Source organism: Dasypus novemcinctus, chromosome 15 (genome assembly GCF_030445035.2).
Source record: "Dasypus novemcinctus isolate mDasNov1 chromosome 15, mDasNov1.1.hap2, whole genome shotgun sequence".
NCBI lineage: Eukaryota > Metazoa > Chordata > Mammalia > Cingulata > Dasypodidae > Dasypus > Dasypus novemcinctus.
In genome coordinates this window covers 18,495,958-18,605,487 of record NC_080687.1, presented here as the reverse complement: position 1 = coordinate 18,605,487, position 109,530 = coordinate 18,495,958, and the positions used below count along the sequence as shown (strand labels likewise).

At 38.3% G+C, this 109,530-nt stretch overlaps 1 protein-coding gene and 2 long non-coding RNA genes across 6 annotated transcripts; 2 read left to right on the top strand and 1 right to left on the bottom strand.

The window, feature by feature from the left end:
- Positions 1–953: 953 nt before the first annotated feature.
- Positions 954–2,006, top strand: LOC139436523 (uncharacterized). The gene is made up of 2 exons (XR_011645800.1): positions 954–999; positions 1,836–2,006. It is a non-coding gene; the product is annotated as an uncharacterized lncRNA (long non-coding RNA).
- A 1,731-nt stretch (positions 2,007–3,737) lies between these two features.
- On the bottom strand, positions 3,738–10,323 carry LOC101425093 (uncharacterized). Its single transcript, XR_187739.5, has 3 exons — positions 10,150–10,323; positions 9,595–9,671; positions 3,738–3,905 (listed from the first exon to the last, which is right to left on the bottom strand). It is a non-coding gene; the product is annotated as an uncharacterized lncRNA (long non-coding RNA).
- Positions 10,324–10,453: 130 nt separating this feature from the next.
- On the top strand, positions 10,454–79,727 carry MPHOSPH8 (M-phase phosphoprotein 8). Of its 4 annotated transcripts, none has more exons than XM_071208197.1 (15): positions 10,454–10,780; positions 42,038–42,193; positions 51,831–52,658; positions 53,965–54,064; positions 55,680–55,889; positions 62,164–62,289; positions 62,372–62,460; positions 63,349–63,444; positions 67,560–67,700; positions 68,140–68,226; positions 75,578–75,732; positions 76,753–76,907; positions 77,687–77,814; positions 78,612–78,695; positions 79,225–79,727. In XM_071208197.1, the coding sequence occupies exons 1-15, from the start codon at positions 10,556–10,558 to the stop codon at positions 79,264–79,266; spliced, it is 2,622 nt and encodes an 873-aa protein (XP_071064298.1). In that variant the 5' UTR covers positions 10,454–10,555; the 3' UTR covers positions 79,267–79,727. The 4 variants fall into 4 exon arrangements, with proteins under 4 accessions (XP_071064298.1, XP_071064299.1, XP_004446764.2 ...); XM_071208198.1 differs by having other exon boundaries at positions 55,632–55,889; XM_004446707.5 differs by lacking the exon at positions 63,349–63,444 and having other exon boundaries at positions 10,455–10,780; positions 55,632–55,889.
- The last annotated feature ends 29,803 nt before the right edge of the window (positions 79,728–109,530 follow it).

Sequence of the window (109,530 nt, the reverse complement as noted above, 5' to 3'; positions counted from 1 at the left end):
TATTTATTTATTTCTCTCCTCCCCTTCCCTCCCACCCCAGTTGTCTGCTCTATTTGCTGCGTGTTCTTCTTTGTCCGCTTCTGTTGTTGTCAGCGGCAACGGAATCTGTGTTCCTTTTTGTTGCATCACCTTGCTGCATTAGCTCTCTGTGTGTGCGGTGCCATTCCTGGGCAGGCTAAACTTTCTTCTGCGCTGGGCGGCAGTCCTTACGGGGCGCACTCCTTGCGCATGAGGCTCCCCTACATGGGGACATCCCTGTGTGGCACGGCACTCCTTGCGTGCATCAGTGCTGCGCGTGGGCCAGCTCCACATGGGTCAAGGAGACCCAGGGTTTGAACCACGGACCTCCCATGTGGTAGACGGATGCCCTAACCACTGGGCCAAGTCTGCTTCCCTAGGCTGATTCTTGTTAAACATTGAGGGCTACATATAGGAGTATCAGGCTTCAGGACTGCACAAAAGGAAAAGGGAATACAAGGGGGCTAGTTATAAAATGTTTTGTTAATGTTCAGTTATAAGGTAAAGATTATGCTGTTTACAAAACATGATCAGTATCAAAGAAAGAAAACCTCAAAGTTACAGTTCGGTGAGTCACAAGTTACAGATATTTGCTTCTGGTTATTTTTAAAGTTTAACATACATAAAGACTATATTGGAATATATCAGAGGGTTAGTTAAAGGGACATCCACCATAGACATAACAGACGGGTTTAATTAATGATTTTCGGCCAGAAGTTATATTAAGCAAAGCCCTTTGCACTCTGAACATTCTTAACATTCAGGCTAATACTCACACATCAGCAGCTGGACAGTCCTGGGAAGGAAAATCAGGACATTGTAAAAATCTTCAACTATCGATATAAAAAGCTTTTAGAAATACATGGTACCCTGCTATGGTAAAAGTGTGGGGTCTAGGGTATGTTCTTGTTGTTACAGAAGATGGAGAAGAGTGTTGGATACCTTCTAGTCACATTAAGCCTTGTGACTGCTCTGCATAAAGTAAGTACAAATGAAAATTATACATATCGGGCTTACATTCCAAATCCTCCCTTATTGGAAGCTCTTACATGGGCAGGTACTTCTTACCCTGTATATCTCAATGATTCTTTGGGTTTTCCAGGACCTATTGACCATTGTTTACCATTACATCCTGAAGAGGAACAGCGAACTTTAGAAAATGCTACATTTCCTTTCATACATCGTACTTTGTGTGTTGGCCCCTCCCCTTGCTTCATGCCCCATAATAGAAGTTTAATTACTATTGAAGGTACTGCATTATTTGTCATTACTTACATATCTCTATCATTTACTAAAATCAGTTGGCTTAATCATTCTTGTGAGTCATCTCGAGGTCTGCAATCAGTGATCAGTTTTATTGTCATGGCAATAATGCTGTTCAGTCTTTTAATGATTCCTATGGAAGAGTATGGGATCGGGCCACTGTGGGAGTTCCACTTCCTGCTAGACTGAACATTTCTTGGAATGTTGGTGTTAATAAGACCACTGTTATTACTACTGCATCTATATCATGGATAACTTTAGAAAATATTTCAGCAAATAGTGACAAGATCAAATGGCATAATTTGGGAAAATATATTCCACAACCATGGGATGATTCAGTAAACGTTACTCAACATTATCTGTGGAAATGGTTATTGGCTCTGCAATCCATATTGGTACACAAAGGAGGTCATAATGCTTCTAAATAAGTTAATTAAAGGGAGAAAAAATTTTTGCAGGCATGTGTTAGGGATCCTTTAGTGTTTGTATTAGGCACAATGGCTACTTTAACTGTTAAGGATACCAGTTTTCATTGCTCTAATTTGTTCTCTTAGAACTTGTGCTTCTTCCAGTGTCTGGTTGCATCCTTACAGTACTGTTCTCCTGGCTCGACGGAGGTGGAGTGTGGTTGCCAGTCATGCTACCTCACCCATGGCAGCTCACTGCTGAATGGCAGATTTTGTGGAATTTTTAAAATCATTACATTAAACATACTAAGCGCTTAATTACTGCTGCTTCTGTTGCTGGGGTAGCATTACATAATTCTGTTAACACTAAGGAATATGTTAATCATTGGCATAAAAATGCAAGTGACATGCAACATAGTCAAACTAAAGTAGATTTAGAATTGAGTAATCATGTTAATTATTTTAAAAATGCTATAATTCATCTTGGAGATACTGTGTATAATTTACAACTGAGACAAAACCTTAAATGTGATCGTGTAGTAGCAGAGAAGTCGGGTGTATGCGGTATCGAAGGCCAGGATGCGAGAACTCTGAGAAGGAAGTTGATTTATTTCAACCGGCCGGACTCGGCGAACTCCTGTCCTAATAAAAACCGAGCCCCAAATAGAATTTTTGGGTCCCTTTTATACAGAGGACATAAGAGTGGGGAGACAAATGGTGCTTGTATACAAAAAGAATTTTTGTTAGTTTCTTCAAGTGTTTTATCTGAGTATTGGATAGGTTATTTCCTCCAGGTAAGCTTGAATTAATGTATATCCCCCACATTCCAAGTCAGCTTTTAGCACCAATCCCCCACATTCCAGCTTACATCCTCCCTGAATATCCAAAGCCTATAGAGTTTATACTTCTCATTTGGCTTTCTAGGCATATTTGGATATAAAATAAGTTTGCACTTGTGCACAAGCTATATTAATTGGAATGAGTCTATTTTTGCATTACACCATTGCTTTTTTAAAAAAGATTTATTTATTTATTTCTCTCCCCTTTTCTCCCCAGCCCCAGTTGTCTGTTCTCTGTGTCTATTAGCTGCGTGTTCTTTGTCCACTTCTGTTGTTGTCAGCAGCATGGGAATCTGTGTTTCTTTTTGTTGCATCATCTTGCTGCATCAACTCTCCGTATGTGCGGTGCCATTCCTGGGCAAGCTAAAACTTACTTTAGCGCTGGGCAGTTCTCCTTACAGTGCACTCCTTGCACGTTAGGCTCCCCTACGTGGGGGACACCCCTGCATGGCACAGCACTCCTTGTGTGCATCAGCACTGCGCATGGGCCAGCTCCACACGGGTCAAACAGGCCCGGGGTTTGAACCGTGGACCTCCCATGTGGTAGAAAGACGCCCTAACCACTGGGCCAAGTCCGCTTGCCTGATTTTTAATAATAGTCACTACAACAGGTCAGAAATTCGGAATCATTTGCTAGGATATAAGCATAACTTAATGTTTAATATTTTAAAGTTGCAAAAACAAGCATTAGACATGTCACAAAATATGCTAAATATTCAATCTACAGATTTTTGGGATGAATTATCATCCAGTCTAAATGCCATTAACCCATTTCATTGGTGGAGTGATGAATTGATCCAGACTCCCTCTCTGGCAATGATTGGAGGAGTCCTACTATTATTTGTGAGTCTTGTTATTATGAGCAACTGCATAAAAAGGTTGTTACAAGCACAAATACAGCCTTTACAACTGATTCAAGCTGGACTGGCCCAAAAGTACCCCTAAAATATCCATAGTTCAGCTGGTAGTCAATGACAGGTAAGACTTTCAGAGGAAAGCAACCTAAGACAGGCTCAGTTGCTTGATTAAATAAAAAAAGGGGAATTGTGAGATGCTGTGGCCTTGAATAAGGCACAGTTATTATCTTGGAAAAGGGCACGAAGAATGATGATCCAGAAAATAAAAGGTGTGCCTAAGAGGAACTCAGCATCCTCCTAATTCCTGTTCTGTGTCCAAGGACATGAAGGAGAGGAAGTGGGAGTGACAATCATTTCCAGAGCTGGATAAGGAGAATTTATTAAGTAGGTCAGCAAAAGATATAAAAGGACAAGTTCAATAAAGGAAAATTGCCTCATTTCTTTGGAGATGATGGTCCCTTGAGCCCCGTTGTGTTGTGTCTTCTGTGTTTTTCTTTTCACCTCCGTGTTCATACAGGTTCCTGCAACAGTTAGTAAGCCAACAATTTAGTTGGCTAAATTGAAGACCACCAGCTGAGGAGCCCCTCAGCTCATTTACACAGAGGTTCCCGTTAGTATTTCCTTTGTCTTCTAATGCCTCACTTAAATATGAACAAATGGCTAATAATTACCAGAGTGTTGACTGAAGCAGCCATTATGCAAGACAGAAACCAAAATAAACAAACAAAAAAAAAGAGGAAATGGACAGAAAAATACCAAGAGGACAGGCTGAGGCAGTCTAGAAAAAGATCTTCTAGGGTTTAGGATACCAGGCAAAGGCTGGACTTCACCCAGAGGAGATAGGGACAAAGGTGGGGAATCTTGACCACAGAACTGTGAGTTGAAACCAGCAGCTACTGCTGCCGGCACCCTCCCCCACACTGAAGACACTTTAGAATACGCAGGCCTCCGGGCCTGTGACTACAGACACAGTGGGCTCCAGGGATCCACCACCCCAGGAAAGGGAAGAGAGAGGGCTGCAGCCTAAAGCTGACTCAGCTTCTGACCCACAAATTTGGTTTGCTGTGTCCCCCAGCCCTTCTAGACCGGGTGGAACCACACCCTGGTTTGCCCTGGGAGCCTGCACAGGACTGGAGAAAATCCCACCCTCACAATCACCCTCTCTTCTAGCCAGGATGCTTGTTGAGGATGCACCTCCCCAGGAAAGGGGAGAGACAGGGGGACACAGCCTAAGGCTGACTCAGCCTTTGACTCACAAATTTGGTCCCCTGTGTCCCAGGAGCCCTTCCAGACTGTGACATTGTTTCCCTGGGGAGCTGGCAAGGGGCTAAAGATACACGACCCTCCCAGTATCCTTCTCTACTAACTGGGGCTGATTGTTGAGGATTCAGAGGGGGGTGGAAATATTTCCTACCCAGGGAAAGGGAGGAGACTGCCAGAGAAGGCTGGAGAACTGTATCTGAGAAAGTTTGAATTACAAGGTTCTTAGCCTCCAGGCAGGAAGCTCTATCACATTGCTCCAGTCTGTGCTGCAACAAATACACTCTGACTAGGCACTGAACTGAGAGCTGCTAAAGAAAGCCATCTGCTGGCAGACCAAGGAAGTATACATGAGAAAATTAAGTAAGAGAGTTTTTCTGGCTGTTATAGTTTCCCACCAGTTTTGAGCAACCAGCAGGACAATCCTAACAATACAGGTCAAGCCAAGAATCAAAGAGCAGTGGTAACACACAGCCTCTCACCACTAAATCCCTACAAAAGAGAAAGAAATGGAGCATCTGAGTAAACTATATCCTAATCAGATGCCTAGACAACAGAAGAATTACAAGCCATACTAAGAAAATGGAAGACATTGCCCAAGAAAAGGAATATATGAAAGTCCCAGAGGAGATGCAGAATTTGAGAGAACTATTTAGCGAGATGTGCACAAACTTCCAAAATCAAATTAATAAGTTAAAAGACAATATGGCTATAGAGATGAATGATATCAAGAAGACACTGGGTGAACATGAAGAATTTGAAATCCTGAACAGAAACATAACAAAACTCATGGGAATGAAAGATACAATAGGTGAGTTAAAAAAACATATTAGGGGAAACGGACTTTGGCCCAGTGGTTAGGGCGTCCGTCTACCATATGGGAGTTCCGCGGTTCAAACCCCGGGCCTCCTTGACCCGTGTGGAGCTGGCCATGCGCAGTGCTGATGCGCGCAAGGAGTGCCGTGCCACGCAAGGGTGTCCCCCGCGTGCGGGAGCCCCACGCGCAAGGAGTGCATCCGTGAGGAAAGCCGCCCAGCGTGAAAAGAAAGTGCAGCCTGCCAAGGAATGGCGCCGCCCACACTTCCCGTGCCACTGACGACAACAGAAGCGGACAAAGAAACAAGACGCAGCAAATAGACACCAAGAACAGACAACCAGGGGAGGGGGGGAAATTAAATAAATAAATAAATCTTAAAAAAAAAAAAAAAAAACAGAGGCAAACAACAGCAGACTTGAAATGAAAAAAGAATAAGTGATACAGAAGACAGTACAGCTGAAATTGAAGAAGAAAATGGAAAAAATTGAGTAAGGGATCAGAGAGTTGAATAACAACACAAAATGCAACAAGAATACTTGTTATGGGAGTTCCAGGAGGAGAAGAGAAGGGAAAGGGGGTAAAAAGAGTATTTGAGGAAATAATAGAAATTCTCCCAACTCTCATGAAAGAAAAGAACTTACATGCCAAAGATAAAGAGAAAATTCTCAGAGCAGTAAGGGAGAAGCAAACTATCACATACAAGGGATGGCTAATAAGACTTGGCATGGATTTCTCTTCAGAAACCATGGAGACGAGAAGATGGTAGTATGATACAATAAGGATACCGAAAGAGAAAAATTGCCAGAATTCTTTATCCAGCAATATTGTCCTTCAAATGTGAAGGTGAGAATAAAATAGTCATATACAAATAGAAATTAAGAGAGTTTGCAAAATAGAATTCACATTTTCAGGAAATATTGAAGGAAACTTAGAACCTGAAACAAAAAGATTGGAGAGAGAGCTCTGGAGGAGAATACAGAAGAATAGAGAGGGGATAACAAGAAGAATAAAAAGATATATAAAAATATGATATGACGTATGAAAACCAAAGAATAAAATGGTGGAATAATGCATTTACAGTAATATCATTGAATGTGAATGGATTAAACTCCCCAATCAAAAGATACAGGCTGACAGAATGGATGAAAAAACACCAGCCATCCATATGCTGCTTACAAGAAACTAATCTTAGACCCAGGGATACTAACCGGCTGAAAGTGAGAGTTTGGAAAAAGATACTCCATGAAAATAATAAGGTAAAGAGTAGGGGTAGCTATACTAATATTGGACAAAACAGACTTTAAGTGCAAAAAAGTTACAAGTGATACAGAAGGCTTTTATGTATTACTAAAAAGGACAATCCACTAGGAAGATATAATAGTCGTAAATATCTATGCTCTTAACCAGGGTGTCCCAAAATATGAGATCAACTCTGGGAAAACTGAAGGGAGAAACAGACATCTCTGCAATAATCACTGGAGACTTCAACATCCTACTCACACCATTAGATTAAACAACTACACAGAATATCAACAAAGAAAAAGAGAACTTGAACAATATGAAGAACAAGTTAGACCTAACAGACATATTCAGAATGTTGCATCCAAACTCAATGGGTTATGCATTCTTCTCAAGTGCTTATGGATCTGCCTCCAGGACAGACCACATGTTAGGGTACGATACACTGCTCAACAAATATAAAAAGATTAAAATTATACAAAGCACCTTCTCAGATCATAACAGAATGAAACTGGAAATCATTAATAGGGAGGAAAACGTAAATTTGCAAATGTGTGGAGGCTGAACAACACACTCCTAAATAATCAGTGGGTCAAAGAAGAAATTACAAGGGAATTCACTAAATATATTAAGACAAATGAAAATGAGAGCACAACTTAGCAAAACTTAAGGGATACAGCAAATGCAGTCGAGAGGGAGATTAATAGTCCTAAACACCTATATTTAAAAAGAAAAAAGAGCTTCTTTCTTCACATATCTGCTTCTCTGTGTTTTTCTCCTGCGTGTTTACTTCCTGTGGCTCCAGCTTAAAACTCCAACAGCCCTTCTCTGCGGTGAGGTTTTTCTATGAGTCCCTGCCCACGATGTCCTACTGACATGGCCCAAAGGCTTAATCATTATTTAATCAAGTACAAGTGAAACCTCTGAATCCAATATAATCTAATATGCCCAGAGGAGCAGACCAGTTCACAAACATACCCAATGCTTACTTTTGGAATTCATAAACAATATCAAACTGCTACACCTAGCTAGACTAACAAAAAAGAAGATGCAAATAAATACAATCAGAACTGAAAAGGGGGATGTTACAACTGACCTCACAAATAAAAAGGATCATAAGAGGATATTAAGAGAAATGAGTTTGTCAACAAACTAGACAACCTAGATGAAATGGACAAATTGCTAGAAATGCACAAACAGCCTACACTGATGCCACAAGAATTACAAAAACTTAACAAACCAATCACCTTGAAAGAGATTGAATCAGGAAAGTGGAGTTGGCCCAGTGGTTAGGGCGTCTGTCTACCACATGGGAGGTCCAAGGTTCAAACCCAAGGCCTCCTTGTCCCATGTGATGCTGGCCCATGTGCAGCACTGATGCACGCAAGGAGTGCCGTGCCACACAGGGGTGTCCCCACGTAGGGGAGCCCCACACGCAAGGAGTGCGCCCCGTAAGGAGAGCCGCCCAGTGCAAAAGAAAGTGCAGCCTTCCCAGGAATGGTGCTGCACACACGGAGAGGTGACACAGCAAGATGACGCAACAAAAAAAGAAACAGATTCCCGTGCCGCTGACAACAACAGAAGTGGACAAAGAAGAAGATGCAGGAAATAGACTCAGAGAACAGACAACCAGGGTGGGGGCAGGGAAAGGGAGAGAAGTAAGTAAATAAATAAATCTTTTTTTTTTTTAAAAAAAGAAGGGGAACAAAAAGATAAAGAGAAGAGTAACAGAAGAGAAAATAAAATAAAATGATAGGATTGACCTGACTGGCTAAAACATCTAAGGAGTTTAAAAAAAAAATGAAGGAGAAAATCACAGAAATTAGACCAGAACATTTTCCATGACATAAGGATGAGTTTTCAGACTGAAAGAGTCTAGACTGCTTAGAATAATGGAAAATATGAAAAACACACACCAAAAAACATAACTGTGAAATTTCAGACAGATATAAAGAGACGATACTAAGGAGAATCTAATTACATCAACACTGGAAACCAAAAGAATAATGGAACAATGCCTTCAAAATTCTAAAGAATAAGTTATTTCCAGTATAGAATTCTGTACCCAAAATATTATTATAATTTGTGAGTGTAAAGCAAAGATATTTTTAGCTATATAAGCTCTCAAATATTTTGCCTCCCATGCTTCCCTTCTCAGGAAGCCCCTAGAGCAATGGTTCTTCTCAACTGCCCTGCCCAGGTAACAAATTTGGCAATGTCTGAGATAATTTTTGGTTATCACAGCTGGTGAGGGTGAATGTGGTAAACATCCAGTGAGTGGGTAGAGCAAGGGACACTGCTAAATATCCTACATTGCACTGGGCAGCCCCCTACTATAATGAAGTATCAGGCTCAAAATGTCAATTGTGCCAAGTTTGAAAGAGCTATCCTAGAAGACTGGCTCCACAAAATGAAGGAGTAAGAAGGCAAAAAAAAAAAAGGGTGGGGTGGGATCTATATTAGACAGGGTTCTCTAAGAAAACAGAATCAACAGGAGACATCTGTAAATAGTATGAGATTTTATAAAATTGTCTCACACAACTGTGTGGATGCACAAGTCCAAATTCTATAAGGCAGGCTACAAGTCAGGAACTCTGAAGAAGATCCTCTATGAACTCCCGAGGAGAAACAGAGATGGGAATTCTCTCCCTGAATGCTGAAATCACTTTTCCTTTTAAGGCCTTCGACTGATTGGATGAAACAATTCATTGTTGAAGGCAAGCTCCACAGTTGATTGTAAATATAATCAGCCATAGACACAGCAATCAACTCACTGATGATTAGAGTTCATCAATGTCCTTGCATTACAATTAGGCCAAGTGTTTGCTTGACCAAACAACTCCCCAAGTTGACCTCTTGTCAACTTGGCAGCCATACACATCACCTTAAATTACCTCTAGCAGAGCGGGTGTAGATCAGTGGTTGAGTGCCCACATCCGTCTTAGGTCCCAGGTTCAATCCCTGGTACCTCCTAAAAAAAAAGCACCTCTAAATAAAAAAGAATAACGGCCCTCCCCGCCTCCCCAAACAATACTCAACTGTCCTGCTGTACAACCAGAAACGCACTAAATCTCTCCAGAATAGGCAAGTTCTGGAGTAAGACTCACTCTTAAACTTGACATCCTTAAATATCAGAACATGAAACTAATACAACTTATGTCATATGAGAAGGGGATAAAATAGGGAAGAAAACAAAGGTATTGCCCTACCCCCAAATCCCTTCCGGCAGCCCGCCCCTCCCCACCCCTCGCCCCACAAGGACGCCTCGTCCGATCCTCTCTCCTTCCATCCCCCCCTTCAGCCTCAAATGGACTTTCTCCAAAGGCTTCCTTCCCTCCCCCAGTGGATCTCTCCTCCCGGGTATTCTGGCCCGCGCCTCCTCCCGTCAGTCCCTACACACCCTAGGGATTCCTTATCATCTTCTCCCTCATCTCTAGCCCCGCACGAACCTTTCCCCTAGGACGCCTCCTCTCTCATCAGGCACTCCTCCCACTCCCCATGCGAGCTCCAAAGCCTTCCTTGTCTCTCTCTCCGGAGCCGCAGTAACCCCTCCCGCTCCCGTGACGGACCCAGGACGCTAGGGTCCTTCGGGTGCTGTAGGAACGCGGACAGCTCTTGCTCTTGGAACTCCACGGAAGCCCTGCCCACTTCCGGGGGTCCACGACCCTCCGGCGCGCCCGCCTCGACGGTGATTGGATTCTGGCTCGTGTCACTCCGGGATCCGTGCCTCACCATTGGTGGAAGTCACGCACGGTCACGTCCACTCGCCGAGCGGAGGATCGACAACCAGGACCGCGAGGAGTCTTTGAGGGTGAATGTCGCAGCCGGTTTTCCCCCAGCGGTTTACGTGCTCCCATGATGGCGACGGCTCCAGTCACAGAGGGGCTGAGTGTCCCTGCGGTTTCGGTGGCTGCGCCGGATGGCAACGTCGAGTCTCCTGAAATCGAAGCCGGAGGAGTCGGAGCAGCCGGCGAAGAGAAGGGCGCAGCCATGACTGGAGCGGAGGTCTTCGGAGACAGCGAGGAAGACGGCGAGGATGTGTTCGAGGTGGAGAAGATCTTGGACATGAAGACCGAGGGGGTAAGTGCACGGCCTGGAGAACAGTGCCCGCCGCCTCGTCACGCTCTGCAGGCTGAAGTCGCGCGAGCGGTTCCCTGGGTTGTGGAGAGAGAAGGAGGTGCGCGGTAGGATGCCGAGGCCTTGGAGGGTCTCTCTATTCATCAGAGCCCCCTGCTTGAGCTTCCATCGCGTTGAGAGCTCTGTGGAGGACTGCAGGGAGGAAAGAAGCACAGCTCTCTCGCAATTCGCAGGGTGAAAGAATGGTAGCATATGTAACATAAGCAGGCAAAATGAACATTATTGTCAGAGCTAAACGTAAACATACAAATCACTGGGGAAGTAGAACGGCATTCTTTGGGATATGTCTGTGAAGATATGTTTCAGGAAGTTTTTAAAGAATGTTGTGGCTTAAGAGGTGCAGACTATTGAAGGGTTTCTATGGCCATCAATATTTGGATACACGATTGGGACCACGGCTTTCTGCTTGGAAATGTTGAAACCGAAATAATGCTTCTCTTCATAGTCCATTGTCCACACCATCGTTAGTGTTTTTTCCAAAACCATTAATTCTCTGGTTATCACACTATGCCTTAACACAGTTCTCCTGACCTGCCCTGTTCACTTCCCTTTCCCTCGTGGTCCTTCAAGGCAGCAGAGTCTGTTTCAATGTGAAAACTTTTTTTTCCCTTCCCTATTTGGTTTTTTATTTTGATAAAATATACATAACTAAAATTTACTGTTTTAACCATTGAAGATGTTAGTAGTATATATGCAACCTAAAATTTCCCACTTTACCGCTTTCAGTTATACAATTCAGATTCAGTGGTGTTTAATTACTTTCACAGTTTTGTGTCACCATCCATTACCAAAACATTTTAACCATTGTTTCAATAGTTGTACAAGTCAGTGGCTTTAAGTGCATTTATGATGATGATGTATAACCTTCACCACTGCTCTAGCACATTTTCATCATCCCAAGTAGAAACTCTTGTACTCATTAAGCCATAACTACTGGTTGCCTCTACCTCTAACCTCTGGTAACCTTTGTTCTACTTTCTGACTAAATTTGCCTATATTAAATACTTCTTATAAGTGGAATCATATGAGATTTGTCCTTTTGTGCCTGCCTTATTTCACTCAACATAATATTGTCAAGGGTCATTCATGATATAGCATGTATAAGAACTTCATTCCTTTTACTACTAAATAATATTCCATTGTATGTATATATATATATTTTGTTTGTTCATTCATCTGTGGACACTTAGATTGTTACTACCTTTTGGCTCTTAAAAATAATGCTGCTAGAAACATAGGTATACAAGTTTCTTCTATTCAAGTGACTGCTTTCTTGATAATGTCCCTTGATTGTCTTACGAAAATTTTTAATTTGATGAAGTCTAGTTTATCTGGGTTCTTTTTCTTTTACTAGTGCTTTCGATGTAAATTCTAAGAATCTGTTGCCTAATACAAGATCCTGAAGGTATTTCCCTTATATTTTCTTTAATTTTGTGATTTTAGTGTCTAAATTTAAATCATTGGTCCATTTTGAATTAATTTTCATATATGATGTGAGGAAGGGTTTATTAATTCTTTTACATGTGGACCAGTTTTCCCAGCACCATCTATTGAAGAGACTATTCTTTCCCATTGTAAGTTTTGAAATCAGGAAGTGTGACTTCTCCAATTTCATGATTGTTTTGGCTATTTGTGGCCTCTTGCAATTCCTTATGATTTTGAGAATTGAATTTACCATTTCTGTGGAAAAAGGCTGCTGGGATTTTGATATGGATTGCAGTGAATCTGTAAAATGCTCTAGGCAGTACTGACATTTTTTTTTTTTAAGATTTATTTATTTCTCTCCCCATCCCGCGGCCCCCCCCCCCCCCCCCCCCCCCGTTGTCTGCTCTCTGTGTCCATTCTCTGTGTGTTCTTCTGTGTCCACTTGAATTCTTGTCAGCGGCACTGGGAATCTTTGTCTCTTTTTGTTGCTTCATTTTGCTCCATCAGTTCTCCGTGTGTGTAGCACCACTTCTGGGCAGGCTGCACTTTTTTCACGTGGGACAGCTCTCCATGTGGGGCACACTACTTGCATGTCGGGCTCCCCGACATGGAGAACACCCCTGCGTGGCACAGCGCTCCTTGTGTGTATCAGCACTGTGTGTGGGCGAGCTCACCACACAGGTCAGGAGGCCCTGGGTTTGAACTCTGGACCTCCCATATGGTAGGCAGGTGCTCTATCAGTTGAGCCAAATCCGTTTCCCAGTATTGGCATCTTAACAATACTAAGTTTCTAATCCATGAACACAGGTGTCTTTCCATTTATTCTGATCTTTTAAAATTTCTTTCAGCAATGTTTTGTAGTGTTCATTGTACAAGTCTTTCACCTCCTTGGTTAAATTTATTCCTAGGTTATTTTATTCTTTTAGATACAATTGTAAATGGAATTGTTTTCTTGATTTCAGATTGTTGCTGGTTTATAGAAATACAACTAGTTTTGCACATTGATTTTGTACACAGCAGATTTGCTGGATTAGTTTATTAGCACTAACTTTTTTTTTTTAAGATTTATTTTATTTATTTCTCCTCTCCCTCATTGTTTTGCTCTCACTGTCTGCTCTCTGTGTCTGTTTGTTGTGTGCTTATCTTTTTAGGAGACACCAGGAACCAAGCCTGGGACCATCCATGTAGGAGGGAGGTGCCCATTGGCTTGAGCTACTTCTGCTTCCTTGTTTGTGTGTGTGTGTGTATTCTTTAGGGTGTTCCACTTTTAAAATCATGTCATCTTTGAACAGAGATAATTTTGCTTCTTAATTTGTAATTTGGATGACTTTTGCTTCCTTTTTCTTAGCTAATTGCTTTGGCCAGGACCTCTAGATTGCATATTCAACTTCCATGTTGAATATCTGTGGAGAAAATGGACAACTTTGTCTTGTTCCTGATCTTAAGGAAAAGTTTTAGGTCTTTAATGAGTGTAATGTTGGTGGGATTTTTTAATATATGACCTTTTTCAGTTGGAGAAAATTTCATTCTGTTACTGGTTTTCTCATTGTTTTTTATCATTAAAGGGTGTTGGATTTTTTAAAATACATTTTCTGCATCAACTGAAATAACCATGTGGGTTTTTTCCATCATTCTGTTGTATTATATTGATTTTCTTAAGTTGAGCCACCCTTGCATTCTGGGGGGAAAACCCATTTGGTCATGGCTGCTGAATTAAGTTTGCTAGTATCTTGTTGAAGGTTTTTGTGTCTATATAAGGGATGTGAAAGCCTTTTTTGACTCAACTCTCATCTATGAGAGGTGCTCAATTGGTTGAGCCACCTCAGCTCCATGGTTTGTTGTGTTTCTCATTGTCTTTCCTCTTTTTGTTTCTTTCTTGTGTCATCTTGTTGCATCATCTCGCCATGCTTGCCCATTGCGCCAGCTCACTGTCTTGCTCATCTTCTCCAGGAGGCACTGGGAATCTAACCCAGGACCTCCCATGTGGTAGGCAGGAACTCAATTGCTTAAGCCACATCCACTTCCTCATGGTGGTTTTGATTTGCATTTCCCTAATATCTAATGATGTTGAGCATCTTTTCATGTGTTTTTTAGTCATTTGTATATCCTCTTGGGGAAATATCTATTCAAGTCTTTTGCCTTTTTTGGATGATAAATACATTTCATTATTTATTTCTATGTTTAAGTTCTCACAGTAGGTTTTTACAAGTTGGTGAACACTGACAAATTCTTTCTCCCACAGAGCTATAACCAAACATTCTGAGGCAGTATAAATATATAGTTGAACAATAATACATATCAATATTTTATCAATTATATAATTATACACATTGTCAAGTGTCTAAATTTAAATTACATAGTACAAAACATAAAATATTAGATGTCTGCTGAATACATTAATAGAAACCTATATCTTTTTTTGCAAGAGGTTGGGAATGGAGGGAAAAAAATCACACTTCAAACAAAAATAATAGTTGGTAAACAATTTCCAATAGATAAGGAAAAAATTGCAAGAATTTCAGAGATTTTATGATTAAGCATTATTGTAGGGCTTCCAGGAAGATGACAGATTAGAGACACAGGACTCACTTCTATCCCAGTAAAACAGCATGAGGACAGGCAGAAATGGACTAGAGAAAAAATATTCTAGGGTTTAGGACATCAGAGGAAAGCTGAACACCACCTAGAAGAGAGAGCGGCAAAGGAAAAGAATCTTTATGGGAAAACTGAGTAAAGCTGCACCTGCAGCCACCGGCACCCATTCCCTGCTCCTCTCAGAGCAGGCAACTTTGGATTCTTCAGCCTTTGGCCAATGACCACAGACAGAAGGAGCTGCAGGGGTCCACCTCCCCAGGAAAGGGGAGAGATAGGTATGCAGCCTAAGACTGATTCAGCTTTTGGCCAACTAATGTGGTTTGCTGTGTCCCAGCAGAATAGAAAATAGAAATTTAGCAGAGCTATGGGAATGAAAGGCAAAATAGATAAGATAAAAAACACATGAGGCACACAACAGCATACTCAAAATGATAGAACAACAAGTGATGTGGAAGACAGAACAGCTGAAATTGAAGAAAGAGATGAACAGAGAGAAAAGAATGGAAAAAATTGAGCAGGAGCTCAGTGATATGAATGATAACATGAAGTGCAACAACATATGTGTCATGGGAGTTCCAGAAGTAGAAGAGAAGGGAAGAGGGTCAGAAACAGTATTTGAGGAAATAATGGCTAAAAATTTCCCATCTCTCATGAAAGAAATTAATTTACATGTCCAAGAAGCATAGCATAACCTTATCAGAATAAATCCAAATAGAGGGCGGTGGACTTGGCCCAGTGGTTAGGGTGTCCGTCTACCACATGGGAGGTCCGCAGTTCAAACCTGGGCCTCCTTGAACCGTGTGGAGCTGGCCCATGCGCAGTGCTGATGTGCGCAAGGAGTGCCGTGCCAGGCAGGGGTGTCCCCCGTGTAGGGGAGCTCCACGAGCAAGGAGTGTGCCCCATAAGGAGAGCCGCTCAGTGCAAAAGAAACTGTAGCCTGCCCAGGAATGGTGCCGCACACATGGAGAGGTGACGCAGAAAGATGATGCAACAAAGAGAAACACAGATTCCCGTGCCGCTGACAACAACAGAAGTGGACAAAGAAGACGCAGCAAATAGACACAGAGAACAGACAACTGGGGTGGAGGGGGAAGGGGAGAGAAATAAATAAATAAATAAATCTTAAAAAAAAATCCAAATAGACTTACTCCAAGACTCACACTACTAAGAATGTCAAATGCCAAAGGTAAATAGAAAATTTTGCAGCACGGGAGAAGAAAATCATCACATACAAGGGATGCCCAGTAAAACTTAGTGCAGATTTCTCATCAGTAATCATGGATGTGAGAAGCCAGTGGTAGGATGTAATCAGGACCCTTAAAGAGAAGAGTTGGGGAAGCAGATGTGGCTCAAGTGATAAGGCCTCCGCCTCCCATATGGGAGGACCCAGGTTCGATCCCTGGGACCTGCTGGTGAAAAAGAAGAGAAAGCATGCCTGTGCGGTGAGCCAGTGCCCACACAGTGACTAGGTGCTTGCACAAGTGCCTGTGTGGTGAGCCAAGTCCCCATGTGAGTGCCCATGTGGTGAGCCAGGTCCTGTGCAAGTGAGTCATGCAGCAAGATGATGCAACAAAAAGAGAGACAAAGGGGAGAGACAGAGCGCAGCAGAGACCAGGAACTGAGGTGAAGCAGTTGACAGGGAACCTCTCTCCACATCAGAGGTCCCCAGGATCAAATCCCTCTGAATCCTAGAGGCAGAAGATGAGAAGACAAAAAAGAGAAATAGATTCAGAACATTAAACAGTGAATGGACACAGAAAAAAAGCAGCAGGGTAGGGAAAAAAATCTTTTAAAAAAAGAGAGAAGAGTTGCCAGCTGAGAACTCTTAAACAGAAAAATTGTTCTCCAAATACAAAGGTGAGTTTAAAATACAAATAAACAGAAACCAAGTAAGTTAATCCACCTCTGCAGGAAGCATTAAAGGGAGCATTACATCCTGAAAGAAAAAGACAGGTAAGACTTGGAGAAGAGTGTAGAAGGAAAGACTGGCAGAAAGGATAACCAAGAAGACAGACCAAAATATGATAAGACATGTGAAATCCAAAGAACAAAAAGGTGGAAGTAAATAATGCTTTTACAGTAATGTCATTTGACTGTGAATGGATTAAACTCCCCAATCAAAAGATATAGACTGACATAACGGTTAAAAAAAACATGAACCATCCATATGCTCTCTACAACAACTTACCTTAGACTCAGGGATACAAATCAGCTGGAAGTGAAGGGTTGGGAAAAGATACTCCATGCAAACAGTAACGTGTTGAAGCAAGATGGCGGGCAATCTTTTCCTGGTGTCTGCCTTCACCTCCACGCTTCTGCACAGGCTCAGTTGCTTTACTCCCATCCAGATTTCAGCTGCAGGCTATCAGGCATAAGCTCATCTACTCTTGAGCTGCTCCATGGGCCTGGCTCTTGGGGGCTTCATGCTTAAGCAATCCTCTAGTCATCTCTCATCTGGCATAGGACTTGTAAAGCTTCGTAGGGCTTTTTTGCTTGCAGCTCAGCTGTGGGCAAAAGTGGAATGTTTTCTCTCACATGGCAGAATCAAACATGGTAGCTCCCTCTATCCTGTGCCTGTTTGTGTGGGTCCATTTATATCAACCCAGCAAGGGGGTGGGGACTCAACCTGAGTCACCACCCACAAATGTAATTCAATCAAATGGCCTAAAGCCATCTTATAAAATAATCTAATTAAAGTTCCCTAACTAAGGAAACAGAGGTGGCTCAACCAATAGGGCTCCCCTCTACCATATAGGAGACCCAGGGTTTGATGCCCAGGGCCTCCTGGTCAGGGCAAGCTGGCCCACGTGGCGAGCTGGCCTACGTGGAGTGTTGGCCCAAGTGGGAAAGCTGCCCCGCGCAGGAGTGCTGGCTGACGTGGAGAGCTGGTGCAACAAAATGATGCAGCAAGAGACATGGGAGAGAAAATAAGAAGACGTAGCAGAACAGGGAGTTGAGGTGGCGCAAGAGAGTAATCACCTCTCTCCCACTCCAGGAGGTCCCTGGATCAGTTCCTGGAGCCACCTAATGAGAATACAAGCAGACACAGAAGAACACACAGCAAATGGACACAGAGAGCAGACAACGGGTGGAACTGGGGGGCAGGAATAAATAAAATAAATATTTTTAAAAATCCCCTAACTAAACTTAATGCAGTCAAAAAGTGTCACACCCAGAGGAACAGATTAGTTTACAAATACCTTTCTCTTTTGGGAAGTCATAAGATAATCCGAAACTGCCACAATACCATTGAAAGGGCTGTTGTAGCTATACTAATATTGGACAAAACAGACTTTAAATGCAAAAAAGGTATGAGATACAGAAAGCTGTTATATATTAGTAAAAAGGACAATCTGTCAAGAAGAAATAACAGTTATAAATATCTGTGCACCTAACTAGCGTGCCCCAACATATATGAGGTAAATGCTGGAAAAAATGAAGGGAAAACTAGACATCTCTACAATAATATTTGGAGACTTCAACACACCACTCACATTATTAAATAGAACGACTAGACAGAAGATCAACAAGGAAACAGAACTTGAACAATATGATAAATGAGCTAGACCTAACAGACATATATGCAGAATGTTGCATCCCAGATCATTAGGTTATACATTCTTCTCAAATGCTTATGGATCTTTCTCCAGGAAAGACCACATGTTAGGACAGAAAACAGGTCTCAAAAACATAAAAAGAATTATACAAAGCAACTTCTCAGGTCATAATGGAATGAAGCTGGAAATTAATCATATATGGGAAAAACAGAAACTCCATAAATGTGTGACCAAGAACACCACAAAACTGAGGAATATGTTTATTCATTGAAGATTGTGGCCTAATTATACAGCTGGTTCCAACGCACTGGCAAAATAGGTGGCAGTAGTGACTGCAGGGCAGGGTTTACCAGTGGTTGTTGTGGGACAGCAGCAGTGCAGGTGGTTGCAGTGGCATTAGGCTCTACCATGCAGTGAGCAACTCCAAGGAGAGCATGTGGCCATGGGAGGCAATACACACACCATGGCCTTGCCCAATTTTTAATTGGGGTGTTTGTCTTCTCATTGTTGAGTTCCAGCATCTCTTTATACTAGATTTTTTTTTAAACAGGCAAGGTGACTTTATTTATAGCTACCTTGGTAGGCAAAAGAGAGTAGAAGTCAACTCCCTATTCAACCTTTACCAGACAAGTGGTTTCCAGATATATTCTCTTATTGAGTAGGTTGTCTTTTCACATTCATGATGAAGTCCTTTCAGGAACAAAAGCTTTTAATTTTGATGAGGTTCCATTTATTCTTTCTTTTGTTGCTTTGAGTATAAACTCTAAGAACCCACTGAAGGAAGCGTATGTGACTCAAGCAATTGGGCTCCTGTCTACCATATGGGAGGTCCAGGGTTGGATGCCCAGGGTGTCCTGGTGAAGGCACACTGGCCCATATGGCAAGCTGGCCCACACGGAGTGCTGGCCTGAGCAGAGTACAGCCCTGTGCAGGAGTGCTGGCCCACATAGAGAGCTGACACAGCAAGATGACGCAACACAGAGAGACAAAGAGAGAATAAGAGACACAGCAGATCAGAGAGCTGAGGTGGCGCAAGAGAATGATCACCTCTCTCCCACTCCAGAAGGTCCCAGGATCGGTTCCCAGAGCTACCTAATGTGTACAGAAGAACACACAGCGAATGTAAGCAGACAATGGAGAGAGGGGGAGAAATAAATAAATCTTAAAAAACAAAACAAAACAGAACCCATTGACTACACAGGATCCTAAAGATGCTTCCAGATGTTTTCTTCTAGGAGGTGTTTTTGTTGTTTTTGTTGTTTTTCCATTTTATCTTATAGGAGATTTATTGTTCTCGTTCTTATATTTGGTCCTTACTCCATTTTAGGTTAATTTTTGATTATGGATATCCAGCTATCCAGCACCATTAGTTGAAGAGACTTCTTTCACAACTGAGTGGATTTGGCAGCCTTGCCAAAAATCAGTTGGTCATTGTATTGGTTTGAGTCTTTTGTGGACCCCAGAAAATTATGTTCTCAAATTGAACCTATTGTGAACCTTTGATTAGATTAGATCAGTTAAGGGCCATTTAGTTAGATTGCTCCAGTAAAGTGTAGCCCAAAATGAAACTTAATCTTATTACTGGAGTCCTTTATTAATGAAGGAATAAAAGCTGCAGACACAGCAAAAATGCTGCTGAAACAGAAGCCCCCAGTAGTTAAAATCAGTGAACCTGGGAGAGGGAAGAGCTACAGATGGAGCAACCCAAAGCTGAAACCAATGAGGCCTGGAAGTGAGGGGAGAGATGAACAGACCCCACCATGTTCCTGATCACCCACAGCTGAGCTTAGGGAGAAGGTGAGCCTGAAGGAGAAGGCAGAGACTGGGAGAGCTGCCATTTGTGCCTTCCCGCATGGCAGGAGTCCAGGATTGCCGGCACCTGACCTTCAGAGAGAGGGCTTCACTGATGCCTTGATTTATGTATTTTTCCCAGCCTCAGAACTGTAAGCTTTTAACCTAATAAATTTCTGTTACAAAGCCAACCCATTTCTAGTACATTGCTCCTAGTAGCTTTTAGCAAACTAAAATCACCATGATGTGATGGTCTATTTCTGAACTTTCAGTTAGAGTTCATTGGTCTCTGTATCTGTTCTTGAGACAGTACCATGCTGTCTTGACCTCTGTTATAAGCTTTAAAGTCAGGAAGTGTGAGTTCTCTGACTTAGTTCTTTTTTAAGATTTATTTATTTTTATTTCTTTCTTTCCCCTCCCCCGCCGCTGTCTGCTCTCTGGCTCTCTGTGTGTATTTGCTGCGTGTTCTTTGTCCGATTCTGTTGTCAGCGGCACGGGAATCTGTGTTTCTTTTTGTTGCATCATCTTGTGTGTCAGCTCTCCGTGTGTGCGGTGCCATTCTTGGGCAGGCTGAACTAACTTTCACTCTGGGCAGCTCTCCTTATGGGAGCACTCCTTGTGCATGGGGCTCCCCTACGCAGAGACACCCTTGCATGGCATGGCACTCCTTGCGCGCATCAGCACTGCGCATGGGCCAGCTCTACACGGGTCAAGGAGGCCCTGGATTTGAACCGCGGACCTCCCATGTGGTAGACGGACGCCCTATCCACTGGGCCAAGTCTGCTTCCCTTAGTTCTTTTTCAAGATGTTTTTGGCTATTCAGAGCCCCTTACCCTTCCAAATAAATTTGACGATTTGATTTTCTGTTTCTGCAAAGCAGGCTGTAGAATTTTGATTGGGATTGCATTGAATCTGTAAATCATTTTGGGTAGAACTGATATCTTAACAATATTTAGTCTTCTAATCCATGTGCATGGGATGTCCTTCCATTTATTTCAGTCTTTGATTTCATTTAGCAAATTTTTATTGTTTTCCTCGTGTAAGTAGTTTACATCCTTGGTTTAATTTATTCCTAGATATTTGTTTTTTTAGTTGATATTGTAAATGGAATTTTTTCCTTGATTTCTTCCTCAGATTGTTCATTACTACTGCATAGAAACACTGCTGATCTTTGCGTGTTGATCTTTTACCCTGCCACTTTGTGAAATTCATTTATTCGCTCTAGTAGCTTTTTTGTAGCTTTTTCAGAACTTTGTATAAGTAGGGACATGTCATCTGCAATTAGTGGAAGCTTTACTTTTTCCTTTCCAATTTGGATGCCTTTTATTTGTTTTACTTGCCTAACTGCCCTGGGCTAGAATTTCCAGTACAGTGTGAATAATGGTGGTGACAGTGGGCATATATGTCTTGTTCTAGATCTTAGAGGGAAAGTTTTCAGTCTTTCACTGTTGAGTATGAGTTTAGTACAGGGTTTTTCATATATGTGCTTTACCATTGTTGAGGAAGTTTTTCTAAATGTTTTATCAAGAAAGTTTGCTGGATTTTGTCAAATGCCTTTTCTGTATCAGTTGAGACAATATGTGTGTGTGTATTTTTAAGGACACATTTATTCAGCATCATGATGAGACTCTTAAATTTAGCAGTGAACAGCATGGGTCAAAAACAAACCTACATTAAAATCCTTTGTTTGAATGCTTTATGCTTTCTGTGTAACAGATAACCTCTTATACAATTCACAGTCTTCATGGTTTTTCTTGCCCACACACGAGTATTTTCTAAAACATATCTTCTTTGTAGCATTTGGCTCGCCACCAATGTGCCTGACTGAGTTCACAAATCTTTTGTAACCTGTAGCTTCCCTGTCACTTCCCTGACTTTCCTTTCCTGCTAAGCTTTGTTTCCTGCATTAAATAAAACTTTCTGTCATTACCATAGCCACCTAGGTTTTGTGTTTTAGCAGACTATTGTCCTCCAACTCAATGAGGTCCAGAGCTTCTGCTTCCAAAGTTTCCTCCCTTTGTGGTTCCAAAATTTGCATGTTGATTGTTGTAATTACCAAAATCATTGTAGCTTCCGCCACTTCCAAAATTGCTTCCATTATTACCAAAGCCATCATGACCATCTCCATTGCACTGTATCCACCACCATCTTTGCTGCCACAAAGTCACCACAACCTCTGAAGTTTCCTCCATGACAAAGTTGTCATTCCCACCAACGCCACCTCCACGGCTACCATTGAAGTTTTCAGAACTCCTTCTACCTTTTTGGCCGGATGAAACAGTAGCCATTTTTTACTTAGGGCTTTCCTTCACAGTTGTGGCCATTCACAGTGTATTATTCCTGAATGACAGTCTTATCCACAGAGTCATGGTCACAAAAGTTACAAAAGTAAGACCTCTCTTCTAGTTACTGCCTCAGTCAGTCATGATTTCAGCCACTTCAGTTTTCCCATACTGCTCAAAATAATCTCTTAGGTGATGCTCTTCAGTGTCTTTAATGCCACTAACAAAGATCTTTTTCACACTTAAATGGGCACCTGGTCTTTGAGAGTCTTCTCTTCAAACAGCCATCTTTGGTTCCACAATTCTTCCATCCAGCTTGTGTGGCCTTGCTTTTTCCTTGGCTGCATCCACTTCCTCCACAGTGGCATAGGTGACAGACCCAAAGCCTCTGAAGTGTTTGATGTTTAGATCTCATTACCACACAGTCCATGAATAGTCTTCATTGCTCACAATGGTTCCTCAGATTTTCATTGATTGTTTCAGAGCTTAACCCTCTGATAAAGAGCTTCCACAGCTGTTCAGGCTCTTTAGGAGGCTCTGACTTAGACATGATGGCAGTGGGAGGAAAGACTTTAACTGCTTCTTCAGCAGCTTCTGTGGACACAAAGAGTAAGCTAATGAATTTGTCTCAGTTATGTGGTTTTTACCCTTCATTTTGTTAATGTGGTGTATTACTTTAATTGATTTTCTTTTTTTTTAAGATTTATTTCATTTTATTTATTTCTCTCCTCTTCCCCTCCCCCACCCCCCATTGTCTTCTCTCTGTGTCCATTTGCTGTGTGTTAGTTCTTGTCTGCCTGCATTGCTGTCAGTGGCACCGGGAGTGTGTGACTCTTTTTGTTGTGTCATCTTGCTGCGTCAGCTCTCCGTGTGTGTGGCGCCACTCCTGGGTGGGCTGCACTTTTTTTGCACAGGGCAGCTCTCCTTGAGGGGCACACTCTTTCTGCATGGGGCTCCCCTGTGCGGGGGACACCCCTGCGTGGCACGGCACTCCTTGCGCCCATCAGTACTTTGAGTGGGCCAGCTCGCCACATGGGTCAGGAGGCCCTGGGTTTGAACCCTGGACCTCCCATGTGATAGGTGGATGCTCTATCAGTTGAGCCAAATCCGCTTCCCTTAATTGATTTTCTTATGTTGAACCACCCTTGCATACAAGATAATAAATCCCACTTGATCATGGTGTATAGTTCTTTTAATGTGCTGTTGGATTTGATTTGCTAGTATTTTGTTTAGGACGTTTGCATCTATATTCATATGAGAAACTGGTTTGTAATTTTCTTGGAGTATCTTTATCTGGTTTGGTTTGAGGGTGATGCTGGTCTCATAGTGCAAGTTGGGAAGTGTTCTCTCCTCTTCAGGTTTTTGAAAGAGTTTGAGTAGGATTGGTACTAATTCTTGGAATGATTTGTAGGGTTCACCTGTGAAGTTCTTGGGTCCTGGGCTTTTCCTTGTTGCTCCCAATTTTAATCTCTTTACTTGTTATTGGTTTGTTGAGGTCTTCTATTTCTTCTAGAGCAGAAGTTCTTTACCAGGGACCCATGGATCCCCCACGAGGTTCATGGAAAGACTTCAGGGAGTCTGTGCTTGAATTGAAAAAAGTCAATTTACCTTTATTTTCTCTAACCTCTAAAATCTAGCATTTCCTTCACCTATGAATGTATGTAATAAATTACAGTAGTATTCCATGGTTTTTACCTGACTGGCAAAGGGGTTTGTGGAACAAAAAAGTTAAGAACCCCTGTTCTAGAGTCAGTGTAGGTAGTTTGCATGTTTCTAAGAATGTGTCCATTTCATCTGGAATATCTAATCTATTGGTATACAGTTGTTCCTAGTATCCTCTTATAGTCTTTTTTATTTCAGTGGTGTTGGTGGTAATGTTCCCTTTTTGTTTCTTATTTTCATTATTTGTACCTCTTTTTTTTTTTTAAAGATTTTTTTTTTTTAATTTATTTAATTCCCCTCCCCTCCCCCGGTTGTCTGTTTTTTGTGTCTTTTTAATGCGTCTTTTTTTTTCTTTGTCCGCTTGTTGTTGTCAGCTGCACGGGAAGTGTGGGCAGCGCCATTCCTCGGCAGGCTGCTCCCTCCTTCGCGCTGGGCGGCTCTCCTTATGGGTGCACTCCTTGCGTGTGGGGCTCCCCTACGCGGGGGACACCCCTGTGTAGCACGGCACTCCTTGCGCGCATCAGCACTGCGCATGGGCCAGCTCCACACGGGTCAGGGAGGCCCAGGGCTTGAACCGCGGGCCTCCCATGTGGTAGACGGACGCCCTAACCACTGGGCCAAAGTCCGTTTCCCTATTTGTACCTCTTATCTTTATTTGTCTTTGAATCGAAAGGATCAATTTTCTTGATCTTTTCAAAGAGCCAACTTTTGTTGATTCTTTTATTTTTTAAATTCTCTAATTCATTTATTTCTGCTTGAATCTTTGTTCTATCTTTCCTTTTGCTTTCTTAGGGTTTAGTTTGCTCTTCTTTTTATAGTTCCTCTAGGTGTGCAGTTGAGGTCTTTGATTTCAGCCAGCCCTTCCTGTCCTTCCTTCCTTCATCCCTCCCACCCCTCCCACCATCCCTCCCTCCTACCCTCCTACCCTCCCCATATAAGTTTCTGTCTTAGCACTGTCTTCACTGCATCGATTAACCCAGGACCTCATATGTGGGAAGGCAGCACTCAACCACTGAACCAGATCAGCTCCCCTGAGTTGGTTCCTTCATTTGTTTACTTGTTCTTGTGGGAAGCAGGTGCTCAATCACTTGAGCCACATCTGCTCCCACCATAAGTTTTGATATGTTATGTTCTCATTTTCATTTGTCTCAAGATATTTACTGATTTTCCTTGTGATTTCTTCCTTGACTCATTGATTGTTTAAGAGTGTGTTAATTAACTTGCATGTATTTGTGGATTTTCCAGTTCTCTGTTATTGATTTCCAGCTTCATTCTGTTATGGTCAGAGAATATGTTTTGTGTAATTTCAGTGTTTTTAAATTAACTGAGCCTTGTATGTGGTCTGTCCTAGAGAACGATCCATGTACACTTGAGAAGAATGTGTATTCTGCTGTTTTGGGGTGCAGTGTTCTGTATATGTTACATTTAGTTCATTTATCATAATTTTTAAGTTCTCTGCTTCCTTATTGATCTTCTGTCTACATGTTCTATCTTATCATGAGAGTGGTGTATTGAAGTCTCCAACTATTATTGTAAAGGTGTCTATTTTTCCCTTCGGTTTTGCCTGTGTTTGCCTCAGGTATTTTGGGGCACCCTGGTTAGATGCATAATATTTATGATTCCTATTTCTTCTCGGTGGATTGCCTTTTTTATTAATATAATATATAATATTCTTTGCCTCTTGTAACACATTTTGACTTAAAGTCTATTCTGTCTCATATTAGTACAGCTACCCCAGCCTCTTGGTGACTGCATGAATTACCTTTTTCTATCCTTTCACTTTCAACCTATTTGTATCTTTGGGTTTAAGATGAGTCTCTTGTAAACAAGATATAGTTTGATCGTGTGTTTTATCCATTCTCCCAAATTGTATCTTTTTTAAAAATCAGTTTTATTGATACATGTTAATAAAGCATACAGTCCATTGAAAGTGTATAATCCATTTTGTCCTTTTTTTAAAAAAATTTATTTCTCTCTCCTCCCCCGCCCCCTAGTTGTCTGTTCTTTGTGTCCATTCACTGTGTTTTCTTATGTGTCTGCTTATATTCTTGTCAGTGGGACGGGAATCTGTGTCTCTTTCTGTTGTGTTATCTTGCTGTGTCAGCTCTCCGTGTGTGTGGCCCCACTCCTGGGAAGGCTGCGCTTTTTTCATGCTGGGTGGCTCTCCTTACAGAGCACACTCCTTGTGCATGGGTTCCCCTATGTGGAGGGCACCCCTGCATGGCACGGTACTCCTTGTGCACATAGCACTGCACGTGGGCCAGCTCACCACACGGGTCAAGGAGGCCCTGGGTTTGAACTGTGAACCTCCCATGTGGTAGGTGGACTCCCTATCCATTGGGCCAAGTCCGCTTCACTGTCCTCCATTTTTATGTCATATCTTTGTCTTTTTCTTTATTGCAGCCTCCTTTTCTGTATAGTTGATCTTCTGTGATGTATCTGACTGATCCCTTTCTCATTTCTGTTTCTGAATATTTTTTAGTACTTTTAAAATACTTTATGGTTACCCTGGAGTTTGTATTACACAACCTATGTCTATAACCTACTAATTTGAAAAGATACCAACTTAGCTTCAGTAGCATACACATTCTCTGCTCCCATATTCCTCCATCTCCCCTCTTTATGTTGTTTTTATCCCACATTGCCTCTTTATATTTTGCTTGTCCATTATCATTAAGTATGACTTTTTCTTATTCAACTGAATTCTGATGCTCATAGAATTTAAAGATATATATTGAGGATACAATACTATTGATTTTTTCATTCGCCCATTTAGTTACCTTTACAGAAGATCTTCACTTCTATACAATACTCCAAATCACACTCTCCTGTTTTTTTCTTTTCAACCTGCAGTACTCCTTTCAGTAATTCTTTAGGGAAGGTCTTTTGATGATGAACTCTCAGTTTATCTTATCTGTGAATGTTTTAAATTCTCCCTCATTTTTGAAGGACAATTTTGCTGTATAATTTCTGGCTGGCAGTTTTTCTCTTTTGTTACCTTAACATAACCTACCACTGCCTTCTCATCTCCATGGCTTCTGATGAGAAATCAGCACTTAGTCTTACTGAGGGCCCATTGTATATGACCAATCACTTTACTTTTGTTACTTTTAGAATTCTCTCTTTTAATCTTTGGCATTTGACATTATGATTAGTATGTGTCTTGTTGTAGGTTAATTAGGGTTTATTTTGTTTGGAATATGTTGTAGTTCTTGAATATTTATTTCATTCATAAGAGTTGAGAAAATTTTTGCCATTTCATTCTGTCACTTAAGTCCCTGAGGCTGCTCATTTTTTTTCTATTCTTTTCTCTATTTCTTGTTCTGACTATGTGATTTTGATTGTCTTGACTTCTAGTTTGCTGATTTTTTCCTTTGCCTGTTCAAATCTGCTGCCATATTCCTCTAGTATATTTTAAATCTCCATTAATGATTCTTGCCCTGAATATGCGGTACAACTTTTAAAATTACTGTTTTATGTTATGTTTCTTTTTAAGCTTTTGAATTCTTTTTGCTCACATTGTCTTCTTCATACCCTTTAACTCTGTATGCTTATTTCTATCCACATTTCCCTTCACTTCTTTGAATTTATTTAGATTTTGTTTGAGCTTCTCTGATTAGTTGTTCCAAATGCTGTGTCTCCTCTGAAGTTTTAATTTGTTCCCTTGATTTCTTAGTACAGCTTGTAAGTGTTTGCTTATGTCTGGGCATCTGATTATTTTGATCTGTTAACTCTGAAGATCAGTTTCTCCTTATTGCCTTGGTTTTATTGTAGATTGGCTATATGTTAATGCTTTTCTTTGATGTTTGGTCCAACTTATTCTGAACTGTTATAGTAGCCTGTGGGTTTTTTTTTTTTATTCAAACTTCATTTCAGATTCAAAAAGTAAAATATCAGACAGGGAAATGGCTGTGGCTCAGTCATTTGGGCTCCCGTCTACCATATGGGAGGCCCTGGGTTCGCATCCTTGGGCCTCTTGTGAAGGCAGGTTTGCCCGCATGCTGCGGAGAGCCACTGGCCTGCAAGCACTGTGGCATGCTGTCCGGCTTGCAAGCACCGCAGAGTGCCTCCCCCCAAGCCACAGGCACCACAGAGTGCTACTGGCCCGGAAACACCATGGAGAGCCAACTCAGCAAGGTGATGCAACGAAAAGTACAAGTACAAACACAGAAGAGCGTGCAGCACATGGACACAGAGAGCAGACAACAAGCATGCTGCAACGGGGTGAAATAAAGAAAAATAAATACATACAGAAGAATGCACAGCAAATGGACACAGAAGAGCAGACAGCAAGCAAGCTGCAAGGGGGGGAATTAAAAAAAATAACAGGCAAAAGGCACCTCAATTAGTTATGGAAGTATTACTCCTAAAAAGTTCTGTCCAGGCACTTTTTTTTTTTAAAAGACTTGTTTTATTTACTTATTTATTTCATTTATTTATTCCCCTCATTGTTCTTGCTGTCTGCTCTCTGCATCCATTTGCTGTGTCTATTCTCTGTTTGCTCTCTGTGTCTGCTTGTCTTCTCTTTAGGAGGCACTGGGATCCTAACCTGGGACCTCCCATGTGGCAGAGTGGTGCTCTGTCACTTGAGCCACTTCCCCTCCCGGCTTTGTTGTCTCTCTCATTGTGTATCCTCTTTGTGTCTCCTTGTTGCATCATCTTGTTGTGTCAGCTCACCACACCAGCTTGCTGTCTTGCTCTTCTTCTCTAGGAGGCACTGGGAACCGAACCTGGGACCCCCATCAATTACAGAAACTTGTAGATGTTTCCCTATGTCATCTTCTAGGAGTTTATGGTCTTGGCTTTTATGTTAAGGTCTTTGGTCCATTTTGGGTTGATTCTTATTTAGGGAATGAAATAAGGATCCTCTTTCATTCTTTTGGTTATGGATATCCAGTTCTCCCAGAACTTTTATTAAAGAGACTTTCTGTCCTAGAAAAGTAGACGTGGTAGGCTTATAAAAAATCAGTTGACCATAGAGGTGAGGGTCTACTTCTGAACTCTCAATTCGATTCCATTGATCATTGTGTATATCTTTATGCCAGTACCATGCTGTTTTGAACACTGTGGCTTTATAATACACTTCAAGGTCAGGGAGCATGAGTCCTCTGGCTTCTCTGTTCTTTTTAAGGGTGTTTTGGGCTATTTGGGACCCCTTTCCCTTCCAAATAAATTCAGTAATTGTCTTATTTCTGTACAGTAGGTTGTTGGAATTTTGATTGGTATTTCATTGAATCTATAAATCAGTTTGGGTAGAATTGACAACTTCATGATGCTTAGTCTTCCAATCCATGAACACAAATGTCCTTCCATTTGTTTAGGACTTCTTTGATTATTTTAGTAGTAATTTGTAGTTTTCTGAATACAATGCTTTACATTCCTAGTTAAATTAATACTTAGATAGTTGATTCTTTTTGTTTCTACTGTAAATGGAGTTTTTTTCTTGATTTCCTCCTCATCTTGCTCATTACTAGTGTATCGAAACTGCTAATTTTTGCGTGTTGATCTTGTATCCTGCCACATTGCTGAACTCATTTATTAGCTCAAGTAGCTTTTCTGTAGATATTTTGGGATTTTCTAAATATAAGATTGTGTCATCTATGAATACTGAGAGTTTTACTTCCTCTTTTCCAATTCATTTCATATATTGTTGAACTATATTAGCTAATATTTTGCTTATGATTTTTTACAGTGCTTTCTCAGTCCTGAGCATAGGTTTGAACAAGGTTATGCTGGCCTCATAAAATGAATTGGGGATATTACCTCTTTTTATGTAAGAGTTTTTATAAGATTGATGCTAATCTTCCTTAATTATTTAGTAGGGTTTTTATGGGATTTAAACAAAGGGAGTGGAGAGAGTGATGTTATTTAAATTGGCATATATTAATTGGTTAGATTCTGGCTATAGTTATAGTGAGTGTACAAGTATGGGTCTAAAAAGCCCTTGAAAACTGATAAGAGCCTGCTGGGTAAGCCCGAGGTGACTATAAAATAGGGCTAGAAATGAGGGCAAGAATCAGATTACAACAGTGTAAATCACTCAATTAACCTAAATTAACAACTACAATAACAAGTAAAGGAGTGGAAATAAGCTAAACAAACGGGCTGTAGTTGAGGGCCATAATGTAAAGGCACTCATCTGGATACAGCAGTTTTGTAAATCATTCAGTTAACATAAGATAACTATAATAACAAATAAAGGGAGATAAACTGGTTGTAAGTGAGGAGCAAGGAAGGAATCTGGTCAGAGCAATGTTATAAATCTCTCAGTTAAATAACAGTAATAGATAAGTTCGCTGTAGTAAGTGGTTATAATATCTCCAAAAATTGTGTTTTTTTCCTTCCCATGGCTTCAGTTCCCCTTTGAATTTTTGAACATTCCTTAATCTTGAGGGATTCAGGAAGATGACTGCTCTTCTCTGGCTGCCTCATGCTGATTAAGGGTATAGATTAGGATATGAGGAGTGGAATTTTTGGCTTGGAGCTGAAGGTGTTCATGAGTTTCTGGTTGTCATTCTTGGAGGGTCTGGTATCCCTGGGTGTCAGGGCTTAACCAGCATAGGGAATAATCTGTAGGCTTTAGGCTTTAAATTTCTTGCTTTTCCTTTCTTTTCTTTTTTTTTTTAAGATTTATTTATTAATTTATTTCTCTCCCCTTCCCTCCCACCCCGGTTGTCTGTTCTCTGTGTCTGTTTGCTGCGTCTTTGTCTGCTTTGTTGTTGTCAGCGGCAAGGGAATCTGTGTTTCTTTTTGTTGCGTCATCCTGTTATGTCAGCTCTCCTTGTGGGCGGCGCCTTTCCTGGGCAGGCTGCACTTTCTTTCATGCTGGGCGGCTCTCCTTACAGGGCGCACTCCTTACGCATGGGGTGCCCCTACGCAGGGGACACCCCTGTGTGGCACGGCACTCCTTGCGCACATCTCTTGCTTTTCTTTTGAAGTCTTTTTTTTTGTTGAAGAGAAAGTTCTGTCCTAAAGCTGACCACATGCACACTATTTACCACAATTTACCAGCCTTTTTCTCTCCCTCTTCCCGGATGCTGCAGTGTTCCACTGGACTCCAGAATTGCAAAATAGTTGATTCAGATAGTTCCTGCCAGTTCAATAGTTGTTGACCATGAAAATGTTCCAAGTTGGGTGATGGACTTGGCCCAGTGGTTAGGGCGTCCGACTACCACATGGGAGGTCCGCGGTTTAAACCCCGGGCCTCCTTGACCCGTGTGGAGCTGGCCCGTGCGCAGTGCTGATGCGCGCAAGGAGTGCCCTGCCACACAGGGGTGTTCCCCGTGTAGGGGAGCCCCACACGCAAGGAGTGCGCCCTGTAAGGAGAGCCGCCCACTGTGAAAGAAAGTACAGCCTGCCCAGGAATGGTGCCGCACACACGGAGAGCTGACACAACAAGATGACGCAACCAAAAGAAACAGATTCTGTACCGCTGACAACAACAGAAGCGGACAAAGAAGACGCAGCAAAAAGACACAGAGAACACACAACCGGGGTGGGGTGGGGGGCAAGGGGAGAGAAATAAATAAATCTTAAAAAAAAGAAAAGAAAAAAGAAAATGTCCAAGTCAAGGCATCATCAAGACAAAGCTTGAAAAGTAGATGTGGCTTAGGCAACTGAGCTCCCACCTACTACATGGGAGGTCTGGGTTTCATTCCCAGTGCTTCCAAAAGAAGACAGCGAACTGAAGTGACCCTGCCGTGAGCTGATGCAACAAGATGATGCCCTGAGATGATGCAACCAAGAGATAAGAGTGAGGAAACACAATGAAAGACTCAACAAAGTAGGGAGTGATTAGGCATCTCCCTCCCACATGGTGCCTCCCCCAAAAAAAGAGAGAAGACCAGCACACAACAGACAGACACGGCAAAACCAAAAACAACGAGAGGGTGGGGAGAAGTAAAGAAAGAAAGAAAATGCTTTCTGCTTGAGAACTGGCTGCCAGTAATCCTGGACTTCTCTGTCACATGACAAGGCACCTGGTATCCTCTGCTGGTCTCTCTCTTCCCTTCTGGGTTTTTTCCTACTTTCAGCTTCTTCCATCTCTGTCATTTTTATTGGAGAGATGTGTTTAAATCTTTTTTTTTTAATATTAGTCCGATTTGCTGTATATATTGTGAGGCTATGTTAGGGGTACATACAGAATTAGAGTTGTGAAATTATCCTGGTGAATCTGACATCATACTTAGTTTTGTTTTTCAATCCAGTCTGATAATCTTGTTTTTTACAACTGGAATATTTAATCCATTTACTTTTGATGCCATTACTGATATTTTTGTGTTTAAACCTGTCACCTCCTTTCTATTTCCTATATTTAAAAGAAAATTTTTTTTATTAGAGATGTCATGGCTTACAAAAAATCATGCATTATGTGCAGAATTCCCATAGGTCAGCCCTCCACCAACACCTTACATTGTTGTGGAACATTTGTTACAGATTATGAAAGAACATAATCAGACTATTACCATTAGCTATGGTCCATAGCATACACCTGGTATATTATTCTCCATACATCCCCTATTATAAACACCGTGTATTATTAATAGTATTGCACTGTTGTTATAATTCTGATGCATGTGGCAAGGTGGATGAACCATGAAGCATGTTGAATGAAATAAGCCAGACAGAAAAGGGCAAATATTGTATGATTTCATTTATATGAAATGCCTAGAATAGGCAAATTCATAGGAACAGAAAATAGATTACAGGTTATCAGGGACTGGGGGTTGAAGAGGAGCAGGGAATGGGAGTTATTATTTAATAGGTGCAGATTTTCTGTGTGAGATGATAAAAAGTTTGAATAATGGCTTTTGGTGATGGTAGCACAATATTTTGAATGTAGTTAATAACACTGAGTTGTACACTTAAAAGTGTTAAAATGGGAATTTTTAAGTTGTATGTATGTTAGTAAAATTAAAAATTCGTTGTGTTACTTAAAACCTGCAAGTAAGCAAGTCAGTCATTGCTTTAGAAACTTGAAACTGATGGAAGATGGGAAATTTGAGAATACTTTGCATGCAAAAGGCTTCTCTCTACTTCTTAGTCATAGTTTTATAGATTATTGTAACTGGGATTTTTTTTCATATAATAAACTTTATTTTTAAAGTAGTTTTAGATTATAGAAAAAATTACATCAAAAGTATAGGGGAGGGAAGCGGCTGTGGCTCAATCAGTTGGGCTCCTGTCGACTATATGGAAGGCCCTGGGTTTGTGTCCCCGGGCCTCCTTGGGAAGGCAGGCTTGCCTGCATGCTGCAGAGAGCCACTGGCTTGGGCATCACGGAGTGCTGCTGACCTGCAAGCGCAGTGGATAAGGAACTCAGCAAGGTGATGCAACAACAAAAAAAGGGAGACAAGCAAAACTGCTGAAGAACATGCAGTGAATGGACACAGAAGCAGACAGCAAGCAAACCGCAAAGGGGGGGATAAATAAATAAATAAACACATAAATAAGTACAGACACAGAAGAAGGCACAGCAAATGGACACAGAAAGCAGACAGCAAGCAAAAAGCCGCAAAGGGGGTGATGTATAGGGGATTCTCATATAGTCCACCCCCCCATTAATCCCTATTAATTAATCTCACATTAATCCCTATTAATAACATCTTCTTTAATGTGATACATTTGTTAAAATTGATGAACAAATATTGAAGGATTGCTACTAGCCAAGGTCTGTAGTTTACATTATGGTTTACGCTTTGCACTGTACAGTTTTATAGGTTTTGATCAAATGTATAATGGTTTGTATACGTCATTGTAATATCATGCAGAACAATTCCAGTGCCCTAAAAATGCCCTTTGTTCCACCTATTCCCTCTCCCTCCCCTCAGAACCTCTGGTAACCACTATCTTTATATCAGTGATGTAACTGTGATTTTTAAAAAGTGTTTCTTGTTGATTTTAAAGTAGTCCTTCAAAAGACCACGGTATCTTTACTTCCATTATTGACATACTTCTAGAAAGGATAATAGTCTGTATAGCCTTTGTTTCTGTCTTCTACACTAGAGAGCAGCTTGAGCTATTGTTTTAAGTAGAATCCCAAAAGTACTGATAGAAATCCATTGAAATGCTTTTACACTTGATTTTTTTTAAAAAAATTTTTTTCATATTCTTAATGTACCAGGACCCACTGTCCTTAAATTTTTTTTTTAACAAAATATTTGAACTAATTTTCAAGTGCATACATTCTAGTAGAATGGGCCATCTACTGTGTTCTAGTTTGGTTCAATGATTTAAAAAAGTTGTGCTACTAAGAAGATAGTTCATTTCTGGAAGAGGATGAGTTTATAAGTTCCAGAACAATTTCATTCTTAGTACATAGTAAAGCTCTAGATGGGCAATATTTAGATCTACCTGACTTCTATAAAAGTATAGCCTTTTTCAGTAATTTCATGTTTTAACTTTTAAATTTTGAAATAATTTCAAATTTACAAGAGAGTTGCAAAAATAATACAAAACCTATTCAGAGAAGTCCAACATACTCCATCCCCCCAACCCCAGATACTCAGATTGCACATTTTAACACTTTGCTACCTTTGATGTATCACTCTCCCTCTCTACCCCCCTATTTTCTTAACATTTGAGAGCAGGTGCACATGTAATAAATACCCCTTGAACACATAATATTTCCTACGAACAAGGTCATTCAATATGTAATCACCTTAAGTGCAGTTATCAAGTTCAAGAAATTTAACGTTGACATTAACTTTACATTCTATATTCCAATTTTTTGTGTCCCAAAACTGTCCTTTTTTTTTTTTAAGGTTTATTTTATTTATTTATTTCTCCCCACCCCTTTGTTGTTTTTCATTTGTTGTGTCTGTTCATCTTCCTTGTTTCTTTAGGAGGCACTGGAAGCCAAACCCAGGGCCTCTGATACAGGAGGGAGGTGCCTAATCACTTAGGCTACCTCTGCTCCCTGCTTTGTTGTGTCTCTCATTATGTTTTTTCCTCTCTGTGTCTCTTGTTCTGTCATCTTGTTGCATCAGCTTGCCGCACCTGCTGGTTATGTCAGCTTGCTGTCTTCTTTAGAATGCACCAGGAACCTCTGCTCACTGCTTTTAATGTGTCTCTCATTGTATTTTTTCTTCTTGTGCCTCCTGTTGTGTCAGCTTGTTGCGCCTGCATGTCATGCCAGTTCACTGTCTTCTTTAGGATGCACCGGGATCTGAACCACCTACCTCCTGTGTGGTAGGCAGGAGTCCAGTCACCTGAGCCACATCTGCTTCCCCCAATAATATCCTTTTGAACCTGTTCTCCATTTTTAGATACCATCCAGTATTGTGTGTTGCATTTAATTTTCATTATTTCTTTAGTTTCTTTTTCTTTACTTTTTTAAAAAATTGTGTAATCTTATATACAACATAAATCCTCCCATCCCAGCCTCTCCCAAACTATAATTTTCTCTTCACCCCAAACAGAAACTCTACACTCTTTTTGCATTAACTCCCCATTGCCTCTGCTTCCTACTCCTGATAACCTATACTCTATTTTCTGTCTCTATGAGTTTGCGGAGTCTCATATTTTCTTTGTGGTTGTCACGCTTAAATTTAACATCCCAAATCTATAACCATCTCATTTGTTTAGTGTACCTTAACTATGTTCCTATATCCCTCTGTCCTCCCACCTTTATGTTCTTTATATTCTTTTCACAAATTACAGAATTATACATCATGATATACCATTACATTTTATGCATTTGCTTTTTAGATTATGTAGGAAGTAAAGAGTGGAGCTCCAAATAAAAAATACAGTAGTACTGATATTTATATTTAGCCATGCCATTATCTTTACTAGAGTACTTTATTTCTTCATGTTACTTCAGACCTCTCTAGTGGCCTTCTTTTCCTTTCAACCTGCAGAACTCCCTTTAGCACATCTTGTAGGGCCAGTCTAATGGTGATGAACTTGCTCAACTTTTGGTTTTCTGGAAATGTCTTAATTTCTCCCTCAGTTTTGAAAGACAGTTTTGCCAGATACAGAATTTTTGGTTGGCACTTCTTTGCTTTCAACACTTTAAATATGTCATCCCACTGCCTTCTTGTGTCCTTGATTTCCAATGAGAAATAGACAGTTAATCTTACGGAGATTTCCTTGTATGTGACATATTCTCTCTTGTGGCTTTCAGAATCCTCTATCTTTGGCATTTTATAGTAGGTTTGTAATATGGTACATTGTGAGTCTATTCAGTTTTATCCTGTTTGGACTTTTTTGAGCATCTTGGGTGTATATATTCATGCCTTTCATTAAATTTGGGAAGTTTTCAACCATTATTTCTTTGAATATTTTCTCTGTCCCTTTCTCTCTTTATTTTTCTGAGACTGCTGCAATTTGTATATTGGTACACTGGATGGTGTCTTAAAGTTTTTCATACTCTGTTCACCTTTCTTCTTTCTTCCCTCTTTTCCTCAGATTAGATGATTCCAATGGTCTTATCTTCAAATTTACTGATTATTTCTTCTGCCAACTCCAATCTGCTATTGTACCTTTCTAGCGAGTTTTAAATTTCTGTTACTTGAGTTGTCAGCTCTGTTTGGTTCATTTTCATAATTTCCATCTCTATTGATATTCTCTTTGCATTCATCTATCATTTTCCTGATTTCCCTTAGTTTTTTGTTCATGTTTTTCCTTTATCTCTTTGAGCATATTTGGGAAGTTTTTAAAATTCTTTGTCTGGAATGTTCCAGATCTGATCTTCCTTATAGTTTCTAATGCTTTAATCTTCTCCTTTGCCTGGGCCATCACTTCCTATTTCTTTGTATGTTTTGTAATTTTTTTTCTTGAAACCATCATCTGTTTTTATATACTGCTATAACCACAGGACTGAAATGGTTTCTGACATATAGTGGATATTCATTAAGTATTGTTGAATGTTTGAAACTAAACTGCTGAAATTAAGGTGAATAACAATTATCAGTAAATTAAACTTTGAGCTAGTATTGAAATGCGTGCCTTAGTACTTGAGAATTGTTGTTGATACCCTTCTTCTCATTGACTAGCTCAGGATTTATCAATAACTAACTTAAAATTTATAACTATTCTATATAGAAGTAAAATTTACTGCTTTCTTGATTGCTTTTCTCTTCCCGATTTTTTTAAATTTTAAAAATAAACAATTTTAGAAAAGCTTTAGATTTACAGTGAAGTTGCAAAGATAAAACAGAGCTTCCACGTTCCCTACCAGTTTCCCCTATTGTTACCATCTTATCATGTTACAATCATAACATTTGTCATAACTAAGGAATCAACATTGGTACATAACTATTAAATATACTTGGATTTCACTATTCTCTAGTGTCCTTTTTCTATTCTAGGATCACATCCAGAATACCACATTACATTTAGTTGTCATGTCTCCTTAGCCTCCTATAGTTTGTGACAGTTACTCATATTTTTTGCGGGGTGTTTTGTTTTTTGTTTTTTTACCTTTTATTGTAGTAACAAATATCAACTCAAAATTTCCCACTTTAACCACTTTCACATGAACTATTTAGTAGTATTAATTACATTCACAATATCGTGCTACTATCATCAATATCCATTACCCAAACTTTTTTGTCAAGTCAGACAGAAACTCTGTATCCATTAAGCAGTAATACCCTCTTCCTGCTCCCAGTCCTCACCCTTGGTCCCCTGTAACCTATACTCTATGAAATTTGCTTCTTCTAGGTATTTCATGTAAGTGAGAGAGAGAATATTTTTTGTATTTATGGTGTATTTCACCTTAACATGTCTTCAGGGTTCATCCACATTGTAGCTTGCATCACAATTTCATTCCTTTTTACAGCTGATCAATATTCTATTATGGGTATATACCATATTTTGTTTATCCATTCATATGTTGTTGGATACTTTGGTTTCTTCCACCTCTTGGCTTTTGTGAATAATGCTCCTGTGAATTTTGGTGTACAAATATCTATTCAGGTACCTGCTTTCAATTCTTCTGGGTATATACCTAGAAGTGGGATTGTTGGGTAATGCAGTAGTTTTCTTTCAACTTCCTGAGGAACTGCCAAACTGATTTCCACAGTGGCTGTACCATTTTATAGTGCTATCACAATGTATGAGGGTCTCTATAGCTCTGTATCAACACTTCTATATTCTGTTTTTTTTTAAAAAAAAATTAGCCATCCTAATGGTTGTGAAGTGGTATCTCATAATTTAATTTGCATTTCTCTGATGACTAATCATTTCGGGCATGTACTTATTGAGTATTTGTATATCTTCTTTGGAAAAATGTCTATTCAGATACTCTGCCCATTTTTAAATTATTTGTCCTTTTGTTCTTGAGTTATAGTAGTTTATATATTCTCCATATCAAATACTTATAGATATATGAATTGCAATTATTTTCTCCTCTTCCATAGTATGTCTTTTCACTTTCTTGATAGTTCCCTTTAACATACAAAAGTTTTTAATTTTGATGAGGTCCATTTTATATGTTCTTTCTTTTGTTGCACATGCTTTTTGTGTCATATCTAAGAAATCACTACCAAATCCAGGGTTATGAAAGTTCTCCCCTGTGTTTTCTTCTAAGAGTTTTATGGTTCCTAAAGGTCATTGATCTATTAAATTTTTGTATATAGGGTGAGTTAGAGGTACAATGCCATTCTTTTGCAAGTAGAAATACAGTTTTCCCAGCATCATTTGTTGAAGAGACTGTTCTTTCCCCAATTTTTTTTTCCAAGGAGGTATGGGAAATTAAACCCAGGACCTCGTACATGGGAAGCAGGCACTTAGGCACTTAAAGACAGAGCTACATCCACTCCCCAATAAGAGTTGGTTTTTTTGAAGATTTATTTATTTATTTTTAAAGATTTAATTTATTTTTTTCTCTCCCTTTCTCCCTTGTTGTCTGCTCTCTGTGTCCATTCGCTGTGTGTTCTTCTGTGTCCGCTTGTATTCTTGTCATGTGGGAAACTCACTTTTTTTGTTGTGTCATCTTGCTGCATCAGCTCTCTGTGTGTGCAGCACCACTTCTGGACAGGCTGTGCTTTTTTTTTCACGTGGGGCAGCTCTCACTCCTTGTGCCTGAAGCACCCCTATGCAGGGGACACCCCTGCGTGGCACGGCATTCCTTGCGCGCGGCAGCCCTGTGCGTGGGCCAGCTCACCACACAGGTCAGGAGGCCCTGGGTATTGAACCCTGGACCTCCTATATGGTAGGTGAATGCTCTATCAGTTGAGCTACAACCGCTTCCCATGAAGATTTATTTTTTCATAAAATTTTCCCCTTCCCCCCTCCCCAGTTGTCTGCTCTCTCTGTCCATTCGCTGAGTGTTCTTCTGGGTCCACTTGCATTCTTGTCAGCCCCCCTTACCCCCTCTCCCCTTCTCCTCTCCTCCCACCCTGCTGTCTTTGCTGTCTGTGTCCATTTGCTTTGTGAACTTCTGTGTCTGTTTTTCTTTTTGTCTTCTCTTCTCGTTTTCTCCTCTAGGATTCACCGAGATTCAATCCTGGGGACCTCTGATGTAGACTGAGGCTCCCTGTCACTTGCACCACCTCAGTTCCTGGTTTCTGTTGAGTCTGCTTTGACTCTTCCCTTTATCTCTCTTTTTGTTGTATCATCATCTTGCTGCTTGGCTTGCTGTGTGGGTCTGGTTCACCACACAGGCATGCCTTTACCAGGAGACCCTGGGGATTGAACTTGGGTCCTACCATATGGGAGACAGAAGCCCATTCACTTGAGCCACATCCACTTTCCAGTATTGACATCTTTTTTTTTTTTTTTTAAGATTTATTTATTTCTCTCCCCTCCCACCCCTACCCCAGTTGTCTGTTCTCTGTGTCTATTTACTGCATGTTCTTCTTTGTCCACTTCTGTTGTTGTCAGCGGCACGGGAATCTGTGTTTCTTTTTGTTGCGTCATCTTGTTGTGTCAGCTCTCCATGTGTGCAGCGCCATTCCTGGGCAGACTGAACCCTCTTTCATGCTGGGTGGCTCTCCTTACGGGGCGCACTCCCTGTGCATGGGGCTTTCCTACGCAGAACACCCCTGCGTGGCACGGCACTCCCTGCGTGCATCAGCACTGTGTGTGGGCCAGCCCCACATGGGTCAAGGAGACCCTGGGTTTGAACCGCGGACCTCCCATGTGGTAGGCAGGATCCTAGTTGCCTGAGCCACATCTGCTTCCCACAATCTTTTAAATGGCTGTATTCTTAGAACATAATAATCTCTTTTTTGGGAATTTGTTCTGACAACATAATCAGAGGTTCAAGGATAGTATAGCTTTATTTATAAAAACAAAAAAACTAGAAACAACCAAAGGTCAGCAAAGGGAGAATTGTTAACAATTTTATATGTTTATGTAATAGAATAATTTTTAGTCACTAAAATTCATATTTTTGAAAACCAGTTAAACAAGAAATACTTAATAAGGGATATATGTGAAAAAGCAACATGGAAAAATAATGGTTTGATTCCAATGTTTTTAAAGATATATATTTGGGAAGCGGCTGTGGCTTAAGCAATTGAGCTCCCATTTACGATATGGAAGACCCAGGTTTGGTCCTTGAGACCTCCTGGTAAAAAAAGAAAAATGTTGTTCCAGACCTTTGCGGTGAGGCGCGAGGCCCCCACGTGGTAAAGTGACACACCGAAAAGATGATGATGCAACCAGATTTTTTTTAAAAGATACATATTAAATACATATTTATAAATGTAACAGGGGAGAGAAATAGATTAAATTGCTGTCAATACCTCTGTATTAGTCAGCCAAAGGGGTGCTGGTGGAAAATACCAGAAATTGGTTGGTTTTTAATAAAGGGTATTTATTTGGGGTAGGAGTTTACACATACCAGGCCATAAAGCATATGTTGCTTCCCTCACCAAAGTCTATTTGGAGCAAGATGTCTCCCGACATCTGCGAGGGTTCAGGCTTCCTGGGTTCCTATGTTCCTGGGGCTTGCTTTACTCTGACTTCAAGGTTCCTTCCTTTCTGGGGCTAGTTTCTCTTTCCTCTGTGTGCTATCTTCCAAGGGCTCCAGTTTTAAGTCTTCAGCATCAAACTCCAAAATCAAAACTCCAACATTAAAAACCCTCAACTCTGTTCTTCCGCCATGCCTTTTATCATAACTCAGTCATGCCTAGGTACAGATCAGATTACAAATATAATCCAGTATTTCTTTTTGGAATTCATTAATTATATCAAACTGCTACAACCTCAGAGTGACTTTTATTTGATTCTTCTGTTTTTCACTGGTATGAAAAAACTATACACATTGCTTCTATAATCAGAAAAACTCTTTGGTTTATGAAAACTAGGTCAATGATGCTGTTTTTTTTTCTTAAATCACTTGTTCCAGAATTAGAATACACTTTATTTATTTTTAAAGATTTATTTTTATTTACTTCTCTCCCCTCCCCCCTGCCCCAGTTGTCTGTTCTCTGTGTCCATTTGCTGTGTGTTCTTCTGTGTACGCTTCTGTTCTTGTCAGCAGCACCAGGGATCTGTGTCTCTTTTTGCTGCGTCATCTTGCTGCGTCAGCTCTCCACGTGTGCGGCTGCCACTCCTGGGCAGGCTGCGCTTTCTTTCGCAATGGGCGGCTCTCCTTATGGGGCGCACTCCTTGCGTGTGGGGCTTCCCTACGCCGGGGTCACCTCTGCGTGGCATGGCACTCCTTGTGCACATCAGCACTGCGCATGGGCCCAGTTCCACACGGGTCAAGGAGGCCCTGGGTTTGAACCGTGGACCTCCTGTGTGGTAGGTGGATGCTCTATCCCTTGAGCCAAGTCCGCTTCCAGAATATACTTTAAATTATTTGCCATTACTCTCCATTTAGAAGCAGTTTTCAAGTTCTTTCTTATATTCTCAGCAGTAGTATGTTTTTGGAAATTTTTAATCAAGTCAGCTAATACCTTTATTTTACCTGTTTTTAATTTATATAACAGGGTAAAGTCCTTTACAAAGTTCGCTGGAAAGGATATACCTCAGATGATGATACCTGGGAGCCTGAGGTTCATCTTGAGGACTGTAAAGAAGTTCTGCTTGAATTTAGGAAAAAAGTTGCAGATAACAAAGCTAAACCAGTCAAGAAGGATATTCAGGTATGTTTTGTTGACTATTCGTATGTCTTAAAACAATTCCTGTATCACACAAAAAAAGTTAGACTTTTATCCATTTTAGATCATTCAGATCCTGATTACCCAGGTCCTTTGTTTTTTTCATCCTTTCCCACTTCAATTTTTAGCCATTTCATTTCTTTTTAATAGCTCTTCCTGATGGTAGGCAAGAATAAGGAAATGGAAGAAACTCAGGTAAGTCAAACTTCCATTATCAGCAATTTGGAAAAAGATTTGATAATGGACTAGAATAGGGTATTAAAACTAATATGTGAATTTAGTTCAAGGATTTTCTTCTGTGGACTTTTGCATTGCTTTACCCTTGCTTCTCTTATTCAATGAATAATTGAATTGGCTTTATTTATGACTCTTGTAAGAATTTTCCCTTAACTTTTCTGTGGAAATTTTACATTTGCAACTTCTGTTTATAAATTGAGCCAACTTTTACTTGCTTTTGCCTTTAGTTTTCTTTTCTCTTCTTCACTAGAGAAAGTATAGAAGTCTATTTTAAAGACTGAACACCTTTCCCTTCTCTCCCTTCAACATGCGTTTCAGCCTCTAACCATTTTGCTCTTTGTCGTTCTTTTAAAACATGTTTTTATTAATATTTCACCCAGCAAATGAATATGGTGTTTAAAAAAATATGAGACACCTGTGTATTCAGCTAAGAAATAGTTTTTTAAAAAATTTAAGATAGCTTTTTTGAAACACTTTTTTGTTGCTAAAAGTGTAGCTATAAACTAATAATGGCAAATAGTTTTCTAAACACCACCAAATGAAAGAGATAATAAAGCCAATCATTATCAGTATTTTGACATTCTTGTTTTTTCTATCCACTGTTCTGGCGCCCCCTTTTATTTACAACAATGTTTAAAAGTAAATTCCAAATGTCATATCACTGAATACTGCAATACTTTAGTATATAAAAGGAATTTTAAAAATATAACTACTCTACCATTATTAAATCCCCCCAAATTTACACTTATTTCTTAATATTTTCCGATATCTAATGTATTTAGTTTCTCCCAGTGATCTAAAAAAAAGTCTTTTTTATTGATTAGATTGAATTGAGCTGCAGAAAAGGTCTAGACATTACATGTCATTGATAAGTCACTGAAATCTCTTTTAATCTCTACTAGTTTCTTCACCTGTCCTTCCATACTTTAACCCGTGTTTATGTGATGAAACCAAATCATTTTTCTGGGTTTGGCTGAGTGCGTGGTATCTTTTAACATGGTCCTCTGTCCCCTGTATCTGTAATGAACTGAGTGCTAAATCTAGAACCTTGATTAGAGTCAGGGCTAGTCGTAAGTGGGCTGTGTACTTCCTATTGCAGGAGGACATCAGAAAGCACTAGTGTCTATCTAGGTGACTCTATTACAATGATGCTAATATGATCAGTTCGATAAGGTGTTTTCTGTCTGATTTTTCCCTTAGAAAGCACACAACCTTTCATGTAAAGGTTTCAGAAGCCGTAGATGCCTAGACCCATTTTCTCATTAGTGACTAGAAACTGGTGATTTCCTAATTCTGACTTTCTTTGCCTTTATTAGCAGGAAGATAATTCTTCAAACATTGTGATCATGACCCTGAAATGAGGAGAAAGTAAAACAGGAAGAGGTGAAGAACTGAATTAAGGTAGTGTAGGCAGTAGAGTTAGAGAATCTGTTGGAGATTCCACAGGATTTAGTGACCAATCTGATATGGAGGGAAAAGTAGAGTAAAAAATTACTAAGATGATGGATGATGGGTTTTGGAAATACAGTACTAATAGTTATTTTAGGGAGCATGTTAGATTTCAATGATTTATTTGCCTTCCAAATGAAGGTATTACTTTCCATTGGAAATATGGATCTGAGTTGAGGAGAAAGATTTGAAGTGGAAATGTAGACTTGGAAATTAATGGAGTATGTAGGATAGTTGCTTATTACAGTGTTCCAAATAATAAACTGATAATTTGATGGACTGTAAGAATTTTGAGAAACCAGTTTTGTAAGTCTTGTATGAAAAAAATTTTTGAGATAATTTTTGTCTTCCTCTTTTTTCTTCCTCTTTTCCCTTTACTAATGCTGAAAAAAATTTTCATTTTTAAATGAAATTTTATTGAAATATTCGTGCATGAACATACATAAACAATAAGTATATATTAAAATTTGTGAATTTACAAAAGAAGCATGCATATCATCATACAAGGCTCCCATACACCTTCCCACCACCGCCACCTTGCATTGTTGTGAAACATTTATTACAAACTGAAAAAGCATCATCAAAATATTACTACTAACTATAGCCCGTATCTTATATTTGGCCTATTTTCCCCCAACTCATCCAATTATTAACACCCTATATTAGTGTTATGTATTTGTTTATCACTCAGGAGAAAATGTTCTCATATCTGTCCTGTTAACCACAGTCCATCATCCACCACATGAATTCCATGTGTTACTTAGTCCCATGCTATGTACGATCCATTCAAAGCGTACGTTCAATAGCTCTCATTTTCATCATAAGAGTTGTTCTATCATCACCCCAGTCAATTTTAGAACATTTTCATTACTCCAAGAAGAAAAATTCCGTATCTCCTTATACCCCCCTGTTGTTGCTTCCTAGTATTGAAATAATATCTTCTTCAATGATGAAAATTTAAGTAGAACTAGGCCACTTAGTTTGAAAATGAGGCGGTTATCACTAATCTTAGCAAAACCATTTTGAAGAGCATGAAAGTCAATTGTTAACTCTTTCTTGGATTGTAGAAAAAGGGAGAAGTAGAAATAATATGTAAACATTTTTATAAATTGCTTAAAGCAAGGGAATAGCTTTAGGGTAAGATGATGACAGACATATTTGAGAGTAAGTTGTAAACTTTACTCTTGAACTGATAGAGATGTGTTTCATAACAACGAAGACGTTCCTCCTTCATTGTCACACTGAGGGAAATTTAAATGGTCATGTAACATACCAATAGTATTATATCAACAATACTGTTACCTAATCTACAGTTGCAATCACATTCTCCCAATTCTCTTACCTGTCTTTTATTGCTTTCTGTGGATTTTTTTTAATCAATTCAAATCAGGAATCATACAGGGTACATAGTTTTATGTCTCATTAGTTGCCTTTAATCTAGAACAGTTCCTTAGCCTTTTTTTATTTAGGTCTTTTTTGCCTTTCATGGCATTCATTTGGATAAAGAGAGATCAGCCATATTTCTCCCTTTTTGAAGGTGCCTTTTGCCCTTTTAGAATAATAAATAGACCTAATAATAAATAATCTAATAATGAGTGATCTTGATACCATCAACCTCCCACTCCCTGGTTTTTTAACATTCTTGATGATTCTTGCCTCAATTAGGAGCAAAATAGTGATTTTTACCATTCTGTTAGTTTTTTTTTTAATTTATTTTTTTGTCTTTTTTTTTTTAAAAGATGCATGGATCACAAAAAATGTACATTAAAAAATATAAGAGGTTCCCATATATCCCCTCCTTATTCCTCCCTTATCACACCAACCTCTTTCATCATTGTAGCACATTCATTGCATTTAGTGAATATATTTTGGAGCACTGCTGCATTGCATGGATTATAGTTTACATTGTAGTTTACACTCTCCTCCAGTACCTTCAGTGGGTTGTGGCAGGATATATAATGCCCAGCTTCTGTCCCTGCAATATCATTTAAGATAACTCCAAATCCCAAAAATGCCCCCACATCACATCTCTTCTTCCTTCTGCTTGCCCTCAGCAACTACTGTAGCCACTGTCACCACATCAGTGATACAATTTCTTCCATTGCTAGTTCCATAGTAGAATACCACAATCGTTCCATAGTAGAATACCAGTAAGTCCACTATAATCCATATTTTATTCCTCCATCCTGTGGACCCTGGGATGGTGATGTTTACTCCACTTCTAAGTTGAGATAGGGCTTATATCCCACATGGTTGATGGATACAATTTTCCTGCTTGCAGTTGTAGGCTCCCTAGCTTCCTGGTGTGGTGATTGACTACCTTCACCTCCCTGTTATCTGACCTGAGTAAGTCCAACGAACTGGAGAGTAGGAGTTGCATCTGCTGAGGCTCAGGTCCCAGCTGGCACATGGCCAGTCCAAAGATTCAAATCTCCTGAGTACACACCAACCCCAGCGCCAATCACAGGTTCAGAAGAAGTGACAGAAGAGGCATGTGTTGAAAGGTCATATCTGAGTCCAACTCCATCACACTCAGGAGCACGAATTCCAATGTAGGGCCCACTGACAAAGCACTGAACTTCAGAGCCATCTGCCATGACTGTAGAACCTGTGTGTCTCTGTAGCCCTCAGGAGTTCCAGTACCTGGGGTTGTATCTACTTCGGCTGTCTCTGGGATCCTTCTGAGACGTGCATAAGCACGGCCCCTCTGATGACCTCCTGACTCTTTCTGAAATCTCTTAGCTCTATAAACTCATTTGTCTTTATCATTTCGCCCTTTTATTCAAGGTCTTTTTCTAGTTGCTTCACCAGTTGGTGATTGGTAATAATCCCTTGGTGCCAGGGAGGCTCATCCCCGGGAGTCCTGTACCACGCTGGGGTGAAGGTAATGCATTTACATGCTGAGTTTGGCTTAGAGCATGGCCATATTTGAGCAACATGGAGGCTCTCAAGAGATAACTCTTAGGTACCCTGCAGCTCTAAGCCTAGTTGAATGTCAGCACACAGGCTCATAAGCATAGTCATTGGTATCAAGGGCCCATCATTGTACCATCCTTCTTTACTGGTGTTTGCCCTTGCACTTAGGGGATTATTGCTGTTCCATTGGGGAATGTGACAGAGTTCCCCTGTCTAGGAACTCAGCACTCCCTCAGTTGTCATTTGTAACTCTAACTGCTATGAAAATACCCAATGAATATCCAAACATTTTTATATACCTATATCCATGCCCTGGAGAACTCCCTCCCAACCATGTGTCCCCCATCAATAACACCCCACACCAGTGTTCCTCCTCTGCCATAGTTGAACCCGTCTGTGTTCTAAAACTTCTTCCGGAAAAAGAGCTCTTTCCTTTCCTTTAAATCATTGTATTATCAATACACATTCCTGGACTCTTTCTATTCAATGTGTTACCCATTTCTGTTGTTATTCACATTGCTAAAATGGTTATGGTTTTGGCCAGTAGGAACCCCTTCAGGACAGCTCCTATGTTTATTCAGTGTGTCCCTGTAAGTGTTTGAGTACTTCTTTGCATCCTGGCACAAAATGTTCCAGAGTTACCTTATGCTTTCCTTGTTCCAGCCTTGGCATCAACCATTTCTGTGAGGAATTGACTTTTTATAGGGGAACAGTATTTGGAAACCAAGATGCACTTATTGCTCCAGAGGTATTGTTTCTAGGACCTTTAAATGGATAGTTGGGTTGGGACAGGGGGAAGGGTATACGTATATGGTGGTTTTCAATCATAAATTCATATTGATACCTGATTTCAGTCTATCACCACAAGTCATTCTTAAATGCCTTATTTCTATCTCCCTTTTCCTACAATGAGAACGCTGGGTTCCAGCAATGTTATATTATCTTGCAATACATGGAAATTCATTTCAGATTTGCTACATCTCTTCCATTTGAATAAGAATCGTATTTTGTTAAGTTTGAAAATTATTTGCAGTTCTTGTTTTTTTTTCTTTCTAAAAAGAAGGAAGTAATTGACTAGTAACACTCAAGCCTCGGAGCCCCTCCTCTGTTTACTTTTTTTTCCCCCCAAAGATTTATTTATTTACTTATCTCCCTGCCATTGTCTGCTCTCTGTGTCCATTTGCTGTGTGTGCTTCTGTGTCTGCTTCTCTTCTCTTTAGGCAGCACTGAAAAACAATCCTGGGACCTTCCAGAGTAGGAGAGAAGCGCTCAATCTCTTGCACCACCTTAGCTCCCTGGTCTGCTGCATCTCTTTTATCATTTGTCTTCTGTGTCTCTTTTTGTTGTATCATCTTACTTTGCCAGCTCTCCATGCAGGCCAGCACTCCATGCAAGCCAGCACTCCTCTCAGGCCAACACTCCTCTCGGGCCAACTCACCACGGGGACCAGCTTGCCTTAACCAGGAGGCCCTGAGAATTGAATCCTGGGCCACCTATGTGATAGATTGGAGCCCAGTTGCTTGAGCCACATCCTCTTCCCCTACAGTTCTTTTTGTTCTTAGAATATATTCACTGAGGGTGTATTTCATGTTTACAGGTTACTTAGAATAATTCTTTTCCCCCTCTTCACTGTGATTATGTTATCAACTTAATAGGTTCAGTTGTTTGTATTCAGTTTTAGGGTTTTCTCTCATCTGCATTGGTAAAATTTTATTTTACTATATTGTATTTTTTTCCTATCTGAAATTGCTTCATCTTTTTGGTGTGTTGCTTTGCCACGCAGGGTACACCTCTCTGCGCCCATCTGGGATGCCTTTTTTCTTTTTTTTCCAGGAAGTCCTGGGGATTGAATCCAATCCTCCATATGGTAAACAAGAGCTCAATTGTTTGAGCCACAGTGCTTCCCAAAATTTTATTTTTTGAATACATGAAATATTAACAGCTTAAACTGAAATTAAGTAAGACCTATATATTCTCTCTATCTTCCCTCTCCCTTCACATCTAATTTGAAGTATTACCCTTTTACTCTGAGTTAGTTAACTATAAGGCATTCAGCAAGCTTATGCTTTTAATATTTTCTCACCATTTCTTTCTCATTATTTTGATAGGTTTACAGTATAATTGTCAGAACATTCAGTCATTGCATATTTAGCTCTTTCTTTTACAACCATCGTTTAGTCTTAGTTCTAGAAAAAATACATATGTAATGCTTTCCACCAGTCCTTATGTTGATGCTTCTGTAGTCATTTTTGGTTATCTTTAGTACAGTGAATGTATTTTTTTGTGTAGTGAAAGAATGTACTGAAGCTCATTGTTTAATAGACTGGTTCTCAAAGTGTGGACTCCAGAACAGGAGCGTTAATATCGCGGAAATTGTTAGAAATGTAGTCTTGGTCCCCACCATAGACCTACCAAAGTAGAAATTACCATTGTATGGCTTAGAAATTTGTAGTGTAAAGTGTCATCCAGCATTTTGGTGCGCACTAAAGTTTGAGAACCACTTCTTTAGTAGAAGGGCTCAAGAGAACAATATTCCCTGAGTTCTTATATGTCATAACAGTTTGTTGGCAGCCTTTATATTTGAAAGCCAGTTTGACTGCATATAAATTCCTTGACTCAGATTTCTTGAGTATTTTGACATGTTATTCCATTGACATTTGTCATAAAACATTGCTGTCTGTGAACAATCTTGAATTTCTCAGACTTGGCTTTTTCCACAACGTTTCAGTGTTTGGTTTGTTTTTTTTTTTTTTTTTTTTTTAACAGCTTTATTCACACACTGTACACTCCATTCAAAATATACAATCAGTGGCTCTCAGTATAATCACAGAGTTGTGCGTTCAACTCCACAATCAATTTGAGAACATTCTCATTGCTCCAAAAAGAAAAATTCTATACTCCTTATATTTCCTATTATTGACACTTAGCATTGATATGATACCTTTGTTACAATTGAAGAAAGAACAATACAGTATTACTGTTAAGGATAGTCCATGATTTGCATTAGTTGTATTTTTTCCCAGATACCACCCTATTAACACCTTCTAGCAGTGAAGTACATTTGTTCCAATTCATGGAAGAACCTTCTCATATCTGTACCATTAATCACAGTCATCATCCACACCAGGGTTCACTATGTTATACATTCTCATGTTTTATCCTCTAGCTTTCCATCTACTGACATACATGATCCTAAACTTCCCCTTTGAACTACAACCACACCCACATATCAGTACTGTTAATTACACTAACTGTAATGTACTACCATCACTCCCATCCATTTCCAAGCATTACAATCAACCTTATTAAAAGTTGTGCACAAATTAAGCACAAGCTTCCCCATTCTTTATCCTCATTCTATCTCCTGGTAACCCATACTCTAGATTTGAACCCAAAGAGTTTGCTCATTATAATTACTTCATATTAGTGAGACCATAAAATATTTGTCCTTTTGTGTCTGGTTTATTTCATGCACCATAATGTCCTTAAGGTTCATCCATGTTGTCCTTACATCAGGACTTCATTCCTTCTTAACAGCTGCAGAATAGTCTATCATATGCATATACCACATTTTGTTTATCCATTCATTGGTAGATGGACACTTGGGTTGTTTCCATCTTTTGGCAATTGTGAATAATGCTACTATGAACATCAATATGCAAATGTCTGTTCATGTACCTGCTCTCAGTTCTTCTGGGTATATACCTGGTAGTGGGATTGCCAGATCATATAGCAGTTCTGTAACTTAGCTTCCTGAAGAACTGCCAAACTGTCTTCCACAGTGGTTGCACTATTTTACATTCCCATCAGCAATGAATGAGTGTTCATATTTCTCCATAGCCTCTCCAACACTTGAGGTTTCTGGGTTATTTGATCGTGCCATTCTAGTAGGCATGAAATGCTATCTCATGGTAGCTTTGATTTGCATTTGCCTAATATTGAGTGATATTGAGCATCTTTTTATGAACATTTAATTTGTATTTCCTCATTTTGAGTTAATTTTTGGATATAGTATGACACGGGGGTCTTCCTTCATTCTTTTAGATATGGATATCCAGTTTTTCCAGCCCCATTTGTTGACGAGACTGTTCTGTCACATTTGAGTGGATTTTGGAATCCTTGTCAAAAATCAGTTGGTCATAGATGTGGGATCTATTTCTGAACTCTTACTTCAGTTCCACTGATCAATATAGCTATCTCTATGCCAGTACTATGCTGTTTTGACTACTGTAGCTTTAAAGTCAGGAAGTGCAAGTCTCCCAACTTCATTCTTTTTTTTCAAGATGTTTTTGGCTCTTTAGGGCCCCTGACCCTTCAAAATAAAATTGTTGATTTCCATTTCTGCAAAGTAGGCTGTTGTAATTTTGATTGGGCTCGCGTTGACCTCACTGTTTTTTAGCTTAGTTTCCCCCCTCCTCTGTTGTAGTCATGTCTTCCTGGCCTGCTTTAGGGTACTGGTTCTGCTCCTTAGTCTCATTTTTCTTATTAGTTTAGCAAAGGATTCTATGATTTTCCGCTACTTAGTTTTCCGTGAACTTACTTTTGGGTTGTTGTTGTTGTTGTTTTTTAGGAGGTACAAGGGATTGAACCCAGGACCTTGTACATGAGAAGTAGGCACTCAAACACTTGAGTTACATCCACTCCCCTGTTATATTTTTGTAATTTTAAAAATATACTTTCTTACTGTGTTTTTGAAAAATTTGAAGTTCAAATTATCTACACTCCACCGTAAACTGTTCTTATTTACGTTTGCTTTTACGTTTGCTTTAGTTTGGGACCCCCAACAACTTAGACATTTTCTGTCTGTGTTTGTTTTTTAAAATTGACACCCATCACCAACTACCAAGACCAATTTGTTAAATCAGAGATTTATAACGAATAACATTATACAACTTCATATTAGATATGTTAATTTCTGGTAGAAAACATTTCTACCAAATATTATTAGTACTACTTTTAAAACCTTTCAAATCACTGTGTTAATATGAACATTTTAACCTTTTTTTATTTTATTTTATAGAGACTATCCTTAAATAATGACATATTTGAGGCAAACTCTGATAGTGACCAGCAAAGTGAGACAAAAGAAGATTCTTCCCCAAAGAAGAAAAAGAAAAAATTAAGGCACAGAGAAGAGAAAAGTCCAGATGATCTGAAAAAGAAAAAAACAAAGACTGGGAAACTAAAAGACCTCGAGAACTCTGAAAGCTTAGTTTTTGACTTAAGGACAAAGAAAAGAATTTTGGAATCCAAAGAAGAATTAAAGGAATTAAAAAAGCCCAAAAAGGATGATATAAAAGAATGTAAAGAGTTAAAAAAAGTTAAAAAGGGTGAAATAAAAGATTTAAAGACTAAAATAAGAGAAGATTCCAAAGAAAATCGAAAAACAAAAAAAGAGAAATGTATTGAATCTCGGTTGGAATCTGAATTAAGTGTACTTAATGATTCTCTTTCTCAAGATGATGACAATGAAGATTTACATACTGACAAAGAAGAGAAACAGAAGATTAAAAATGCAAAAGATAAATCAGGGCAAGATGCACTACAAGATACTACTTTTGATAAACAGCTAGATGGCACTGTAAGTGCTGATGAGGATGCCGATGGCAAAGCAAAGAGGAAAAAGAAGAAACTACAGAAGACAGAGGAACACAAAGAGAGCAAAAAGCTAGAAAACAAGAACATTTTCTTGGAGAAGAGAAACATATATAAAAAACAAAGGAATCAAGACAAAGGCAAAAGTAACACAGAGTTAGATAAGCTGACACCTGCATCAACACAAACACAAAAGAGTTTGAAATTGAGTGGTGAAGAGAGAAGCCTAAGGTCCACTGATTTACCTGGGGAGGTAAGCCACTGAGGCAGAGGAGGTGGGGGAAGTGGGATTAAAGACAATGCAAATCTTACACAATGTAGAAATGTTTAAATCACACCAGTGCTGTTTTGAGTGTTTAAGAAGTTTCACAAGTACATAACGAAGAGGAAATAGCAAAACAATCTATAAGAATACTTTATCACCAGGCAGTTATTTCATAGTGTGACTAGATCTAAGCAGTTATGAATGCTGAAAATTATCCAGCTTATCTCTTAGTCTTTGACTTTTTTTCTTTTACACGAAAGATGACTAGAAGATTGAGAGCTATTTTGTGAACAAAAGTCAAGATTTAATTTTTAGAGGTGCTTAGGTGGTATGTAGTATTGTATAGTAAGGCTTACAGCTTTATTAGCTTTTTACATCCTACTTTGTATTATCCCTCTCTTGTCTTAAGAATGTGCCAAATTTTACTTAAATAATATGCAGAGTGTATTATTACATACAGTAATATGTGAACACAAAATTTATAAAAATTATTTTACAAGAAAAATAATTTTTCTTATAAAAATAAGTTTGTCCCTTTATTATAAAAATTATTCTTACTGATTTTTCAAAATGAAATATTTTCCAAATATGAAAAGTATTTATATATGCAGTATTCATCAAGGGTTATAACAAAGATCATTTTCTTTTCATCCAGTAGATCCAGTCTTGGGAGTTTATCTTAGGAAAATCATTTAAAAGTGGGGGAAAGCCCATGTCTACATAGATACTTTAATGGTAGTTGTTATTTTTCAGTAGTGAAAAAGTGGTTATGGTCTGTCTAACCATGAGGGAAATGTTTAAGAAAATGTTAGTTTATCAACTTGGGGATGTTACCTAGCCATTAAAATTTTAATTATGAGACCAGAGTAGCAGAAATGGGAAAGTTTATAAAAACTACACTTACACACTGTGAACACAACCATGTAAAATGTCTATGCAAATTATTAAGGAAAAAGAATTTTTAAAAAATTATTTATGTAAAACAAGAATCAGAAGTAGGAATGTGGAGAAATAAAAATAGTCATAATTAGTAAGACTAGGTGATTTTTTTAAAAAATAGAGAAAACTGATGTTGCGTTTTGAATTTGACATTTTGTGAATTATATGGTTGAAGGATAATTTTGACTGAAGAAGCAGTTTGTGTGGGAAAAAGAAATTTAATAATCAGGTGTCATGTACCATAGTATATAAAGTCAATCATTAATGCTATGAACCTGTACTTTCCAGCTTTGAAATGGGTAATATCAGCTCTTTATCCATTTCTGTTTGGGGGTCTTACTTGTGTTTCTTTCAGGAGAAAGAGACCAAAAAGAGTGAACCCAAAGATAAGTACCAGAAAAAGCATGATTCTGACAAGGAAGAAAAAGGCAAAAAAGAGACAAAAGGATTAAAGAGTAAGTGTTAATTTAAAAGAATTGATTTATTAGCCTGTAGTGTCATGGAACTGAAAACTTTCATTGACTGGGGAATTTTGAACCTTAAGCTATTTTTGTGTAACTAGTACCTAAGTTTATTATACAATTTTTGCTAAGGCTCTATAATTCATATTTTCCCTTCTCTTCACCTTGTTCTTTCTCCTATTGTGTATTATGATGATGATGGTTAGAATTGCAGAGAGAGGAAATTAGTTATGGCAGAAAAGTGGTGTCTTTTTCATAGTGGATGACAAGACAAACTTCTGTTTAATGCATTTGTTTCATTTAGCTCTATGTGATTTGTGTAAATATGATATTGAATGAGTATCTCGGATCACTTCAAGGTATACTGTAATTGTTTCATTTAGCTCTATGTGATTTGTGTAAATATGATATTGAATGAGTATTTCGGATCACTTTAACAAGGTATACTGTAATTGAGAATCTCTAACACATGTCAATACTAGAAACAAATACCTTCTTTAAAAGTGTTTGAAGAATCCCTAGCTGATAAATATTTTAGTAATTATATAGAAAGTGTTTGAAACACTTGTTCTCATGGAAGCAGTGAGTCTAAGAAATGGATACTTTTCCCCAGGTTTTCTCCCAAAAACTGTATATAACTGAAGTAATATGGGAAGGTTCTGGTCATTGAAGCTAAGAAGAATTGTTTCAGTGGATCATGCTTTAGTAAATTGACTGTAATTTAAAGACTGTCTGTTCAAAGTAATAGAAAAATTTTAAGCACTTACTGTTCTTCAGAGAGTGATACAGACTCAAAAAAACTTGTATAATTGGAAATGGTTAAATTTTTTTTTTCTTACAAATATCTTGTATGTCAATTTCAGGTACATTTTTACTGTATAATATAATCTTAAATGAAACTCAATTATTAATATCGTTTGTAATGGAATTTACTGGGAGTCCTGTTTTCAGTACCTTCTGCTAATAAATCCTGTCTGCTATTTGCCCAACATTTATAAGTTATTCCCAGTTTTGTTCTGTTCTACTCTTGTTATTTCTTATGTCAGATCTAGTGCTTTTTGCTTTTGGCTTTAGTTAAATGCTGGATGGATTTTCACAGACATCAGATACAGTTTTACCAGTGGTCAGTGTTCTGGCATCTTTCTGTTTCTGCCCACTCACCAACAGAAACCATTTTTATACAGGCTATCTTCAGGATACACTTGTAGAACAGTTTGATATCTTTAGTGGTAGGAAAGTTGTTGGTTGTTGGTAGACCTATGATCATTCTGAGGGTCACTGCCTTTAAATATGCCTTTGTCAAACTGGAAGTAGTTCAAGACACCTGGTTAGCAGCCATTCACTTTTGACAGCCTTTCTAAATATTGAGCAGCCAGTAGAAAAGCTAAATGAGACTGCTTTGTGGCTTCAATAATAAATCTGCTCATGCTTTATAACTAAGGCAGATTTTAGTAAAAATTAGCAAGAAAATATTTATTTCTTTAACACTAACCCTGATTTGCTTTTGATTACAGTAGAAATTTGTGACTCATATTTGCCATCAATTTTATTTTTGCATTAGCCTTTAAGGACACCAGAAATGCATTTGATTTATTTAAATTAACTCCAGGAGAAAAAAATGATTTTCCTGAGAATAATCGGAAAAGGGAAGAAATACCACTGGATTATAAAATCACAGAAGATCACAAAACCAAGGAAAACAAGCAATTACTTAAAGAAAGGAGAAATACAAGAGATGAAACTGATACCTGGGCATATATAGCTGCAGAAGGGGATCCGGAAGTTCTAGACAATGTGTGTCAAATAGATGAGAATTCTGGTAAGTATGTTTGTCATCGTTGGTGCAAAACTTTTTCAGGGTGGTGCATCATATTTATTTTTTAATTTTTTTATTATTTTATTTTTTAAATTTTTTATTTCTCTCCCCTTCCGCCCCCCTGCCCCCGACTTGTCTGCTCTCTGTGTCCATTCGCTGTGTGTTCTTCTGTGACCACTTCTGTCCTTATCAGCAGCACCAGAATCTGTGTTTCTTTTTGTTGTGTCATCTCTCCGTGCTTGTGGCACCATTCCTGGGCAGGCTGCACTTTCTTTCGCAATGGGTGGCTCTCCTTACGGGGCACACTCCTTGTGTGTGGGGCTCCCATATGCAGGGACAGCCCTGCGTGGCACGGTACTCTGCGCGTATCAGCACTGTGCATGGGCCCAGCTCCACATGGGGTTTGAACCGCGGACCTCCCATGTAGGTAGGTGGACACCCTATCCATTGGGCCACATCCGCTTCCCCATTTTTATTTATTTATTCCCTTTACTCTTTTCTCCCATTGTAATTCTGATATCAAGATCTTAAAATAATAGATTTTATTTGTATCTCCTGAAGAAATAACTCTATATTGAAACCTTAGGTCATTCTGTGATTTCTAAATTGAATAAACAAATATTTTCTTTTCCTTAAAATGTACTCAGCACCTCTAAAAGTTATAAAGATGTCCAATTTAAGCCTTACCTACTCTTTCCAAATACTATGATCTTACTAGGTTTCTTTCAGATAATTATGAAATACAGACTCACTGTATTTTGCTCCCTTTTAACATTGCAATAAGTGGTACTTACTAAATACAGTTATGCTGTAAATGCTGTCCTGAGGACATTGAAATTAGCTGAGGAGAGGAAGCTCTTGTATAGAATACAGTGTATCACAGCTTTGGGGAGGAGTAATTTCAAAAGTGTCTGTATATGTACTTATAACTATGATAAAATAAATGAGGTTAATATGATAATACTTAGTGTAATTTGCTAATCTTGAGAAATGAAGAGAATTTTTAATATATTTCAGGACATATGTGAGAGTAAATAATCTTGAGAATATCCTCTTACTGCAAAAACAGACTGGATAAAATGATTTTGATGCATTGCTGACCTGGCAGGAAATTGGGGCAATTTGTAGGACTCCTGGGCAAGGGGAAGGAAGTGGGTTGCCCAAAGGGCAAATGCCACATAGCAGTACTACTCCTGGGATGCCAAGCAATAAGGAAGGAATAGATGTGATGGGGAACTTCCAGCAAAGTTGCCTGGGAAGAAAAAAAATAAAAGAAGGAAGACCTAATATTTCACATGAAAAAGAGATATATCTACAAACTGTGTACAGATTAAAAGGATAAAAGAATTCTCTGAGCAATTTCTTACCAATAGATTTGAAAACTTAATGAAATGGACAAATTCCTGCAATAATTTAATTTAGCAAAAGTGACCCAAGAAGCAATAGAAAACTGAATATTCTTTTTAAAGAATGTGAATTAGTAACATTAAATAGCCTCACCAAGTTAACACTGGGCTCAGAGAGTTTTTTTATACAAGGCTGCCAAACTTATAAAACTATCCCAAAAAATAGACAAAGTAAGCCTATTAACTCATTCTGTGAGATCATTATAATTTCAATACCAAAATCAGACAAAAACTGTACAAGAAGGAAAATGACAGGCCACGCCCACTTGTGAACTCAGATGCAGAAATCCCAAGCAAAACTTAGCAAATTGAATCTAGCCATGTTTATTAAAAAAAGATGCTCTAATAGTCAGTTTGGGTTTTCCTTAGAAATTCGGTAAGTGAAGAAGAAATTAATTTCATAGATGTAGAAAAACCATTCTTGATTAAAAAAAAAAATCCCAGCAAACTGAATGGAAGGAAACTTCCTCAACCTGTTAAAAAAAAATTTACTAAAAACCTCAGCACATATCTTTTATGGTGGTGAAACATTAAAAATACTTCTTTTAAGTATTCTTTTAAATCAGGAACAGTCAAGAATGCCTGTTGTGATCATCAGATTTCTTCTACATTTTTACTGAGGTCTAGCCAGCAAAGTGAGACAAAGAAAAATTAAAGGCATAAAAGCATTGGAAAAGAAGCAAAAAGGGTAGTCATTGTCAGATGGTATGATAAATGTAGAAAACCCAAAGGAATCTAACAAATAAATTATTAGAAATAATTTAGCAAGGTGACTGGCTATAAGATCAGTGTATAGAAATCAGTTATATTTCTATATACCAGCAATAAATAATCAGTAAATGTAATGTTTAAGAGATAATTTATATTAGTAAAAACTTGAAAAAATTGCAAGGGATATTGCTGCACAAGGCCTTCATGGATAAAATTATAAAAATTTCTTAAATGTATATGTTTATGTTCATATATCATACTATTTTTATTAATAGAAACATTATAAATTTGTCATTTCTTTTTTTAAAAAACAAAAGATTTATTTCTCCTCCCCTTCCTTATTGTTTGCACTTGTTGTGTCTCTTCATTGTGTGCCTTCTTTTTAGGAGGCACTGGAACCAAAACCAGAGACCTCCCATGTGGGAGGGAGGTAACTAATTTCTTGATTCACCTCTGCTCCCTGCTTTGTTGTGACTCTCTTTGTATTTTCCTCCTTGTCTCTCTTTGTTGTGTCAGCTTGCTGTCTTGCTAATCTTTAGACGGTACTGGGAACTAAACCCAGGACCTCCTATGTAGTAGGTGGGAGCTCAGCCACTTGAGCCACATCTGCTTCCCTGTCATTTCTCTTCACATTGGTTTGTAGAATCACTGCAGTGCTAACCAAAATCCCAGCATAGGTTTTTTTTTGACATTTAAAAAAAAATTATTTTGAAAATCTTTTTTGTTTTTCTTGTCATATATTTTTGGTTTTTTCTTTTTCTTTATTTTTGCTTTTGCTTTTTTGAAATAATTTCTTATTTCAAAAACTTAGAGAAAATTTGCAGTAGTAGTACAAAGAATTCCATATACCTTTCACTTAAATTCCCCAAATGCTAACATCTTACCACATATTCTATATCACTCTTTCTCTATATCGATAATAATGTTTATGTGAACTGTAAATTGAAGGTTGCAAACAAAATGCCCTTTACTTCTTTTTTTTTTTAAGGAAGTACCAGGGATTGTATCCAGGACCTCATACATGCAAAGCAGGAGCTCAACCACTGAGCTATACCTGCTCCCCTCCCTTTAATGCCCAATACCTCAGTGTGTATTTCCTAAAAACAAGGACATTCTCTTACATAACCACAAAACAATTAACCAAACTTAGGACATTAACTTTACTAACAGTAAAATTTACTACAGACTTTACTCAAATTATGCCAATTGTCCCACTGTCTTTCACAGCAAAAGAAAACATTTTTTCTTGATCCATGATTCAACTCAGGTTCCCTTGTTGCATTTAGCTGTTATAGATTTTTAGCCTTCTTGCATCTGGAACAGTTTTTTCAGTCTTTTGTTTTTCATTACCTTGATGTTTTTGAAGAGTAAAGGCTAACTATTTTGTTGACTATTCCTTAATTTTGGTTTGACTGGTATTTCTTCATGCTTATATTCATAGGTTATGTGTTTTTGGCAGGAATCCATAAAAGTGATTTTTTTTTAATCCTCAATCCTCTTAAGTGCGTCTTATCAGGATGCACATGGTACTTGTCCCATAACTGTAATACTGTAAAAGACATTTCTTGAGACAACTGGGGAAGTTACTGTTGGGGAACGGATGTGGCTCAAGTGGTTGAGTGCCTGCTTCTCACATGGAAGGTCCCAGCTTTGGTGCTTGGTGCCTCCTACAAACAAAAACAAACTACAAGCAAACAAACGAAAAAACCAACTCAGGGATGTCTATGTGGCTCAGTGGTAGAGTGCTGGCTTCTCAGATAGGAAGTCCCAGGTTCTATCCCCAGCCCCAGTACCTCAATAAAAGAACTTATTGTTAATTTTCATAGGTTTCACACATGTTGTGGTTATGTTTAAAAAAATGGTTAGAGATGTATATTAGAGAAAATGATAGAGATAGCCATTATTCTATTCTACTTTCATGTATATTCTTTCCATAATAATTGTTTATAAAAGCACACAATAAAAAGTACTTCATAAGAAAACTGTGTGTGTGTGTGTGTGTGTGTGTGTGTGTGTATTCCTCCACAAAAAGATAATCCTGCCTTAGTTTTGCTTGCAATACCAGATCAAACTAGACCTGGATAGTTCAAAAGCAAATTCAGCAGCTTGTATTCTAAGATGTTCTTGTAGATCTTTGTGTTTGTTTATAAAGGCTTCCACAGCTTACTCTTATTTGCAAGGCCCTGAAGAATCATTTTGGATTCTGGCATTGCAGATTACAGCCAGAATACTTTATTATTTTCTAGGGGGTAAGGGGGTCATCATTGGCTAGAATATTACAAATGGGAAATCTCCATAATACTATAATCTCCCTGAAAATAGACTGACAATATTTTTTAGTATTAAAGAATCATTTAAAATGATGCAACATTTATTGAGGATGGAAGGTTTACTCTTTAGCACTATTGACATTTAAACAAATACAAAAACTAAGGACAAAATTATACCCTATGCCTGATTCCACATAGGATGAGTGTTTCAGTAGTTGAGACAGGCAGCCTTTTTCTATTACAAGGTAAACCATATGACTTCAAGTATATAGATAAGTATTCTGTTCTCTGTTCAATTTCCTCTAGATTTTTTATGCTAGCACATACAGTCAAAACAGTGGGAGTACATGAATTCACCAAAATTTAGCTTTAAAACCACATTGAACCACTTCCTTGTCACTCTTGAACCTCTTCAGTTTAACAGAATTTCCAATACATTATGCATCAGTGTGATGGTGAACTCAGGGATAAAGATAAATAAAACAAAATGGTTTAAAGGTCTTTTGTTTAACTAATGTTGACCTAAAGATATTCTGTAAGGAGAGAACACAGACAAAATAGATTTCTGGGTCAAGCAAAAATTACTCTGGTAGTAAAAAAAAAAACACCCAGACTAGTCAAATAGCCTTTACCTACTTTTGGAGGAAGGTGAAATTAATTGGGTTGGTACCCATTTCTAGAAAGTAATTTGGTATCTCTAGGCATAAATCAGTAATGACAGTATAGCTATCTCTTGATTATTCTGAAATAGTGTCTAGATCATACGACTTGCTAGGCCTCTCTTTTCTTATCTGTGATATGTGTCCCTTACAGACCATTGCTTGTGGACTAAAGGAATTAGTTCATAAATAATGTGGCACTCCTTTAAGAATGTTGAAACTGCTTTTACTGTTAACCATTATTGTTAATCAGAAATCAAGGAATAGGAAGTTTATATGTCACTTACTCAAAGCCACAAGGCTAATATGAAGCCAGGATGTATAGTTTCAAAGGCTGTACTCTATATATACACACATACAAAAATATATGAAGTAATATTCTCCAAGTTAGCAATGAGAAGTGTTAGTTTAGTTGAGGGCTCTGGGAAATGTACTTTCATCTCTTTGCATCTTTTATAAACTTCATTACTGTAGCAAGATTAACTGCCAATATCTATGTAGTTTGAGGAATTGATTTTAGGTGAAACTCCATTAATTCTTACTATCAAATATTTCTGCTTCCATTTTTTAAAACAGCACTTAGTCATTTTTAAATACTCCCAAATGAATACTTCCGATCTTGTATATTGCACTTTTCATCCCTAGAGTAACTGAGCCCGTGGCTCTGACAGATGAGGGAGGAGAGTAGCACTTGTTTTATGGTGTGATGGGTGGTTTGGAGCCCAGGGTGCTGAGGGAACATAGGGAATAGGAGCTCAGCAGGAGGGATTCTAGAAGAAGCTTGAGTTGAGTCTAGAAGGTTCAACAGTGAGTTTTATTTTTATACCGATGATTTACGCATTTAGAGTGACTTCACCTACATACATAGTTGGCAGCAAGATATGTCAGACTATTTAAGTCATGTAAGAATTACTTAAGGTTCCTCTTGCTGAATCTCTGTGATTTTTCTCTTCCTTTGAACAACTTGGTCTAGTACTTAAAATTATTTTTTTACTGTATTACAGTTATAGGTTACCATTTTGTCTATATGACTTTGAAACACTGTGACTTTTAAATGTGGATAGTTCATGTTATCTCCCAAAGATAATCAGGAATTTCATCAATTAAAGAAAAGACTGTTATTTAATGGCCCATGTTTAAATGTCTTACAAAGTTTTGGTTTAGACAACCCAATTTAATAAAACAGCAGGTCCAGGAAAATATATCTTAAGGAAGCTCTTCTGTCTTCCAGATGGCAAGCAACAGATCTTGAGCTTAGGCATGGACTTGCAATTGGAGTGGATGAAACTGGAAGATTTCCAAAAGCATCTTGACGGGGAAGATGAGAGTTTTGTTACAACAGATGCAATTCCAAATAGTGAGTAGTTCTCGAGTTCTAGGACTCCTTTTCACCAATCAAGGTAATATAAAACTTCAATTATCTTCTTCTTTCATTTTAGATTTATTGAGGGATGCTGTGAAAAATGGGGATTACATTACTGTAAAGGTTGCACTAAATTCGAATGAAGACTATAACCTGGACCAAGAGGTAATGTGTGTTAGAAAAGGCTTGTGACAAAAAGTTAAAAGAGTTGAATTTGATTTCTCTTTCCTTTTTTTATTTTAATTTCAAAAGAAATGCATATTCGCTTTACAAAATTCAAATATTTTATAAATACAGAATTTAGAAAAATATAGTCTCTGTAATTCCAACCCCCAAAATGACCATTTGGTTAGTTTATTATCTTCAATATTATCGGTTGTTTACATCCCTGCCAGTTGGATACCTTGGTTTTAGTTTGACCATTTGTGTTTCATTTGTGTTGCCTTTTTGCAGAAATTGCTCTAGTTTCAGTTGCTGCTGGGAGTTTTCATATTGAGTTTTAGGGACTTTTTAAAATATGGAAGCATATTAATTAGCCCTTTCTAGTTTTCAATTTTTGTTTTTTGAGTCATCACATCAAGGGTTTTTACTTTTAGGTAGTCAATGTCTATTGGTATTTTTCCTTATGGCTTTTGGGTATCTTGTTTAAAGAGTATTTTTATATTTTCTTCTATTACTCCTGGTGTAGTTGTGTGTTTTTATTTTTAGGTTTAATCCTTTGGAATTAGAGTTCCAAAAATATTGCTGAGTTTTTTATTAAAATTATGTGAAATATATAGATCAAATAGGCTGAGAATTGACAGTTTTACATTTTGATCCCTTCCATCTAGAAATGCAATAACACTCTACATTCACTCAGCTCTTCATTTACGCCATTAAGCAAATCTTAATGTATTTCATTTCTCTACATAGGTCTAGCATATTTCTTTTAGATTTACTCCTATAAAATATATAATTTTGTGTTGTCTTACTGTATTAGGGTTCTCTAGGGAAACAAAACCAGCAGGAAACATCTATAAATAGTATTTGATTTTATAAAATTGTCTCTCGCAGCCATGTGAATGCACAAGTCTGAATTTGGGGACTCACAAGTCTGAATACCGCAGGGCAGACTGCAAACCATGGGCTCCAATGAAGGTCCTCAATGAAGTTAGTTCCCAGGAGATGCTGACTGAAGTAGAGATGTGAATTCTGTCTTTGAATGTGGAAATCACTTCCCCTTTTAAGGCCTTCAACTGATTGGATGAGATGTCACTCATTGCTGACGACAGTCTCCTCCATTGATTGTAGATATAATCAACCATCTTTGCAGTCAGCTCACTGATTATTAAAGTCCATGAAATGTTCTTCTATTAAGTTAGCCCAGTGCTTGTTGACCAAACAACTGGGCACCATTTCCTAGCTAAATTGACACATTAACCTAACTATCACATCTTATTATGACAGTTAAGATCTTTTTTACGTCCACATTTTGCCTCCTAACTGGTTATTACTTGTGTATGATAAAGCTATGGGTTTCTGTTGAGTGTTTGTACAGGTATGTCATACTTCCTGGTCACATTACTAAATTCACTTACTCTGAAAAATTTTAAGTTACATGCCTTGGATTTTACCTAGAGAAATGTAATTAATCTGCCAAAAAATAGCTATTTAGTTAATTTTTTCCTTAATATTATTTCTTTTTCTGGTCTTGTGAGATTGGTGACATTTGAGATAATAGTGGTGATAGAGGTAATACTATCCTATTCTGACTTGGATGAAAATTTTCCCTTTAGATTTAGCGATAATTATGTTATTTATGTTATGCTGTTAGGTCCTTGCAAATTGCTCTATCTTTCCATGTTAATTGATGGTATTTAGTATAATCCCATAGTTGTCCATTCATCAGTTCAATCATTATTAGAGAATTTTCATTATTCCAATAATAATAAAAAACAAAAACTCATCACTTCTCAATCTCCATGTGCTTCTTTTATTGCACATAGCTCCTATTTCGTTTCCGTCTATTTGCGTTTTTTAAAAAGATTTATTTATTTCTCCCCACCCTCTCATTTGCACTTGCTATGTCTGTTCGTGTTCCTTGTTTCTTTAGGAGGCACTGGGAACCAACCCAGGACCTCCGATATGGGAGGGAGGTGCCTAATCACTTGAGCCATCTCCGTTCCCTGCTTTATTTTGGCTCTCATTGTGTTTTTCTTCTTGTGTCTCTTGTTGCATCAGCTTGCCGCGCCTGCCCATCGCGCCAGCTTGCTGTCTTCTTTAGGAGGCACCGGGAGCCGAACCAGGGACCTCCCATGTGGTAGGCGGGAGCTCAGTTGCTTGTGTCACATCTGCTTCTCTGCATTTATATTTTGTATCGATGGAGTCAAGCAATATGTAGTCCCTTGTGTCTAGTGTCTTTCCCTTAGTATATTTCCTTTTTTTTTTTTTTTTTTACCTTACTGGAAGATTATTAATATATTGCTATATACTGCTGCCCATAGTTTGCTTTGGTTGTATTTTTGCCTGATAGTAACATCTTGAAACATTAACCTACATTTGTTCAGTTTCAAAGTAAAACAATCTTATATATGCACTGTTACCTATATTCATATTTCACATGAGTTCACTATGCTATACAGTCCCATGTTACATTTTTTATCTTCCTTTCTGATAATATACATGACCTTAGACTTTCCCTTTCAACCACTTTCATATCCATATATTATATACTATGATTTGCTTTCACCTTTTTTATTCATTTCTAATGAGTAACAAACAACCTTCTTACCAATTCTGTACAGATTAACCCTCCACTTTCCATTCTCTAACATCATTCCATTTTTTGGTGACTTATATTCTAATTTTAACTCCATGAGTTTACATAATGTATTAATTTCATAATAGTGCAATCATACATTTTTTTTCCTTTTGTGTCTGACTTGCTTCACTGGACATAATTCCTCCGTGTTCATCCATGTTGTCATATGCTTCACAACTTCATTTCTTCTTACAGCTGCATAACATTCCATTGTGTGTACATATGAGAGTTTGTTTCTCCATTCATCAGTTAATGGACACCTGGATTGTTTCTATCTTTTGACAATTGTGAATAATGCTGCTATAACACAATATCTGTTTGTGTTACTGCTCTCAGTTCTTCTGGGTATATACCCAGTGGTGGTATTGCCAGGTCACATGGCAAATCTATATTCAACTCCTTTAGGAACTGACAAACAGTCCTCCACAGTGGCTGTACCGTTCTACATTCCCACCAACAGTGAATAAGTGTTCCTGTCTCTCCACATCCTAACACTTGTAGTTTCCAACTTTTTAATAGTGGCCATTCTAATAGGTGTGAAATGATATCTTATTGTAGCTTTCTTTGATTTGCATTTCCTTATTCAGTAGTAATGTTACTATTTTTTTCATGTGTTTTTCACCGTGATTCTTGAACAATTGTCTTTTCAAGGCACTTGTCCAGTTCTGAATCAGGTCATTTGTCTTTTTGTTGATTTGTATCATCTCTTTATATATCATGGGTAGTAAACCCTTTTTGGATATGTTATTTCCAAATATTTTCTTCTATTGTGTCAGCTGCCTTTTTACCCTTTTGACAAAGTCCTTTGAGATGCAAAAGTGTTTAATTTTGTGGCGGTCTCATTTATGTATTTTTTCCTTTGCTTTGCTTTGTGTAAGATCCAGGAAATCACCGCCTACCACAAGATCTTTAAGGTGTTTCCCTGTGGTTTCTTCTAGTATTTTTATGGTCCTGGCTTTTATATATAGGTCTTTGATCCATTTTGAGTTGATTCTTGTATAGTGAGTAAGAAAAGAGTCGTCTTTCATTCCTTTGGTTATGGATATCCAGCACTATTTGGTGAAGAGACTGTTTTGTTCTGGTAGGTTTCTCAAAGACCAGTTGGCTGTAGAGGTAAGGGTTGGTTTCTGAACTCTCAGTTCTATTCCATTGATCAGTGTGTCTCTCTTTCTGCCATTACCATACTGGTTTTTTTGTTTGTTTTTTTAAAAGATTTATTTATTTTTTATTTATTTCTCTCCCCTCTCCCCCTCAGTTGTCTGCTCTCTGTGTCCATTCCCTGTGTATTCTTCTGTGACTGCTTCTATCCTTATCAGTGGCACCGGGAATCTGTGTTTCTTTTTATTGTGCCATCGTGTGTCATTTCTCCGTGTGTGTGGTGCCATTCCCGGGCAGGCTGCACTTTCTTTTGCGCTGGGCGGCTCTCCTTACGGGGCGCACTCCTTGCTCGTGGGGCTCCCCTACGCAGGGGGCACCCCTGCATGGCACGGAACTCCTTGTGTACATCAGCACTGCACGTGGGCCAGCTCCACATGGGTCAAGGAAGCCCAGGGTTTGAACTGCGGACCTCCCATGTGGTAGGCGGATGCCCTATCCACTGGGCCAAGTCCACTTCCCAATCTTATTTCAATTTTAGTGGATCCTCTCAAGTTTATCTAAAGTGCTACTTCTAAAAGTAATTTTTCAATACAGTAGTAATCTTGTGCTAAGCTTTCGAATTATAACCAAATTAATTCATACTATTGGGATTTGGTTTTTATCACATGGTGTCATCAGCTAGTGATTGGAAATATATTAACTAATAATTACCTTTTTAAATTTTTTTCAATTCTAGGTAGTTTTTACCCCATTCAAAGCACTTTTCTTTCAGTTCTCTATTTTATCCTGGCCTCTTAGAATCTAATCGTATCAGTATCTTTTTACTCCTTCTGAATTTCTTCTTTATCCTTAGAGAAATCAGTCCCTTTTCCCAATAATTTTATTTCTACAGGCCATCATTTGTCAAATCCAAATAGCAATTATTTTAACTTGTAGCAATAGAATGGATATGTTTGATTCCAATGGTCATTTCTAGCCTTATATCTTTGAACCAACTTGAGTGAATATAATGAATGTATGAGTTTCACCTGTTTTACCTAGAATACAAAGGAGACTTTTGGATCTAATATGTGTGATTAAGAAAATAAGTGTCTTTGCCATTTATATAACATCAATATTCACTATTCATTTTACATTACACAAACTATCAATATGTCTTTACAACTTAATATGTGAAGGTTGTGAAATTTCATATGTGAAAAAATTGTAAAATTTACTAGTTTCTGAAATTTTATTAGATTTTAGTGAAAAAGAAGATGCTTAAGTGAATGTGTTTGGTAATTTCACATTGAAGCAACCTAGGTGAAAAGACTGTTCTAAAATTCTTCTGATTGAACGTTGACATGTTTTTTAACAAAAAATGAAGGACTCAAGTGGGATGACCCTTGTGATGCTCGCTGCGGCAGGGGGACAAGACGACTTGCTTCGGCTTCTCATCAGAAAAGGAGCAAAGGTTAATGGCAGACAGAAGAATGGAACCACTGCCCTGATTCATGCCGCGGAAAAGGTAACTTTTAATAGGCATTTTCACCATAACCATGTGAAACTGTAGTAAATGTAAGGAGAAAAGGAGGCCATACAATCACATGACTTTATAAATTCATATTTCAGTAGTAGTACTGTGTGCTACTATTCAAAACATGATTTATATAGTTGAAGACTGCATATGCAGAGGCTGTTGTGTTGAAGCGCGTGGTGCTACTGGAGCTTGAAACTGCAGGGAAAATAGTGTCTGACTGCATCTGTGCGTAAGAGGGCAGAGGGGAGGGGCAGGGTTCCCTGCAGCATCAGGTCTCACAGACAGTTTCACATTGAAGCATCTGAGGTATACAATAATGAAATTGGAATATGTTCTGCAACCCATTTAGGATTGAATCTCCTGAATATTTTTCCTGGTAACTTAAAAAATTTTTGGAATTGAATTTCCTGTTTTTATTTTTTACTAGAACTTTTTAACTACAGTGGCTATTCTTTTGGAAGCAGGAGCTTTTGTCAATGTCCAGCAGAGCAATGGTGAGACTGCTTTAATGAAGGTAAGTACTTTATATGGAGTCGTCCATTCCTTCAGTCTCAGCACATGCTGATAGGGAATAAAGTAGTCCCTGGACTCAGGCAGGTCACAGACAAGGGGGAGAAAGAGAACTTACACAAGCAGTGAAAGCTTGGCATGGTCAATAACATGATAGGAATAAGCCCAGATTGCTGCGGAGTGCAGAAGTGTGATGCCAGGCTCGGTCTCGTGGGCTCAGGGAAGCTTCACGGTGGGTGTGGGAGGTGGTGAAAGCAGTGTCTCAATGGGGATTGACTATGTAAGAGCAGATTAGGGTAGCAAGCACTGAGGTCCTCACATGGGTAAGAGGTGGGGATGATAGGGAGTGTGTTGTAGTTTCATTATTATTTTATACTGTTGCATTCATCTTCTTAAACCTCTTAGAGTTCTTCATATATATATATATATATTTTTTTTTTTCCCATGTATTTTAGAATTATAGTTTGCGGCTATATTGGTGGGAGAGATGTATGGTTTCTTCCTTCTATCCCTTGCCCCCTAACATACTTGCCTATTATTACTGTCCTCCCCACTGGTTGCAGTTTTGCCTTTGCCTCTAGTTGGACCCCAGCTCAGTCCCAGCTCCATTATATGCAGGCGCTTCTAGGTTCTTGGCCCAAACTTTGTTAAGACATAGCAGATCCAGACACTGAGCTTGATTTAGTTCCTGGTAATGAAGCTCTGTATTCTTGTGCCTCCTTAGGCAAGCAGCCTTACTTAATCTGTTGACCTGAGCAGGTACTTTTATCGGCTTTCACTGACAGATAAGTAAAAGCATGCAGTTTCAAGAGGTGAGACTGGTGCTGTTAATCTCTTACTCTGAGGGACTGGATTGCCTGATCCCTTTCTGCGGTCTCCACGTGTGGGGTTGAAGCCTTGCTACTACTATGTGTTTCTGCTTCATTTTGTTTATGGAGATAGTTATTTTGTTCATGTGTCTAGCTTTGAATTTTTAATTTTCCTTTACATGTTTCTCTTGTTACCATATGTTTAAAGCAGAGGTGGTACCTCACAGCATGAATTTAAAATTTTTATTGACAACAGCAGATTAGATGAGTCTGGTGCATAAAGGGTGCACAGGGAGGTGAAGCACAAAAACTTCATATGTCCGGCTCAGGAGTAGGACTTTATCCAGAGGCTAAGTAGGAGCTATTGAAGGTGAGCCTGAGAACAACATAATTGGAGTAACAGTTGTTAGTTTTCAGTAGCGCTTCCTGCTGTAGAGGGAATGGATTAGAGAATTGATTAGAGAAGACAGGTAGTTTGCAGACCTGTCAGGGTTCTTAAAATAAAGTGAAAGAGATGCCAGGGGTGGAGTTAAAATGGCGGCTGCCAGCCTTTTTCTGACTTGGACTGGTTCAAACTTTAGCTGTTCTTAGGATTGGACCTTAGGCAGCCAGACTTACTAATCAGTAGCTGAAGTCAGTGCCCAGCTGCCTCTCTTCCCCCTTTTTGAGAAATGGAGCTCCCAAGTCCAGCCAGGGAATAGGTCCCAAGGCTTCCTCAGCACAGGCAAGCCCAGTGTTATGGAAAGGCTGTTGTTTCAGCTTCCTTATAGAAGGATCAGAGTTAAAAAATGAAGGAAACAGGATACAATCCCATAATTTTGCCTAAATAAGGAATTCCTTTTTAGTTAATGATGTTTGATGTTATTTATCACTTCATTCATAATTTGGACCTAGTTACTTAAGGTGTAACTCCACTTAGAGTATGGTCTAGAGGAGGTATATGGGAATCCCTTATATTTTCAACATAACTTTTCTGTAATCTAAAACCTCCTTAAAAATAGTTTATTGTTATAAAAAACAAAAACAAGAATGTAGTCTAAACAAATTCTACCTCACAGCTGATATGTCCTTCTTGGCAGGACCCTTGTCTTCTCTTTAACCCTGTCACCCTCACTCTCATTGCTGTTTTCCAGAAATGCCCTTATTTTTGTTCCTGAATTAAACCATCTCATTCCCACCTCAGGGCCTTTATTCTCTCTGTTCTCCCTGCTGGGAATTGTTTTCTTGATGGTCTCCTATTGACTGCCTGCTATTCATTAAGTTGTGTTTTTTTTAAAGATGTCATTTATTTATTCTCCCCCCACCCCTTCATTGTTTGCATTCGCTGTCTGCTCTCTACGTCCATTCGCTGTGTGCTCTGTGTCTGCTCATCTTCTTTAAGGAGGCACTGGGAACCGACCCTGGGACTTCCCATGTTGGCGAGAGGCGCTCAGTCACTTGAGCCACCTCAGCTCCCTGCTTTGTTGTGTCTTTCTTCTTTGTATCTCTTTGTTGCATCATCTTCTTGCATCAGCTCACCATGCCTGCTTTCTCCAGGAGGCACCGAAAACTGAACCCGGGACCTCCCATGTGCTAGGCGGAAGCCCAGTCGCCTGAGCCACATCTGCTTTCCTGCTAGTCATTCAGTTTTTTGTTTTTTTTTTTTAAGATTTATTTTCATCCCCCCTTTCCCTCCCCCTCTCCCCACTCTGCTGTTTTTACTGTATGTCCATTTGATGTATGATCTTTTGTTTTCTGTTTCTCTTTTTGTCTTCTCTTCTTATATTTTCTTCTCCAGGATTCTCTGGGATTCAGTCCTGGGACCTCTGATGTGGAGGGGTTCCCTCAGCTGTCCCACCTCAGTTCCTGGTTTCTGCTGCACTTCACCTTGACTCTCCCCTTAGTCTCTCTTTTGTTGCATCATCATCTTGAGGCGTGACTCCCTTGCGCAGGCACTCGGCTCGCCATGCAGGCACTGGCTCGCTATGCAGGCACTCACCCAGGCACTTGGCTCACCATGTGGGCACTTGGCTCACCGCACAGGCACTCACGTGGGCACTTGGCTCACCAGGTGAGCACTGGCTCACCATGCAGGCGCTCACGCAGGCACTCGGCTCACCACATGGGCACTGGCTGGCCACGCAGGCACACTTTCTCTTCTTTTTTACCAGGAGGCCCCAAGTATCTAACCCAGGTCCTCCCATATGGTAGGCGGAGGCTCTATCATCTGAGCCACATCTGCTTCCCCATAGTCATTAAATTTTAATACAAAAGCTATCTTTTCAAGGAATATGTCCTTAAAAACCCTAATGGAAACACCCCTGCTCTTCTTCCTAAGTTATCGCAATGCCCAAATTTAACATTGTTATCTCGAATTTATATTTTTTAATTTTTAACTGTTTATTTTCACCTGTTTCCATCATCATGAAAGATCCATAAAGCCAGGTGTCTTAACATTCTTTTTATCACTGTAACTGGTGCCAGAAGAGTATCTGGCTCATGGTCAAAGTGCAGTGTATATTGGTTACATGACTAAACTGCCAAAAGGAAGCACATTATACGAAGCAAATACTTTTGACATGATATTATTATTAATTAATTAATTAATTTATTTATTTATTTATTTAATTCCCCTCCCCTCCCCCGGTTGTCTGTTTTCTGTGTCTTTTTGCTGCGTCTTGTTTCTTTGTCCGCTTCAGTTGTCGTCAGCGGCACGGGAAGTGTGGGCGGCGCCATTCCTCGGCAGGCTGCTCCCTCCTTTTGCGCTGGGCGGCTCTCCTTATGGGTGCACTCCTTGCGCGTGGGGCTCCCCTACGCGGGGGACACCCCTGTGTGGCACGACACTCCTTGTGCGCATCAGCACTGCACATGGGCCAGCTCCACACGGGTCAAGGAGGCCCGGGGCTTGAACCGCGGGCCTCCCATGTGGTAGACGGATGCCCTAACCACTGGGCCAAAGTCCGTTTCCATATTATTATTAATTTATATATAATATCTCATTAAAGGATATGGTAGGCTGAATTATTTACTCCTACTTAGAAATGTTCTTATTCTAATACACATTCCTATGGGTGAGAACTCATTTATAAATAGGATCTTTAGAAAATACTTTATATTAACACTATATTAAAGTGAATGAGGTTGGGTCTTAATTTACTAGAGGCCTTATAAAGAAATAGGTACCAGAAGCCATAGTTGTGGAAAGCCACAGGAGGAACCAAAAGCTGGAAATCAATAGAACCCATAAGAAAAAGGAGAGGACACTGCCATGTGACACAAGGAAGGAATATAAGATGAGGAACCACAGAGTTGCCTGACAGCCAGCACCAGAATGTTCCACATTTTGGGGGAGAAAGTGTTGCCTTACTAACACATTGCTTTTAGACACCTCCTAGCCTCAGAACCCTGAGCCAATAAATTCCCATTGTTTAAGCAAAAAAATAATAATAATAGTAGTCAACACCTAAGTAGTGACAGTGGGAATAGAGAAGTAGATCAGTTAACCAGAATCTTAAGGAAGAATAATTCACAGGACTTAGTGATTGAAGGTGATGCTTAGTGATCCTATTTTCTAAGTTAAAGAGCACAGGTCGTGCAAATGGGAAGGGAACGTGGGGCATTCGGCTTTGTACATAGTGATTTTGAGCCAGGAGTGTTCAAAGGGTGAACTTTTAGCTCCAGTGAGAGATTTGTGCTGGAGTTATCAACATAGTTGGACATAGGGTGAGAATGGGGTACCCACGAGGAATGGGAAAAGAGTAAAGGGCCTAAGATGGTAGGAGGCTAGTTGGAAAGGACAGAGAAGCAGGACGAACGTCTGAGGGGAGGGCTACTGTGAAAGCCAAGGGACGAAGGTGTTTCAAGGAGAAATGGGTCCATTGGGCAGATGTCAACGAATAACTGACAAAGGCCAGGCTTTGGGGTAATTGAGAATGAGGAAGAGGGTGTAGTTTCTTCCGAGATGAGACGTAGAACATGTTGAATTATATGTAAATCACATAAATTGCCTATATCTATAATAATTTATTTTGTCTAGGTACTTATTTCTGAAAAGCAGTATTTTAATTGCTTTAAGGATTTAAAGCATATTAAATCACTTTTATTGACTTATAATTAGAAGAAATAAACAGGAAAGGTTTTCAGAAATTAAAGCAAAAAACAAAAGTCTCATCTTTTAGGAAAAAATGAATTGGTCATTTACATTGTTGGGGAGGGCCTGAGGAAACGGCACCCTCATACACTGATGTTGGGAAGGTGATCGATTACAGCAGTTCTCAGCCTTCCCACTACTGACATTTGGGTCTAGGTCATTCATTATAGAGTCCCATCCTGTACATTGCAGGATATTTAGTAGCATCTTTGGCATCTACCCAGTAAATACCAGTAAATACCACTCCCCAATTTTTTTAAAAAGATTTATTTATTTCCCCCTTGCAACTTTTTTCTTTTCTGTCTGTCCTCTGTGTCCATTTGCTGTCTGTCTTTTCTGTGTCTCCTTGTCTCCCTTTGTTGCGTCATCTTGCTGCATCAGCTCTCCGGGGTGCACAGGCAGCTTGCTTTCACAAGGAGGCCCTGGGACGTGAACCCAGGGCCTCTCCCTTATGGTAGACGGGAACCCAACTGATTGAACCACAGCCGCTTCCCCACTTCCAGTTTTGACATCCAAAAATGTCTCTAGTCATTGCCAGATGTCCCTTGGGGGTGGAGGGTTTGTCAAAATTGCCCCAGTTGAGAGCCACTGGGTGGCACCCTTTTGAAGCACTTCAGTAAGTATCAGGAGTACAAATATGCATGCCCTTTGACATAGCAGTCGCACCACTTCAAATCTAATTTACGAGAAATATTGGCAGATGTGTTTGTAGATATAATGACCAGCTTCTGCTGAAAAAAGTTGAGGCTCAAAAAAAAAAAAGAACTCAGTAACAGTTAAGAAAGCAAAGTCTCAAGACATGTTAATGGACAAAGCCAGAGACATACAACTAGTTTTAGGTCTGGAATTAGAAACAATGGTGCTGTAACCTCTTTATCTGTTTGTTGTTGTTTTTTTTAATTTTTTAAAACTTTTTATTAAGCTGGGAAGGTTCTAAGTCATGGGAAGGAATCTCTCAGAACACAGAAGTTTGAGGTGTCAAATCTTTTATTCAGATATTAAATTTTTTGGAGACTGCATTTAGTGCTGCTCAGGAGATGGGGCACAGCCCAGTTTCAGTCTGCAGACTCTCACTTGTCTGCGAGTTGCTTGCACCAAAAAGTAAGTCAGATACATCACTAAACTCACCACTACTTTAGTCTAGTTCAGCTGGCTTTGTTGTTGTTTTGACCAATGTAGAATGAATTTATTCAAATTCTTACACCTTGAAACCAGGCTTTGTCATCTCCTGTATTTTGTGTGTGTGGTGTTTTTTTTTTTTTAAGATAAATAGATGGCTGGTTTTTTTTGTAGCAATTAACTGCAGCTCATTGTTTTGCTGAGGGCTGTCACGAAGAGTGGCACTGGGTAAGGTTGCCTGGTTTGAAGGGCCCATTATGTGCTTGTGGAAGAGGTCCCTGCCATCCCCTGCCTTTCACAGGACATTATTGAATATCATCCTTACGGTGCTGTGAGGCTTAAGTGCAATTACACCTTTTCACAAATGAAAAAAGTGGAACTAAAGAATTAAGAAGCTTACCCAAAGTCACATGGCTGCTAAGTGACAGAGACAGGAATAGAACCTAGGACCTAAGTCTTTTTTTCAAATTCTTTTTATTTTTTATTAGAGAAGTTGTGAGCTTACAAAACAATCATGCATAATATGCATAATTCCCATAAGTCATCCCTCCACAAGCACCTTACAATTGTTGTGGAACATTTGTTACATTAATGTTAAAGAACATGATCAAACTATTACCACTAACTATGGTCCATGGTATACACTTGGTTTATTTTTTCCATGAATCCCCTATATTAACACTATGTATTTGTATACTTGTTATAGTTCATAAGGACCTAAATCATTTTACTCCAGAAGTGGTCTATAGATGTGTTACAGCACCATCTTAGCATTATGAATGCAAATCTGTATCTACGTTTAAGTAGTGCCCATAAGAGTAGCTAGGAAAATTTTGAATTATTTTATAACCCTAAGAGGAGTTTTGGAGATTCCTAGTAGAAACTGTTTTAATACTGAGGGTTTCACCTCTACTACCTTCCTATGTGGATACCACACGTGGGTGTGCTTCTCCCTGGGTACAGAAATAAACTGAATGAGCACATGGTCCCTAGACTGGACGCTGAGTAAACAGAGCATACCACTCTACCTTTATATAATGCTTCACAGTTTTAAACTTCATCATTTATTATCTCAGTGGATCGTTAGTAAAACAATCCTAAGAAATGTAATAAAGGGCAAACATTTAACCTGTGAACTTGTTCAAGCTAAAGCCTGGCCCAGGTGTTCTCTCCTCTTCTCCACCGGGCTCCTTTCCCTCTTAACAAAGAGCTATTGTGTAGAGAAAGGGACAAGCATGGATTGGTGCCTATAAAATTTTATAATTTTGTAATTGTTACTCATTTCCTTCTCAACATAGGCCTGTAAAAGAGGAAATTCGGAAATTGTACGACTCGTCATTGAATGTGGAGCTGACTGTAATATTTTATCAAAGCACCAGAATAGTGCACTGCATTTTGCTAAGCAGTGTAACAATGTGTTAGTGTATGACTTGCTTAAGAATCATTTAGAAACGTAAGTATGACCATGATTGTGCCACGGTTAAAACACAAAGTAATGTATTGGCCTGTTGGACACATTATCTGCTCAGAAAAAGACTGTTACGTACAAGTCCTCATGGGTTTATAGCTCATTATATTGCAAGTTCATACTTCATAAGTAATCTAGTATATTTCTACCACTCAAGAATTCTTTTAGCTACCTGTAACAAACTCCATAAACAGTAGCTACCACAAGCAAGGTGTTTATTTTTCCACATAATGGGAAATCCAGTGTAAGCAGGCTTGGGCAGGGGTAGCCACTTTTCTTTTTCTCTTCCTGATCCACTGTACTTAGGATATCACTTTGATTGTCATGCCCTCAAGGTGGTTACACCAGAAACGGCAAGTGCACTTTCCCAGACCTTCCTGGGAGCCTCTGCTCTGTGGAAATGCTGTTACAGATGGTGCTGTTTGTCTGATCTTGTCACATCTCAAAGTCTTCAGTGAGTCAACAGATAAAGATAGCCAGCAAGTAGGGTGACCAAACATCCTGCTTTTGCCTGAGATTTAGGACTTTTTTCCACTGCTAAAACCAGAATGTCCCTGACAAACCACATGTGTTGGTTACCCTACCAACAAGAAGCACAAATCTTTATATTTGACCGCTTTCTATACTAAACACTATAATTAAGAATTTGGGGTGTAGCACTCTTGAATTTTATTTTTTAAGAGTTGTCATTTCTGATTTTTCAAATTCATCATTCATTCATTCATTCACTCAACAGATCTGTACTGAGTGCCATCTGTGTTCCAGGCCTGAGGACATGAACATAGTTGGGGTGGGGGGTGGGGGATAAGTGGTAGCTTCTCGAAGTCTTGGCGTTAATACAGTGTGCCAGGGAAACATGAGGGCTGAGCTGCAAGTTTTACAAGAAGTTTGATCAGGGGGAAGAAGAAAAAAAAGGCCTCACTGGTATTCAGCTGTGTAATAAACTAATGGCTCATGGTTCTTTTCTCCATTAATATTGGCATGTACTACACTTACTTATTGAAGACTTTCAAGAGTAGCAGAACAGACAATAAAGGATTACTTTGAAGAGCGCCTTACTCTACTGGAACCAGTTTTTCCAATAGCTTGTCATCGTCTCTGTGAAGGGCCAGATTTTTCAACAGATTTCAATTACAAACCCCCACAGAACATAACAGAAGGTAAACCTATGCTTGCCCTCTACCCAAAATGTAACACTATAAATATTAACTGGTATTTAGACAACTTGTAGTTGGAATTTTTCTTTGAACAAAACCTTAAGGATATTCCATTAGATATCATTACTTAAGATAGTTACCAGTAGGAGACCCCGAGAGCCACCACCACCCAGGTGACTTTGAGGCAGGTCATAAAGCACTTTGTCAGTACTCACTAAAAATCAAGTGACAGTGAAGAAAGGATAGTATTTATGGAAGTTAGGTCTTTGATAATGGTATAGTCAAATTGAGTTTTGTTAAAATTTAGCTTCAAGATTCTAAGCCCAAAATTAATGTTTTCTGAGTTTATTTTCTCGAGGAGGCAAAACAGTCTGTGGAAGGAAAATTGATGACCACTGTAGAAATGTCCATTCACATTTATGTCTTCAACAGCAGCTTTTACTGTTTTACTATTATTTTGTAAAACTTAACCTTACTTTAATGTAGAAAAACATATTTAAGTGAGTTGCATGAGCTATTAATAGGGATTACTTGGCCAAAAAGAAGGGCAGGGGGGAATCTGTGGTGTGGAAAGCGCTAGGTAAAGCAGACAAGTTTTTCATTCTAGTGTCTCAGAGCCTTCAGTTATTGGTGAATGGGGTCTTGTTACCCAGGTCTCTTTCAGGCATCCCTTTCCCTTTATTAAATGTTCATCCCTCTGGGATCGTGGCCAAGGATATGCTGGCCTGTGGATGGCTGTATTTCTTTGTAATGAAACTTATGCTTGCATCTCCCTCGTTCAGGCTCTGGTATCCTGCTTTTTATTTTCCATGCAAACTTTCTTGGTAAAGAAGTCATTGCCCGGCTCTGTGGACCATGCAGTGTACAAGCTGTAGTTTTAAATGACAAATTTCAACTTCCTGTTTTTCTGGTAAGATCTTCTGAGTAGCTCAGTATTTGTAATCAAAAGCAGAGATGACTTAATGACTCAACTTTCAAATTCCTGTGTTTTAATAAAATATCATTAAAATTTGGTAAAACAGTTGTTGGAAATTAGGAAATAACCCATCAAGTAAAATTATCTGAAATTTTGCCAATAAAAATCCTATGCCTTAAATTATGCTTACCATAATGTCTCAGAGCCATTATTATAACTTTCAATAGAAGAAACATGCCTGATTTTAAATATTCATGCCTACCCCATTATAATTATAATTATTCATTTAAGGAAAATTAAGGAAAATTAGCAAGAAAAGTTTGTCATGCTTTCAATAGTAAAATGTAACCACTTATACTTTAAATCCATAATTTTAAATAATTTTCGTTATTAAAATTCGTATTTATCATTTTAAAAAATTAATAATCAGTATGTGTAAAACTTTTGGTACATTTAAAATTCTTTCCTTATACTTAAGACCTATGACCATTTTAATGCTATTGTGTATTCTAAACCCAGAGATTTATCTGGATATTATTTTCCTAGATAAACCATATATGCTTTTTGTCATCTGCATGTTTTTAATAAATTAAGAGGTAAGAAATTGTAATACAGCCTTATACTAAATCAAAACTTATGGTGTATGAATATATAAATTCTAAGTCATTTACATCTTAAAGGTTTCTGGTCTCTATTAAAATAAGACTATAAGCCTTATAATGGTCTGGCTCTTTATTTCTAGATTAGAGCTTTCTCTGAAGAAATACTGACTTTGTCTCTTTCTACTCTAGGATAGTCATTTTGTTTATTCATTCAGTCCTGTTGTAGGCCTCAATAAACTCTTTATAAGATTGACGGAAGCACCCTCCACTAAGGTAAAAATTCTTTCCTTGTATTATTTAGTGTTACTCCTCAAGTTGTTGCACTAGATTATTAGAAGGGAAAATTTTCAATGTTGTGGTGTTCCTTTGCCTTTGTGGATTAGAATTGCCTGTCCTAGAGACATGTACCTCCTACGGTAGAAATTAGGTGTACCTATTTCTGTGACTCGAAACTGTTAGATATAAAGAAATGTACCAAGAGAGTAACGTTAAAAATGAGAACCCATCTCCAGAAGTAAGAGTTTTGTTTTTAGGCTTTGTTGTTTAATAGCCGTATGCATTACGTCATTCAGCTAACCTTCCTTTGTAAAATGAAGTCTATCTAATATATAATAGTGTAATATCAAATTAAAAGCACTTGTAACTTATTATTAAAATAGTGATAATCTAACAGTGACAAAAATACCAAGTTGAAATATTGCCAGACAATAAATGGAACTTTTGAATACTGTTTAATTCTCCTTCCAGAAAAGGGGAACTCTTTACTTCTGTACTGATATATTTGTAATTTTTCTCTCACTAGGTTAAGTTGCTAATAGGTGCATACAGAGTGCAGCTGCAGTGACCAAGCAGAATTGTGATGGAGTTATTTTCAGACCGATTTCTAAATACTGACTTGGAAGCAGTTTGGAATTCTTCTGGCACATCTGTCATATTCACTTGGAAAGATTCATCCGTAAACCTCTTGCAGTCTAGACCTACCATTTGTTGATTGAGATGGGACAGAGTTGTTCTGATATATTATAAAATATAGATGGATGTAATTGTGCCAGTATTCTCAAATCTTGATATTTTGGTGTCCAGACTGCATATTTCAGTTTTTCCACAATGTGGAATAGTACATAGAAGGATTATTTTAAAAGATTTTTTAAAAATCTTTTTTTGTATCTTGAAATTTTCTACTAGCCCTGGTGAAATTTCTGTGCAAAAAAAAAAATCAAGTGTGAAAACTTTTATTTGCATACAGCAAGGGAGGTATGTTACATTCAGGTTACCCAAGCATTAAATAAAAAGAGTGAACCTGCACCTCTTGAAGTGGACTTTTAACTCAAGGGAAAAGGGGGATAATGGTGATCTATTGCTGATATACAACTGCCACGTATCCTGAGCAAAAAAAAAATTGCTTCTCCTTCGAAAAAGTAGGTAGATAAAATTAGAGAATATAAACCAGGGCATTAGGGGCACTTAAAGGCTACTATTAATTGTAAGCATTTATCCCTGTTTTTGGAATCCAGTAATTTTGAAGAGCCAGATCCTGTGCCTTTTGAAAAACTGGAAAGGCTTTTAATTAGTGCCCAGCCATACCTTCCTGTGGGTACTGCTTTAGTGCCTGTGTGAAGTTTCTGCTCACAAGTATAAAGCTCAGTTTGGAATATGGAAAAGTTTAGATTTTAATTCCTGATTAATTTATAATTGTATGAAGTAATGTCAGAGAGCCATTTTTATACCCTAAAACTGCCTTTTACCAGTTTACTCAGGAACATCCACAATGTTGATCTTTCTCTTCCCACTGTATCTTGGAGTCACAGGAGTTCAAAACAGGGTGGACACCTAAAAATAGTTTTCTATATAGATGGCAACTGGGATTGGGCTTTTTCAACTAACAGATTACGTACACTACTACTGAATCTGATTTCATTGCTTTTTGGGTAAAATTACAAGACATGAGTTAGCAACAGTGCAGACCAGGGGCATTAGAGAAGATAGAATTGGTTGGTCAATGACACATAAAATTTGGCGATCTCAGAATCACATCAGAATAGGAAAGCTTTATAGGAGCAGATTAGAAAATTAACACATTATTTTTTACATTTCTCTCCTTCCCTGCCCTCCCCCAGTTGCCTGCTTTCTGTGTCCATTCACTGTGTGTTCTGTGTCTGCTTGTATTGTCAGTAGCACCTGGAATTTGTGTCTCTTTTTGTTGCGTCATTTTGCTGCGTCAGCTGTGTGTGGCGCCATTCCTGGGCAGGTTGCACTTTTTTTTCGTGCTGGGCAGCTGTCCTTACTGGGTGCACTTCTTGCACATGGGGCTCCCATATGCAGGGGTGTCACGGCACTCCTTGTGCGCATCACCACTGCGCTGGGCCAGCTCATCACACAGGTCAGGAGGCCCTAAGGTTTGAACCTTGGACCTCCCAAGTGGTAGGTGAACACCCTATCCATTGAGCCAAATCTGCTTCCGATAAACACATTATTAACATGACAAGGAGATACGAGATATAAACCAAGTTGAAAGCCTAAAAATTTCTTCAGTAGAATAGGTTGAGAAATACGGAAGATAATGAAATTATCAAGTATGAGTGAGACTAGAGGAAGAGAAGCAAATGAAAAGGCATATTTGCGAAAGTAGACAAGTTGTTTGACTGAAGCAGGGACAGAGGGAAAAAAATGTGAAAATATGAGATAACTTGAAGAACTGTCTGTGTCTCAGCTTTTTTACCAGTTTGGGGCAGGTGAGATAGTACTCTGCAGTTCGGTACTGTATTAGTCTGCCAAGGGGGTGCTATTGCAAAGTACAAATAATCTGTTGGCTTTTATAAGGGTTTTAAAAATATTCATAATTTAAATATATTGGAAATAAAATTTTCCAAAGTAAGTTCTAAATAATCTTTGCATCACACAAAAGCCCAGGGGTGGGGGTGGAGTATGGCATCACAACCCTCACCCAGACATGCCACTTCCATTCACCCAAGCCTCGTGACAGCACTTAGTCCCTCTGAACCGTTTCCTCATCCATAAGAGCAAAATGTTTTCCAGAACAAATAGTACCTTTATTATTTAGTATTAACAGATGTCATATTGATGAATAGCACACCAGTTGGTAGGAGTGAGAAGCATAAAGTGATGTGCAAACGTAGGTGGGTCAGCAGCTTGCTATCACTTCTCAGTAACTGCAGATTGTCCCAGACACTGGGCTGGCCATTGAGAGACACAGGAAAGGTGACAACACACATCCTCAGAGACTAAGCATGACTCATCACAGCCAGATCATGAAAATTTCCTGCGGCCTCAGCCATGGATGTCAGGCAGGAGAGGAGACGCCATGCACCCAATCTGGCTCCACTCTACACACGGTGGAATTGTACTTGTAGCCATCTTACACACCTCAGCCCTTCACCTTCTCTCCTCTTTCCAAACTGGCATGCAGTTAAGGCGCGACAAGGAGATGACCCAAGAACACCAATGAGAGACTACAGGGATGACCTGGGATTGGGTCTTCTGGCATAATACTTGAGGAATAAAGCACACATCCACCTCCAGGATCACCAAGGAGACAGTGAAAGAGGAGGGAAGGGCAGCAATCTTAGAAACCAGAGCCTCAGTTACAGTAACTAAGTAAAGCTCTGGGGAGTCAGCAGAGGCTTAGGGACTCAGGATGAGCCAACAAACTTCGACAAATTAGATGACGTGGGAGAAGGCCCTTCTTGGCAACTAATTTTCCTTCCATTTTGATGGATTTGAGGGAAGACATGTCAATAAAAAATGACAATCCTAAAAACAAAAACAAGGGGATCTGAATCTTGGATGCTGCTACTCAGCCTTCTCTAGGCCTTGATGTCTTCACTCCTTTGAGACATGAAGTTTGAGGGGAACGTCACCCAACCCCACCACCCCAACTGCCACCACCAGGAATGCAAAAGCAATAAAATTCAACCTATGGACAGAGGACTAAGAGAAAAGAGCAGGACAGTGGAAACTTTGCAGGGTGGAGTTCATTCATCAAGATGTGGTGCTCTTCTCCACCCACACCCACCTGCCTTTACTCCATCAGCTTTTCTAAGCAAATTCCCCACAGAGTGGAAAACGGCCCAAGCCCCAGAACAAGAGAGGACCATGGAAAAATCTCAGGAGAAAGACTCCTGGTCATGTAGGGTCACTGCAGGAAAATCTTTTTACAACGGGAGGAAAACAAAAAATCCTTTTGCAAAGGCATCACCACTCTAAGCAGTCAATGTGGAGCTCTGGAGAAAGCTGTTCCTGAGCCCTTAAGTCTCGATGGCACTCAGCTGTGAAATGCCAACCAATGGACAAGCACTGCCCGTGTCTGAAAAGGATTCTAGGCAGAGGGGGCCCTGCCTGGCTAGGATGCTCCTGCCGACCAGGAGTAGCAGGAGATAGGACTGGACTCTTGGGTGGAGTCACTGCCCAGAGAGCTCTGGAATTTAGGCTGAGGAGACACACCTGGGTCTCCAAGCACCCTGGATGGAGGAAGAACTCTTAAAGGAGGTAGGTTATGCCAAGAAGTGTTGCCTTGGCATGTGTGGTAGGAAGAAGAGATAATCTCCTCTTTACCCCGGTGGCCTTGTGGATCCCAAAGGCTATGGGTTCTGCTGGAAATGTGTCAAGAGTTTTTAAAACCAGCTAACAGAGCTTCCCCAACTCCCTCACTGCCCAGCTGCCGGGTCTCCGGCTGACTCGAGGAGTCTTCTCAGACGTGGCCTTGCCTATAAAGGGTTTTTATTTGGGGGCAAAAGCTTACAGTCCCAAGGAAGGTCCAACTCAGGGTACCCTAAGAGGTACTTTCTCACCAAAGTCAGCTGCCATGTATTGAAAGAGGATGGTGGTCCATCTCTGCCTGGTCTCTCAGGGCTTCCTATATCAGTCTCTGACATAGGGCTCGTTTCTTTCTGGGCCTTCTCAGATGCTCTGTTCCCTTATGCTGCAGATTATCAGGCAAATAGCTCGTCTCTCCTCAGGGACTCAGAATCAAACATAACAGAGCTCTCTGTCTCTCTTCTGTGAGTGCCAGTTTACATCAGTCCACCAAGGGGGGCGGTGGCTCAGCCTTAGTCATGCCCTAATGATATGGTTTAATCAAAAGCCCTAAATTGATTTTATCAAGTAAACTTAAAACCTTTGAATTTAATACTTTCAAGGGATATCACACCCAGAGGAATAGATTCGTTTACAAACATAATCTTTCTCTTTTTGGGATTCATAAACAATCTTAAGCTACCACAAGTACCTACCAGGAATACATGATTTGGCCACACTGCTCTGAACTATAGCTGCTGCTGCCTCTTTCTTAAAATAGGAGGTACCGGGGATTGAACTGGGGGCCTCGTACATGCAAATCAAGTGCCCAACCACTAAGCTACACCTGCACTGCTATAGCTTCTTTACAGCCAGGTAAAAAACACACTTGTATTCTCCTTAGTCTTTAAGTACTGAAAAACAAATAAATGCTGAAAGTTCTGGTTTCTTAAGGATGAAAAGAACTTGTGTCAACAAGAAACTCCCACTTCAGAGCTCTTTCTTGTTATTGAGCAGGTTTTCTCTCATGAAGCAGCAATCCTGTAACATATTGGATCTAACACTACACTACAACTTTGGCATTTAAGTCGTCTATTATAGAAAGTCTGGGCAGCGGTTTCTTTGAGAAACAAAGCAACTGTCAAGTACCAACTCAAATGGTTTATACATACACTTTCATACTACAGGTCAAGACCAACTGAGAAACATATAGAAACATATAAGCAATCAAACCACACTGGCAAAGATCACTAAAAAGCAATGGCCACAAATCTCTTTGGCTTTAATTTTTAATCTGGTTTACTTAGCTGAAGTTAGAAAACACATAATACTTTCTTTTTATCTTCAATGCCTAGTATGAAAGGAATCCAATATATGTCAAGCAGGTAAAACCGCATATAATGGGAGTATGGTTTCAGTACAAGAATATAAAATCATTCTCTGAAATCATTCACATCTTGATCCTTAAACTGGTACAATTTACCATCTGAAGCTCAGATACTACTTTCTGAGGTCCACTCAAAATTAAACTTGGAGCTTTCAAAGTTCACCATCACTCCTCCAGCTTTACTTAATACTTAAAATATACTTAGTTGGCCAGTTTAGCATGTAATTTTTTAAAGTAAAACCTGGGAGGAACGGAAAAAAAGCACTAGGGTAATTCAGAAAGCCTAGACACACACCAGGATACCAGAAAATAATGTAACAAAACAACACAGGATGAAGAACTTTATGTTTTTTAATGTTATACTAAATTTAACGTTTCATAGACATAATACTGGATAAACCCTGAAATTATTTTTAAGTTTTAAAACTTTATTGATCTCAAATCTAAGTAAATTCATACAGAGCATCACTGATGGAATCCATACTGCTTTACTTGTTGAACCTGGATACCAATTATTGTCTTGTGCTGATCTGCAGTCGTTTTACAGATGAAAAGCTGGGATTCCTAGACTTGACTTCTCCTGTAAGCACTGCAATGATATCATATCCTAAGAATAATAAAATGAAGGTACACAATTCAATCAGAAATAAAACAAAACCAGGAAATAATCATCTGTTCATGCTGTGAATTTATAGAATCCCCAATTGGAATCAAAGTCTAATACTTGGCATCAGCTTAACTTGGAATATTTTTTCTATTACCACAATATAGTATATCTGCCTTTGCTCATGTACTCCATCCCGAAATTGTTTTCCCTGGGAGAAAAGTTGTACGTGATTTTTTTTCACAATAATGCCAAATTTCTATTGGTTCCTTATCTAAATCCGAAAGGAAGGACTGACCCAAAATTAATGGCTGCAGGTAAATGCCCTCTAATGATTTCTAATCGAAAGTTGAAAAGGGTACTGTTAATCTGAGTTTGTGGACTCTTACCACATTATATGGCCTAATATTAACCAGCAAGACTACTACCACACTAAGGCATAAGTAAAATTGTAAAATTTACTTAAAAAAAAAAAAAGTAAAGTGAAAACTTAAATTTGTGCTATTCCAGGAATTTTAACCCACAAAATGCACTTGAGGTGTATTTTAAAATATAAAGTGTTTTGATTGCAAATGTTTTTTATTTGGAGTAATAAATTCACAAATGAAGTATTTGCTTTCTGGACTGTTTATCCTGTATCACTGAAAGCATCTCTTCCAAAAAATTATTAAACCTTTAAAAAATTGGTAGTAAATAGAAATTAAATCCATAGTATATTTTTCTATGAGAAAATAATTTGCAGGGCTAGAATCACTGAGCAGCAGATCTGAAAGATACAAAATAGAATTAGTATATTTGACCTATAAAATAAAATTCCATTTTTCTTTAATTGTATTTAAGGCAGTTATTGTGTTGTTGAGCTTCTGAGAGTTCAATTCATTAACATAAAGCAGCATCAGCCATCACCTGGAAACTCCTTATAAATACACAATTCTTAGGCCATAGAATTAGAAATGGGTGGAGGCCAGAAGTCTAGTAGTCTTTTTTTTTTTTTTAAAAGATTTATTTTATTTCTCTCCCCTTTCCCCCAGCCCCAGTTGTCTGTTCTCTGTCTCCATTTGCTGCGTGTTCTTCTTTTTGTCTACTTCTGTTGTTGTCAGTGGCACAGGAATCTGTGTCTTTTTGTTGCGTTTTCTTGTTGTGTCAGCTCTCTGTGCGTGCGGCTCCATTGTTGGGCAGGCTGACTTTCTTTCGCACTGGGCAGCTCTCCTTACGGGGCGCACTCCTTGCGTAGGGCTCCTCTATGTGGGGGACACCCCTGCGTGGCACAGCACTCCTTGCGCACATCAGTACTGCGTGTAGGCCAGCTCCACACAGGTCAAGGAGGTCCAAGGTTTGAACCACGGACCTCCCATGTGGTAGACGGACGCCCTATCCACTGGGGCGATCGGCTTCCATAGTAGTCTTTTTAAATGCCCTTTTAAAAAACGTTGAGGTCCTGTTTATTTCAACCACTAATTTCAAAAATGGACAGGTTAAAGACAGTTGATGTTTTTAATTAAGGTTTCTGAGGAAGGAAACTGCCAGAGAAATGGCAACTTCTTACTTCTTTTATAATAAAAAGTAGGTAGTGTCTGCCACTTCTACTAAAACTTTCATTGGAATAAATCTTTTTTCCACTGACTAGAAAAACCTGTAATAAAAAGCAGATATTGGAAATTAATAGTTTTCTCACTTAAATACCAAAAATTAACTGCAAAATCCCAAACTTATACCAGTTTTCTATCTGTGACTCCCTCTCTGATGGCAACATAATTCCACAATTTTGATACGTAAAACTAGATTTTTTCCCCCTACCCAGATATTTTGCAATTACTTTTTCAAATTTTACTTAAGGGACCTACATAGAAATATAATCCCAACAAAATGTCCACAGATTACCCATTATCCATAAAGGAATTCTCTATAATATATAATTCAAAGGGCAATTTCAGTGTTATATGGGGAGGGGAGAAAGGGTTATCAGAGACTTTACAAAAGGATTTCTCCTTAAATATATGGTACACAAAAGTGCTTCTGAACATACCAACAACTCCCTTGGGATCTTGTTAAAATGCAGATTCTGATTTGTAGATCTGCTATGTCCCTGAGATTCTTCATTTCAAAGAAACTCCCAGGTAATGCTGATGGTCCTGGTTCCCAGCATCACACTTTCAGTAGCAAGAGAACAAAAGAATTTTTACTATCACTAGTTTAGATGGCTAGGAAAGTTTAGACTTAAATAATTTACTTGTTATAAAGATCACATTAATGTTACAACATGGATTGACATAATACAAGAATAGAAAAACTGTGGCACTTCTAAAAAAGGGGGGGGGGAAATAGCAAGGGAGAAATGGAGCAAGAAACCCTAGCAAGGATCTGATTCCATGACATACCATTTTTAGAATTACTCACAAACACTTTTCAAAGGCTCATAAGACTAAAATTTTAGGTTTGAGATTATTGGAAATCATATATAGAATGTTTTGCTCTCTGTATAAATAAGACCTTCTTAAAATGTCATTTCTACTCTTGGTCCTGCCATATTTACTGAAATCAAATATACACAGTAGTATCAGTGAGGAAAGTGGACGGCAATTTGGAACTAAAAAAAAATTTCATCCTTGGACGGAGGCAGCATTACTGTGATAGTAGGGTCTCAGTAATAAAGCAGACAAGCCAAGAGGTTTCAAATTAAGATTTAAACTATTTAATGAACTCATAACACTGGGGCCACTGCTTATCCTCATTATACTCTATATAATAATACAAAAAGAACAACAGAAAAAATGGTTAAAACTAAGAAAAAATACTCGACAAGGTATTAAAAACGAATGAACTGGGAAGTGGCTGTGGCTCAATCAGTTGGGCTCCCGTCTACCATGTGGGAGGCCCTGGGTTTTTGTCCCAGGGCCTCCTTGCGAAGGCAGGCTCACCCGTGCCCACGGAGAGCTGACAGCCTGCACCTGCAGAGAGCTGCTGTAGCAAGATGATGCAACAAAAGGAGACAAGCAGACACAGAAGAACGCACAGGGAATGGACAGAGAGAGCAGACAGCAAGCAAACTGCAAGGGGGGGGAATAAATAAATAAACGAAAAAACAAATGAATTGACAAGCAGCAAGATGGAAGAAGTTAGTAATCACCCAGAGCTTCCAAGAGTAGAAACACCTGTTTGGGGGCTCTAGGAGACCAGAAGAGCACCCTGCAACATCCTTGAAAGAATGGAAGGAGGCGACTGCCCATGTGCAGAGAAGATTTATAAGTAGAGCACTCCACGCCCCGGAGGCTGGTGCCCATCCTCTACTGGCAAAACAAGGTGCCTCAGGAGCTATTCCTAGGCTGGAATTGGAAGTTCCACTTTCCAAAAATGGGGGAGGAAGAGAGGGTTGGACACTAACTTCAGCTACTGATTAGAAACTCAGCAGGCTAAAGTATAATCCTAAGAATAGCTAAAGTCTAGACCTTTAGAAAAAGGCTGGTAGCCACCATCGTAACTCTGCTCCTGGCAAGAGGGGAAGCAGGGCGAACTGAAAATCACAATGCAAGTAGGGACAGGCTTCTTTCCCTCAGGATCAGCCTGCAGCTCTAGCATAAGCCCCAGCCCCACCTCTGGCAGGAAGGAAGCTTAAGGGTCCTGTGCCAGCCTCTCCAGGAAAATACAGACCACGCCATGGAGACCAGTGATCATCCACTCTGGTGGCGCAAGCCGCCTTAGGAGCTACTTTGTGGCTGGAGTTGGAAGTTCCATTTCCCAAAAACAAAGGAGGAATAGATGGCCCCTGATCAGTACATTTGGGTAGCTAAAGTATAATCCTAAGAACAGCTAAAGTTTGAACCTGTCCAAGTCAGAAAAAGGCCAGAAGCTGCCATTCTGACTCCGCCCCCAGCATGAGGGGAAGCAGGATGGACTGAAAATCACAGCGACAGTAGGGACCAGCTTCTTTCACTCAGACTGGCATAAAGCCCAAGCTTAGCCTTCTACCCCACCTCTAGCAGGGAGGAAGCTGGCGGGCCCTGTACCAGCCTCTCCAGGTAACTGAAGGTACATTTGGCTAGCACAACTGCATAGCTGGTAGTCTTAACGGGGCAACTGTAGTCATTCTGGATGTGCATGGCATAGATTGCTGCTCACACCTGCAGCTCCATTCCTGCCCCAGGCAGAGGAGAAAGGGGCATGAAGCTTGATCAGACTAGGTCTGCAAAACTTGGATTATTACACATGGCTGTGGCTCTGTCCAGAACCCAGGGAAAGGAGAAAGTTGGGAGAAGTATCACTGGTCCCTGGTGCAATGAGGGCAGCTTTAGCCTCCGCAACTTATAGCACCAACTACATCCTTGGCTCCTACTACAGAACCAGCAAGGGAGAAAGGACAAGAAAGCCCTAAACTAAAGGGAGAAACTGCACTCAATAAATACATCTAGTAAGCCAGATGCCAAGCTACCAACAAAAAATTACAATTCACACCAAGAAACTGGAAGATATGGCCCAGTTAATGGAAGAAAATAAGCCTCAAGATGACAAAGGAGTTGAGACAACTAATCATAGATGTTCAAACAAATCTCCTTAATCGATGAGATGCCTAAAGAGATTAAGAATATTAAGAAGATGTTGGATGAGCATAAAGACAAATTTGAAAGCATAAATAGAAAAATAGCAGACCTTACAGGAATGAAAGCTGCAATAAATGAAATTAAAAATACAGTGGAATCTTATGTAATATTTTAAAAAATAATAATAATAAATAATAGGTAAATCCATAGAGATAGGAAAAAGATCAATTATTGCCAGGACCTGGGGTAAGGAGTAAATTGAGAGAGTTTCTTTAGGGGAAGATGAAAATGTTCTGGAATTAAATATTCGTTTTGGAGATGGTTGCTTAGCATTGTGAATATACTAGAAACCACTGAACTGTACACTTTAAAATGGCTAAAATGGTGACTTTTATGATTTGTGAATTTTATGTAACTTATACAATTTAAATAAAAAAACAATAAAATGAAAAAAAAATACAGTGGAATCTTAATAGCAGATTTTAGAATGCAGAAGAAAGGATCAGTGAGTTTGAAGCAATGGCCGCTGAAAGCAAACATACAAAAGAACAGATAAAGAATTGAAAAAATTAAACAAGGTCTTAGTTAACTAAACAACAGCAAGAGACATGCAAACATGTGTGTCATGGGTATTCCAGAAGAAGAGATGGGTAAAGGGGCAGAAGGAATATATGAAGAAATAATGGTACAAAATTTCCCAACCTTATTGAAGAACATAGACCTCCATGTCCAAGGAACACAACATATTCCCATCCAAAAAAATCTAAACAGACCAACTCGGAGATACATACTAATGTCAAATGACAAAGACAAAGAATTCTGAGAGCAGCAAGAGAAAAGCAATGCATAACATATAAGGGATACCCAATAAGATTAAGTGCTGATTTCTTTCCAGAAACCATGGAAGCAAGACAGTGGTATGATAAATTTAAGATACTGCAAGAGAAAAACTTCCAGCCAAGAATCTTATATCCAGGCAAGACTATCTTTCAAAATTGAGGGTGAGTTTATAGAGTATTCACAGATAAAACAGAAACTCAGAGAGTTTGTAACCTAGAGACCAGCTTTGTAGGAAATACAAAGGGTGTGCTACAGCCTGAAAAGACAGGAGAGAAAGGCCTGGAGAGTCTAGAAATGAAGAATATATCAATAAAAGTATCTATAGGTGTCAAAAGAATGGTGAAAATAAAATGACAGATAAAACCCAAATATACAGAAATAAACTTAACCAACGATATAAAGCATTTGTATTCAGAAAACTACAACTCATTGTTAAAAGAAACTTTTAAAAAAGACCTAAAAAATTGGAAGAACATTCCATGCTAATGGACTGGAAGACTAAATATCATTAAGATGTCAATACAACTCAAATTGATACATAGATTTGATGCAATCCCAATAAAAATTCCACCGGTACTTTTAAAATAAATAGAAAACACAATTATCAAATTTATTTGGAAGGGTAAGAGGTCCTGAATAGCCAGAAATATCGTAAAAAGGAAAAGGAAAGTTAGAGGACTCTCATTTCCAGACTTTAAATCATATTATGTAGCGAAAGTGGTAAAAATAGCTAGGTACTGGCATAAAGACAGACACACAGACCAATGAAACCTAAATGATTATTCAGAAGCAGATACATCTATGGTCAAGTGATTTTTTACTAGCTTGTGAAACCCACCCAGCTCAGGCAGAACACTCAACAAATGGTGCTGGGAGGACTGGATATCCATAGCCAAAAGAAGGAAAGGGGATCCCTATTGCACACCTTATTAAAAAAATGAACTCAAAATGGATTTTTTTAAAAATCCCAAATATAATAGCAAGCACCAAAAAGCTTCTAGAAGAAAATGTAAGAAAATATCCTTAAGACCTGTGGGAGGTGGTGGATTCTTGAAGAGGAGGACTGAGAGGAGGACTAATGTTTAATATATGCAGAGGTTTTAAATGACTTTCCTGTAAAAGTGTGGAAATGTATAGAGTTGATGGTAACACATTATAGTGACAGTAACAGCTGGTTTCAAAATGGGAATGTGGCTGAAAATGGTAGTCTAGGAATGTAAATACCAATTGACAGCTAGAGAATAATCTAGGACTGTATAGCACAGTAAAACCAGAGGTGGAAGAGAATCATGGTTGATGGTTTAGATGCAAGAGTGTCCTTTGTGAGGTAGAGCAGATGTACATCACTATTGCAGGATGGTGGGAATGTGGAGAAACATGGGAAAAATACATCTGGAGTGACCTATGGATTGTGGTTAACAGTAATAATGTAACTTTCATGCATCTATGCCAAAAATGTACTGTGTTGATAATGGGGGAGTATGGAAATAGTGTGCCAAATGTACACTGTGAACCTGGTAATAATCTCAGGATATTATCTCATGATCTGTAACAAATGTTCCACCACAGTGTGGTGTGTTGATAGAAAGTACTGTTTGGGAATTCTGCACATGTACATGATTGTTTTTTAAGTTTACAACTTCTGTCATAAAAATATATTTAAGAAATAATAATAGGGTGGGTTGGGGGAAAATATACCAAATGCAAGATAAGAACTATTGCTAGTAAGATTTTGACAATATTCTTTCATAATTTGTAACAAATGTCTCACAACAGTGCAAGGTATTGATGGTAGAATGAGGTATGAGAGTCCTTTATGATGTTATGTATGTGTTTTATTAGTTCACAACTATTACTATACACTTATCGTTCACGTATGTTTATGAATTAGTGATATATTTAAATTTTTTAAAAAATCTAAAAACTAAAAAAAAAAACAACTAATGAACCAACACAGACTGACCTGAAAATAAATGACTTCAGCATTTCAGGACTTTAAACTTCTGAATTACACTGGAAACAACTTCAGGTAGCTTCATCCATGTTCTCTTTTATCAGCCTAGGAATAAAATATCATACTCTTTTTAAAACTGAATTTAATAACCAAAAAAACCAAAGTGTTAACATTTTTTTTCTTTCTCAACTTTTGTCAACTTGACAACAATGACAGGCTGAAAAGATACCATTTATGTCATTTGATTATTTCCTCAAAGAACACAAACTGACTTAAAATTCAGCCAATTTTTATCATCTGTCATTAGAATCAACACTATAAAACCATGAACACTAAAAAAATTTTGAGTCTGCTAATGATTTAGAAATATTCTCTTAAGAGGCTACTTTGTTAGAAGCTTTTCCTTTTCACTTCATAAGGTTCTTTGGTCTGGACTGTTGGTCCTTTATAATATCAAAGTTTGAGATTTTATATTCTGGAATCTTACAAAGGATTCTGAATTCCTAGAGAATCCACAAAATTTTACATTATCTAGTACCATATACAGAACATATCTACTTGTTGGTTGTGTTTCATCAGAACAAAAACTCCATTCTAGTTAACACTTTGGATCAATGTTCTCCAGAGAATATGTACTCAAGGTTTTCCTTGGGAAACAAGTTCCTATTTGTTATCTCATCCTTAGAAAATGTTTATTTGATAACATATATGAAATATTAGTACAGTAATACACAGTTACAACTTAGGAATAAACATAAAAACATACAGATAACTCTTAGGGGTACATGATCCAAAAAGGTGTCTTCAAAACCTGTTTGGGGACATTCACCTACTTGAAAATTATGGATATAGTTCATGGATTCTAAGATTCCCTGGTGCACCTCAATTTTCGAATAGGCTTCATGGTCCCAGTTAAAAAAACGTTTAACTTAAAAAAATTTTTTTCACACAGGTTATGCCATAAATCAATATTTTTAGATTTCTACCAGCAACTGACATTCTACTGCACAGGGTATTTGTCTAGTATTTTCCTAAATTCATTAGCGTTATATTTAAGGTTATCAAGACAAATAAATGGAAACATGAACTCAAGTGGATAACTGGATTACTTGACTCCTCTTAGTCTTAATGGCACAATGGCACCAGGACTAATGTAAGTTTTAAGTAACCTTATTAACTTTTCAAAAAAGTAAACCTCCAAATTACAAAGCATTAACTTTAAAACCTAGAAAGGTATTCTCCAATTTATCCAATCACTAGTTACCAATATTTAGTCTTTAAAAGGTGGCTTATTTTGATACTTAGAGTCAACATTCAAAAACAGTCACTAAGGATCAGTTTCAAGAAGCCGTCTTACAAATAAGTCACCAGATTTACTTGGCACCTAGGATTATAATCAACCATAATGAAAAAACTGCCAAACTGACCCAGAAATCCAGAAGGCTTATTATTTTCTGATCCTAAATGAGCAACTACCTGAAAAGCAGCTACTACCACATGTATTTTTCTGGTGACATTTCTTAAAAATTTCAGTAAAGACAGAACATCCTTAAGGGAATAATGAACTATATAATCAAAACAGGAAAAGACTATGCACGTACCTAACATTCTATCCACATTTGAATGAGTGAGGATACCCTTTTCCACTGATAAACAAGTCCATCATTCATATATTATATATAATTTGTATTATATAAAAATTATATAAATATCAGAAATACATTATAAAACAGCAATGTATGGAATTTAGAAAATATACAATCCAATGCAAGTTGGCTTGAGCAATTTTATACAACCCTGTCCTAATTATACAAATTTTAAAAACGCAAGTAACACAGTGACTCATGTTTTAAGCTTTGCCAAAAATCTACCTAAAAGTCTATTTCTCCTGATGTGGAGCCATAAGAAATTTCATTTAAATAGTATGTCCATTACTCCACAGCAGGGCTTCTCTTCCATAAACATGTTCTCAAGTATGCAAAGTGTGAGAGTGGGAGGTGTGGGTGCATTTTCCATGTCACCAAACATTACCACCAGGTAGGTCTGCAGTACAGTGTTCACAACTGGATTTGGTCTTCTGTCTTTGTAACAAAGGCATAGACCACAGTACTGGCTGTTAAAGCAATAAGTAAACCAAATGATAAAGCAGGCAATTCAAACAGGAAAAAAAAAAAAAAAAAGAAAGAAAGCAAAGTCTTCACTGAGGTTATTTTATTCCAGTTATTTACTATATTTTATTTAAGAAAAAAAGGATGTATGTTTCAAACAAAGTAAATAGGAGAACAGGGCATCTAAAAACTAAAGGCCTAAAATTCAAAGGCAATCATTTTCCAAGGAAACTTGAGAAGAAGCCCACAAAAGCAGCAAGCCTATAACACATTTGACAAAATATCCACTAGGTTATCCTGCTTTGTGATGTAATATGATTTCAACTCATGAACAAATGATAGTCAAATTCCCAAAAACTGGTTTTTCCAAATTTAATATTCCCTACGCTTAAATTCATGTTTATAATATAGATGACATAGATCATTGAGTTTTGCAATAGATACCTCCATATACTCAACAGAATGGCTAAAATTAACAAGATGGACAATACTGAATGTTAACAAGGACACGGAGCAACAGAATCTTATACATTGCTCATGGGAGTATAAAAATAACACAAATCCTTCAAAAACCTGTTTGGCAGGTTCTAAGAAACATACACTACCATCAAAAACTCCATTCCTAAATATTTTCCCATGAGAGATGAATGTAAAAATGACTGTTCACAGCTGTACTCACAATATCACTAAATTGGAAACTACCAAGAATTTATCAATAGGACAGTGAATAAGCAAACTGTGGTATATTTATATCATAGTATAATACTCAGCAATAAAAGAGAATTACTGATGTATATACAACATAGATGAATCTCAAAAACACTATGCTCAGTGAAAGAACAAGGCGGGAAATAGTATATATTATTGTAAGATTCAATTTACTTATAAAGTTAAAAAACAGGCAAAACTAATTTATTGTAATTTAATCAGAATACTTGGTTGGGGAAGCAGACTTGGCCCAGTGGTTAGGGCGTCCACCTACCACATGGGAGGTCCACAGTTTAAACTCCGGGCCTCCTTGACCCATGTGGAGTTGGCCCATGCGCAGTGCTGATGCGCGCAAGGAGTGCCATGCCACGCAGGGGTGTCCCCACGTAGGGGAGTACCACGCGCAAGGAGTGTGCCCCGTAAGGAGAGCTGCCCAGCGCGAAAGAAAGTGCAGCCTGCCCAGGAATGGAGCCGCACACACAGAGAGGTGACTCAATAAGATGATGCAACAGAAAGAATCACAGATTCCTGTGCCACTGATAACAGAAGTGGACAAAGAAGATGATGCAGCAAATAGACACAGAAGAACAGACAACTGGGGTGGGGGGGAAGGGGAGAGAAATAGATAAATAAATCTTAAAAAAAAAAAGTGAAAGATACCACTGATTATTTTCAATCTTCATTTTCTTCCCAATTTCTACAAAGGAAAAAAAAAATCCTACATCATATAATCACACACGATTCAGTCAGTAAAACTAACCCTTGATCATTGCATAACCAGTTAGGTTTTTAAAAAGTTGGTAAGACTCCATTAACAATAAATTGAATATTTAAGACATGGTTAATATGATCTTACACCTGAAAAGCTGCTCCCTCCAATCATATCCATTAAAAGTTTAACGTTTCAAGTAAATAATTGCCACAACAAAAATCCTAGTTACTTAATGCATCAACCATTTACATATATAATGAAAGTACAATGGAAAAGTAGACCAAATGATATTCAAGTTTCATTTTTATCCCATTTTTATCCCTATACTTAAAACCATTTAAGAATTGCACCTTCATTATTTACATTTAAAATATGTAAGCCAACTTATTAGGAAAAAGATTTCTTGCAGAAGCCAATACACATTAATATGCAATATATAATGGCAGAATGTTGTATTGGGAGGAAACTACTCAACTATCAAACTGCTATAATCTACACTGGTACATACTGACCACATATTTAAATCTATTTAAAAGTACAGGGGGAAAACAGGACTAAATTTAGTTCACTTCGTGTCCCATCTGGCCTCCTCACTGAGTTACACTATTTCTGAATTAGAAATGTATGTTAACTATATTCATATGGAAATACATTAAGATGGTGAAATGTTTTAATGTTTTGTCCTGAAAACAAAGTCCCAACACATCAAAAATAGTAAGAATCTCCTATTGGGAAGTCTAACCACAGAGAACAGTTTTTTTGTTAAAGTCACATTTTACAAGTGTACAAATTTTGTTTACCAATAGAGAAATTGCCTGTACGAGCCAGACTGATAAAGCAAAAAAGGCATGAGAAGCAATTAAATAACATCATAAATCTCACTTCTCAGTTTTTCCTATCTCCACATTTGAAAATGTCACATACGCCCACGAGCAAGAGCTCCCCAAACCAGAGCCCACTGGGAGCTTCATACCTCCACTTAGCAAGGCATAACATAACTACATGGTGTGTGAACCTTTCTTAGAATACGTATGCTATTTCCCATTCTCAGTCATACTCTGGGCTTATTAGTTAAAGCACTCCTATAACTGATCATACTCTCCTTTGGGTCAAAACTGTGTGAAATAAAGGAAATCCCATTTCACTGCTAGTAACTTGTTTGACTTTCTGAGAGACCCTGTGCCTTAATGAATTCAAAGTAGAATCTCTTAATATCTCAGCCTCAAAATAATCTAACAATTAGATTTTAAGTGAAAATATTCTTGCTAGTGCATAATCACCACTGCTTTAGGAGAACGAGAACACAGGCTCTAACAGAGAGACCCCATAAAAAGTCTGGACTGGAAAACAGAATTCAAAAGGGAGGTACATTCCCACTGAGAGGAAATAAAAGTTGAAATAAATCTGGAACTCTGACCAAATTGTTTACTTTTGTGATCTACTTATATCAAATGACTGAAAAACAGTAAACTTAAAATAATCTCGATATAAAAACTGTAGAATTTCCGTCAATTACGCATTTCCGCGGGGGCCATTTTCATTCCTACAATTCGGTGGGTCCAATAGACAACCTCCCTTTACCTGTCTTGGAAGGCATTATTCCATCCTTTTGTCAATATTATAGACATCCTTTATTTTTGACCACTGATGCTTTACCGACATTCTCTATTAACTGACCTACCAAAAATGGGATCTGTAGACCAAGCTGCCATGGCCTCTCATCAATACTTACCGGTTTTACTAAGTCTACCTTCTTATACTCTGGTGGTCTCTAGTAGCCAAATTAATTTTTTGTTAAAACAAACTAGGTCGTATCACCAGTCATCCCAAAGCTTTCCAATGATTTCCTGTCTCATATTGGAAAAAACGTCAACTATTCTCATGGTATACACTGCATTCTCAACAGAGCAATACACCCATCAAGGGATAGAAAATTGGTTAGGGGTTCCCTGCCCCCACAATCGTGCTTCTTTTAATATACAAACAACAAATATGCATACCAATATAAAGTTATCTGTAGTGTTAAGATTTCTGGGGTCGGAGCAGATTTGAATAGAGAAAACAATGTCGAAAAAGGTTTTCAGAGAGGGCAATGAAAAAAAGGTTGAGAAACATCCAGCCTTGTTCCCAAAACTCCAGCCACAATGTTTTCTTTCTTTTAAATAGTAATGCTCTCAAGCTTGTAACTAACAGCAATTCTTCCATAATGAACATTAAAGTGTACTTGAGCTTTTTTATTTTTAGGTACATTTTATCTAGGATAGTTTGCATCTTAATTGGTTTGTAAATGAGATACATCTCCACCACCACCCCCGCCCCCCAAGTATTTCCAAAACTACAGTATTTGAAATTCAGAGTAAAATTATAAATTCCCAAAGTATGGATTCTTCTGGAATAATGACTCTGGTCTACTTGTTCTTGATGTTTAATAAATTGCAAGTTTAAAATTAGTTTTTTGGCCATAGCGATGCTAATAATACCCATTATCCCCCCTTGGAGAACTACCAGGCAACTGCAGAAAAAGAGATTAGAAATCAAGTAGAGGGAGCTGATCTGGCTCTCAAGCAGCTGAGTGCCTGCTTCTCACATGTGAGGTCCCAGGTTCTGTGCCCAGTGTCTCCTAAACACCAAGCAAAACTTAAAAAACCAACTCAAGGGAGCTGACATGGTTCAGTGGTTGAGCTCTGGGTTCCCACATAAGAGGACATGGGTCCAATTTGCAGCACCCAGTACCTCAAAAAAAAAAAAAAAAAAAAAAAAAAAAGATAAATCAGGTAGAATGCCCTCATTCTGTATCAAAAAATAAAGTATAATAACTCATGAAGGTAAAATTGTTCATATTCATATTGTCACTTTAAAAAGACCTAAGATAACGGAGTAGTCTCTTAAAAACATAGTTTATTTAATAAAACTGTGGCATCTATTTAATGTAATATTTAAATCTCTAGACTTTAACTTGTAGAACTCTCATGAGGCAACTTCAGACTTCCACAAAGCTCAATCATGTTTCAATTTCTAAACATTTATAACCATCTGCAACAATCTCAACCTGATCTTTATGAACTCTCTGTATTTGGTTGGAGACTGCAGAAAATAAAGTTACATATCATTATATATACTTAGGAAGCCAACATGTTTAATCTCAGGTTATACAAAAAGTAGGGCCAATTAAAAGTCCAAGGTTTCACCTGTAAAACTGTCAAAGATTAGAAGTTTTGGCAATACTGGGTAAAAAGGGTATTCATAGATTTTTGGTGAGAGAGTAATTTGGTGACTTCAGGGAATGCAAGAGCTAGTATAATATACAGCATCTAAAACTTAAAAAAAAAAAAAAAAAAGCAAATGACCAAGCCATTCAACTAGCGAACCTGAATCCCATATTCACATATGTACTACATAACACATGTACATGGAAATAAACAGTAGTGAAAAAAGGAGACAACGGAGGACTTAAAGAACTGGCACATACATTCAAATGGCCTAATAAAAGGCAAAAAAAAAAAAAGATAAATCTCTCATTCGTTTCTTCTGAACACTCTCCCAAAAAGAATGTTGTGGGGAAATAAGACAATGAGAGTGCTTTCATTTGATTGTGACTGAAAATTTTGGAAAGACACACAAGAAACTAGCGTCAATAGTTGCCCCTGAACAAGGACACTGAGCAGCTGGTGGGCAGCAGAGAGAAATTCACTATGCACAGCCTTATATTTCAATTTTTACGTACCAGGCACACATTATTCAAAAGATATTAGTTTATGCATAGTATTCTAAAGTTGATTTTTACTAGGTGTTAAGGTTTTCTAAAGTACAATGATATAGTAAGGATTCTCTCTTTGATAAGACTGAAGATTGAAACAGAATGGGGCCCACTCACTTCTGGTTTCTACACTCCATTCTGGCCATTGACCAACTACCAATAAACAACTACATCAAATGGATGACCGATTCTTTAGTATGCTTATTTCTTTTAACTACTGAATGGCAATGCAGTAGGAAATGCCAGTTCATCAAGACCTACAGGTCTTCCTAACTTGCTCCACTGACTGACATGTAGAGGATACCTTGTCCACCTTATTTAAGTTCTTCACTAGTGAACTACATCTCACTTTCATTTACCCACTGTCCATTACTTTACTGACAGCATTGACAATTCTCCAATGTCTTTTCCCTAAGGACCAATATTTTATATGCTGAACACCTTTTTCCTAGATGTTACAAGGACTGAAACCTTTCAGCCCTGACTTTGCTTCTTCCTTATTCTCAAATTGGTAGTAAAACTAACCTGCCACTTGGTTTACAGCCCTATCATTGCCTTTCTTCCATATCACCACCCCTATATATCAAATAATCACCAAGTCCTGACCATTGCATATTTATTTCTACCCTTCCTCTCCAACCCTACCACCCCCTACCTCAATAGCTTTCACTGCCTACATCTTAAAATGCATGCTTCCCATAATCACTACTTTATCTACCTGTATAATAAATCTGACTCCAACCATTTCCTTGCCAGAAAAAACTTAGTGTATATTATGGAATAAAGTTCCTGATTTTTCCCTCACTCATTTTGGGTTTAGTACACAAAACTTTTATCAGTTCTCAGTCTCTGTAGATAGTGGACCCTCTCTGATAGTACCTGCTCCAAAAGACTACTCATCCTGAAACTACCTGGGTACTTCTACCTCCCAAATCACTGGGCATACTTGAGATGAATAATTCTCCCACTCTTGTTTTGAATAGTCCTCATATGTCTAAATGTGTACATTCTTCATTTACTATACAAATCCTTACCAATTATCTTGAATCCATTCCTCTTCTCCAAACTCGCTGTGACAATATATCATCACCCACATATGACAATATACCAAGTCCCCATTTTTACATGTATATTCAGCTCTGCCACTGAGTGCAACATAATAGGTGGTTTTAAAAAATTGATTGTGGGGGAGGAGTAAATGCTTTAAAAAGACCTACCCTGGGGCCCCAATGTTGCGCATCTCACGGTAGCATACCTGCTATCTCTTCTGTTTCTTAAAAAACTCTTACCGGAATCATTTCAATACATATATATATATATAGTGGGATAGTAAATAAACCACTTCTGTGGTGTGTTGTTCTAACAAGACAATCACAAGAAAATGTATTCTTTATTGATGCCAAGATTCCAATTTACTTTGTATTTATTTGTGCTTTCTTGAGTTTGTTCCTTTCTTCTATTTGCCTCTCCATGCAAACATAAAAGTCACAATTAAAAGTCCTTTAACAGAGTTGTTAAAAAGGTGCTAGCTTCCTCGCCTCCCACTGATATTTACCAATCTTTTGTTATGGCAGAAACTTTTGGCTTTGTATTAAAATGATTTAAAAAACAGAAAAACAAAAAAACCCTCTACCACTAGTCTGGAAATTGCTGGAGGACAGTTAGCACTTTGTATCCATCCTAAGCTTGGTAGCCTTAGCTTTAAATGTAGCAAATACGTGCTTACTTAAGCTGGCATTCCATGCCACCCTGCTGTAGAAGTAGTAATTCATATTCAGTCTATGACCACATGAATGTCTGCTAAACTTAATCAGTCTAGGCTGTTTACAAATATGACACTGATACAAAACCTCATACAATTATTCCCTATACAAGAAAAAAGTGTTCAATTGTTCAACAAAATACACTCATTTCCTAGTACAGCAACAAAGCGTTTGTTAATCAACATTCAATACGTTTACCTTTAATAATGTGATAAAATTCTTTAAAAAAACAAAACACCTCAGTATGTATCACATTTGTAATTATATATAAATATGCTATACAAAGAAAAAAATAACTTTATTAAAGAACATGAAAAACATTATAGTTGTCACATGAATTGTGAAGTGTTCAGTTAATAATATTCCAACAAAGAGCACATCCAATTCAGAAGAGCACTGACGAATGTCCTAAGAGGTATGGTTTGCTACAGCAGTTCTACACAGCAACCAGTTCAGACTGGAGCAGAAAAAGACCTCCAGACAGAGGTCTGGGTGAGGTAAGAGTTAAATAAACAGATGGAGGTGGACAGCATGGAAATTAAAGGAAACAGCCAAGATACTGAATGCTAGGAAAAAATGAAATATAAAACTTATACAAAATAGTTGAAACAACTAATTAAGGGCCTTATTTTAAACCAGTTCTCTTTCCATACAGTATTAAGTAATAGAACCATGGTTCTACTAAATGCTTTAATATGTTTACATTTCATATATTATTTATTAGTGATAAAGAAAAATTAGTTTTGGCTAGCCTGGCTGGATTCCACTTATTGGTGCCCTGAAAGGAGTTAGAAGATACATATCACTTTAATATGTTGATTATTAACTGAAGTATACCATATCATAATCAAGGAACTTTCAAAAACTATTTATCTCCCAACTTTTCATCAACTCTGAGATCAAGGAGAGAAGAAACAGTAAATGAGGAAAATTTCTTCCAGGTCTCCAGGCTTGGTGGCATTCACATTCTTCATTACTTGCACTTATTAATTCATAAAGAGAGCACAGGATGCTTGTTAAGAATATAACTACTATATTTAACAAATGAAAGACAAACACCAAAATGTAGAACTGAATAATGTCTACCATTTAACTAAGAAAAATGTTAACCTCTCATTAACAATTTTAAAAAACTATTTAAAACCAAGCAATCCAGAAAAGCAAACAAAGTGTGTTTTATAATACCAAAAACCTTTCTATTTTTTATAACCCTACAATTCATCTAATTGAATAATAACAATGACTCAAATACCATCATAAAGGGAAAAAATAACAAGCAAGCAAGCAACTGAAAACAGATGATACAGAAGAGAAACTTTATGACCTTAGAACTCCTCAAAGGATTTCAATAGTGAATTACCCACCCTTCACCAGGTTAACAAAGACCAAGTCAGAGTTTTGGGGAAGTAACATGTCTTCGAACAATGAATTATCTGCTTTGCCCCCTCCTAATAATATTTGTGAAGCATAGTTTTCCAACCTCTTCATGGTACGATGCCCATTTTTCTTAAAAGCTGTCAGAGTAAGGTATATCCTTCTCAATGCCATAAATTTTATTGAATTTATTTCTCCCAGAAATATTAACATGTCATTTTCATGCTCAATTACTAGAAGAATTTACATGAGACCTTCATTGTCAAAAGTATATGAGTATATATATAAAGTTTATATGACTAATCATATCCATAAATTCCAATTGCTGTATTACTAATGAATCTTAATATTTCCTGATGAGATGCTTCTAGCAGGCAACCTGTTCCATTTTTGTTGCTCCTAATTGTCAATGTATACCAAAGAGAAAGGTGCAACCAGAAAACAAAACAGCAAGCTTTTAAAACCAGTAGTTTTCATTTGTCACTCAATTAGAAAGGTGGGTTACTTTCCTGGAACAAGACATGAAATCAGATTTTGGACACTCAATCCTTTAAACTTACTTCCAGGTCCTCTGGTCTTCTTAATGCTTGAGGATCCACCAATACCAACTACCACTGCATTTGCTACAGCCAATGTACACAGTATACACTGTGATTTTATTTAGTTTTTAAAATTTTTATCAATTGTTTAAAAACCTGTCTCCTCCCACCCCACCAACCTCATCCAGGCTCAGCAACATGCTGAGCAACATGCTGTCTAGAATCACATTCAAACATCGACTATACCTTCTACATTTTCAGTCTCCCTGTATTTACTAGTACTTTCGTTTTCGTCAGGGCACATATTCCTGTACCAAATTCGAATAAAAACTGAACTGCTCACTCTTATTCTCTGCAGACTCTTCTCCCTGACCCACCAAGTATTTCATTATGGGCTTTCATCCTCTGATTTTTCTTGCCGCTGACTATATTTTAAGCTCAAAGGCAGAGACGAATTTTTTTTGACTATGATACGGGGAGTGAAACCAAAATGTTCAATAAATATTTACTAAATGAATAAATATTCTGGGATTCTATCCACATACTTCAAGTGATACTGAAGACTCTTAAATCTATACCATTATTCCTTAATTGGCTCAATTTCTCCTCAGATTTGTTAAAAAATTACTGAGTGCCCAACATTGTGGAAACGATACTGGAAACACTGATAAAGATCAATAAAATACGAACACAGCAAATAAACTACTGAGTACCATTTCTGACAAAATGCCATAAATGAAAAAGAGATCATGTGAAATATATTGGGGAAAAACTTTTAAGGAAGCCTACAAAAGATACTTTGGGAGACAGTGAATTACCTAGAGTTTAGTAGGTGTGGGTGGGTGAGGTTACAAAGGAAGGCTAAGACAGATCAAATAAAGACAATAACATGGTCCCTCTGGGAAAAGGGACAATGATCTGGTTCACTTTTTAAAAGGATGCTCTAGGTGTTAAAAGGAGAATAAAATGTAAGAACATATAAAGTAAAAGCAGGACTACTTAGGAAAATATAATAGTACATAGTTATTTTTCAGTAATAGTGACTTTAGAGGTATTTTTATTAGTGCCAACAGGTTCTTCCTCATGGTTTAAAAAAATCTCAACAAAACACCCACCCATAGGCACTCAAAGAAAATGTATAAAAAGTCCAATGAATTATACCTTCATATCCCTGGAACAGATGTATTCATCACCCACTCCCAACCCCACTTAACTTTCCTGTTTCATTTAATGGGATCATCATGATATCATCATTCACATTAGAAACCCCTAGAATCATTTTGTATCTCACTTTCTCCCACCAACACACTAGTCATAGTTAAATTCACTCTACTTCTGAATTACTTTATGTGTGGCATCTGAACAATCCTCATCTCCAATGCCACAAAAGATCCTTTCAAATATCACTGAGCGGGGGGGAAGAAGGGGGGGATCAATGATCTATATGGCCAATCTACTTTCTAGTATATTATTTCTGATCCAGTCAGTCTTGAACTTAAAATAATTATCTTGATTCCTACTCACCTAAAGGTAACATATATACTCCTTAACTTAAGACAAATCACTATCTCATGTTTCTCATCTCTACTCTCTACCCATCACTACCTCCCTCCCCTAAACAGTTCCTTATTCAGGATGTGTGCCTAACATGCTCACTGTCATTTGTAATCCTTTTGAAAACTGTCATTTGTACCCTCTCCCCACTAAAAGCAAACCACCTACCAAGTGGTAAGTACTACTCACCTTTAAGATCTGCTCAAAGATTGTCATCTTAGTGAAGTCTTAACAGTCTCCCCAAAGTAAGTGGTTGTTTATAAGCTTTCATGTAAGTTCCCATTCATTATAACCACTGAGTCCAAGAATTTCCATAGAGCTTTATATATATATACCCATTAAACTTCAATTGCCAAGAAGGGAGGAACGATATTTTGTTCATTTGTGCACCATCATTAGGGAACACCGTGCCTGCCTGTTCAGTAAAGAAGCATTTAATAAGGGTCTGCAAGGAACTCTAGGAACTGAGGGTAAATCACAAAATGATAGATTAGGTATCTGCTCTCTCATAGCATACACTTTGTGAGGAGTTACTTGAACAAATACATTAACAAGATAGCTTCATATTGACAATGAAGATAAAACCTATATGAAAATAAATTTGATTACTGAAATATTTTACATTATTTTCTTCATATTGAGTCTCTGAAGTCCAATGTATATTTTGTAAGCCTAAACTCAACTACTGAATGTTCCAAAAAGTACTTAACTGTATTTAGACTGTATAAATTTAAGACAGAAATGTAGATTGATATAGTTGTTCTAAAAAGGCTTATTACTATAACAGTAACTGAATTCAAAATACAATAAAATTAAAAATTCAGGTCCTCAGTCTCAGCCACCTTTAAAGGACTCAGTAGCCACATGTGGCTGATTGTGGACAGGGTGGTTCCAGACAACTGCATCCACTAACACCTAACTTCATCAGAAGATTAAACCAAACAAGAAATTTTCCCTTTATCTCCTCTCAGATAGACACTTTCTGGTCTCCTAATCTAAAATAGTAGTTATCTTCTTTACCCTTTTAACTACATAACATATTTTGACTCTGTCCATCTATTTGTTCCTCTAGGTCTAGAATACAAGGGCAGTGGGAGCAGAGGATTGCACTATTTCACCCCTAGCTTGGTGCCAGTGCTCTCCAGTGCCCAGAATGCAAGAAACTAAAAAAAAACCATTGTTCAATGAGAATACTGTAAATGCTTCTAAATTATTTAATAATACATTTATATACCATATTTATATAAAAAAGAATTAACAGAATTTGGTTATAATAGGTACAGTCATCTTCCATATTCTTCAAGTACTTCCCAAACAATTCAAATTATAAGATCCATATTTTCAACCAACCTGGGAAATATTTCATCCTATAATGGGTCTAAAATTTATAATATGAACCATTATACCTTATATTTTACCTTACCTCTAATTCCTGTAGCACAAAAAGCAGGGCAGATTGGGCCTACTTTTCCTAAAAATAAAAGCACATTATACTGCAAGGCAGAAGTTAAAAATTTGCATATATATTCCCTATGCTGTACTTCCAACCTACAAAATCTGGGGTATATTATTTTCCTAAAACTCTGGTTCTTTGTTTCATTTTGTTTTGGGTTTGTTTCTTCTTTTTTCTATTTTTTAAAATGTGACAGCTCTGGATAAAAGTCAGTACAGCATAATAAACAGTTAGGAAACACAATAAAACAGGAGGACTTGTTAATTTTCCAATTAATTACTATGCCTAAATCAAAATAACAAGATTAAATATTATCTAAAACTTTCTTTCGTTCTGAGGATAACAGTCAGATGATCTAAATCAGATTTCAGTAATTTAAGGAGAAAAAAAAAATAGAAATATACAAACTTTCTTTTTGAAAACACATTAATTCTTTTGCATTCAGGTGCCTATAGTTTATCTGTAACTTTAATTTTAGGGTCCAAATAATCTTTTCATGGCTGATGATTAGTAATAAATTATTGAGCACAAGAGTTAATGTCTTATTAAGGGAAACGATATGCCTCAAGCAACTGAGCTCCTGCATAGCACACGGGGGAGGTCCCTGGTTCGGTTCCCAGTGCCTCCTAAAGACAGTAAGGTGGCAGGATGGGCAGGCATGGCAAACTGACACAAGATGATGTAACAAGAGAAAAGGGGAAGAAAATATAATGAGACACACAACAAAGCAAGGAGTGAAAATGGCTCAAGCAATTAGGCGCCTCCCAACAACACTGGAGGTCCCAGGTTTTTCTCCCAGTGCCTCCAACAGAAACAAGGAAGATGAAGAGACACAGCAAGTGTAAAACATCCAGGAGGTGAGAGAAATAAAGAAAATAAAACAAAAAAGTTTAATACAGGAGCTGGAAAAAAGTTTTATTCTCCAATTCTTGCAGAATTCGCCAGTTGGAAAATGTATTAATAAATCACTTTGTGGTAAATAAAAGCTTCCAAGAAACTAGGAATCTGGTAACAGGAAAAAAAAATGGAAGAATAAGGTTAGTACAATGTTAAAGAACAAAACAGAGAGATAATTTCCAAGATCACTGACAAGTTCTCCCTGAGCCAATGCCATCTTTAATTCACAGAAACCATGACAGTCTTAGTCAAAGTGGATGTCCTGGGACAACTGCAAAGACTATAAACTCTATGGAAGGATGGTCTTTGGGAAGCAGATGACCACAGGTTTGTTTTTTAGGGGGTACTGGGGAATTAACCCAGGACCTCATACATGAGGCAGGCACTCAACCACTGAGCTACATCCACTCTCCAATGAGAGTTGGGTTTTTTCGTTTGTTTTGTTTTTAGGAAGTACAAAAGAGAAAACCTAGGACCTCTTACATGGGAAGCAGCTCAACCACTCGAGCTATGTGCTCCTGACCACAAGTTTTACAATTAGAAAACAAGTGCCCATGCCAAAGTATTTCCTACACACAGAAATTATTAGTATATATACAACAAAGTCGATGTTACAGAAAATACCTTCTGAGATATTTAAAAGGCTGCAAACCAGCTGATTGTGCTTTGCACTAAAAGAGTCACAATTTTTGGAAAGAAACAATTGCCGATATGACACTACATGTTTTCATTATGGATCAGTTTAACTTTTTAAATTATTATGCAATTTTCAAAACTCTCATTAACAAATATATGTGGCACAAATCTTGGTAACATTTCACAAAGGTAGGCTTAAAATTTTACCATAAAATTGCTTTCTACAACGAGTAACAAAGAATGAAGCTGCAAAGAAAAGGAAATAATATTCTCAAAAAATATACTCATGATCTACATAGAAAATATATATCTTTATCTTCAATTTAGGACAGCAAAGAACAAACTCACAGAAATGAAGGTCAGCTGTTCTTTTAATCCATAACATTGGTGTCCATCTCTTCACATTTGCAAAGATAGTTTAAAAAAAAAAACACCAAGGCAGATTTACACTACATTCCTCCATCATGCATCAGCATGTTGAAATATACAGACAGAAACACAGATCTACTCGATTGTCTCATTTCTCATATTGGTATGGACGATTAAATATATGTTAAGTGAAAAGCCTTACTTTACAAAAATTTCAAAATGTGCTCTGTCCTCTTCACTTGAATTAACTAGGTTTGTAAACACTAATTCATAAAAACATAATACTGTTATGTAGGATGTGGCACTATACTAGCTACTACATGTACCTTAATCAAAAATAATCATTGTCAATTTTTTTAAAAACCCTGAGTAAAATAAAGGTTTCTGCAGTGCTTGTAAATTGAAAATAGATGGCAACATTTCTAGGGTTTGGACCATCTCAAAGACGGACTAAACACCCAACATTATACAATATACAAGGACAGTTCTCTACAGCAACAAAAAATCATCTCATGGCCAAAAATACCACTGTGCCTCTTTTGAGTAATGGTTCTCAACCAGAGGTTCTCAAATTGCGTTCCCCAGACAGCAACTTCACCTGGGAACTTGTTACAAAAACTGCTGCCTCCCATTTGACCCCCTAAAGAATAAAAAACTATGGGAATCAGGCCCTATTACCCTGTTATAAAGAGCCATCCAGGTGAGTCTGATGGTGCTGAAATACAAGAACCACTAATTTAAAGGGATGCTCATGGCTGCAGGGATTAAGGATTTTTTTTGTTGTTGTTTCTAAAATCTCAGTCCTAGGAAAGACAGCCAGTACAGTTGACCCATCAATAACATACAATGGTACAATCAATAAATCGATACAGTGAAAATGGCATGGCTCCCACGTCATGCTCAATTTGCTAAACTGTTCACTAAGTTATCCTAAAGTTAAAATAGTCTAAACAAGTCCATAAGTACATAAAATATTCTAACCAATTCAAAGAACTAATGTTACAATCTATAACCATTGAGCAAGTTAAAATGACTACTGCCTCCAAATGTCAAAAAAGTAAAAAATGATTTCACAAGCAAGCACTGTATGTGAGATTCTGTTTACTATTTATCACACAAACGCCAGGCAACACTTGTAAATCTATGTCTGACATCTGATGATTTACATTACCTACTAATCTAAAATACTTAAAAAATTAATAAACTACAATTATTCTGGCAAAATGTACACTTAAGATGTTCTCTATTTTCATGAGTTAATATGAATGACTTGCAGAAGATATACTAAATTAGCACCTAAAAATGCAAATCTAACTAATTCACAAACTGATCATGGTAGGATTACAGGTCACATACTTCCACCAATAGCAGAGATTATAAGAAAT

Bases quoted from the DNA above. Each gene is read 5' to 3' on its own strand.
- MPHOSPH8 (XM_071208198.1), top strand. From the start codon at position 10,556: ATGATGGCGACGGCTCCAGTCACAGAGGGGCTGAGTGTCCCTGCGGTT. The intron at 52,659-53,964 runs GTAAGCCACTGA...TGTTTCTTTCAG, and splicing joins CCACTGATTTACCTGGGGAG to GAGAAAGAGACCAAAAAGAG. The intron at 77,815-78,611 runs GTAAGATCTTCT...TTTCTACTCTAG, and splicing joins TTCAACTTCCTGTTTTTCTG to GATAGTCATTTTGTTTATTC.